General features: G+C 42.5%; 1 protein-coding gene across 5 annotated transcripts; it reads left to right on the top strand.

Moving 5' to 3' along the window:
* Positions 1 to 61,460: 61,460 nt before the first annotated feature.
* Abcc5 (ATP binding cassette subfamily C member 5) lies at positions 61,461 to 141,003 on the top strand. Of its 5 annotated transcripts, none has more exons than XM_042699623.1 (30): positions 61,461 to 61,546; positions 65,955 to 66,140; positions 85,992 to 86,149; positions 86,337 to 86,492; positions 87,118 to 87,265; positions 91,973 to 92,206; positions 92,344 to 92,517; positions 93,119 to 93,266; positions 94,272 to 94,420; positions 94,870 to 94,977; positions 99,570 to 99,926; positions 103,559 to 103,630; positions 105,938 to 106,062; positions 106,178 to 106,250; positions 108,551 to 108,754; positions 109,497 to 109,640; positions 112,423 to 112,525; positions 113,845 to 114,029; positions 114,951 to 115,097; positions 115,344 to 115,473; positions 117,157 to 117,310; positions 117,399 to 117,527; positions 119,870 to 120,056; positions 124,168 to 124,257; positions 126,375 to 126,564; positions 128,591 to 128,750; positions 135,989 to 136,067; positions 136,927 to 137,040; positions 137,676 to 137,840; positions 139,533 to 141,003. In XM_042699623.1, exons 2-30 carry the CDS (start codon positions 66,006 to 66,008, stop codon positions 139,632 to 139,634), a joined length of 4,320 nt encoding a protein of 1,439 aa, XP_042555557.1. In that variant the 5' UTR covers positions 61,461 to 61,546; positions 65,955 to 66,005; the 3' UTR covers positions 139,635 to 141,003. The 5 variants fall into 5 exon arrangements, with proteins under 5 accessions (XP_042555557.1, XP_042555558.1, XP_042555560.1 ...); XM_042699624.1 differs by having other exon boundaries at positions 65,949 to 66,140; XM_042699625.1 differs by lacking the exon at positions 61,461 to 61,546 and adding an exon at positions 61,957 to 62,055.
* The last annotated feature ends 3,176 nt before the right edge of the window (positions 141,004 to 144,179 follow it).

Raw genomic sequence — 144,179 nt, 5'->3', positions numbered from 1 at the left:
TGGGTGCTGTCCCTGAGCCTCTTTGTGTGCAAGGCTAGCACTCTACCACTTGAGCTAGAACACCACTTCCAGCTTTTTCTGAGTAGTTTATTGGAGATAAGAGTGTCAAGGACTTTACTGTCCAGGATGGCTTTGAACCACAATCCTCACTTCTCAGTCTCCTGAGTAACTAGGATTATAAGCATGAGTCACTGGTACCTGGCTGATGCACTTGTTTTCTCCAAGTATTTTCCATCCACAGTTGGTTGATCCTTGGAGGCAGAATCTATATATAGAGGGATACACACACACACACACACACACACACACACATACAATTATGTTTCTACCGCCAGGTAGAATATTTTCCAGTTTGTTTGTAATCTAATCCACACATGGCTGTTTTTTTCTAGTTATTTGAGGAGTATTTGGTTTGTTCTCTGATTCCAATCAAATTTTTTATTCTATTTTATTTATTGTAAAGGTACTGTACAGAGTTTTTTAAATTCTTTAACAGGTTTTCTGTTCATGGTTTTCTAGCTCCTCGAGCATAAGGCTAACAAAGAATTCTATTCTTATAAATAATTCTTAAGTCTTTGTTTCCTTTCTTCTAAAATTTTGCTTGTCTTTATTTCCCCCTCCTAAAAGACCCCTAAGATATTTTCCCCTGCCACTTTTTCTATTTTGAATAAACTCTTTGATGCTTTGTTTTGTTATTTTGTAATGGGATTGAACCTGGCCCTCATACATGCAAGATATGCCATCTACAACTGAGCTACCCCATCCTCTTTCATACATTTCATGTGCTGCCTTTTTCTCTTGTACACCATGGTAAAGTGACACCGAAGTGAACTTTCGTAACTTTTTAAAGCATTCCTATATAAGTAAGACTTTTTTCTTAATGATAAATTGATACTTTAAGTAGCCATACTAAAATAATGAACAATTATTAAAATTTGTACATGGTTACCATATTAACTTTTTATCTGCTATATGTGTACACTCTTCATATTATTTACCTGAGGTTATCATTCCATTAAAATAAGCTTTCCAATAGTTTGAAAAAGATGAAAGTGGATCATAATTTACAGGTCAGTTTCATTTACATGCAAACCATAGCATGCATTTGAACAGGTTTTAAATATCTTTTTAAAATACTTATTCATTCTGTATATTCTTGCAGATTCAAGAAATACTTTGAGGAAAGTGGGACAAGATGGGAGATTGAAAACATTAATTCTTGCTCTGTAAATAAGAAAAATCCAGTGACACAAAAGCCAGAAGATTGTGAGGAGGACATGAGGGGAAGAAATGTGAAAGTACAAGGAATTAATGAAGACCCTGGAACGTATAGCGAAGCCAGAAAAGCAGAAGAAGATCAAAAAAGAGTTTGGAACTGGCATCCAGCTCCCATGACTGGGAGCAGGGAATCCGGAAGACCGCAATCCAAGGTAAAATGAGATGATCCAATCGCAAGATCACCAAATTCGGCTTTGAGTACAGCACACACATCCCTCACACCTTACTGGCAGCCCTGGGACTTGGGCAACAAGGCCTAATCTGCTGTGAGAGGCGAGGTTGCAAGGAGCTAAGACAGTCTGTGTCCTCCATATCCCAGAGAGCGACAGAGCTGCCCTTTTGCAGGAGCAGCCTCTGAGAGATGAGGCATCTGGGCAGTGCACCACAGAAAGTGCTGCAGGACCCCTTCCTTCTCCCCAGAGTCCTGCAGGATGGGTCAATGAGCTGGCTCAGCCTTCATTAGAGGAAGCTGTGCTACACAGGCAGGCTAAGCAGCCATAGGACTCCCTGCTGAGCCAAACAGCAGCCAGCCAGCAGTTTGAAATCGGAAGGGCCTTCCCCCATGTTGGTGTTTTGAGGGAAGCAAACCCTCACACACAAGCCTCACATAGACTTTCACCATTTACAGAGAAGTCAATATATAAATATATGCAAATCGACGTAGAAGAACAATAAAAAAATTTATTTGTTGCAGATAAGTTTGTTTTTATCCCTGTGTTGGTTCAAGTGCTTTTGAGTTTTGTGTTTAACTTTATGGCTTTTTTTCCCTCTTCAAATCAGATAAAAGTCATTTACCTTTAACTTAGCCATTCTAGTATAGACCCATGGCCCCCTCCCATCTAATCTTGTAGTTTGTTTTTCTCCCTTCCTTTTATCTAAGACCATTATATGTGAACTTCATTACCTGTCTTTTAGTATACTTCTTAACCCCTCCTCTTTTATGCCCTCCTTACATCTACAAATGGAACCTTTCTCTTACTCATAACCTGTCCTACCTCTGCTGGCTTACCTCTAAACCTCCCACAGCGCCCAATCTCATAGCTGGTAACTAGATCACATGAACATTTGTTTTTTTTTATTTCTTGTTTATACTTTTTTTTTGGGTGGGGTTGGGGAGAAGGATCCAGTGTGAGGCTTGAACTCAGGGCCTGGGTACTGTCCCTGAGCTTTTTCACTCAAGGATAGTGCTGTACCACTTCTAGTTTTCTGGTGGTTAAATTAGATATGAGTCTCACAGACTTTCTTGCCCAGGCTGGCTTTGAACCATGATCTTCAAATCTCAGCCTCCTGAGTAGGATAATAACTGAGTCAACTGTGAGTCAACAACTGTGGCAGTTTGAACTCTTTTAGGAAAAGTCATTACTTTTGAAATCTGCTATTATTGGTGATAATTTTTAAAAGGGTAAACAAGTTGATGAGAAATAGTACTTTAAGAAAAAAGAATGAGTCGCCAGACAACAATAATTTCCCTTTAATTTTTTCAAAGTGTGGAGATGATGAAGGACTATTTAAAAAACTTGCTGAGTTGGAAAAAATGATGAAATGTACTTTGGAGAAAGAAAAGAAAAAAAATTCTGAAATAGAAAATGAGCTGGTGAGGTAAGCTTTGAGTATTTAAAAATACATCCACCGTTCAATGTTTAACTATACTTTTACTAAAATGAAAAACACAATCACTGTACATCTGCATTTTCATAACTAAACAAAAGACTTGGTTGTAAAATTTGCTTCAAAAAGTCACAACCCAATATGAAACTTGCTTTAATGCCAAAATATCCCATGGCTCCTCAATGATGTCAAAAGCAATAAACCGATGCCTCTGCCGTATAATGTCACTGAACTCTGTGCTGAATGTTTCAAGTTTGTTGTGCTGTAAATAAGATTTAAATAGTTGGATTGGGTCAATACGCCCCCTCCGGGGAGCCGGGGTGAGCGGTGAGAGGAAGCCGAGGAGTCTGGATGCGAGGGCCCTGGTGAGAGCCAAGGCCGCCCCTCCCCGCGATCGCGCCGGGCCCGGGCAGGGGCGGGACGGGGAGGGAAGGGAAGGGACCGCTCTGCGCACAACCTCGGGCCCCAGATACACACCCCCTCTCGGGCTCGGGATGGGCCACGCGGGACCTGCCGGGGGCCGGAGGAGGCGGCTGGCTTGCTGGCGTAGCGGATCCCTGCTGCCACCGCACAGTTGCTCTCTTTAACTCTGCCTGGGCCTCAGGCCTTCTGCGGCCCAGGAGGTGGGAGATGGGGAGCCCAGGGCGGCCAGCTAAATTGGAAGAACCCCCACCACCCAGCTCAGCCAGCTGAAGCCTGATACCCCCACACCCCACTCAAGAAAGCAGCAGGGGCACCCACTCTGAAGTTTCCCAAAGCTGAGTTCAGCATCTCCCAAGCCATCTCTGAATCTCCAGGCCTAGTTCCTACTTGGCACAGGACATATTGTTGGCATATTGTTTTCTTTAAACTGCGGGTTGCTGCTGGCATCCCAGCTACTCCAGAGGTGGAGACCTGAGAATCACAGTTCAAAGCCAGCCCAGGCAGAAAAGCTCATGAGACCCCTGTCTCCAATCAACCAGCAAAAAGCTAGAAGTGGGAGTATAACTCTGGTAAAACACCAGCCTTGAGAAGCAAACAACAACAGCAGCAAACTAAGGGAGAACACCCTGGACTTGAGCTCAAGCCCCAGTATTGTCACTAAAAATAAATAGATAAAGTCATGAGGAAAATAATAGCCAATGTCTGTAGTTGGCAAAGCCCTTCTCAGGCACAAGCTCCAGCCGTGTCTCCTTGCAGCCCCTGGGGTCAGGCAAGCACAAGCCACAATTCCAGCCTCTACTTTAGAGTTGGAACCAACTCTCTCACCGATTCTGGAGCTTAAGCCAGCTCGGGCACACGTGCCACCAGGAGGTCCTTCTTGGGAGCTTTTGTGGCCTATGCCTGTGGCCAGTAGAACAGGCGGAGGGAGGACATATCTTCTGACCTGATGATAGAAAGTTTAGGCGGATGGATACAAGGTGTGGTTTTGGTAGGGCAGGATGAAGTATCAACTTCCTTCGGAAGCCTTTGTTGCCCACACAAGCTGTTCCCTGGTCCAGAGCCAATTTCCAGTGTACAGTTTCACTCTACCATAGCAAACCCCATGACTAGGGTGCATTTCTTCACCTGAAGCCTCAATTTCCCTTTAGACAGAGCAGGTGGGACCACCTGGCAGTGACTGAAGGTTCAGGCTGGGGACAGAGGTACGGCCAGGCCCATGGGTCACCTTTGTCAAAGGAGAAGGCCTGGCCAATGTCAGCACTCATTAAGGTATCAGGACCTCTGGCAGACAGGCCATGCCACTGGTGGTAGCAATTGTGCCATGGACTGGAGACAGATAGGAAGTGTGCTGGGGATGGACAGGTGGCAGCCCTAGAACACGCAGCTGGATCCACTTTATGGTGGGTGGACTGAGATTTGGCATGAAAAGTGCTGCTCTTCCTTTCCTGCCATTGTTTCATTTGAGTCACTCAGATGCTGGGTGCCCTTGGTGGTCAGAACAAAACCTAGAGACTCCCACAGGCTCACACCACATCCTCGACTTCCTGAGCTCCACTGTGCCCCACCCTTGTCCTGGAAACAGCCGTAAGTGATCTACATACGGGACAGGTAAGTCTGCCCCTCCTCCCAACACCTGTTCAAGAAAGAGGTGCCCTACCATGGCCAGGGCTCCTTCTGATCCCAGTGGGTGAAGAAGGGCACAGAGCAGCTGGCCACTACCATCCATGCCATTGTCACTCACTTTAACAGTGTGTATCATCACCATCTAGCTAGGGGACCAACCAGAGCATGAAGGTTTCAGATACAACCCAGGTGGTGGAGCACTAGATCAAGGTGGCCAGGATGCTATGACAGGGGCCTTATGTGGCTCATAGTCCAAGCCCCTGCAGGTCCCTCCTTTTCACGCTGACTGGGCACTTACAGCCCACTCCCTCTCTTGATGTGGCCTGATGCGCTGCCTACCTCTGAGTCACTGTCAAATCCCTGGATCTCATTAGGAGAGGCTCAGCCCCAGTGGCCAAGAGGGGAGAGACAGTGGGAGCTTCACCCATAGCTTACAGCACCATCATTCGCAGAAGGAGGAAGTCCTGAAGAACTTCTCTTCTTTCTGTGCCATCCCCTCTGCTCCTCAGACCAGGGCCACCCACGGTGTGAAGAGGATGTGGAAAAAGGCCTCCAGCAGGAAATGCTCCCATCTCTCAACTCAGGAACTGTGAGGGCCTAAGGGCTGGCATGACCTCCTAGTGATGTAAACCTTGAGAGCAGGGGCTGCTGGCGGGCATGACTCAGTCTACATGATCGGTTCAACTGTGGTTGGGTTCAGCTTTCTGCATGCCAGACACAGGAGATTCTCATGTTCCTACAGTATAGCCACAGATGTCTGTGGAGAGTAATCAAAAGAGTGCTGGGTGAAAATGGCGGGGAGGGAATGTTGTACAGACACAAAGGTCCTGCGCTGGACCTTCGTACACATCCTTAAGGCTTTTTTTTTTTTTTTACAAGTTTCTTCTCTAGGCAGTTGGGCTACCCATACCCCTCCCAAGTGTCATCTGCTTTCTGTCCTTCAGAACAGCTATTCCAGAAACTGTGCAAACTTTTCTGTAAGAACCACCATTCCCTCAGCAGAGGGCTACTCATCAAGTTAGGGAGAAGCCAGGGATCAATGGAGCAAGGCAAGAGCATTTGGGCCTATTAATGTCTCATTGGAAGTGATTTCGAAAGAAAAACAAAAAACAAAACAGCCAGAGCTCACGCCTGTAATCTTAGCTCCTCAGGAGGCTGAAATCTGAGGATCTCAGTTTAAAGCTCTCCTGGGCAGGAAAGTCCATGATACTCTTACCTCCAATTAACCACCAGAAAACAAGAAGTGGCGCTGTGGCTCAAAGTGGCAGAGTGCTTGCCTTGAGCTGAAGAGCTGAGGATCAGTGCCCAGGCCCCGAGTTCAAGCCCCATGACTGACAAAAACAACAACAACAACAAAACAAAAAACAAAAAACCCACCAGTCTTATCCAGATAAAGAAGGGGATCTATTTGGTCCTGGGGGCGGGGGTGGAGAAGGAGTGGGGGAGGAGCCTCTGATAATTGAATGTCAGGATTTAGCATCTGCCTGACTGTTAAGTGGGTGGGAGGTGGAGCCCTGGCCCCATAAACCAGCCCAGTCAGACCTCTGCTGAGGGCAGGTTTGGCAATTCCCTCCCTTTGGTGGTGACCAGGGGTGGGAGCGTGAAGCCTGGTCCCCCAAACTCATTCAGTATGTGGGACCAGCTGGACCTTCTCAGCTGAATCCTTATCTCTCTAATGCTCTGAAAGAATGCTGGACAAGAAAGTCCCTGAAACTGTCCCCTTGGTCTTCTTGCCTGCCGACACTTATCCAGATGTGGGTGAGTGCTGCCCTTTGGTGGACACTTTTGGTAGTGCAGTATGAGGTGAAGCATGCTTCACTGTATAAAGACCACTAACAACAACGGCTTTGAGAGAGGAGGAAGTCAACAGTTTTGTGGGAGGAGATGTCTGGGTAGTTCAGTATATTTTAATAATTATCATGCACCTTGTGTGTATGTATGTTGTTGGGTTTTGAACTGAGAGCGTTGTGCTCGCTCAGCTTTTTCATCAACACTGGCATTCTATTACTTGAGCCATATCTTCAGCTTTTTGCTGGCTGATTGGAGATGAGAGTCTTGGGGATTTGTCTGCCTCAGCTAGCTTTAAATCTTGACCCTCATTCAGTGGCTAGGGTTACAGGTACAAGCCACTGGTGCTCAACTACGAGATAGATCTTCACGTCAAAATGGTAGTAGCAAGATGTGGGCAGGGATGGGAAGGGAAAACTGGGAGAAAACAGAAAAAAGGGTGATATTGCCCCAAAGAGAAATGCACACATTACCTGTTGTGAAATGTTGTATAATACCGTAATAAGAAGAATAAAATTATATTTTAAAAAAAGGTAGCAAGAAGCCAGGCACCAGTGGCTCATGCCTGTAATCCTAGCTACTCTGAAGGCTGAGATCTGAAGATCACAGTTCAAAGCCAGCCCAGGCAGAAAGGTCCTCGTGAGATTGTTAGCTATAATAAACCACTCAAAAAAGCTGAAAGTGGCACTGTGGCTCAAGTGGTAGAGTGTTAGCCTTGAGCACAGAGAGGCTCAAGGACAGCACCCAGGCCCTGAATTCAACCCCAGGAGTTGCAAAAAAATAACCCCAAAAAACCAGTTAAACAACATACTCTTAAACAATATAGGTTGACAAAGAACCCAGGGAAAATAAGAAAATGCCCCAAGACTATGAAGACAAAAGGTACTAAAATGCAAAATATGCAGTGGAATTCAAAACTCTGTCCAGGGTGAAATTAATACCTCTGGACACCTGTAATAAAAAAAAGAAAGAATGGATCTCAAACCAACAAGCAAACTCTACTCCCTAAGAATCAACAACAATGAAATGGAAACCTAAAGCTAGCTTTTGTGAAGAATCCTTTGTTTCCTTTCTCCTTGTTTTCCTCTTTTCTGATGTGGAGGTTATCTCTTCCGTCTTGTGCCTGGTAAACACACCCCACACACTAGTACTATGCTACATCACTCCCCCACCCTGTGCTCATATTGAGAAATCATGTTTGAAGTGCTGGAGATAGATCCCAGGGCCTGTACACGCTAGGCAAATGCTCTAGAACTGAGTCCCCCAGTCCTTGAAACTTTAACTCCCTACACAGAGAATACTTGAGGTATAATTTTTTTCTCTTAACTCTAAAGAGCTCCTGGAATAAATATATACTTGTAATTGTGGCCTCTCCCTACACAAGTCCACTTCCAGGCCTCCACTGATCTTTGGCTACTTTGCAATATAAATGAAGGCTCAGGGGCGGGAGTGAGGACACTTGGGGAGAATGGGTAGACTCAGGATACTGAGAGGGAAGAAGATGCTCTTGTAAGGATTCCACCATTAAAAAAAAAAAAGCCTACCTAAAGATCTGGAGAGTTGATGGCCCCAGTTTTAAATCAGTAAGGTTTTTTTTTTCTTTTATAAAGTTGAAATTTTGCTAAGGCTTTGACGACTTAATCAAGGGATGTAGCTCACTGGTAGACCATGCCTTCAACCATGCCTGGATGCAAGTTCTTTTTTTTTTTTTTTGGGTCCGGTCATGGGGCCTGAACTCTGGGCCTGGGTGCTGTCCCTCAGTTCTTCAGCTCAAGGCTATCACTCTACCACTTGAGCCACAGCACCACTTCCGGCTTTTTTCTTTTTGCTTATGTGGTGCTGAGGAATCGAACCCAGGGCCTCTGGCATGCAAGGCATACGCTCTACCACTGAGCCACCTTCCCAGCCCTGGATGCAAGTTCTAACAGAAAAATTTTCAGTGATTAGAAAAAAGATTCTATGTGCAAACAAAACCCCTCTAACTTGAGGTATCTGTCAAGACTTTTTATCTTTTGTATTTTAAAATAATAAAAAGTAGAGGCTGGGAAAGGTGGCTCATTGGTAGAGTGCTTGCCTCGCATGCATGAGGCCCTGGGTTCGATTCCTCAGCACCACATAAGCAGAAAGAGCCAGAAGTGGCCCCATGGTTCAAGTGGTAGAGCACTAACCTTGAGCACAAAGAGGCTCAGAAACAGCACCAAGGCACTGAGTTCAAACCACAGGACTGACAAAATAAAATAAAATAGAATAAATCAGTCACTGTGTCTTGTATCATAATTACTCAGGAGTTTGAGATCTGCCCAAAGCCAGCCTGGGCAGAAAGGTCCATGAGACTTTTATCTCCAGTTTGCCAGCAAAAGTCTCATGGTAGGGCTGTGGCTCTAGTGGTAGAGTACTGGTCTTAAGTGAAAAAGGTAAGGGACAATGCCCAGGTTCTGAGTTCAAGTCCTAATTTGAACACACACACACACACACACACACACACACACACACAACTAACCCCAGCAATTTAACACTATTTGATTGCAAACTTAAGAAACTGGGTTTTCTCTTTTATGCTTTTTTTTTTTTTAGTCAGTTTTGGGGCTTCAACTCTGGGCCTGGGCGCTGTCCCTCAGCTCTTCAGCTCAAGGCAAGAGCTCTACCACTTGAGCCACAGCACTACTTCCAGTTTTCTGGTGGTTTATTGAAAATAAGAGTGTCATGGACTTTCCTGCCTGGACCGGCTTTTTATTGTGATCCTCAGATCTCAGCCTCCTAAGTAGCTAGGATTACAGGTGTGAGCCACCGGTGCCCGGGGTTCTTTTATGCTTTGGTGAAGCAGAGCTGTATAAGAAGATGCGGCAGAGGTTTAATATACTGTTCCAGGCACTGAGAAAATCATGGAAACACTATCAGAGTCAAGAGTCCATCTACCCAGATTGAAATGGATAGCTTAGTAACCGGAATGTCCATGTAAACTAGCTGTCTTTTGTGTTTTGTTCAAATAATTTGTTTTGGAATTTCCAAAGTGTTTAGACAGTAGAAGAACTTCTCAAGTTTCCTGAACATAATTGAAGAGATTTTCTCTGACTCTCCGTACAACTGATGCATCTTGTCATTGTTGGGACAATTTTAGATCTCCAGAAATGGTGTTTACTGTGAATCTAATCATATGGCTGGGTGAGATAAGTTGATAAAGACACTGTTTAGTGGAAGAGTCAGGCTAGGAGGGGAAGAATTGATTGACATTCTATGATTAGTTGTTGTTTAGAATCTTGATATGAGTGTCATCAGTCATCCAATGAAGGAAAGATAGGGTGAATTTTTTTAAAGACATAAGCGCATCAAGAATTTTTTAAAAATATGACATATGAGCAAAATGCATAAATGCTTTAAAGACTCAAACATTTCCTTAAATCTAACAACTTAAAACTCTTGCAATCAAAATTGAAACTGTAGCAATAAATATAATTTATGAAGAAAACTGTGGTAAAGTGCGGTAAGTAAAACAACAAAGATATATTCTTGAATTACTAACTTACAGGCAGAGGTTAATAATTTTAGTTTAATATGTTTGTTAGGAAAAAAAGAAACAGGCTGGACTTGATCTTCAACAGGCTGACTGTTTATTGAGGAACACTGAGGGGCAAAGCCTTCCTGCAAGTTTGGAGGCTGTGTCGGGGTGGGGCTGGGGATCAGATCAAGGGTTCTATGGAGTCTGAGCAAGGAAACAGAGGTGATTTGAGTTTAGGATGGGGAGTGGAAAGTGACTACAGATGTGGGCAGAGAATAGGTCTCAATTAATGTTTAAACAGCTCTACATCTGCTTTGACTAGATGGTTTGACCTGCATAGGGTCCAGTTCTGTCTTCCAACCTCTTGACCCTTTCCTGGCCTCACAGCTCAGCCTCAGAGCCTTACCAGGCCCACAGTGGAATGTTTACAGACAGTCTCAGGTTGGAGTGCAGTCTGCATATATCTTTGGTGGCTTTTACCTGACATCTGTATGCACCTGGGAAAATGGGGTGGGAGTTAATCCTTCATATTCCATCTTTGGATCCATAGAATGTTTGGGCCAAGACAGGGGAGGCAAGTCCTTCATATAGGGTCTTTGGCTACATAAAAAGATTAGGTCAAAAGGGGAGACTGGGAAAGAGGTCTGTGGTTGTCTTTTCTGGCTACTTCCTGCTGACATGGGGGCAATGAGGAGTCATTGGGGCTAGAGTCGTCAGGGTTCAGGTCTGTGCTGAGCAGGGCAGGGTGGTGTAAGCGAAGCCTCCCATTGCCTGCAGTGATAGGATGGCCTTGATTTGTTTCCTGAGTGAGGGTTGTTAGCCTGTTAAAGAGAAACTTTGAAAAAGGTGAAGAAACCAGAGTCTAAGAAGTGAGAGGATGACTGTTCACGGTCCCAATAGAAAGGCTAGCCTGGGGGATCACCATGAGAGGGAATCCCACCAGGATGTGCACTGGAGTGATTTTAATCACTTACCAAGACGTTGCTGCAGTTGAGTTGAGATCAGGCAAAGGCGGCAGGATGGGCCAGCATGAGCGACATAAGAGAATACACCCTGGCCACAAGCCAGAAAAGTTTTATTTGAAGTATAAAACTTCCCTTTACAGGATAGGAGGAATATCCATATAATTGGACTGGGGGCAGGAAGGAAGTGTCTAGGGTTTTTGGCAACTGGGCAAAGGAGAGCATGGTGGACTGGTCAAGACTAACCAGTCAGCAGCTTAGGGCTGGATGAGTGTGACTAAAGGCCCAGTGAGACTTACTATACGTAGAAATACCAGGTAACAAAGGCAAGCATGTAGGTTCCTGTCCAGTTAGAAGGCAGACAGGTATGGACATTAGATGGGCATGTTTATTAACTATTTTTTCTTTGATCTCCCAGCTCTGGTCAGTTTTGAAAGGGCAAACAAAAGTGACTCCATTTAGGATGTGACACCATCCCCTCTTATCTGTCTCTGGGAGGACTCTGGCTGCCAAGACAAGCTTTTTCAGTTCCAGGGCTTGAACTCAGGGCCTGGGCACTGTCCCTGAGCACTTTTGCTCAAGGCCAGCACTTTACCAGTTTGAGCCACCTCCAGCATTTTGTTGGTAACTTAGAGATAAGATTCTCAGAGGGGTTTTTCTGCCCACCCTGGCTTTGAACTGCAGTCCTCAGATCAAGTGAGTCTCTGTCAAAAGCCCCTTTACTCCAGTTGAAGCAATAAGGAGATCAATAGAAATAGTTTTTAAACAGGGCTTACCTAGAACTGAAGAATTGACCAATAAATATTTGCAAGAGTTATATAAACCTTTGTGGGTCTGACTAAGGCTGTAGGGGATAAAATCTGTAATGATAAAACTCAATAATAGTTAATTTGTTGACATGGTGAGAGTTTTAAAACAGTAACTGGTAACTGCATGTGACACTTTAGAATACTGCTTCTTTGTGATGGGAGGGTGGGGGCTGGGATTTGGTATTTGTCTCCCTGTTTTTGTTCCTGTTCCCTTTTTATTTTGTCTCCCTGCCATTAAAAACCTTAAAAGCTAAGTCTGGGATTTTTACTTTGGGGGTCTATAGGCCCCCTTTTTAGGCACTGTAACTTCTTTTTATATCCTGGGTCAATTTTGACCCAGAAAGTGGACATGAAGAGTAGGGTGTCCTCAGGGAAATTGAAGTCTATGAGGCTAGGTGGTGGCTGGGTCTGGGTGGAAGAAGATTTAGATTTTTAGAGGCATCTGGCAACAAAGAAGGGCTTGGGCTATAGAGCAGGAGGAGCAGAGAGAGGGTTTTGAACAAAGATAGAAAAAGGCTTGGGCATATGGGGCCTCAGACTCTGCCATTTTGTTGGAGAAAATTGTTTAGGTAATGAGAATATTAACATTGAAGGTTCTGAATATAGGCCAATGGTGGCCATTCTCTAAAGGATAGTGAGGCCAGATTTCAGTAGACAAATGAGTCAGGCTTTTTTTTTTTTTTTTTTTTTTGCCTTAGGATTAGATCACAAGAGGCTGGGAAGGTGGCTCAGTAGTAGGCTAGGCCCACAATAGACTGTTTACAGTCAGCTCAGGTTGGATTATCATCAGGCATTCTGCACGTATCTCTGGGGGCTTGACTTTAAACACCTTGGAAAATAGGGTGGAGGCAATCCTTCCATGTTTATATATTTTATAATGTGTATTCCTTTCAGATTTTATTAACTTACAAACATCCATCTGGGTTCATCCACATGCCTGGATGTCAATCATTCATTGATCACAGTAGGGAACTAGAAGGGCCAAGAAAACTCAAAGTGTTAAGAAACACAGCCCAGCTAAAATTACTTTTGAGCTGAAATAAAGAATGTCAGATTATGCCTATAGTTGTTAGTAGTAATATTCATTTCCTAACATCTAATATTTTTATTTTTTAACTCCTTTGTTTAACTACTTAAATATATATGTATGTATATATATATATATATATATATGTATATATATTTATAATAGTTGTGGAGCTTGACTCAGGGCCTGGGTGCTGTCCCTGAGCTCTTTTGCCTAAGGCTAGTGCTCTACCACTTTGAGCCACAGTGCTACTTTTGGTTTTCTGCCTAAGATCTAATTTAGAGGTATCTTTTAAAGATAGTCAAAATGTATCACTTTCATTAGATTTAGAGTTGAGAAGTGTAGATCTTGAAGAATGGGAGCTCAAGGAACTTTTAAAAATTGTAAAATGCCTATTCATTAGTATCTATTATTGCAACCTTAACTGAAGATGTATAAAGAGGCTGAACAAGTTAGTATTTCACTCAGTTAAAATTATATCAGAAGCCTGAAACTCAAAGGAAAGATGTTACCATACACGTAATTCTGGCTCCTGTTCTTCACACTCCCAACCTAAGGCTGTGGCTTTGACGGATGAGCCACCAAATTTCCTCATTGAATGAAAATTCTGTTGAGACCAAAGTATTTTTAAAATTTGTTATTGTTTGGGGCTGGGAAGGTGGCTCAATGGTAGAGCGCTTGCCTTGCATGCCTGAGGCCCTGGGTTCGATTCCTCAGCACCACATAAGCAAAAAGAAAAAAAGCCGGAAGTGGCGCTGTGGCTCAAGTGGTAGAGCGCTAGCCTTGAGCTGAAGAGCTGAGGGACAGTGCCCAGGCCCAGAGTTCAGGTCCCACGACCGGACCTAAAAAAAAAAAAAATATATATATATATATATATATATATATATATATGTAATTTGTTATTGTTATTATAAAGGTGATGTGCAGAGTAGTTACAGTTACATAAGTCAGGTAATGAATACATTTCTTTTTGGATAATGTCACCCCTTCCCTTGCTCTCTCTCCATTTTTCCCCCATCCCCACCCACAAGTTGTACAGTTCATTTTCAACATAGTGTCTAGTAAGGACCACTGCTGCATTTGTTCATCCTTTGCCCCTCCATTTCTATGTCCTCCATTATCCTCACAAAGAGAGATAAATGAACAAAAAAGACAAAAGGGGGCTGGGAAGGTGGCTCAGTGGTAGAGCGTTTGCCTTGCACGCATGAGGCCCTGGGTTCGATTCCTCAGCACCACATAAGCAAAAAGAAAAAGCCAGATGTGGCGCTGTGGCTCAAGTGAAAAAAAAAGACAAAAAAAAAAAAAAAAGAAAGCAAAACCAGCAATGAATAAAAAAAAAAACTCCTTCCATTTCCTGGAGTTCATTGTGATACATATTATTTTATGTGATCAGATGGACATAGGCATTGTGCCTGTGTGTTCAGGACCAAAGTATTATAAAGATTCCCAACAGGGTGACACTTGCAGTGTGAAAATAAATAAGGATGTGGGCAAAGTGTGGATAAGAAAGAGCAATAGATAGGATAAATTCTATCAATGTACATTATACAACTATATGATGGAAAAGTCACAGTGCAACCCCTACAATTAATATACACTAATGAATAGTTTTTTAAAAATAAAACAGTAAATAAGTAACTGGGAAAAATTGCTGCCTTACAGAAGATCACTATTTAAAAGATTTTAAATTTTATTTTAATTTTTTAATTTCTTTTTTTTAGTGTCAGTACTGAGGCTTGAATTCATGCTCTTGCTTAGCTTTTTTTTTGTCAAGCTAACACTCTACCACCTGAGCCATACCTCCACTTCTGGCTTGTGATAGAGACAAAATCTCACAGACTTTTCTGCCCAGGTTGACTTCAATCCTCATTCCTCAGTGGAGATGTGGCTCAGTGGAAGAGTGCCAGCCTTGAGCAAAAAAGATAACGGAGGGCTGGGAAGGTGGCTCAGTGGTAGAGCGCTTGCCTTGCATGTATGAGGCCCTGGGTTCGATTCCCCAGCACCACATATGCAAAAAGAAAAAAAGCCGGAAGTGGCACTGTGGCTCAGGTGGTAGAGAGCTAGCCTTGAGCTGAAGAGCTGAGGGACAGCACTCAGACCCAGAGTTCAGGCCCCACGACCGGACCCAAAAAAAATAAAATAAAATAAGCTAATGGACAGCACCAGGCCCTTAGTTCAAGCCCTAGTACTGGAACAACAACAAAAAACATTACCTTTGGCTAAGTACTTCCCTTTGTTCTGACACCTAGAGCATTCTATCATCCTTGAAGTTACATCACTTCATCCACTGGGCTGAGAGATTTCAAGGCTATCTTACTAAACCTGGATTCTTACTATCTGGACTTCCTTTTAAACTAAGGATAGATTCTACCACATTCCCCCTTTGAGACAGATAGATGTACATCCTTGATATATATTATAAACACTTTTTTGTGCCCAGCAGAGTCATTTTTCCAGAATAAGCATCTTTTTAAAGACTTCCTGGCGTGGTCCCACACATGCTAATCAGGGAAGGCAAGAGGGCAAAGTCAGAGGAGCAGCAGAACTTTCTCCCTCACTCTCACCCCCCCCACCCCAGCTTTTTTTCCTTCCTATTAAACATAAAAGCTTATGAGGGGGCATGAGTTTTAAAACCACAATAGGGCTTATGTGCTTTTAATCCAGTTATTCACCAATCAAGTATTTATTTCTAAATTCCTGGCTGCTGTTTCCCATAGCTCACATTACTTGGTCTGTTCTGCTTTGCTGATACCAAAGATCACAAGCAAAGTAGCTCATGACCTACAACTGTGCTGAGCTTTGGTTTCCCCATTTGTTAAATGACAAAGAACTGGGCCTGCCAGATGGCTTGTGAGAATTTTATCTGAGAAATTACTTACACATCCCTTGTGAGTCCCAGCATGAGGGGTATTGAGTCAGGCAGAGCTGCAGTACAATTTCACACATGTGTTTGTGGGAGCTGGCCTGAAAACAAACCTGTTGATGTCACCCTGCACACAACGCCTCCCGGACAATGCCATTAACTGCCACCACCAAGCGGACCCGGGCCACCTCTCAACATGGAAGCCCAATGTGGTGTCTACCTGATGAGGGAGTAACAGAGGGCTGGGACCATGCCAGGTAATTTGTTCAAGCTATGCTTCTGAGACAGGATTGAGCTCCTCCATAACCCAATTTGGAAATGGAGTTTACAAAACCTGTCCTGGCCAATAAGTTGTAGTAGATGTGGGGCTTGAGTCAGGTCTTTCAGATCCAAAGGTACAAGGACACACCTTCTTCCTGAGTTTCTCCAACCTGAAGATCCTAGTGTGCTAGGCAGAAAGGTGTCCAGTGGCTCCTGCCTATAGTCCCTGTTACTCAGGAGGCTGAAATCCCCAGAGGATTGAAATTTGAAGCCAACCCAGGCACAAAAGTGTATGAGACTCCATCTCCAAAATAACCAGCAAAAATCCTGGTTAGAGGTGTGGCTCATGTGGTAGAGTACTTGCCTAACAAATGTAAGGCCCCTGAGTTCAAATTCCCCAAACAAAACAACAAGAACAACAAAAAGTAACAAAAACAAAAAATACTGTAGATGGGAACACTCAAAATATTCAAATATTATAGAATATTAATTTTGTATTATTCAAGAGGGTTCTAGAATTCTTATTCTGTAATTCTAAGATACTACTCCTAAACCGAGTGTGACCACAATAATCAAAAAAGATGACAAAGAAGATGATAATGACAACAAAGAAGGAAGAGGAGGAGTGGAGGAGTAGAGGAAGAGGAGGAGTGGTAGAGGCAGGTGCTGGCAGCTCATGCCTGTCATCCTAGCTACTCAGGAGGTTAGGTAGCATCTGAGGATTCTGGTTCAGAGCCAGCCTGGATAGGAAAATGTATGAGTCTCTCATCTCCAATTAAGCACCAAAATGCCAGAAGTGGGGCTGTGGCTCAAGTGGTAGAGTGCTATCCTTGGGCACTAAAGCTCAGGGACAGCACCCAACCCCTGAGTTCAAGCCTCAGGACTGGCATACATACATGCACACACACACACACACACACACACACACACATACACACAATTCAGTGGAAAAAACTCAAGATCTCAAATGTAGAAATTGTTTAGGGGAAAGGAAGAGGAGGAAAAATAGCTAGGTAAATTTTGAAGAAGCTAGAACTCACTTTGAATGACTTCAGTATATTTACATTCAAATCAAAGATCATCGGCAGCAGGAAGGAATGCTAGACGGTTCACCTCTCCATTCTACTACTCTCAAGTATATAAGATGTGTGTTGCATGGATATTAGTTATTCCTGTGAGAGTAATTTTAATGTAACAGCATGGGCTGTTTTAAGATGGCTATTTTTTTGTATTATGTAGTTGTTTCCTAAAAATCCTTTGACGACTAACATGGTATACCAAACCCATGTAATTTGGGGAACAAAAGATAGTTCAGTGCTTATTCCATGAATACTAAAGTTATGAATTGTAGTAAATAATGAAATGGCTTGAAATGTAGCAGTTTATTAATATCAGATCTATAGAAATAAGTTTATTGTTTTAATTTTGACAAGCATATTTTAATACTGAAAGATTTATTTTACATTATTTCCAAGATTAGGTTCATAGACTTCACAGGAGTAGGTGAAGAAATTTGAATATCAGGAAAAATATAGATGTAGCCCACATATGTATGGATAAAAGGTATATTTTACGAACTATTACTCTACAAGTGTGTCTCCAACCTAATTAGTTCAGAAAAGTCTCTTTGATGCAAAATGGATTGTACATTGTACATTTCCTCAACTATTAGCACTACTTTATACTTGTCATGGGACAAATTGAACAACAATAAGTTCATGTGGTATAACAGTGGTATAAAGGATTCTGAAACCAGGTGTCAGTGACTCCTGCCTGTAATCCTACCTACTCAGAAGGCTGAGATCGGAGGATGTGATTCAAAGCCAGCCTAAGGGGGAAAAAGTCCATGAGACTATCTCCAAAATAACCCAAAAAAAAGCTGTGCTGTAGGAGTAGCTCAAGTAGTAGAGCACCCGCTGAGCAAACAAGCCTAGTAAGGAAGTGTCCCTGATTTGAAACCCAATACCAGCAAGGGAAAAAAAAAAGTGTGTCATTAAAGATACATGCTGTTCCATTCTGCCAGCAGCTTTGACAATTGACATATACTCTCAGGGTTATAATTTTTCTGATTTGAGATCAGTATCTTCACATTTGGCATGTGTGCCAATTTCTATTTTTGTTACATTTACTATAAACACAGTCTCACTTTGAAGTAAATGACTTCTTTTCTCCTTTTTTGTTGATGAGTCATCTGGATGTGCAATACAAGTTCTAGCATCTCTTCATATTCATGATCTGACAAGTGTAAACCCAGTCAAAACATTAGCATATTTCAGGTGGTAGCTAATTCCCGGTGTTGAAGTCTACAAATCATCTCCAAATTGATGGCTGTGCCACCTGGTAGGCCAGCTGACATTTCTAGCATGTTACAATCACAGCTGTAAGCCACTACTCCAAGTATTAGCATAGCATGCCCAGTTTGGGTAACAAACAGCATTAAGAAAAATAGCTGTTAAGTGTTAAGCACACACATAACTGTTTTAAACCTTGTTATATCAAGTTTGGAACAGGTAGGTCGCACCTGTAATACTAGTTACTTGGAAGGCTGAGAATTGAAAATCACAGTCTCAGGAAAGTTCCTAAAACTCTTATCACCAATTAACTAGCAAAAAGGCAGAAGTGGAGCTGGGCTTATGTGGTAAGGAGGCAACCTTGAGCAAAAAAGCTCAGGGATAGTAATCCTGCCCTGAGTTTAAGCCCCAGTACTAGCACACACAAAACTTGTCCGTGGGGGTGTGGCTTAGCAGTACAACAATTGCTAATCATATGTGAGGCCCTGGATTCAATCTATAGCACTGGAAAAATGAATGAACAAGTAAAAAAGAATTGTAATGCCAATCCCCCAAACTCATGTGACCAAAAAGTGATCCATTCTTAGTGTGTTTAATATATCTCTGTGATTATTGCTCCCCATTGTTTGATTGATTGATTGATTGTTATAAAGGTGATACACAGAGGAGTTACAGTCACTTAAGTCAGGTAATGAGTACATTTCTTTTTGGACAATGTCACTCCTCCCCTCACTCTCCCCTGGTTTTTCCCTCCCATTTCCAACCACAAGCTGTGTAGTTCATTTTCAACATAGTGTCTAGTGAGTACCACTAGTGCATTCGTTCACCCTTTGTCCTTCCATTTCTGTGACCTCTTTGTTTTTTAATAGAAGCATTGTCTTTCTTTTGGAAATATTTTAATAGCCCACTGAGCCCACTTGAATGTATAGTATACTATAAAATGCATTAAACTATATATATTTAAAGAAATATCAAGCCGGGCGCTGGTGGCTGATGCCTGTAATCCTAGCTACTCAGGAGGCTGAGATCTGAGGATCGCGGTTCAAAGCCAGCCCGGGCAGGAGAGACCGTGAGACTCCTATCTCCAATAAACCACCAGAAAACCGGAAGTGGCGCTGTAGCTCAAGTGGCAGAGCGCTCGCCTTGAGCTGAAGAGCTGAGGGACAGCGCCCAGGCCCAGAGTTCAAGCCCCATGACCGACAAAAAAAAAAAAAATAAAGAAATATCAATATCAGCCGAGTGCTGATGGCTCATGCTTGTAATCCACGCTACTCAGAAGGCTGAGATCTGAAGATCATGGTTCAAAGCCAGCCTGAGCAGGAAAGTCCTGAGACTCTTATCTCCAATTAACCAACACAAAACTGGAATTGGTGCTGTAGCTCAAGTGGTAGAGCACTAGCCTTGAGCTGAAGAGCTGAGGGACAGCGCCCAAGCCCAGAGTTCAAGCCCCACAACTGGAAAAAAGAAAAAGAAAAAAGAAAGAAAGAAATACCAACATCACTACTGAAAATGTTTAATGTTACCATTATATAACTTTGTAAATTTTAATTTAAAATTAAAAATGTCAAAGAAACACTATAATTGTTAAACCTTCATTAACTATTATTGCCCTAAATTTGTTGCCTTAAAGTCTCATGACTTTTCACTACTAGTGGATATTCTTTAACCCTGTTTAAGTTTCAATAAATAAAATATATTTTAATTTATAAAACAATAAGGGTTTAGATTATATACCATATGAAGTAGCATGTACAACCTAGACATGAAAATTGTGAAATAAAGGTTACCAAATCCTTTAAACTTTATTCATAGTTACTAGTGTGTATATATATATATATATATATATATATATATAGTATGTTTTTTATTGTAAAAATACTGTAAAGGTTACAGTTACATGAGCAAGATCATTTCCTATCTAGCATTGTTGCCTCCTCCTTTGTTTTTCCCCTACCATCCCTTCCCTCCCACCTCCACAACTACCTCCCCATTACTAATGTATATTAACGAATGATAGACATTACAAAGTTTAAAAGCCAGATTATGCAATTGTTTGAATTCTATATCTTCCAGGAATATTATTAAGCACACCCCAAAAAAAGGAATAGAAAAATAAACAGAAAATCAATACAAACATGAGATCCAACCCTGTTCCTTCCACTTACCAATTATGTGGCCTTGGATGTTACTTAAAATCTAAGCTTCAGAATATTCATCTATTAAAACTTAGAGGAGGGCTGGGAAAGTGGCTCAGTGGTAGAGTGCTTGCCTTGCATGCCTGAGGCCCTGAGTTTGATTCCTCAGCACCACATAAGCAAAAAAAGCAAAACACCGGAAGTGGTGCTGTGGCTCAAGTGGTAGAGCGCTAGCCTTGAGCTGAAGAGCTGAGGGACAGCGCCCAGGCCCAGAGTTCAGGCCCCACAACCGGACCCAAAAAAAACAAACAAAAAAATAAAACTTAGAGGAATTTACTGACTCCTTCGGGCATATGGGGGACAAAGACTCAGCCTTGGGCTGGGAAGATTCCCCGAGTGGGGCAGATAAGGAAGGAGGCAGAGCAGAGAAGCACTGGAGGGAGAGAGGACAGAGTGGGCAGTGCTGGCTTCCCTCACCAGACAGGTTGGTGGAAGTGAGCCCCAGGTCCGAATCCCCTCACAGGGCCCAGAGGGGCAGCCTCTCCTTGAGCTGGAGCAGTGCAGCAGCAGGGAGTGGAGACCCCGAGGCATAGATGGGAGCCAGGTGGTGGCCACCCGCAGGTAGGTGCGGAAGATGGTCTCCGCAGGCTGGCCACTATCAGGGACAGACTGGGCAAAACAGGCACTGTGGGCAGATTCATCTCTAAGTCTTTCCTAAGGCTTTCTCAAATCCATTGTTATCTCAGAAGCCTGTTTGTAAGGGGAACGTTCACTCTGAGCAGGAAGATACTGGGTTTTGTTTGTTTGTTTGTTTTCCTGTTCAAAGGCTTGAGTTCAGGGCCTGGACACTGTCCCTGAGCTTTTTCATTTAAGGCTGGTGTTCTACCACTTGAATCACAGCCATTTCTGGCTTTTTGGTGGTTCATTGGAGATAAGAGTATAATGGTTTTTTTCTGCCTAGACTAGCTTTGAGATCCTCACATCTCAGCTTCCTGAGTAGTTAGGTATGAGTCACCAGCTCCCAGCCGGGGTTTCTTCTTACTCTCAAAGAGCCTCAGATCAAGAGCATCACAGAGCAAGTAAGGCTAGAGGTCCACCAGGGAGTCCTCAATTCTATAGAATACAGTGACTTCCATAGACTGGGATGTGATCATCCCATTGATGCCCAGGAGCTCCTGCCCCCCTCCCATCTGAGTGACATTTCCAGAAGAGTCTGCCATCTTCCACCTTGGCCCTTGCCCATGTCACATCGCATGCTGTCCACAGTAAGGGAGGCCATTGTTAGGTTTTTAAAAAGAGGTGGCCAAGTAAGAATCACCACGCATGTGTTATTCAGGTAAAGGGTAGGTTTATTCATTGTTCTGGCTGGCACCAGGCCATGTGGGCCCTCCACGTGGCTGGGAAAGGCCTGGGAAAGAGGGTGTAGAAAGGTGTGACCACATCAAATTCAGATGTGACCTCAGCAGATGCAGATGTGACCTCTTCCAGGTGTGCCAGTTGCCTAGGTAACACAGGTACTGGGCGGAGACTTTGCTGCGAGGAGGGTGGAGTCCGCTCACCATCCAGGAGCGGACCTTACAGTCATGAGCTCAGCACAGAAGGGATCTCGGTCTCTTGTCCACAAAACTGGATTCTCCCTCTCCCCACTGAGCTTTTTTAAATCAATTTTCATTTCCATCATTTAAAAGCAGGGTACTCACGGTTTCTTAGAAGCAGACAGCTTGACTAGTAATTCGTATGTGTGTGGGCTGCAGCATTGATTTTTTTGTTGTTGAAAACAAGAGTGAGTCAAGGTCATTATAGGAATATTAGATATGACTCAAACATGAGTCAAGAATGATTGGAGTCATTCCTGTTTTCCTTCTCAGTTCTCCAGATGTATGATGTTGCTTTAGATGAACAAAACTTGAGTAGATGGGCATTCTTTTTCTTTTTCTTTCTTTTTTTTTTTCTGTTCCTGAGGCTTGAACTTAGGGCCTTGGAACTGTCCTTGAGCTTCTTTTACTCAAAATTAGTATTCTACCACTTAAGCCACAGCTTTTTTTTTTTTTTTAAAGTTTATTGGAGGTAAGAATCTCACAGATCTTCTTGCCTAAGCTAGCTTTGAATGGCAGTCCTCAGATCTCAGCCTCCTGAGAGCCACTGATGACCAGCAATTGAGATCAATGTACTTATAATTACATATGTTTCCATTATGATCAGTTTATCCATATTTGTCACATCACTCCATGGCATCAAGTTATATTAACTTGCTGGTTTAAATGTGTTAGCTATGAAAGTTTAAAACTCTATCTGTAAAAGAACAACACAACTCTGTTAGGAAAATGGAGGAGAAAGGAAGGAAACAGGCTGGACTTGATCTTCCACAGGTGAGGACTGTTTATTGAGATAGAACAGCGAGGGGGCACAGCCTTCCTGGGAGTTTGGAGACTGTGCCAAGATGTGGGACAGGAGTTGGGTTTTTATGAGGTCTGAGTAAGGAGGCAGAAGTTAATGAACAAAACCCTTAGGTCTGGGGCGGGGAGCGCCTTTGCCGTGAGGCCCACAATGGAATGTTTATGACCAGGCTTAGGTAGATTGCCCTGCCTGTGTCAGGCAGTCTGGGCATATCTTTGGTGGCTTGCCTGATGTCAGTATGTACTGGGGAAAACAGGGTGAGGGTCAGTCCTTCACTATCTATCTATCTAGCTGTCTGTCTGTCATTTTTTTTTGTTTTTGTTTGTTTGTTTTTCAGTCTGGGGACTGAACTCAGGACCTGAGCACTGTCCCTTTTTGCTAAAGTCTAGCACTCTACCACTTGAACCACAGTGCCACTTGTGGCTTTTTTCTGTTTATGTGGTACTTAGGAATTAAACCCAGGGCTTCATGCATGCTAGGCAAGCATTCTACCACTAAGCCACATTCCCAGCCACTATTTTTTTTTTTTTTTTTGGTGCCAGTCCTAGGGCTAGAACTCATGGTCTGGTGCGATTCCTGAGCTTTTTTTTTTGCTTCAGGCTAGCACTCTACCACTTGAGCCACAATTCTACTTCCAGCTTTTTGGTAGTTTATTGGAGATAAGAATGTCATAGACAGGGCTGGGAAGGTGGCTCAGTGGTAGAGCGCTTGCCTTGCATGCATGAGGCCCTGGGTTCGATTCCCCAGCACCATATAAGCAAAAAGAAAAAAAGCCGGAAGTGGCGCTGTGGCTCAAGTGGTAGAGCGCTAGCCTTGAGCTGAAGAGCTGAGGGACAGCGCCCAGGCCCAGAGTTCAGGCCCCATGACCAGACCCCAAAAAAAAAAAAAAAAAAAAAAGAATGTCATAGACTCCCCTTCCCTGGGCTGGTTTTGAACCATGGTCCTCAGATCTCAGCCTCCTGAGATAATAGACTTGAGCCACAGCACCCAGCTTAAAACTATATTTTTAATTTGCCAGTAATGGGCTTTAATCAGGGCCTTGTACTCTCTTTCATAGCAAGCCAGCTCTTCTACACTCCTTTGACTGTTTTCTGGAGAGTAATCAGAAGTCCCATCATGCCTTGAATGTAGAGGGGCTCAGACCACATCTTGGTTCCTGGTTTTTGAATACTGCTTGAGTTAGCTGGTTACTTCCTAGTGAGAGGCTGTGGTTAAAGAAGTCACAGCAGAGTGTGCTGATTTGCCCCTAGTCAGATATGTCATCCAGGCTCCAGGCAGGCGGGAAGACAGTTAAGCCAAGAATGGGAAAGACATATCCTATTTGGAAGCTCTGTGTTGAGATCAGTAACAAAATAGCTTGTTTTAGTAATAAACTGTCAAGGTTCAAGGTGTGGCTCAGTTGGTAGAGTGCTAGCCAATGAGTGAAAACATCAAGTACTGAGTTCAAGTCCTGATCTCAAACAAACAAACAAACAAAAGCCAGGTGCTGGTGGCTCATGCCTATAATCCTAGCTACTCAGGAGGCTGGGACATGAGGATGGCAATTCAAAGCCAGCCCAGGTAGGGAAGTCTGTGAGACTTATCTCCAATTAACCACCAGAAAACTGGGGGTGGCACTGTGGCTCAAGTGGTAGAGTGCTCACCTTGAGCTGAAGAACTGAGGGACAGTGCCTTGAGCTGAAATCTCAGAGACAGTGCTCAGGCCCCGAGTACAAGCTCCGTGGCCAACAACAAAAAAAGGAAGCGTTTACAGAAGAAAATGAAGTTTATATCATTCCAAGGCCAGAGAATCTGCAGATTTGGAAAGGTGACAATATTTGGTCAAGATTTGGTAAGGAGTAGGAAAGTATAGCTTTTGTTGGCATTGGGGATTATTCTAAATATCAAAATATAAAGCTTGCTTTATTGTCTATTGTCTGTATTTTCCAGTAACTTCTACCTAGATTTTCTCTTTCCAGTTTCTCTGCATTTCTAATTCATTCTCCCCAAGCCAATATTCTCCTTACTTCTTATGTTGTACAGAATGAAAGCCATAAAATCAAGAAAGTAAAGTTGTTTTCTATTGTGAATAGGGCTAGGTGTCAACCAATAGCAATATTAGTGGCATTTGTGAGCCACTGGTGCCTAGCAAATTGGAACATTTTTATATTAAGTATTTACTTACACTTCCCGGAAATCTTGAAAATGTTTTCCTTGTACAAACAAGAAGGGCCAGACCTAGACCATGAAAGATACTTTGTTCATAATGGATTGTGACTGCCCTAGACAGAAGGTGGTAAGAAAGATAGGAATGAAAGGCTCAAGTAGGAAAGTGCAGGAGGTTTGCTCTAGCACTACAACCCCTTAGCCCTACCTGCTCTACAAGTAATTTCTTCCCTGCTTTGGAAACCTGAATAACCTCAGGCAAAGGCTGAAGGGAAAGGAAGAAATGGAGAAAGAGAGAAAGGTAGCTAGAAGTACTGGAGTCAATGGAGAATAGGGGCTGCAGCAAAGGAAACTTGGAAAACTTACTCCAAGTTTAAAGCTTGTTTTTGTGATTTGAAAGGGGTTAGCCAGGAAGCCAGTTAGCATTTGGCAGCATCAAACAGTGACTGGTACTAGAAGAAACTGTTCAGAGCAACCAGCCTTGTTATAGCTGCTTTTCCAATCTGGAAAGCCAGGTGGCACAATGTCCAGCGTCCCTTAAAGCAAGTCAACCACAGGTGTGCTCCTGAACCTGTGGGGAAGGCCAGACACCACAGTGGCTTCTCCGAGAAGCGAGTGAGATCCAAAGACTGAGACAGTAGCAAATGAGATCTTAAGACCTTTGATTTGGGACAAGAATACAAGGCAGAGATTTAGGGGATGAACTAGAAAAATGGGTTATTACATAAAGGATAGTTCTCTGCTTCTGGAGGTGGGGCTGAGAATGACTAAGTAATTCAGCAGAAATTGAGTACAAAGTCAGCCCTTCAAATCTGTCCACAGAGGTGTTGGACTCTTGGCTGACCGACCAAAGGACTTCCAAGAGAGACATGCCAGCATGCCATAGATAGAATGGGCTACCTACCAGCTGTTGGATGCAGGAAAGGAGAGTTAGCTTCAAGCCCTGCTGAAAGGGCTTGCTTGCATTGATTCTGTATCTTGCTTTTGTTGAGGGTGACTGAAAATAAAATATGTAAGCCTATAGATTGGACTAAAAAGCAGATTCAGTTGCTACGATATGGAGACAATGAAGGCAGGAAAAACAGGACAAGGGCCCTCAGTTTATCTGGCTTCAACCCTTCCTGAGCTCAGGTAATCTCAAGTGCTATTATTGTTGCTGCTTCTGTTGCTACTTCTGATAATAAAGTTAATGACAACTGTGCTGAACGCTCACAGTGCACCAGCATTGTAATCTGTGTGTTGTCTTATTTCACTCTCTGAATCAGTGTGAAATAAGGAGGCTGAGTCTAAATAATTTCTTACAGCCATCCTGGTGCCTACCACCCAGTGCCAATGTAGATGCCTACCTAGCTCAAGATGAGCTGGGGGGGGCTCTGCTTGAGAGGAATGCAGATGCCATCGCCTTAGGAAAGCTTTGAGTAGAGAATGCTCTGATTCTGCGTTGATTACCTCCCTAAATAGCTTGAATCACCCACTTCTGAGTAGCCTCTAAGTACAACCTCATATGGAAAGTTGAGGCCTATCTTTCTAGATGGAAAAAGTTCTGTTGGTACTTGAGCTTGTACCTGAGTATGTCCATATAAGGTTTGGCATCTTTTCTTCATGGTGAGGGAAGGTGAAATTCCCCCCTCTCCAGCATCTCTAGAGACAGGGGCAGGTACTTAGGCAATAGGTTATTAAACCCACCAAAAATCCAGTGCCTGAGACTGGGAGTTTCCTGTGAGACTGCCACCCACCCCTCCCCGCCCCCCACCTGACCCTATTTAGGCCCACACCAGCTCAGACACCATTAAACCATGCCACATGCCTCCCTGTTTGTGTCCTGTCTCCTGTCTCTTCTCCAGTCACAGTGGCATCCCAATTTAAGCTCTCCATTGGAGCTGAATTGGTTTGTTGTTATAGTTTTTTGTTCTTTCTTTCCTCTCTGGCCTCTATGGCTCAGTTTTCTAACAGTGTTAAATGTATTTGCTGACTGCTGGTCTTTGAGACAGGAATCCACCATGCAGTCCCCAGCCTTTTAATAAAGACACCGAGATTCAATCTCTTTGTTACAGTATATTAGACTTTGCCAGAAAACCACGCAGGCATCCAGGTACAAAGAATAAAGAAAAGGTTTATTGCCTGTAAAGGGATCGGCAAGACCCCTTCCCACAGGAGAAGAGTGAGAAGAAGTACGGGCTATTGTCTGAGGTGACCTATATAACCTACTGAGGCTAGGAGGGGCTAGGAGGCAGAGACCCTGGAGTGGATGTGTAGATTAGGGTTTATGGCTGCTGCCCAAGTAGTAGATAAGGGGTCTTGCAGCTGCCCAGACCTGAAGGTCTGGGTCTAAGGGGATCTTGTTGCTGCTTTATAGCTTCCCTAGAGGAGTGCCATCTCAAGGTAAAGGGGGATTGGAGGCTGATTATTGACTGCCTTTACTGCATGGGCCTGGTGTTGCCTAGGAAGGGAGCATGCTAAGCTGTGGAGAGGAAGGAGTGTGCTGAGCTATGGGAAGGGAGCTCATTGGGCTAACACTCTCAAAATGTGGCTTCTCCATTTTCTCACCTTACAACAAGTGGACGATAGAGATATTGGATAGGAGTCGAATCCTTAGAGTGAGTGGGTACCTACACAACTCACATTACCTTTCAACCCTCCCTCTCAGAACGCTTGCTTAGGCGGCATGTGTGCATACACTAGTTCTCTCTTCATGCCAGGACAGAGACAGTTTAGACTGTGCCTGCTTCTCCTCTCCCGTCTCCAGCAGGCTCCCAGGAGTATAGTTGGCCATGTTTAGTACCTAAGAAACCATTCTCTACAGCCACAGGAAGTACCAGTCTCCTACATCTTGTGTGTGTGTGTGTGTGTGTGTGTGTGTGTGTGTGTGTGTGTGTGTGTGTGTGTGTGTGTGTGTGTGTACTGGGGGCTTGAACTCAAGGCCTGGGTGCTTAGCTTTTTCCACTCAAGGCTGGTGCTCTGCCACTTGAGCAGTTCTACTTTTGGCTTTTTTTGTTTGTTTGTTTGTTTTTGGATCCTGTCATGGAGCCTGAACTCTGAGCCTGGGCACTGTCCCTCAGCTCTTCAGCTCAAGGCTAGCGCTCTACCATTTGAGCCATAGCGCCACTTCCGGGTTTTTTCTTTTTGCTTATGTGGTGCTGAGGAATTGAACCCAGGGCCTCAGGCATGCAAGGCAAGCGCTCTACCACTGAGCCACCTTCCCAGTCCCTACTTCTGGCTTTTTGATGGTAAACTGGAAATAAAAGTCTTGTGGACTTTTCTGCCTGGACTGACTTTGAAATGTGATCCTCAGTTGTCAACTGTCTGAGTAGCCGGGATTACAGGCATGGAGCCACCAGTGCCCTCCATACCTTATTTCTCTCAATATCACAGGAACATCCACCTTGGGTTCACTTATTTCTAGAATTCATTGGCATGCAGCCAGGACAATATCTCTGAATTTGAGTTGTAACTGCCTCAACTATTGTTGAGGACTCTGTGATCCCAGAGTTGCCTAGAAAAGATTTCTCAACCCAGTACCCATGACACTTGTTTGGAAGGTATCTTAGAAATTATAATGGGGTTGGAGGCATGGTTCCATTTGGAATCCCAAGAAAAAGAAAGAAAAAAAAGAGAGTTATAGGATATTTGCAGCATCTCTGATCTATCAGTCACCAGCCACAACCCCCCTCCAATTGTAGTCACTAATAATGTCTCTAGATATTGCCAAAGTTCCCCTTGGGGTAAAATTGTAATTGAGAACACCTAGTAACGACAGCTTAAGATCCTAAAAATTTAGCACTTCATCTTAAATGAGAAAGATTCTTCTAGCTTTCAATGTATTAAACATGCCATTCATTAGTCACGAAAAGAGATTAGGTATATGCTTTATAGAAACATTTACTATGTGCGAGACAAAATAAGAAAAAGTTATTGCCAGAAATGATTCTTCTTTTATTCCAGTATTGGAGCTTGAACTCAGGGCTTGGGTGTTGTCCTGAGATTTTTCACTTAAAAGTTAATGCTCTAGTCCTTGAGGCACAGCTCCACCTTGGCTTTTTGGTGGTTAGTTGGAGATAAGAGTTCCACAAATGTTCCTGCCTGAGCTGGCTTTGAAACACAGTCCTCAGATCAGCTTCCTGCATAGCTAGACTTATAGCTGTGAGCCACTGACACCCAGCTGGAATTTTTTTAAATCTTCTCTCACTCCATGATCTGGCTGACAGGACAGTTTCTAGCTTCTCTCCATAGAGCATCCAGTGTGTTCAATGAGCTGGCAGTTGACCATCTATTGAGAATCAGGCCTCTTAAGATTGGCATCCACTGTCCCCTTGGGGGATCAGACATGTTGACTGAGCAATAAAAGGTGAAGTGTCATCAGCAGGGCCAGGGCACAATCCTGGGTTCCAGTGCCCAGGTGAACTACAATATCTGACCCAGAGGCGGGGGGCCCAGGGCCCAGGCCAGCCAGCCGATCTCATACAGCACAGTCAGCCTTTCCTAAAAGGGTAGAAAGCTAAAGTAAGGAGGCTGAGATCTGAGGATCAAGGTTTAAAGCTAGACCAGGCAGAAAAGATTGTGAGATTTATCTCTCCAACCAACTAGTAGAAAACCAGAAGTGGAGATGTGGCTCAAGTAATAAAGCCTTGCACAAAAAGTCAAGTAACAGTATGAGGCCCTGAGTTCAAACCCCAGTTCTGGCACCAAATGAATGAATGAATGAATGAATAAATAAATAAATAAATAAGTATAAATAAGACTGTTTCTCTGGCAATTGTTCAGTGCCATCAAACCCCTTCTGGCTGATCACCCTTTTAGTATTCTCATTCCTAGTGTGGCATTTTCTAGATTATCCTTTGCAATGTCACCTGTGGAACTCCTTTGAAACGCCAATAGCACCTCAAATGTTTCCTGGTTCCCAGTGTCTATGGTAGTTTTGTTATTCTGGGCCAGGAGAATTCACATTTCCAAGTTTCCAGGTACTGCTGGTGATGGTGGTGGTGGTTCTGGGATGCATTTAGGAGGTACTCTGCAGTCTCACAGGCTGAAATCCAGATCCATAGCATGGAGTAAAAGACATTTTCAGACCGTTTGCTCCTATCTCTCCATTGCTTTTCCCTTGAATTTTGTCTTCTAATTAGAATTGTTCAGGGCTGGGAAAATGACTCAGTGGTAGAGTGCTTGCCTTGCATGCATGAGGCCCTGGGTTCGATTCCTCAGCATTACATAAGCAAAAAGAAAAAAGCTGGAAGTGGTGCTGTGGCTAAAGTGGTAGAGCGCTAGCCTTGAGCTGAAGAGCTGAGGGACAGCGCCCAGGCCGAGTTCAGGCCCCACAACTGACCAAAAAAAAAAAAGAAAGAATTGTTCAAAAGTATCTTTAATACGCTTCAGAATTGCTACATGTGCCCAGGCCTAGTCTTCCAGCCCTAAATCAGAATCTTCATCTCAAATTAGAATAATATGCAGTTGTGCTCCAGTTTAAACTAGGCTCATAGCTGATTCTAATACAATTAGGTCTTGCCACACACCCTCACCAGGTGATATTTGATTTTACTCCTGTATATTTCTCTCGACCTGAAATATAACTTCTAACCATTGTTCTTCTGGCTTATTTGTAAGTTCTTAAAGATTCAACCTGACCCACCATTCAGTTTTCTATGAAGTATCACGCAGGTACAGGTGCACATGTACACATTAACTTTATTGTGATCTTTCTCTCTCTCTCTCTTTTTTCATTGAGATTTGGCTTCACACTTGCTAAGCAGGTGCTCTTATTGCTCAGCCATGCCTCCAACCCTGATTTTATTTGTGCCAGTCTTGGGGCTTGAATTCAGGACCTGGGTGCTGTCCTTGAGCTTTATTTGCTCAAGGTTAATGCTCTACCACTTGAGCCATAGCTCCACTTCTGGCTTTTTTAGTGGCTAATTGGAGTCTCACAGAGTTTCCTCCCCAGGCTGGCTTCAAATGAGATCCTCGGATCTCAGCTTCCTGAGTAGCTAGGATTATAGACGTGAGCCACAGGTGCCAGGCTTTCCAGTTCTGACTTTTGTCTATTATTTTTGAAATAGGATCTCACTTCTACCCAGCGTGCACTTGGACCACTTAATTCCAGTGGCTTCCCAGGAGCTAGAATAACAAGTATCTCTTGAAACTTTTCTGTCCAGGCTGGCCTCAAACTATGCTTCCAGAAACTATCAGGCCCCTAAGTAGCTAGGATTACAGGCATGAACCACCAGCACTGGCAATTCTGATCCTTAAGTTGAAAATGTCTCATTTTGTGAATATCTACTCAATTTCTTTTTAACCTCTGAGAGAGCCGGAAGCACATCTTTTTTGGAACCTCAGAAGAAAGAATGAATTATATTACTGTCAGCAAGTGTTTGTTGACTATCACTGTACTGTGTCAAGTAACACAAGTACCTTGGGCAGACATGAAGAAGGTGATTGATGATGGGTCACATTACTTATTTACTATAAGAAATGTTACCTATATCTCCCCTCCTCCACCTCTGCCAACCCAAACCCTGTATGGTTAAAACTTTATTGAGTTTCTGACAAAATTCAAAATGTACGTAAAAAGTAAATTTTTTAAAAAGCAAATTTAAAACCATCACTTGATTATCCCTTGCCTGATGTGTCATAAAAATACAAATATAGTAAGTAAGAAAAGTGGAAGGTGGTTCAATGGTAGAGTGCTTGCCTTACATGCATGAGGCCATGGGTTCGATTCCTTAGCACCTCATAAGCCCAAAAGGCCAGAAGTGGCACTGTGGAAGAAGTGGTAGAGTGCTAGCTTTGAGCTGAATAGCTGAGGGAGAGTGCCCAGGCCCAGTGTTCAGGCTCATGATCGACAAAAGAAGGAGGAGGAGGAGGAGGAGTTGGAGGAGGAGGAAGAGGAGGAGGAGGAGGAGGAGGAGGAGGAGGAGGAGGAGGAGGAGGAGTTGGAGGAGGAAGAAGAGGAGGAGGAGGAGGAGTTGGAGGAGGAGGAAGAGGAGGAGGAGGAGGAGGAGGAGGAGGAGGAGGAGGAGGAGGAGAAGGAGGAGGAGGAAGAAAGAAAGAAAGAAAGAAAGAAAGAAAGAAAGAAAGAAAGAAAGAAAGAAAGAAAGAAAGAAAGAAAGAAAGAAAGAAAGAAAGAAGGTGGGCATTGGTGGCTCACGCCTGTAATCCTAGCTACTCAGGAGGCTGAGATCTGAGGATCTCGGTTCAAAGCCAGCCCGGGCAGTAAAGTCCATGAGACTCTTATCTCCAATAAACCACTAGCAAACTGAAAGTAGCACTGTGGCTCAAGTGGTAGAGTGCTTGCCTTGAGCTGAAGAGCACAGGGACAGCGCCCAAGCCCAGAGTTCAAGCCCCACAACCAACCAAAAAAAAAAAAGAAAGGAAGGAAGGAAGAAAGAAAGACTCGAGTGAGGTTCCTGTTGGTGGGCTGGGATTGAATGAGGGGCAGGTTTGAGTTGCAAATTATGTACATGTTTGTTAAGATAGCTGCCCATTATTTTGTGGCAGCTATAAAGACCTCATTTTCACAACATAGTACTCTTGAGACTCTCTTTAAAGGTTGTTTTCATTGAAGGTATTTGGCTGGGGGCTAGGAGGCTAAGGTGCTTGAGTCCTGGCCCTTCAGTGACCTTTGTGTGATCTTGGGCAAAACACATAACCTCTCTGTGCTTCAGTCTCCCTGCCTTGTAAAATAGCAGTAATTATCTCAAAGGGTTGTTGTAGGGATTAATTTGAGATAGTATCTATAATGCACTCAAAGTTCTCAAAGAAGGTGATATATAAATATAAAATATTTATATAAATAAATAATTATTAAATAAATAATATCTATTAAAGGTGATTTATTTGTGGGGAAAAAAGATGGTGGCTGAAAGGCTCATGGGAATCCTGAGGCCATGTGAAAGAAGTCAATGGAATGAGTTCTGCTTGTTCCATGTCTTATATACAACAGCACTTTACTTACAGCATTCATAGCCTCCAGACTTCTCTCTCCCAAGAAATTCGTGCTATACTCCCATTATACAGAAAACTTAGGTGCACAGAGCAAAAATAATCTCATTCACTATCCACCAAGGTAGGAATTGGCAGAACTCAGATTTAAAGCCAGATTAATCTGATTTCTATTCTTTTGCTCTTTGCTCTTTTCCATCACCAATAGCTACATAGTCTATAGACCAGATCACTAGGTTTCTGCCAGAAAACTCTTGAGCCTAGTCAAGGCTTAGATCCAAAGGTAAAGCACAGAGGCATTTTGCAAGTTTTGCAAATCACAGGCACTGATACCTGTCTCCCCAACTTATTTCCAGATAACATTGTGAGCTCCATACTTGCTGGCCCAGTTCATCTGGGACTCAGGGAGACCATTGGGACATAGCTATCCCCTGACTTCGACAGAATATGATGGCAGAGAAGAGTAAAGAGCACCACTACACAGAGGGATGAGGGTCATATGCAAAGGTCATTTGGCCAGGGCTGAGGAACTAGGAGTTCAGAAGCCAGACAAAGCGCTCACATCACAGGATGTGGATCAGAGCAAGCTAATGTGGTGCCTTGGAATAGGGGAGTGGAAGAGTACTGGGAATCTGAGAAGCACCTGAGAAATGAGTCCCATGGATGCTGTCACAGGCGCAGGCTCTGCTGCCAGCTCTATAGAATTACAACAACCCCTCACTTGTCAATTCTTTCCACCTCATTTTTCCCATCTAAAAAATGAGGGGGTTGAACTAGAAAGTCTGCAATTCTTCATGTCTACTGCCACCCACCTAGAAGTCTATTTTGTACTTTAGGACTCAGCCTGTGTGGAAAAAATGGATGCTCTCTAGGCTTTCACATTTTGCTTTTTAAAAGATTCTATAAACTTATAAATGGGTTTTCAAACTAAAAAGAATTAATTCTAGTCCTAGGGCTAGTACTAGAGCTGTCCCTGAGCTTTTTTTGCTCAAAGCTAGCACTCTAACACTTGAGCCACAGCTCCACTGCCAGCTTTTGATTTTTAATTGGAGATAAGAGTCTCATGGACTTTCCTGTCTTGGCTGGCTTCAAACCGTTATCCTTACATCTCAGCCTCCTGAGTAGCTAGAATTACAGGAATAAGCCACCAGCTCCCTGCCTTAAATATATCTATGAGCTCTACTTCACAAATGAAGAAATGTAAACTTGTAAGGTTAAATCACTTGCCCAAGGTTACTCCACCAGCAAATGATGGAGTGAGATTAAAATACAAGGCTGCAACGTGTACCCGTGGCTCATGCCTATAATCCTTGCTATTCAGGAGGCTAAGATCTGATGATCTCAGTTTGAAGCCAGCCCAGGTATGAAAATAAGTCCATAATCAGGCTGAGAATGTGGCTTAGTGGTACAGTGCTTGCCTAACATGCATGAAGTCCTGGGTTTGATTCCTCAGTACCACATAAACAGAAAAAGCCAGAAGTGGCGCTGTGGCTCAAGTGGTAGAGGGCTAGCCTTGAGCACAGAGAGGCTCAGAGACAGTGCCTGACCAGGCCCTGAGTTCAAGCCACAGGACTGGCAAAAAAAAGAAAAAGAAAGAAAGAAAGAAAGAAAGGAAGGAAGGAAGGAAGGAAGGAAGGAAGGAAGGAAGGAAGGAAGGAAGGAAGGAAAAGAAAAGAAGTCCATGAGGCTCTTATCTCCAATTACACACACACACACACACACACACACACACACACACATACACACACACTGGAAGTAGAGCTGTGGCTCAAGTGATAGAACACCAGCTTTGAATGAAAAAGCTAAAGTATAGTGCCCAGGTCTTGAGTTCAAGCCCAAGTACCAACACACACACACACACACACAAACACATGCACACACGCACTCATGCACACATATCCAGGGCTGTAAGATTTCAAAACCTTAAGGGGCTCTGAAGAGAAAGTTGAGCCTGAAGCTTACCTCACCCTTAGTTGCCATAGGACCTTAAACAATCGGGGCTGGGAAGGTGGCTCAGTGGTAGAGTGCTTGCCTTGCATGCATGAGGCCCTGAGTTCGATTCCTCAGCACCACATAAGCAGAAAAAGCCAGAAGTGGCGCTGTGGCTCAAGTGGTAGAGCACTAGCCTTGAGCTGAAGAGCTGAGGGACAGCGCCCAGGCCCAGGGTTCAGGCCCCATGACCGGCAAACAACAACAACAACAACAACAACAAATCTATGACTACACCTCTCTGGGTCTCAGGCTCCCAGCCTGTCAAATAGGGATAATCAACCCTACTTTGCAAGGTTGCTACAGGGTTAATATGTCACAGCCCAGCTCTTGGTGAACTAGTAAATGCTGGCCCCAGACTTTCTCTGTCCTCAGAAGTGGGAGGCAGGCATCAACTTTGCCATTTCACCATGGACACAGCAGGGGGCCGAATATCATTTAACAGGTATTTAGATGTAGATTTTGCTGAAAGGTATGGGCTCTTCATTTGGGCCTACAAATTCCCAAAGGGTACCAAAAGAACCTGGCATCCTTGCCTCCATTCTGTATGTACTTTAATATCAGCCCTTGTCTCTACAGTCAACTTGCAATCCAGGAAGGGCAGGCCTGATGGATAAGAGCTTGGGACCAGAATCACAACTGTTCCCCAAATACTGATGTTTTTCTTAGGGTGACCAGGCCCTGTCTGACCATCCTGGCATAATCAAGCAGACCACGCTTATGACCAGTACTGTTTAGTAGCAATGCTGAGTACTTGTTATTCTGTTTAATACCTTTCATCCCTGCTAATTCCTCCTCTAGTTAAATCTAAAGCTCAGCCTGGACCACACAGTTCATATTTTGCTTCTTCCTCTAGTGTGTCATGTCATATAACAAACACTACTTTGTTTTCCCTACTTCCACAAAAAATAAAAAAATATTTCAAAGACTCTGTACTATAACATTTTTTCCTACTATGTAGAAATCAATGTCAATGAATGATCAAATAAAAGAGGGGGATCCCCAGTTGCACATTGAAGAAGAGAAAAAAAAGATGTTGGAATAAAGACTGTAGCAGAATGCTGGTGGCTCACACTATAATCCTAATCACAGGAGGCTGAGATCAGAGGATCATGGTTCAAAGCCAGGCAGAACAGAAAAGTCTAAGAGACTCTTATCTGCAACTAACCAGCAAAAAGCCAGAAGTGGAGCTGTGGCTCAAAAGGTAGAGCACCAGCATTGAGCAGAAAAGCAAAGTGAGAATACAAGGCATGGAGTTTAAGCCCCAGTACTGGGGCAAGAAAAGAAAGGAAAGAAGGGAGGAAGGAAGGAAAAAAGGAAGGAAGGAAGTCTGTGAATTTACATCCTAGAGCAAAACCTAAAAAAAAGGAAAGGAGAGGCAAATTTGGTCATATTTTAATGTCAAGCGTGGAAGTGGCACTGTGGCTCAAGTGGTAGAGCATTAGCCTTGAGCTGAAGAGCTCATGGACACTTCCCAGGCCCAGAGTTCAAGCCCCATGACCAACCAACAAAAAAAAAAAAGAAAATATGCTTGTTCTAATGTCAGGCTAATATAGAAGCAAAGGAAAATATAGCTGATGAGGAGAAACATTGGTTTATAGAACAAGAAAGTAAAGAAAAATGGGGCTGGGAAGGTGGCTCAGTGGTAGAGCGCTTGCCTTGCATGCCTGAGACCCTGGGTTCGATTCCTCAGCACCACATAAGCAAAAAGAAAAAAGCTGGAAGTGGCGCTGTGGCTCAAGTGGTAGAGTGCTAGCCTTGAGCTGAAGAGCTGAGGGACAGAGCCCAGGCCCAGAGTTCAGTCCCCACGACTGGACCCCAAAAAAAAGAAAGTAAAGAAAAATGTGTGAAGAAACAATAGGATGAAAGAAACAGTATGGATGAATGCACACAGTGTTAGGCAAAGATATGATGTCAAATGCAAGATGGCATAGGCAGGACCAGCTGGTTTTTCTAAGGAGATGATAAACTATTTTGAAAAACTTTTTTTTTGGTGGGGGGAGTTGACAGATAGTAGAAAGAAAATCCTTAGCACAAAGTGCACCTATCATCTGATTCTCATAAGTACAGCAGCCATACCTGCTAATTGTGTGGGTGAGCTCTAGTTTCAAAGGTTCAATGTAAAATGACTATGAGTTGTTTCTACATTTTGCTTCTAGAGGCAATACCTCACTATAATTATGTCATGTCTTCTCTTATAAAAAGAAGATATAGAATCTGAATGTGGACTGCAGATAAAACTTAAAGCTACAAATGGAGGGTAACAAAAAATAGAAAAGAAAAGAAGTAGAGCTATAAAATTATCAAGATAATTGGGAATCTGGGTGCTAGTGGCTCACACCAGGAGGCTGAGATTTGAAGACCATGGTTCAAAGCCAGGTTGAGAAGGAAACTCCCTGAGACACTTCTCTCCAATTAACTAGTAAAAAAAAAAAAAAAGCCAGAAATGGAGGTGTGGCTCCAGTGGTAGAGTGTCAGCCTTGAGCCAAAAAACTAAGCAAGAGGATGAAGCCCTAGTTTAAGCCACAGTACTGGCACACATGTGCACTTGCATACAGAGAGAGAGAGAGAGAGAGACAGACAGACAGACAGACCAAGACAGGGACAGAAGGGGGGAGAGAGAGAGAGAGAGAGAGAGAGAGAAAATAAAAATAGAAGGATAGGTAGAGAAATTTGGGGAAAGGTAGGGGATGCTGCTATTGATGAATTTTCAGCACCCCTCCAAAGCTGATAAATGAGCAAAAGCCAAAGATAAGTATAGTTTCTAGGTCAGATAAACATGCCATAATAGAATATAGGAGAAGATCCCCTCTCCAATATTTGGCAGCAAAAATGTCTAAATCCAGAGGACTACAGAGGAAATATGGACCACTCAGATTAGCTTTGGAAGGTCACACTCCCCAGAAAGGAATGCTGAAAGTGTATCTTAGTCTTTTTTCTGTTGTCATAGCAGAATACCTGAGACCGAGGAATTTATTTAAAAAATGTATCTCAACTTTTATTATCTGAACTAGGGGTGTTCAAGAAAATCATGCCTTAGCTCTCATGTTCAATGATATTAAGGGACCCTCTCCTTACTCAAGGCAGCTAAAGGGAAAAGTGGGTCAATAGCCAAAAGGTTTTCAAAATAATAAGGCCAGAGCTAGGAAGGTAAATATTCCTATATATATGGGTTCTCCCAGGTAAAGTAGATGCCAGTTTCAAATGTGCTTTCCTGGTCCTAATGTTCTTTTCTTAACATAAATAGGAAGGCTAGCTCAATTCAAATGGCGACAAAGACACTATTAATGGCAATTCCAGATTAGGTGCACACCGTAAGTGCTCAATGATAAATGAGTCATATGCCAGGCTATGACACAGGCTTCATTCTTTTAAAGCAAGAAATGTCTTGTTCTGGCTCCGTATTGATGTCTGAAGCTTGCGTCCAGAGAAGCTAGATTTAGGAGGTTAATCTTTATTTTACTATAATTCCTTCAAAATAGATTTTGGCTGTTTTCTCTCACTTTCATGTGTCTGATACAATTTAAAAGAACACATAAGAAAATCCTTTCTACTTTAGTCAATCAGGAGGAATCTCAGCAAGAAGATTTTCAGCCCTAAGATCTGGAACTGTAGTAAGAACATCAAGAGTACTCTGGAATCCAAATCCTGGGAGCTTCGACTCCTGGGAGGCTGAGAGGAGCTGAGAACAGGCAGGGGAAAGGTCCTGGTGGAGGGCGTAGGATACTGTCACGGTCTGGTCTGAAACTACACAGAAGATTGAGTTTAAAACGAGGTGCTCTCCAAGCTGGGCACCAGTGGCTCAACGTCTGTAATCCTAGCTATTCAGGAGGTTGAGATCAGAGGATTGCAGTACAAAGTCAACCCAGGCAGGAAAGTCTGTGAGACTCTAATTAACCACCAGGAAACTGGAAGTGGCACTGTGGCTCAAGAAGTAGAGCATTCGCCTCAGCTGAAGAGCTGAGGGACAGCGCCAAGGCCAGCGTTCAAGCTTTAGTACTAGCATACACACACACACACACACACACACACACACACACACACACACACACACACACACACACACACGTGGTTTCTGTTAGTATCTCTATCCCCCAGCTGTATCAGGAGAATGCTGCCTAACTGTAACTGTTACACCCAAAAAGCCCAGCCTCCAGCTGTGTGCTATCTTTAGCGGTCAGCTGTCCATGCTGCAGAGTACTTCCTGCCCCTAATAAAAGTTCCCATCTCTATTCCCCTGACTATAAAATGTCCCTAAACAAAGGACAGGTGCCATTTGTCCCTCTCTGTGAGAAAATTGGCCTTGTCAGCTCCTGCTGATGATAAACTCCTTTTGCTGTATGTGACTCTGTCCCTGTGGTCTTCAGGGATGGTTGCTTTCTGTTGCCAGGTCTATGGAGCTAAAGTTTGGACAGATTCAAGAATCAGAGTGGTCCTGAAAACATTACAGGAAGAAATAGGAGAAACTGTAGGGCTCCTTGGCACAGGCTGAAATTTTCTTAATAAAGACTCAGAAACACAACAAATCAAAGAAAGGTTGGACAAATGGGATTGCATGAAGCTGCAGAGCTTCTGCATGGCAAAGGACATAGCTAGCAAGATCAATAGAAAGCCCACAGACTGGGTGAAGCTCTTCACTAGTCATATAACAGACAAGGGTCTCATATATAAAATATACTTAGAATTCAAAAAATTAAATCCCCCAGAAACAAATACTCAAAGAAACAACTGCATGATTAATAAGTGGACTAAAGACTTAAAGAGAGACTTCTTGAAGAGGAAATATGAATGGCCAATAGATACATGAAGAAATGCTCAACTTCTCTAGGTATAAAAGAAATGCAAATCAAAACAATTGAGATTCCACTTCACCCCAGTTAGAATGGCTATAATCAAGCAATCTAATAACAACAGATGCTGGAGGGGATGTGGCCAAAAGGGAACCCTCCGGCATTGTTGGTGGGAGTGTAAACTTGTTCAAGCACTGTGGAAAGCAGTATGGAGTTTCCTCAAAAGAATCCACATTGGCCGGGCATTGGTGGCTCACACCTGTAATCCTAGCTACTCAGGTGGCTGAGATCTGAGGATCACAGTTCAAAGCCAGCCAGGACAGGAAAGTCCGTGAGACTCTTATCTCTAATAAAACCACTCAGAAAGCCAAAAGTGGCACTGTGGCTCAAGTGATAGAGAGCTTGCCTTGAGCTGAAGAGCTGAGGGATAGCATCCAGGCCCAGAGTTCAAGCCCCACGACTGACCAAAAAAAAAAAAGAAAAAAAGAAAAAGAAAAGAAAAGAAAAAAAAGACTCCACATAGAGCTCCCCTATGACCCAGCAATCCCACTTTTGGGCATTTACCCAAATGATCACAAACAGGCCACACTAAAGCTACCAGCACAACTATGTTTATCGCAGCATTATTCACCATGGCTAAGATATGGAACCAACCCAAATGCCCTTCAGTAGATGACTAGATCAAGAAAATGTGATATATATATATATGCAATGGAATTCTATGCCTCCATCAGAAAGAATGACATGGCCCCATTGGTGAGGAAATGGAAAGACTTGGAAAAAATTATATTAAGTGAAGTAAGCCGGCACAAAGAAACATAGGTCCTATAGTTTCCCTTACTTGCAATAACTAGTATACATCTAAGACAAACAAAAAAGGTCAAAAGCTATGTACATATGACCATATAAGCTGATGCTAAGCAAAATGAACCACAAAATAGGGGCACAAGAGGTTTTATCTTTGTTGCTGTTGTTTTTAATGTACTTGTAATGTACTAGGTGATTTTTTGGCTTCTTTTGTATGTTCTTCCCCCACAGTATAACCCTGTTTTCACTGTATTTGATTCTGGTGCCCTGCATCTGGTATATACATTTTTCTAATATGGGGAGGCAAAGGAAATTAACAAAACACTGAAACAAGGATACAGGTTGACCCACTGTAGCAATGAGATGTACAAGACACTATGTTGAAAATGAACTTTACAACTTGGGGGGATAAGGATAGGAGGAGTTGGGGAGGTAGGGAGGGAACAGATGGTAAGGGAAAAACAAAGGAGGAGGTAACAATGTTTGATAGGAAATGTACTCATTACCTTATTCATGTAACTGTAACCCTTCTGTACAGTATCTTTAAAATATATATTTATTAAAAAAGAATCAGGTGGTTTATTTTTTCCTTATTTTTTATTTATAATATAATATAATATATATTATATATGTAATATATTATGTATTATGTATGTAATATAAAAATACTGTACAGGTTACAGTCATATGAGTAGGGTAATGAATACCTGTATCCTTATTTAAGCATTTTGTTATATCCCTTCCCTTCCCCAAATTATAAAAATGTGTATACAAGATGCAGGACACCAGAATCAGATACAGCGAAAGCAGCGGTTATATTGTGGGGGAAGAACATACAAAAGAAACAAAAAATCACATAGTACATTATAAGTACATTAAAAACAAAAACAAGAAAGAGAAAAACCACTCGTATCCATCTTGGGGTTCATTTTGTTTAACATCATCTTATATGGTCATATGTACATAGCTTCTGACATTTTTTTGCTTGTCCTAGACATAAGGGAAACTATAAGACCTATGTTTCTTTGGACATGGCTTACTTCATTTAATATAATTTTTCCAAGTCTTTCCACTTCCTCACCAATGGGGCCATGTCATTCTTTCTGATAGAGGGCATAGAATTCCATTGTGTGTGTGTGTGTGTGTGTGTGTGTGTGTGTGTGTGTGTGTGTGTGTGTGTGTGTGTGTGTGTGTGTGTGTGTGTGAGTACTACATTTTCTTGATCCATTCAACTACTGAGAGGTATCTGGGTTGGTTCCATATCTTAGCTATGGTGAATAATTCTGCAATAAACATAGTTGTGTTGGTAGCTTTGGTATTACCTTGTTTGTGATCATTTGGGTAAATACCCAAAAGTGGGATTGCTGGGTTATAGGGGAGCTCTATGTTGAGGAACCTCCATATTGCTTTCCAAAGTGGTTGAACAAGTTTACACTCCCACCAACAATGCAGTAGGATTCTCTTTTGGCCACATCCCATCCAACATCTGATATTACTAGATTTCTTGATTATAGCCATTCTAACTGGGGTGAAGTGGAATCTCAATGTTGTCTTGATTTGCATTTCTTTTATGGCTAGAGAAATTGAGCATTTCGTCATGTGTCTAATGGCCATTCTTATTTCCTCTTCAGAGAAGTACTTCTTTGAGAGGGTGGTTTCTGGAGGGAACAGAAACACCTGGCTGTGGTTTATAAGTGGGCATGGTCACCTAAGATGTCTAGGTGCTCCAGAGGATGACAGCCATGATGATGTCAGGGCTGAACCTGGTTGGTGGAGGAAGGCTGAAGTGTCTGGACTATAAAAGAGGATATGGAAGTCACTGAGGATAAGCTGCTAGGATTAGGAAACAGCCTTGTCTGGCAGGCCTAAGACTAGCAGAAAGTCCAAGCAGAGAGAGAAGTGGGACCTGTCTAGGTGTCCTAGACAATGACTATGATGACAAAGGAAGCCATGAAGAACAGGTAGAGGAAGGAAGGGAGGGTATGGACCTGGTGGCTGAACTGCACTCACAACTCTACTAGTGCTACTTCTGGGCTTCAAGTTCTTTCTGGGACCTGAGTTTCCTGCAAGGCCCTCACTGATTCAGGTACACATTTAGCTCTGCCTCTCTGGGGCCTGGGGGCTCCTCCACTTTAGGACCTGTGAGGAGGACAGAGACTCAGCCCTGGACTGGGAAAATAACCTGGGGGTGGGGGCAGAGCAAGAAGAAGGAACAGGAGCAGAGAAACCCAGGATAGACAGAGGAGATGGTGAGCAGTGCTGGCTTCCCTCACCAGACAAGTGGGTGGAGGTGAACCCCAGGTCCTGTTTTCCCTTGTGGGACCAAATGGGACAGTACCTCCTTGGACCAGTGCAGTGCAACAGCAAGGTGTCAAGACCCCAAGGCATGGGTGGGGGCTGGGTGGGGCCCAGTTGCAGCAGGTAGGTAGGTACCAGGCCTGGCACTGGTATCTCATGTCCATAAACCTACCTACTCAGGAGGCTGAGATCTGAGGATCACAGTTTGAAGCCAGCCCTGGTAAGAAAATCTGAGAGACATTTATCTCCAATTAACCACCAAAAAGCTGGATGTGGAGTTGTGGTTCAAGTGGTAGAGCACTAACCTTGAACAAAAAGAGCTAAGAGATAGTGCATAAGCCTGGAGTTCAAGCCCCATTACTGGAAAGAATGAAAAAAAAATCGGAAAAGATAGTCTCCAGCCTGCTGGCCACCATCAGGGACAGACACCATGGACAGATTCATCTCTAAGCCTTTGCAAATCCAGTTTCTTCAGAAGCACCCGGGACTTTAATTGGAGCAGTGTCCAGTTCTTCTGGCTTCTCTCAGTCCCCTGAAGACTTCGATTCTGCAGAATGTGGGAGGGGTAGGAAGTCATAAATCATTCATCTTGAGCAGGAAGATGTTGTATAGTAGGAGGGTCATCTTGAATGGGGCACAATTACCAAGTTCTAGAGGTAAGTAGAAGCTGAGATGGTCACTCATGTCTAGAAAGCCATGGACACCACGACATTTATGCTGAGCCTGTGCCTGATGGTGGAGAAAAGTGAAATGAACCCCAAGATAAGGACACAAGTGTTTTTTTTCTTTCTTGCTATTGTTTCTAACATATTTATAAGGTACCATGTGATTTTTGTTGTTGTTGTTGCTTTGTATGACCCTCCCCCACGGTATAACCCCTGTTTTCACTGTATTTGATGTTGGTATAATTTGGGGAGGGGAAGGGAAAAAACAAATTGTTTAATTAGGGATACAGATGGACCCACTGCAACAATGAGATGTACAAGACACTATGTTGTAAAACGAACTTTACAATTTAGGTGGGGGGTGGGGAGTGTAGTTGTGGAGATGGGAGGGAAGGGATGGGAGGAGGAAAACAAAGAGGAGGCAACAATGCTTGATAAACTGTACTCATTACCTTGCTCATGTAATTGTAACCACAATAAAAAAAAAAACTTACTTAAAAAAAAAAAGAGTGAGGAACAGTTGGAAGGCTGCCAAACCAAGTAAGAGTAAGAGCTGGGATTGGTCCCAGACTAGGCTGTCTAGTAAGGAAATGTTACCCACAGTCCTTTTATTTTTCCTCTTTCCATCCAAGGGATCACAGGGTTTGATTCAGCTGTGTCTTTTTTTTTTTATTATTATTGTGAAAATACTGTACAGAGGGGTTACAATTACATGGGCAAGATAATGAGTACATTTCTTATCAAGCATTGTAGCCTCCTCCTTTGTTTCCCCTTCCCATCCCATCTTCCCCCACCCCCCACCCAACCCTCCTCCCCCCCACCACCAAAGTTGTAAAGTTCCTTTTTTAACATACGACTTGTGCATGTCATTGTTGCAATGGGTTCACCTGTATCCCTATTTAAATGATTTGTTTTTTTCCCTTCCCCTCCACAAATTATAACAACAGCAAATACAGTGAAAGCAGGGGTAATTCAGCTGTTTCTTACCACCAATGTTCATCACATTTCTTCTTGGACCACAAGCCAAATTTCTCCATTAAAAATTTTATCTCTGGGGCTGGGAAGGTGGCTCAGTGGTAGAGTGCTTGCCTTGCATGCCTGAGGCCCTGGGTTTGATTCCTCAGCACCACATAAGCAAAAAGAAAAAAACCGAAAGTGGTGCTGTGGCTCAAGTGGTAGAGCGCTAGCCTTGAGCTGAAGAGCTGAGGGACAGCGCCCAGGCCCAGAGTTCAGGCCCCACGACCGAACCCAAAAAAAACAAAAATTATCTCTATGAATGTTCTCCTTTCTTTTTTTCTTTTTCTTTTTATATTTTATTTTTTTGCTAGTCTTGGGGCTTGAACTCAAGGTGCTGCTCCAAGCTTCTTTTTGCTCAATGGTAGCTCTCTACCACTTGAGCCAGAGCTCCACTTCTGGCTTTTCTTTTGTAAGTTATTGCAGCTAAATAACCTACTTTCCTGCCTGGGCTGGCTTTGAACCTCAATCCCCAGATCTCAGCCTCCTGAGTAGTTAGGATTATAGGTATGATTCACTGGTGCCTGGCTACCTTTTGTTTTTTTACTATCTTGGGGGCTTAGGCATTATCCTTGAGCTTTTGTACTCAAGGCTAGCACTCTACCACTTGAACCACTTCTGACTGTTTTTGGTGGTTAATTGTAAGTGAGATTCTCATGGATTTTCCTACCTGTTCTGGCTTTGAACTGCAATCCTTAGATCTCAATTTTCTAAGTAACTAGTATTACAGGCATGAGCCAGCTTTTTTCTATTTTCTTGAGTGTCCAGCTTTTTTCTATTTTCTTAACTTTTTATACAGCTCATGAAACAATGCTTATCTAAACATGTATACAAAGTTGCTAGAGAGCATACAATTTCCACAAATGTCCTGGGTGTTTGTTACATTTGAAGGATGCACTCCAATCAATGGTAAACTATAGGCATTATATGATGTTTCACTATCTTTTGGTAAAACTATTCTCATTCCTCAGTTTCCTCACAGTATTAACTCTGATATCCACTGTGTATAGGGTCTGCTTCAATGTGCTCTTTCAGAATAGGGGGAACAGCTCAGGAATCACAGGCAATTAGCCTTTTATTTCTCCTTACCTGCCTGAACAAATCTAATCTCTAGGGATTTTGCAGTGGATAAGATAGAAGATAGTGGGACTGGGAAGGTGGCTCAGTGGTAGAGCGCTTGCCTTGCATGCATGAGGCCCTGGTTTGATTCCCCAGCACCACATAAGCAAAAAGAAAAAAAAAGCCGGAAGTGGGTGCTGTGGCTCAAGTGGTAGATGAGCTGAAGAGCTGAGGGACAGTGCCCAGGCCCAGAGTTCAGGCCCCACAACCGGACCCCCTCCAAAAAAAGATAGAAGATAGTGACAGATATCTGGGGTTTGTCAGGACTTAAGGCAGTGTTTTGTTGTTGTGTTGTGTGTGTGTGCATGTATGTGTGGGTTCTACCACTTACAGCCTGAAAATTCAAGCTGTAAGACCCGAAAGGATTGGGAGTTTGGAATGTCTTCTCCCAACATATTCTCAGAACACCGTGAGTTTCCTGGAAAGGTTAATCAGCCCTGGCCAAACAGGAATTCAGATTGTTATCATGATGTGGGCTAACTCCACTCTAAACTGTTCAGCTTGTTCAGCTTGAGGATAGACTTAGTTTTATGCAAATTGTAAGCTTTTTACTGTTTAGCTGTTCTTCTCAGAATAAGGAGGTCATCTACCACCTGTATCCTGAATATTGTTACGTGTTGAAGTTTGTACCTTAGTTCCAGCACAAATCAATAAAAACTTTGGTGAATGGAGCCTTGAGATCTGAAGCTGGTGGAGGGCTACAGGTCACCGGTACCCCACACCTCAATTCCACAGTCCCATCTCTGTTATTGCCTTGCTCTTGGTCACGGTGGAAGTTAAGATGAATACAGCAGGATGTAACAACCATTTAAGCCACAGATCTGCTTCTGGCTTTTTAGGTAGTTAACTGGAGATAAAAGTCTCATGGTGGCTAGGAATGTGGCTTGATGATATAGGGCTCACCTTGCATGTACAAGGCCCCAAGTACAGGTTCAGTTCCTTGGTCCACATAAAACAAACAAATAGTCTCATGGATCTTCAAGTCTCAGCCTCAAGTAGCTAGGATTACAGGCATGAGCCACCAATGCCCAGCTAAGGTAGTGTTTTTTCTCATATCTTTTACAGCTCCTGTCCTTCAACAAGTTCTGATTGTCCTTGAGAGGTGGCAGTTCACCCCACTGTGAACCACCAACATGGGCGCTTTGTCCCCCACCCTCCCAGTGAATATTGATTTAATGAATATTTTCCTGTTTTTTTTTTTTTTTGGGCAGTCCTGGGGCTTGAACTCAAGGCCTGAGCACTGTTCCTGGGCTTCTTTTTGCTCAAGGCTAGTGCTCTACCATTTGAGCCACAGTGCCACTTCCGGCTTTGTCTGTTTATGTAGTACTGAGGAATCAAACCCAGGTCTTCGTGCATGCTAGGCAAGCACTCTACCACTAAGCCACATTCAGATCCTTGACTATTTTACTGTGTACTGTAAGGTCTGCCCTAGGCCATGCATAAGTTTCTACCCAGTACCTGCATCACCTAGGTAATTGGCACATCTGGAGGCAGTTACCTTCCCCTCCTCTGAGAACACACATCTTGGGCAAACCCCCCCCCCCCCACACACACCTCCCATCAGACTAGGGGAACATCCCAGGCCCTGAGGTCAAATCCACATCCAATGTGGCCACCCTCACTTGCCCACACCTTCTCTCTGCCCCTTCCCTACTTAAACCCAAGCAGGACATCCACTTGTCCCTTTCAGCCCATGTGCCTCCACCATGCAAGGTGGGGCAGCAGTTCAGTAATAATAAAACTTCTCTTCCTGCCTGAATACCATGTGGTATTCTCTTCACCAACTACCTAATTAAACCTACATATTTAATTTACCTTACCAGGTATTGTTCTAGTACTGGAAATTATCCATAAAAAGCTTACACTGCAGTGCAGGACACATCATGAATCTTAGGAAAAATCACAAACTAAGCTTATATAGAAAATAATTTGGTCTTACTGTCTGAACCCATAATCATCTTCATTGCTTTTTGATGGGTCCTCGGAAGCTCCCACTCACCCTTTATTTCAAATGGGATTCTGTAGTGTGTTTAAATCATGTGCATTCTTCTCATGGCCAACACCATGTCCTCCATTACAAAGGAGACAGACAAAACTCAGCCTTCCCACATCATGGCCCCTTACCCACATTGTCTGATTTCTTGGCACTCAGTTTCAAGCCCCCTCTGCAGAGCAATTCCCTAACTGTACCCATCTTTCTGTTCTGTTCTCACTCAAGACCCTCCCTGATTTCCTTGCCTGTGCCGAGATCCAAAGATCCAAAGATCCATGAGCAGTTCTATGCTTCAAAACAGTCTGGGCACTTATGGCTCATGCCTATAATCCTAGCTACTCAAGAGGCTGAGATCTGAGGATTGAGATTTAGGAAGCCAGTCCAGGCAGGAAAGTCTCTGAGGCTCTTATCTCCAGTTAACCAGCAACAAGCCAGAAGTGGAGCTGTGGCTTATTTGGTAGAGAGTCAGCCTTGCACACATAAAAAAACTCTAAGATACAGCCTAGCCCAGCTCTGAGTTCAAACCTTAGTAACAGCCAAAAGAGAGGGGAGGGAGCATAGAAGGTAATCCAGAATTCAGATATAGGCCTCCAGCATTGGATTTCTATGTTTGATGCAATCTTCACTGTGGACATGAGCCATGAGACCCCTGTCTGATTCATATCCATGAAGTAGATGAGAAGGATGGGTAAGTGGCCACTCTGGGCTCTTGGACTTTTTTCTCTCTCAGGTCACTCCATCATGATTCCAGCCTACTTGTCTGACTTGTCCTCTCCCTATCACCACATTTTGGAGTCCTGGATTCAGTCTAGGCACTGCTCTTTTCTGAGTTTTCAATAGCTCTTATAGGTAGCATAGTGACCGTCCCTGGACATGAAGTTTCTCTCTCTCTCTCTCTCTCTCTCTCTCTCTCTCTCTCTCTCCCTCCCTCTCCCTCTCCCTTCCTTCCTTCCTTTTCTCTTCCTTCCTTTGTGCCGGTTTTGGGGCTTAAACTCAGAGCCTGGACACTATCCTTGAGCTTTATTTGTTCAAGGCTAGTGCTCTACCATTTGTGCCACAGCTCTACTTTTTGGTGGATAATTAGAAATAGGAGTTTCATGAACTTTCCTGTCCAGGCTGGCTTTGAACCATGATCCTCCTACCTCAGCTTCCTGAGGAGCTAGGGTTACAGGTATGAGCCTTTAGAACCTGGATTCTTGCTTTTTATTTTAATTTTTTTTCAATCCTGATAATCATAGCTGCTCAAAGGTATCTGAATGACATAGGTTCTGAGATGCCATGCTGAACTTCTCGATTGCCCTCAGTTTTACTTCATGAATGGATTGTACCGGATCTAAGGGAGGGATTATGACATAAAATAAACATCAGTGGGAACTTGCTTTAGTCTTGTTCTCTGTCTTATATTTTACATTCCTTTACCCACCACCTTATTTTGTCATCCTTTCACCTCCCACCCTCAATGATGTCATGATGTCACTCACAAAACCTTACTGGATTCTACTTGTCTTTCAGTGCTTTCAGACCTTGAACCTGGCTCTGCATGAACTAGGCCATAGCCACTTAAGTATTGGTTTCTGTGACCTTGGCTTATACTCATCTTCACCCTGCGTTCTATTTTTTCCCTTCTAAATTATCAGAATAATCAGGAAGTTTTTAGTCATTATTGGACTAGTGACTGCTTTTTTTCTTCTTTTTCATTGTTCTTTGGCAAGTCCCCAGACGCCCCCACTCATGGGTGTTCTTAGCTTAATCCAGTGTAATCTGAAGTTGGATACAGGAGTGGAAAAAGGGAGGTACCATAGTAAAACAAAGAGAAAACTGAGCCCATCCTGCCACAGTTACCTAAGGAAACAACAATATCATCAATTGAAGCTGTGTATCCTGGAAAATTATTATTATTATTATTATTAGTGCCAGTCCTAAGGCTTGAACCCAGGGCCTGGGCATTGTGAACTGCTTTGGCTCAAAGCTACTGCTTGAGCCACAGTGCCACTTGTGGCCTTTTCTGGGTAGTTTACTGGAGATAAAGAGTCTCACGGACTTTCCTGGTGGGCTGGCTTTGAACCATGATCCTCAGATCTCAGCCTCCTGAGTAGCTAAATTACAGGCATGAGCCACCAGTGTATGGCTTTCGAAAAATTATTTTTAACTAGAATCATTAAATCCAAGAAGGGAGGTCCATCTTAGTACTCATCTTTAGGCTGTTCTATATTGGAATTATGATTTTTAATTATAAACATTTGGGAAGTATAACTGAAGTATAACTGAAAAACCAATTGGAAAGTCCATGAGGAATATATTTCTCACGGAGTGTTCCAAAAAGAAACTTTTCCTACAGTGATGTCCTTGTCACACACCTTTCATGTCTCTTCATCCCATGATATGAACCACAAATTTTAAAAAAGCAAAACAACTTTTTTCCAACTTTGCTGTGATAAAATCCACATGACATAATGTACTCTTTAGCTAGTGGCTTTGCCTATAATCCTAGCTGCCTATAATCCTTGAGGGCCGAGTTCAAGGCTGAGGTTATCAGCCCAGGTAGATAAATCTGTGAAACTCTTCAAAGAACTGGCAAGAAGCTATATGTAGAGGTATGGCTCAGGTGATAGAGTACAAGCCTTTAGCAAAAAGCCAAGTGAGAATGAGAAGCCTGGAGTTCAAGCCCAGTACTGGCATAATAAATTAAATACATAAATAAACAAATAATCGATAGCGATGATAAATACATGCACTTTGGTAACACTGAAGATAGCATGTAGCTATAACTGCCACCTGCAGCCACAAGTCTTTCATCTTGCTACACTTCAACTCTAAAGCTACCAAACACTAACTCCCTGTTCTTCCTCCTGCAGCCTGACAACTCTATGATTTTGGCTATTTAAAGGACCGCTTATGAATGGAACCATATGTTTCTAATTTATGATGGCTGTCTTTTTTTTTCATTCAGTTTAACCCTCGAGATTTCTCATTGTGTCAAATTTTCCCTCTTTTCTAAGGCTGAATGAGCAACATTTTGTCTAACCATTTATCTATTGATGGGTCGTGTCTATATTTTAACTTTCGTGACTAATTCTCATATGAATGTAAGTTAACATATCTCTTAAGACTGTGCTTTCAACTAAGTCGAAGCCTAACAAACTGAGTTCTAGGAAATGGATACTTGCAGGGGGGTGGTGAAGAGGAGAGGGGTGGAAAAACAAACATGTGGAATGAGTAGAATGCAGACAAGAATGCATTGCATTGTATATACCACAGAACTGAGTGAAAAAGGGGAAATGGTAGGTGGAAGTGGTGTGAAGATATTGAAGGGATGACACAGATCAAGATGCATTGTATACATAAATTGCTTTGTTAAATGGCAACAAAAAATCAATACATCACCTAAAAATTAAGAAAAGTGAGTGAAGGGGTGGAGTGGGAGGGATGGGTGAGAAAAACAGAAGGTGTGACATTGATCAAGAGCACTATATTCATAAACTGCTTTGTGGTGAATGGCAATTCCTTTGTACAACTACCTAAAGAAAACAAAAATATATTTAAAAGAAAGTTGGCTTTCAGTTTTCTTTTGTAGCATTACTTTAAAATTTTTATCATGAGGGACAGCACCCAGGCCGAGCATTCAAGCCCTACAACTGATCAAAACAGAAGAAAAATCATCGGGACTGGGAAGGTGGCTCAGTGGTAGAGTGCTTGCCTTGCATGCATGAGGCCCTGGGTCTAATTCCTCAGCACCACATAAGCAGAAAGAGCTGGAAGTGGTGCTATGGCTCAAGTGGTAGAGCTTGAGCTGAAGAGCTGAGAGACAGCGCCCAGGCCCAGAGTTTAGGGCCCCACGACCCTCACACACACACAAAAAAGGGAAAAGAAAAAAAAATCATCTTTAAAACAGGATCTCACTATGTTCCCAAGATGGTCTCTAACTTGTGATCCTTTAGCTTCAGCCTTCCAAGTGCTGGGATTTTCTCTCTCCCTGTCTCTCTCTCTCTATCTCTCTCTCTCCTTCCCTCCCTTCCTTCCTCCCTTCCTTCCTTCCTCTCTGTCTCTCTTTCTCCTTTTTCTCCTTCTTTCCTTCTTCCTTTCTCTTCAGTACTGCAATTGAACTCAAGGCCTCATGCTTGCTATGCAATTACTCCACCACTTCAGCCATGCTCTTGGTTTTTAACTTTGTGAGCGGGGGTGGGGGAACCAAAAGAACATTTTTTTCTGTATCAGCGGCACCATTTTACAATCCTACCAACAGAGCTCAAGGGTTTTAATTGCTTCCATGCTCATCAACTCTTGTTATTTCCTGTTTTTTTCTTTAAATAACAGCTTTACTAATGAGTATAAGGTGGAATCTTGTCATTTTGATCTGCATCCCTTCAAGATGCAGTTATACTGAACATTTTTCATGTGTTTATTAGCTGTTCACATACCTTCTTTGGAGAAGTGTTTACTCAAGTCTTTTGTTCACATTTGAAATGGGTTGTTTGTTTGTTTGTTTTTATTTTCTTTTTTTGTTGGTTGTGGGGCTTGAACTCTGGGCTTGGGCGCTGTTCCTCAGCTCTTCAGCTCAAAGCAAGCGTTCTACCACTTGAGCCACAGCACCACTTCCAGTGGTTTATTGGAGACAAGAGTCTCACAGACTTTCCTGTCTGGGCTGGCTTTGAACTGTGGTCCTCAGATCTCAGCCTCCTGAGTAGCTAGAATTACAGGCGTGAGCCACCAGTGCCTGGCCATATTTTAAAAAAATTGTCTTTAAGTAGTTGTACAAAGGAGTCACCATTCACTAAAACAGTTTATGAATGCAATGTATCTTGACCAGTGTCATCTCTTTTATCATTCTCCCCCATGCTTGGTTGTTTGGATTTTTAGTTGTGAGCCTCCAAGTTTGCCAAATCCTACTGCTCACCACCAGATGACTACAATGTTGCATCAAGACCTCTCTTTCTTGATGCAGAAAGCATCGCCCTCACCCTGTTCAGGGTGGAGTCCTCGGAGAAGGGTTTCAGGGTTGGGGTGTAGGAAATGTGTCTGCACAGAGAGAAAGCAGGAGGCATTTGGGAGAAACAAAGCATTCCTGTACCAGAGAGGGTGGGCTGGCTAGAGTGGAAAATTAATAGAGCTGATGATGTCTTCAGCCCTTGTTTCTGTCCCCTTACAAGACTTGCTGAAATGTACATGCAAACTCAGGCCTGTGTACTACTCTACCATGTCTCCCTATGTCCTAACCTTGTCACAAAACCCTCCACCTGCACGAAGCATCCTTCTATTGCTCATCTCTCTTCTTGAGCTCTTAGGATGATGCCAGAGATAAATTTTGCAATCACAGTTCCCCTCCTAACTGTAATACTAAGACATGAATGGTCATAAATGAATGGAAGGGGAACTAACCAGGGAGGAGGTATGCGATAAAGGGTATTGTAAGGCAAAATTCCATTTTTTCAACTCAAAGAGCTGAAAAAGAGCAGTGTTATGCTTTTTTCTCTTCCAAACTCAGTATCACCATTACTGAGACCATCCTAAAGAGACTTCCTTGATACCCTCTTTAAATTCAATCCTTTTCTAGTTCTTTGTGGTGCATGAACAGATTAAGTATATGGTAACATTTTTGGTAAAAATCGTATTTCATCTAACTTTAATGTTTTGCTATCCCTCACTGATCATTTTCTATGATATACAAGAAAAATAATCTCAGCTAGGAAAATCATACTGGAAAGATTTCCTGCTCTTGTGATGTATCTGTTCATCCACCTTCTTCGTCTAAGCACCTTCTGAAAGGATCCTTCACATCCATCCCAGGGGACCACGCAGAGGCAGGCAGGCACAGGAGAAAGATTATTATAAGGTTTATTAGAAGAGCCATATTTCCCCTGGAGAGGGAACACATAACACCCTTCACTATCTAGGTAGCAGGAGAGTCTTGGGGCAGGAAGTGAGGTAGATGGGGGCTCAGGTGGGTCTGGGTGGAGAGAGGGAGGGGCCAGCTGTATGGCCGGAACTCTAGGGCTGGGAGGAGCTCAGGTCTGGGTGGAGCTGAGACCAAAGGTGGGCACAATGATTACACCTTCTATGTCTCATTTTGTTTGACATCAAGAGAACTAGGAAGGAGAATTTTCTGTTTCCTTAACATTCATTGATACTGAGAATCCACAGGAGTAGATTAAGTCCCTGGAAGAAGACGATATGGGGAAGAGAAGCAGGGGAATGGAGAAGCAGCTAAAAGGAAGAAAGCACCAACAAATGATCAGATCTTAGGAGAAGTGCCAAGCAGTCAATGTTGTGACTTTCATGCTTTGTTGCACCTAAGCACTGAATACTAACAGAGCATAGCCTGGCTGCTTCTCTGGTTCCAGGAGTTCTGAGTCTGGTTTCTCTTGTTCTTGTCCTGTGCTACCTTGTCGCCGCAGGTGGAGGATGGATCAGAGAAGGCATCCTTCTCCCTGCAGCCGGCCTTTCTCTACCTTACTCCACTTTAGTTCTCCTCCATGTAGTTGGTGGTGATGTTAAACTGAAAATGTCACGAGCCTTACCTTGAGCCTAAGTTTTGGATAATGCAAATGTAACATAATCTTTCCAAAACAATAGATTTCTTCTTTAGGAAGCTCATACTAGTGACGAGAGATTGTTTTGAAGGAATAATCCACCTGTGGTCTAAATGGGCCTGCAAAAGTAACTGGCAAAACAATTTAGAGCAGAGACAAGAATGTTTGATCACTGGAGCAGGGCTAATGGCTTCATACTTTAGAGTCACTCTGGCATATTAATTGTCCTTGAAAAAGGACAGTGACTACCATTGCTTTCAAGTGGCTCAGGCACTTTTAAAATGTTGCTCTTGCTCTTGTTTTTCAGATAAAAGTGTGTGCATGAACAGGAGGAGTAAGGGAAGTAGGAGAGCGAGGAGCCTTATAATCAAATTCAGACACAGATTTTAAGCGCAGTTTCATTACCGACAAGTTTTAAGAGAGAGAGAGAGAGAGTGTGTGTGTGTGTGTGGTGCTGGGCATTAAACCCAATGCCTTGGGAAGTCAGACAAGTATTCTAGCATTAAGCTAGATTACATCCCCCCCGCCCATCTCTTTTTCTCTTCATTTGTCTTCATCACATCCATTCTCACTTTCTCTTGCCTTGAGTTTCAAAGGCAACATGGACCTACATGTACAGAATGGACAGAGTGATAAGTGAAACCTTGGGAAGGGGGCAGTAATATAACAGCTCTGCAGGATGTTACTTGCCGTGTCTAGAAATCATTTTTGTTAATACATATTCATTAAGTCTGAGATATCCTGAGTTAAGCAAGGCTAACCAGGTCTCAATATTGTGGGCCTCCTCAGAGTATTTACCCAAAATGCTAGTGTAACTTGCGAATATCTTTTTCTTTTCTTTTTTTGTTGGTCATGGGGCCTGAACTCTAGGCCTGGGCACTGTCCCTCAGCACTTCAGCTCAAGGCTAACGCTCTACCACTTGAGCCATGGCACCACTTCTGGCTTTTTTCTGCTTATGTGGGGCTGAGGAATCAAACCTAGGGCCTCATGCACGCAAGGCAAGCACTCTTCCACTGAGCCACCTTCCCAGCCCAACTTGCGAATATCATACACATAACTTCCCAAATAGAGTTGACTTTGGGAAAAATTATTTTTTGCTCAGAACATCTTACAATATTTTGGGGAAGCACTGCTTTACGCATATAGAATAAACCTAAAAGAACTTGAAATTTTTGACTCAGGATACAAAATATAGAATGACAGTGGTATAATATAAATAAGTCAAGAAATTACAAATAAACCAGATAAGTACTTTAAAACCGGAAGCTTGGTTAGGTCTGCAGACCACAAGCCTTTGTACAACTATGTACAGATAATTAAAAAATTAAAGAAACTGCAAACAAGTGGAACATAAAATAGTTAAATATTTTTAAGCTGTCTCTGCATCCTTGAGCAATATAAACTTAAACTCTTTCAAATAGGCATCTTTACTTTTTCCCCTTTTCCTTTAGGTCAATGACATGACACAGGTTTTATATGTCCATCTTGGTCTAATCTTGGGATGGGAGTTTTAAAAGATGCATTGGAGGCTGGAAGTGTGGTACAGGTGGTAGAGCACCTGCCTAGCAACCACAAAGTCCTGAGTTCAATTCTCAGTACTGCCACTAATAAAATTAAATAAAGATACCTTGGTATAGTTACTTCTCCAGTATGTCCACACAGTAACATTAGCAGCTGAAAAGCAGTGCTAATTTTCCTCATTGGTAATCTCTTATAATCATTAACATAGAGATATTGTGTTTTAAGACTGTTTTTTTCTACATGGGACTCAATAATTGAATTATGTTGACTGAAAAGTAAATACAGCCTGCATACATTTTTAATTTTCTTGAGCTGACATTAAGTAAAAAAGGTTGGGCTAGTACTCAAATGGTGTAAGTCCTTAGAAAGGCTAACACACAGTCCACCAAAATATATACACCAGGAAACAAGTACTCTAAGGGGGAAGTGGGAGTGGATGTAGACAAATGAAGAGAAAAAGGGAAGAGAGAATGCAATCATAAGTCAGTCATATCCTACAAAATTAAGAAAACTGAGGGAGGGGGTGGGGTTGGAAGGGATGGGGGAGAATTATAAAAAGAGTAACATTAATCAAGATGCATTGTATTTATAACCTGCTTTGTTGAATGGCAACTGCTTTGCCAACTACTTAAAAATAATAATTTTTTTGGCTGGGAGGGTGGCTCAGTGGTAGAGCGCTTGCCTTGCATGCATGAGGCCCTGGGTTCGATTCCTCAGCACCATATAAGAAAAAAGAAAAAAGCCGGAAGTGGCGCTGTGGCTCAAGTGGTAGAGCACTAGCCTTGAGCTGAAGAGCTGAGGGACAGCATCCAGGCCCAGAGTTCAGGCCCCACAACTGGACAAAAAACAAACAAAAATAATAATTTTTTAAATAGTTGGGCTAGAGGTTCCTGCCTAAGTGTGAGACCCTGAGTTCAAACTCTAAACCACCAAAACTACAAATAATTATTGTTAATGTAGACCAAAGCTGTTAATCTCTTCTGAACAAGATCTTATATTTATGGAGAAAAACCTTTGGAAAATTTTGGGGAATGACTAGGAGTGATCAGTCTAAGTCTGCACTCACCTGTTTTTCTGGAAAGTTCCATATAGACCAGATTGTGGGGTTTGGTTTTCTTGGCTTAGTGGAACCCTGTTGTCTTCTGTACTGTAGCCTGATGGATGCCTGGTCCATAGTTCAAAATCCTGTGGAGAATTCTCACGTATAACTCACCAGGAGAGATGATAGAAATATTGTATAGTAATTCCAAATTGTCATTCTGAAAGGATTAAAATTTCAAGTTCTAGACCGTGGTGCTTGTTATTTTAACTGAGTGGATTTGGGTTCTATCAGGTATAAGAGACGGGTGGAATTAAAGCATGGAAATGAAAATAATGTCGGGACATCCAATTTGTGTAGAACAGTAACAAGATGAGGCTATGGTATAAGTTAGAACAGATCTGAGAAGGTCTCACATACAAAGCTAAGGTTTGCTCTTATTCTATAGTACAATGTTTCCCAAACTGGAATAAGATTTAGACCTCTTCCAAGGAAATTGGTTCTCTCATACTTGTCTTAACTCCAAGGCCTCATTCATGCTGAACACTCTACCACTTAAGCCACACCCCAGCCATTTTGTTTTGTGATTTACTTTTTTTTTTTTTTTTTGGTCAGTCATGGGGCTTGAATTCTGGGTCTGGGGGCTGTCCCTCAGCTCTTCAGCTCAAGGCTAGTGCTTTACCACTTGAGCCACAGCACCACTCCGGTTTTCTGGTAGTTTATTGGAGATAAGAGTCTCATGGACTTTCCTGCTTGGGCTGGCTTTTGAACTCAGATCTCAGACTCTTGAGTAGCTAAGATTACAGGTGTGAGCCACCGGTGGCCTGCTGTGTTTTACTTTTGAGACAGGATCTCATTAATTTTGAGATCTTTCTGCCTCCATCTCTTGAGTAGTTGGGATTAAAGACATATACCACCATGCCAAGTTCTAACCCATGATGCTAAGATACTTATATTTTAATATTATTTACATATGTACATTTATAAAACCATGTTATAAGGTCCTTAGGCTAATAGTGCACATACTATGAAATTAAAATGAATGAACAAATCATTTAGAAGTAGGACAATACAATCAATGTAATGCTAATTTACTGTGGCGAACAATTTTTTTTTGTTGAAACAAGGTCATTGTCAATTTGTGTGTGTGTGTGTGTGTGTGTGTGTGTGTGTGTGTGTGTGTGTGTGTGCATGCCCCAATTCTTGAACTCAGGGCCTGGGCACTGTCCCTGAGCTTTTTTGCTAAAGGCTAACACTTTACCACTCAAACTCCATTTCTGGCTTTTTGGTGATTAAATGGAGTTAAGTCTCACAGAGGACTATCCTGTCCAGGCTGGCTTTGATGAGGATCCTCATAGCTCAGCTTCCTGAGTAGCTAGGATTACAAAAATGTGAGCCACTGGCTCCCAACTTCTTTCTTTCTCCTTCCTTCCTTCCTTCCTTCTTCCCTCACACCTTCCCTCCCTCCCTCCCTCCCTCTCTCCCTTCCTTCCTTCCTTTTCCTCTTCCTCCTTCTCTTCCCCCTCCTTTTCCTCTTCTTCTTCTTCCTTCTACTAAGCAGCTAGTATTTGAACATCTGTTTGATATGTTTTTGGCCAATTTGATATTGCATCCTCATATAAAGTGATTTCACAATTTTTTTGTTTTTGTTTTGTTTTTTGGGTCCGGTCGTGGGGCCTGAACTCTGGGCCTGGGCACTGTCCCTCAGCTCTTCAGCTCAAGGCTAGCGCTCTACCACTTGAGCCACAGCGCCACTTCCAGCTTTTTTTTTTCTTTTTGCTTATGTGGTGCTGAGGAATCGAACCCAGGGCCTTGAGCATGCAAGGCAAGCGCTCTACCACTGAGCCACCTTCCCAGCCCCGATTTCACATTTTTTTAAAGGAGTTCTTCATTTCATACTTACTACCATTGAAGTAAAGTTAAAAAAAAAAGGAGCAAGAGAAGTTGTTGCATGTAATATTTTCCTTCATAATGTGAATGTGTGCTCTGACTTATGACTATACTAATGTGCACTGTACAAAACCTCAGCTTCTCTGTTGAAATTATGGTGACACTTCTGGCTGTACAACATGCTTTAATGTCATTGGAGTCTCATCTGACAGTGTTGATATCCTAACGCTTCTTGCTTGAGACCAGACAGAATTTGCTTGACAGACGGGCATTATTCTTTTATACTGTATCGTTTAGAAATCGTCTTATTCCCTGAAAATGCTTTTTATTGAAAGCAACTGAACTTCAAGAGGACTTTAGTCTTTACAGCTAGAAGTAAACAACGTTAAGTACCAAGGATGTGTGGGGTGGTCATTCCTATTTCATATTAATTTATTGTTTGTGTGCTCATTGTGGGGCTCGTGCTCAGGGACTGAGTGTTTTCCCTTTAGCTTTTTTGCTTTTTTACTTTACCACTTGAGCCACAGCTACAGTTTCTGATATTAAATCTTTTCTTTTCTTTCTTTCTTTCTTTTTTTTTTTTTTTTTGTGCCAGTCATGGAGCTTGAACTAAGGGCGTGGGCACTGTTGCTGAACTGCTTGAGTCACAGCACCACTTCTGGCCTTTTCTGTTTATGTGATACTGTGGAATCGAACTAGGGCTTCATGCATGCTAGGCAAGCACTCTACCATTAAGCCACATTCCCAGCCCCTCCCTCGTATTTACTCTTGATAAGATGTTGAGAGGTTGTACAGTAAAGCACTTCTCTTGCTGATAAATGGATCACCATTCATATGGTTGTACATCCAGGCACCTAAGTGCTACTCTCTATACCCCTCATTTGAATTCATTAACACATGTTGCTAATCTTATCTCTCTCCCTTTTTTTTTTTTTTTTGTCGGTTGTGGGGCTTGAACTCTGGGCCTGGGTGCTGTCAGCTCTTCAGCTCAAGGCGAGCGCTCTACCACTTGAGCTACAGCGCCACTTCTGGTTTTCTGGTGGTTTATTGGAGATAGGAGTCTCACGGTCTCTCCTGCCTGGGCTGGCTTTGAACCGCGATCCTCAGATCTCAGCCTCCTGAGTAACTAGGATTACAGACGTGAGCCACCAGCGCCCGGCTCTTATCTCTTACATTTCTCTAGAATCCCATCTTTGTCTCCATCTTTCCACCACAGTCCCAGTCCAAACAAACATCATCTCTTTCCTGGATGACAATATTTTTTTTATTTTTTTTGGGGGGGGGGTCCCGTTGTGGGGTCTGAACTATGGGCCTGGGCACTGTCCCTCAGCTCTTCAGCTCAAGGCTAGCACCACTTCCGGCTTTTTTTTTTCTGCTTATGTGGTGCTGAGGAATCGAACCCAGGGCCTCATGCATGCAAGGCAGGCGCTCTACCACTGAGCCACCTTCCCAGCCCCGACAATATTCATTCTTAACTGAACCCTTCTCTCACATTCTGGCTGTAATTCTTTTTCCAGTCTCCCAGTCACAGTATAGTTTTTATAGTGTAAATGATTTCTCAAAGCATATTGGAGTCACCCTTTGAACAGTTGGTTGCTTTTGCTTTTACTCCACAGAACTGTAACATGGTCTTCAAGGTCTTGGATGATGTTCTTTTCCTTTTACTAGTTGGATTTTATTGTTCCTCTTCTTGTATTACCTTCTCCTCTATCCATCTCTGCAGTCCTCACTTCACTAACTCCCTCTATTTTTTTCAGTTGGGGCACATACTTTCCTTTTCTATACTTCAAATAGTTATCATTTAAATTTTGTTTGAGGTATGTTTGGGACTCAGCCCATTGTATCTCCAATAAATACTGAATGAATTACCTTTAGAACATTTTGCAAAAGAAATACTAAATACATGTGATTCTGCATTGTAGTATAGATCCTGTAGATCTTTGTCTGAAGGTTGGGAAGTATTACCTTCCCCCCCCCAAAAAAAAGAAAAAAAAAAAAAACACACCTTGCATTTCAACACTCACATAACAGCTGTTGAAACATTAAAAGAAACAAAACTGGCATGCAAAGTCTCTGACAAAAAATAGAGGGTCACTTTACGACAGAATAGCCTTTAGCCTTTATGGTGATGTGGAATGGTGAGATGAAAGAAAAATACTACGATCGCTATCTTCAGGAGCCTCATTTCCGCGTATAAAAAAAAAAAGAGATGAGTTGGCATACGATTTCTAAGGCTGTTGCCACTTTGACAACTGTGATCCTGGCATTTTATTATCTAGGAAGGAGGAAGCATAACATTATGCGGGATTAAAGCGAGATAGGAGCTGTCGGCGCCGACTGCGGGGAGAGGTCACCGGCACGCAAATACAGCAGATAAGGGTCAGGGCGGGCGGCCCGACCCCACCGCAGCTCTTACAGCAAAAGCACGCTACGATGACCTTTAGATTTTCTGCCACGTGAACGGTTGGGCACGGCTGACCAGCCCTACGTGTAGGGCTGCTAGCACAGAGCCCCAGGTCGCCCTCCAAGGTGGCCCACTGGGACCCCCTAGACTACAGAGAACATTCCAGACCGGCTAGCTGGGGAGAATGGAAAGCGCGGTGGGAAGCAGAGCGGCCCACACCCCCACCCCTCCGGGCGCCCGCATGGCTTCTGGGAAATGTAGTCCTTGGCGGCCGAGCAGAGCCCGGGGCTGCTACATGGAGAACTACGATTCCCTTCGGTCTTGCGCAACCTTTGCGCAGCGCGCATGCGCGGTATGGCAGACGATGCCGCTATAAAGGCTTGTTTTGCTCCGGTGCTGATGCTCCGGAGCGGGCTCGAGTGGCCCGTGCTTCTCTCTTGGAGTCGGGGCACAGGTAAGGAGACTGCGCCCGTCTCTCCCTTGCTGTGTCCTTCACGTGTCACGGGAGTCACCCCGTTGTGTTTCTTCGGGGTGTGGTGGGAGATACAAGCAGTTCAGGGAGAAGCGGGAGAATTGAGAAGCGAGGCCTGGCCTCCGTGCCGGGAGACTGCGCTCCCTCCTTGGGCCGCGGCCTGGCGGGCTGGAGGTGGGATTCTTGCGTCGTAGGTGGGCAGGTAGGGTTGGAATGAGGGGGGTCGGCGCCGGCTGCGTTCGAGGATGTGGCCGCCAGGGGGCGCTGCGCCCGCTGCCCGTAGGGGTGGGTCGCAGTTGCCTGTTCTGGCCAGGCCTGAACTGGCGTGGGAACGCCCCAAGGCCAGGGCCACCCGGGCCTGGACCACCCTGGCGGGGCTAACCGGGGAAAGCGCCTCCCTTGAAGGGGTGTAGGCTCCTGCTTTAGCCCAGGACCCGAGATCGCCTTGCCAGCCGCTCCGAAGTAAGTCGTCCCTTCGTTTTTGCAAACCGGTAAGTGGAGGTACGTGACATAAGCACGCACTGCCAACCCATGGCAGAGCAGGGAAGGAAGTCCAAACCTCTGGACCGCCATCCGATGCCCCTTTCCTGTCTGTCACATCTGGCTGTGCATTGCTTTGTCGGAGTCTTTGGGTTCTGCACCGACGTGGGAGGCTGGAAGCGGCTGGAGGCAGATGGAGGCAGATGGGCACCCCAGTGAAGAGGAAACTTTCCGAAGATTAGGAAGGAAGGAATGGATAGGTATTGTGAGGTGTCTGGTGTAGTGAAAAGTAGGGGAGCCTGGAGACACAAGTGGAATACGGGGGAGGGGAGGGCTGGTACATCTATCCTTTTCACTTCCTTGCTTTCTTCTGTCCTAAGAGTCAACGCCTGGGGCTAGGTTCCCGAGGTGGAATCCACTCAGGAATGTGTGATGGTAAATCTGGCTAGTTAGTTCTCTAAGCCTGTGCAACTCCCCTCATACGTTTGGGTCTGTCTTGTTTGGGGAGAATGTCTAACCATTTATTACTGGGAAGAAGAGTATTAGTACAAAAGGCAGGTGACCAAGTGGATTTATCGAATTTTGGGGTCTGGGCACTTCTTTGGGCTTTCCTCACTTTGGTTTTATTCTGCTGCTAACTTTGTTAGTCAGATGCTCTACCACTTGAGCTGTATTTCCAGCCAAGTAAGTATTAATCATTTAAAAGGCTTCACATAAAATCTAAGGGGAAGCACAAGAAAATACAGAAACACAAACAGTATCTTTTCCACTCCCCTCCCCCAAAAGTCTGGCTGAATGGTCCTTCCTTAGTTGCTTGCTGCATAATGGGGTCTTTTTTTTCTTTTCTTTTTCTGACCTAAATCTGTCCAGCTACCTACTACCTGACTTCCAGTGGTGTGCCTTGTTCATATCCTTGAGACTCAGAGGATGGTGTCCTCCTTATGTCTGAGGCCAAGAGACAGTAACAGGATGCCTACTCAGGCCTGCATACTCTCCTGGTTGTGCTTCATTTCCAGGAAATGAAGGAATGAGGATGTTCAAGATATGGAAAACTGTTCCCCATGTCTTTTGTATGTTTAATACTTGATCCCTAAGATAGTTTAGGATAGCCCCCTTACAATAGGTGGTTAACATCCCTACCTTGTCACATCAGCCACAGCAGACTCAAAACAGAAATTACTTCTGTTTTAAGGAAAGTTGCTGCCATATGTTTGACAGTTTCTTCATCACCCTTTGACATAAAGTGACTGAAAGAATGTAGCTTTCATGGGTTCTTGGATAATTGAGCTGTTTATTCTTCTTGAGGTGGAGTTTGGTAATGTGAATGGGTTACTTTGGCTTCCTCTCTTTCAAACTCTTCCCCCCTCCGCCCCCCCCCCCCCTTCCTGGCTAGCACTAATTTTCCTCTTCCCAGTCATGAGCCAGGCCAGGGAACCGCTGGAGGAGAAGACTCTGGGCTTCTGTGGTTGAGTTACAAGAAGGGTTCTTCTGATCTGCAGCTCTAGCTCAGCAGTGGGGACACTGGCAGATGCCAGGTCTGTTTATAGTTTAGCCCTAATGAGGTCTCAGTGACGTGGTTGCTGTGCTCTTGCTTAGTAAGCCGATGTTCTTTTTGCTGCACATTGTCATTGGGCAAGGTGATTTTCATTTTAAAGATAAATAACTTAGCTGTATCAGCTATGTATCCTGCAACTAGAATTATAAAAATCAGGAAGTCCTTTTTATTTAGAAGATTAGTATTTTTCTCCTTTTTTTTTTTTTTTTTGATATATTAAGAAATGAAGGGCTGGGATGTAGCCCAGTAGTAAAGTGCTTGCCTAGCAAGTGCAGTGTACTGGGTTCGAACCCCAGTACCAAAAAGAAAAAAAAAAGACAAAAAAAATGAATAATAGATGTCAGAATTTTGTGTTTCAGGGGTCTTACTTTTAGTCATGTCATAACTAAGGATTTATGAACTCCAAAGGACAGCACAGCTACTCTTTAATTTGTCCTGAGGCTGCTATGCTAAGGGCTTCCTCTTGTATCCAGGAAGTTGGGGACCTTTGGAGGGAGAGGTGGGGAGTGGTTGAGAGGCCTGTCATCAGAATTGAGACTTGTTGGTTAGAGTTAGCCAGGCAGGCAGTGGTATAGAGCAGAGTTTCACATAAAGACTAGATACAGAGTGGGGACTTGATTTTTAATAACAGCTTTAGGAAGGAAGGGGAAAGGGCAGAGAAGAAGGGGGAAGAGAAAGAAGTAGGTAGGGGAAAGAGGGAAGAAGAGGAGAAGGGAAGTAGGGGGAAGAAAAGGCTGGGCTTGTAGCTTAGTGGTTGAGTGCTTTCCTAGCATGTACTAGACCCTAGGTTTGATCCCCAGAAATACAAAAAAATAAATTATGGAACTTGTAAAAAAAAAAAAAGATTAATTGACATACCATTTAAGTATCATAAAATTTACCCTTTAAAGTTTACAAGTTCAATTAGGGTTATTGATTCTTTTAATATATTAACAGAATTACGCATATGTCACCACTTTCTGCTTCTAGAATATGATAGGAATCTAAAGTTATCGTGCTTTGCATTTTATCTGTATAACTTCATAAGGATTTAAGATAACATCAGCTAGTCCATTAGCTAATTATAAAAAAATCCTAAGAGGGAATATATCATTGGTAGGATAAGTTCTGTGAGTTTCTATTTAGTAAAATTTGTTAGGAGAAAATATATCTTTAAAAATTGTACAAACTGAGATAGTTTCAATACAGTCTTTAAAAAAAAAAATCTAAATGCACCACGCGCCAGTGGTTCATGCCCGAAATAGTAGCTACTCAGGAGTTGAGATCAGCCCAGGCAGGAAAGTCCATGAGACTCTTTTTTTTTTTTTTTTTTTTTTTTTTTTTTTTTTAAATGTGTTGCCTTTTTTTTATTTTTATTTTTTTTGCCAGTCCTGGGCTTGAACTCTAGGTCTGGGCGCTGTCCCTCAGCTCTTCAGCTCAAGGCTAGCGCTCTACCACTTGAGCCACAGCGCCACTTCTGGCTTTTTCTGCTTATGTGGTGCTGAGGAATCGAACCCAGGGCCTCATGCATGCAAGGCAAGCGCTCTACCACTGAGCCACCGTCCCAGCCCCCATGAGACTCTTTTCTCCAATTAACTGCCAGAAAACTGGAGGTAGCTCTGTGGCTCAAGTGATAGAGCATTAACCTTGAGCACAAAGAGACTCAGAGACTGTGCCCAGGCCCTGAGTTTAAGCCCCACAACTGACAAAAATAAAAAATAAAAAAAATAAAAAATCTAAATACTCATTCCATTGGATTTGATATTCCTGGGGAGTATTTCTTTACTAGTACATTTATTTTCTTCTAATTTCTTTTTGCCTTGGAGTTGGGAGAAAGTTTTCTTGATGCTATTATGCTGATTATTTTCTCTAAAAAATGAAATAGTATTTGAATATTTTGAAAAAAAAAATTTTGGGGGGGGGGGGGTCTGGTGTGGGCCTGAACTCTGGGCCTGGGCACTGTCCCTCAGCTCTTCAGCTCAAGGCTAGCGCTCTACCACTTGAGCCACAGCGCCACTTCTGGCTTTTTTTCCCCTGCTTATGTGGTGCTGAGGAATCGAACCCAAGGCCTCATGCATGCAAGGCAAGCACTCTACCACTGAGCCACCTTCCCAGCCCCGAAAAATTATTTTTTATAGCTATAATGGTGAACAGCATGAATACTTTTGATGACTAAGCATAATTGAGAAAATACGTGTTCTATTTAAAAGATTTCTTATTACTATACATTGGTTGTGCAAGGGGGCTGGTTCATTGCGACATTTCCATATATGCATTACTGTGTACCCCACCAACCCACCCCATCACTCTTCCTTATTTCCTTCCCCACTCCCTTAAAACAATTTGAAATGTCTGTTCTTGAATTTTTGATTTCAGGAATTCTGAAGTGAAAATAGTCTATGTGCCCTGGCACTCTACTCAGTGAAGATGAAGGATATTGACATAGGAAAAGAGTACATCATCCCCAGTCCCGGGTACAGAAGTGCTCCTGTTAGGGAGAGAAGCAGCTCTTCCGGGCAGCACAGAGAACGGGAGGGATCCACGTTCAAGAGAACACGACAGGTAGGTGTTTCCTTTCCTCAGTCTTGTTCCGACCTGTTTGTTGTACTAGATAGACCACACCTTCTTCATCTGATCCTATAGTTTAAAATATTGACTTTAGGTCACTGTTAAGAATTTATGGTTACTGGAAACTACACTGTAGCACAGTGGTAGAATGGGGGTGCTTAGCATGCTCAAGACCCTGGCTTCCATCTGTGGCACCATAAGAAATAATTTGTAGTTACTTATAAGCACCCAATAAAAGGGAAGAGAGGTAGTCTTCAACCTCTCACCTGCTTCTCCCTTAGAATTCTTCTCATTTTCATTTACTCCATGTTGATGCCTTCCAAAAAGCACTCAAGAGGAGACAATGTGTGGTTATTATAATAACCATTCAGATTATTCATGTATTCAAATTTTCCTTATGTTTTATTTGAAGAGATTTGTTGCTGTACTAGGATTTGAACTCAGGGCCTTGTGCTGGCTAGGCACTTGCTCTACTCTTTGTCAAATCTCTAGCCTTACTACTTTAGAAATCTGTTTCCTCCAATAGAAATACTGTTAATGAACTGGAAGAGTTCCTCCTCAGGAAAAACATTATATCTTTTTTTTTTTTTACCCCTCCCCTTACAGCCGTTCCCCTCTCCCAACCCATTGCACCTCAGTGCTGGCCTGGCCCTTTGTCTAGTTGTGTGTTTTCTATTGAATTGTAAAAGTAACTACTAAGACAAAATAAGAGTATCTGGTTTTAGGAAGTTGAGACTTATGTTTGTACATTTGCTATGTGAAAACTTAAAAGAGAAAGACTTGGCAGTTGACACTGGTACTTCATTAACCCAGTATTGCCTGCTCCTCTTTAGCTAGGACATTAATACTTTGGCTTTTTGTTTTTCAGCATGGGGTTTGAACTCAAGGCCTTACACTTCTTAGACATGACTCTACCACTGGCTTTCTTAATGTATTCTCACTAATAGGTCTTCTCTTGTCTCCTGCTATGCATTACAGAATGCCTCTGCATTCAAACTTAGCTTCAGAAAACAGATTCAATGAAATCAGTGTCAAATATCTGGTGACAGTTCTGTAACTTCTTTGTGTCCTTTTGTGTAGTCCTTATGTTAATTAAAAATCTATTGAATATATTCCACTGCTGGACAAAACACTGTAAATGGGGCAGTTAAGTCTAGAAAAGTCACAGAGCTAACACAGGAGCAGGGTTTTGAGTGGTAATTAAGTAGTGAGGATTTTAGACCACAGACATAAAGACTCAGAGGTATAGGAAAAGTATCTTAGATAAGCTCCTTATGTCATTGTGCCATAGATGTATATGTGAAAATGTCGTTGATAGTGGAATTAAGTGAGAACTAAGATATAAAAAATACTTTGAATAGTGTCTTGCATGGCTAGTGTTCTAGCATTTACTAATTGTTATCTCTGAAGAGTTGTCTATAGGGGCTGGGAAGGTGGCTCAGTGGTAGACCGCTTCTTGCCTTGCATGCCTGAGGCCCTGGGTTCGATTCCTCAGCACCACATAAGCAAAAAGAAGCCAGAAGTGGCGCTGTGGCTCAAGTGGTAGAGCGCTAGCCTTGAGCTGAAGAGCTGAGGGACAGCACCTAGGCCCAGAGTTCAGGCCCCACGACCGGACCCAAAATAAAAAAGAGTTGTCTATAGAGTGTGGGATAGGAAAAGGAGACATAGGCCAGGGAAAATTCTACATGCTATAAGAAGGAATCTTTTACTATAGGCATTAGGGAGCTTCCTAAAGTTACTGCGATTTTGAGAAAAAAAAATTATGTTGAGATAACTAGATTTGCATGTAGCTATAAAAAAATAAGCCTGGTGCTGGTGGCTCATACCTGTAATCCTAGCTACTCAGGAGCTTGAGGTCTGAGGATCATGGTTCAAAGCCAGCCAGGGCAAGAAAGTCCATGGGACTATTATCTCCAATAAACCACCAGAAAACTGGAAGTGGCGCTGTGGCTCAAATGGTAAGTGCTCACCTTGAGCTGAAGAGCTAGGGACAGCACCCAGGCCCAGAGTTCAAGACCCACAACCGACCAAAAATAAATAAAATAATAATAATATAAAAGATCCTTTATCTGCTTTATCTGATTTTCTTCAGTGGCAACATCTAGCATAACTGTAGTATGATACTAAAGCAGAATTGATTTTGGTAGAGCCCATTGACATTGTTCAGATTTTTCTCAGAGTCAGGGAGCTTGGCTTCAGTGGTAAAGTGCTTACCTAACAGGCCAGGGGCCTTAAGTTCAAACCTTAGTACCACCAGTTTCTTATGTACTCACTTGGGCATACGCATATGCACTCTCTGCAGTGTATTGATGTGTTTAGATTGTCTGACAGTCAGGACACCAAAGTCTTATTGCAGAGATCTTCCTGTAGCCCACTTACAGCATCGCCCCCTCCTAGTAGTCACTAATTTTTCTTCATATGTTAAGAGTGCTTTCAATATGTATGTAACCTTTTGAAATAGTTATTTCATTTAAATACATCTAATTTGTGTGCATCAATATTTCTTTTTATTTCTCAGTCCTATTTTGTGTTATAGATATACCACAGTTTAACTCTTTATCTATTGGAAGACATTTGAGTTAGTTCCAGTTTGTGACAATTACAAATAAAAGTGTTTTTAACATTGTGTACAGGATTTTGTGTGAGCATAAACTTTCATTTTTTTGGATAAATGCCCAGGACCACAATTTCTGGGGGTCATATGAGTGAGTGTACACTTATTTTTCCAAGAAACTCGAATGTTCTTTCCCAGAATGGCAGCATCATTTTATACTCCCTCCAACAGTGATCCAGTTTTTTTGCATTCTTGCCAGTATTTGGTTTTATTGTTACTTTTAGCAATTTTAATAGATATATCTGATAGTGTATTGTAGGTTTAATTTGCATTTTCCTAAGCGCTATTAATCTGAACTGAGAAGGGTTTTTTTTTTTTTTTTTTGCTTATGTGGTGCTGAGGAATTGAACCCAGGGCCTCATGCATGCAAGGCAAGTGCTCTACCACTGAGCCACCTTCCCAGCCCCTACTTCATTTTTAAAATTAGCATACATTAGTAATAGTGAGTTTCATTGTGATAATTCCATACATGCACACAGTATATGTTGAACAAGTTCACTCCTAGGATATTCCTGTTTCTCCCTTTCTCCTTTCCCTTCTCAAACACTGTTTAGTGTGTTTTACATTGCTACCTTGTGTGTGTGTGTGTGTGTGTGTGTGTGTGTGTGTGTGTGTGTGTGTGTGTTGGTTGGTTGTGGGGCTACCTTGTGTGTGTGTGTGTGTGTGTGTGTGTGTGTGTGTGTGTTGGTTGGTTGTGGGGCTACCTTGTGTGTGTGTGTGTGTGTGTGTGTGTTGGTTGGTTGTGGGGCTAACTCTGGGCCTGGGCGCTGTCCCTTAGTTCTTTAGCTCAAGGCCAGTACTCTGCTACTTGAGCCACAGCACCACTTCTGGTTTTCTGGTGGTTTGTTGGAGATAAAAGTCTCATGGACTGGGGCTGGGAAGGTGGCTCAGTGGTAGAGCGCTTGCCTTGCATGCCTGAGGTCCTGGGTTCGATTCCTCAGCACCACATAAGTAAAAAGAAAAAAGCCAGAAGTGGCGTTGTGGCTCAAGTGGTAGAGTGCTAGCCTTGACCTAAAGAGCTGAGGGACAGTGCCCAGGCCCAGAGTTCAGGCCCCATGACTGGACCCAAAAAAAAAAAAGTCTCATGGACTTTCCTGCCCAGACTGGCTTTGAACCATGATCCTCAGATCTCAGCCTCCTGAGTAGCTAGGATTACAGGCATGAGCCCCCAGTGCCCGGCCCTCTGAAATATTTGTTTTGCATTTGAAATTTCTTTTAGTATTTCTTTCACTCTTTCTCTTTTTGCTTAGCCTTGATCTAGGCAGTAATAGGTTTATTCAACCTGTTTTTGCTTATATATCAAGATGAGTACAGAGATATTAAGTATTTTTAAAAAGCTTCCATATCACCTAGAATCTTCTTGAATACCACATACCAAAAAGCATGATTCCTTAGATATATTTATCTTGAGTTTCTGTAAGTGTCCTCACAGAAGGAACCAGCATGATGACAGAACTCCAGCTGAGATAGCATAAAAGTAGTGAGTTGAAATGGCAGAATGCCTGGATAAGCATACAAGGCTTTAAAAAAAGTAAATGACTAATTATTACTTTCTCAAGTCACATCATCATAACTATCATTTCTGTAGTTGTCATAACTGTAGACTAGGACCTCCCAGATAGCAGGTAATGCTTGCCACCCTTTAGAAACGTCAAACAATATTTCTATATAACCAAAGATAAGGATAAATCTTTTTTCTTATGTGGACAACAAGATTCCATTTACCACTATTGGCCTTTGATAGGTCTAGTTAAAATGGAAGTGTGAAAGTGTGTCAAGCAGACAAGCTTAAGAACAACTTTGGTGTTAGGCTGGCATTATTTCAACTCAGTATGAAACTTCAGCACACACAGCTTCTTTTCTTACAGGTGTGTTTCTGTATGTGCATATTGATCATATGATTCCATGACCCTGATTTGTTTTGTTTTGATTTTGAAGATTGCCCCAAGGTTGTTTTGATTTTGTTGTTGTTGTTGATCATGGGATTTTAACTCTGCGTCGGGGCGTTGTCCCTGACTCTCTTTGTGTTCAAGGCTAGTGCTCTACCAGCTTTTTCTTAGTAATTTAGTGGAGATATGAGTCTCATGGACTTTTCTGCCTGGGCTGGCTTCATGATCCTCACATCTCAGCCTCCTGAGTAGCTACGGTTACTGGTGTGAGCCACCAGCACCTGGTTACCCGGAGTTTTTACCCATGGTCTAAACACTGACCTTCAGCATCCTCTTCCTACCAGTATTGACTTGTTTTGTTTTGTTTTTTAAGATGTAATGTTTATTTTTCAATTTGACACTAAGGTACATAGTACAGAAGAAAGTGATCTGGTTCAACTAAGGACTGATGCTAGACTTGCCTGCCTTCCATCCTGTCTTAAAATCAGAGTCATGAACTTGCATTATTGTAATTTAGGTGCCATGGGAAATAATAAGATTTCTTTTTCTAAGGTTTCAGGAGGCTATTTGACTGGAGGCCATTTGAGGAATAGGTAGGATTTGGAGAAATGAAGAACATTCTAGGTAAAACCAAGAGTCGTGACTAGGTATGCATAGGCCCTGGTGACTTTAGACATAAAGCACATGAAGTCACAGGTACCAAGGGATTGTGGGTTTTCTTGAATAAGTCAAGGAGTTTGGGATTTCATTGCCTTATATTAATACTTAGGCAAAAGCAGGATAGAGCTATCAGAACTTAGATAATCTTTGGTGGTTGTGTGATGGTTCTTTTTCTTAGTGATAGTATGCCAAAGCTAAAAGTAACTTGTTTTTTTTACTAATTTAGAAAAAGAGGAAGCATGGAAAATAAGAAGTCAGCTGAAGTTTAATGTCATTATTACTGTATTATTTTTTCCTTCTTCTAAAAGTATTACTGGTAGAATTTTCCTACAAGTTAGAACATTCATTAAAAGGCAACAAAATGAGTATTCATAAATACAGTGATCCTCACTTAACACTTTTTTAGTTCCATGTTAGGCTTTTTAATTTTAGTTAGAGATTTCATAATTAGCTGTTTGAAATATTCTGGTGAGCTGAAATTTTATCTTAAGGATTAAGGATATGGTCTTAGGGATTAAGGGTGTAGGTATAATCTCTTACCAGAAATGATTTTAAGATGTATTGCTGGGAATTATGCTCATTATAGAAAGTGGCAGTGTATGTCAGATCAGTATGAGAAAAGCCTCTTTTCTATCAAAATAGTTTACTTCCTTTCTGTTAATGTTGTGAGAATTGTTTTTCTGAAAAGTTTCTGCTTTGCCCAAGTGGCTTGGCTCTTGGTTTAATTTTTTTAATTTAATTTTTTATTGTTATTACAAAGGTAATGTTCAATGGGGTTAGGTACAGTTAAGTAAGTCAGGCAGGTAAAGGATTTCTTTTTGGACAGTGTCACCCCTTCCCTTGCTCTCTTCCAGTTTTTCCTGCCCATCTCCACCCACAAGTTATAGTTCACTTTCAACATAGTGTCTAGTGAGTACCACTGCTGCATTTGTTCAGCCTTTGTATTGACCCTTGTATTACATTTTAATTACATCATTTTCTTTCTTTCTTTCTTTCTTTTTTTTTTTTTTGGGGGGTCCAGTCATGGGGCCTGAACTCTGGGCCTGGGCGCTGTCCCTCAGCTCTTCAGCTCAAGGCTAGCGCTCTACCACTTGAGCCACAGCGCCACTTCCGGCTTTTTTTTCTTTTTGCTTATGTGGTGCTGAGGAATCGAACCCAGGGCCTCTGCCATGGAAGGCATGCACTCTACTACTGAGCCACCTTCCCAGCCCCGTTTTTTGTTGGTGGTAAGGTTTGAACTCTGGGCCTGAGTGCTGTCCCTGCGCTCTTCAGCTCAAGGCAAGTGCTCTACTGCTTGAGCCACAGCACCACTTCCGGTTTTCTAGTGGTTTATTGGAGATCAGAGTCTCACGGACTTTCCTGCCCAGATGGCTTTGAGCCGAGATCCTCAGATATCAGCCTCCTGAGTAGCTAGGATTAGGGGCCCAGCTAATTACATCATTTTCATGCTGCACTTTAATTAAGGCATACTATTATGGCTGGGAATGTGGCTTGGTGGTAGAGTGCTTTCCTAGCATTCATGAAGCCTGGGTTCAATTTCTCAGTACCACATAAACAGAAAAGGTCAGAAGTGGCAATGTGGCTTAAGTGCTATCCTTGAGCAAAAGCAGCTCAGGGACAGTGTGCAGGCCCTGAGTTCAAGCCCCAGGACTGGCAAAAAAAAAAAAGAAAGAAAGAAAGAAAAAAAAAGGCTCCCTGTTAGAAACTCCTTAAATTTTAATTACATCCCATTAATTAAGCACCATCATTGTGAATGTGAGCTCAGTCAGTGGGAGCAGAGGGGCAGGGCCTGTTGGGTTAAGGATGAAAAGAGCATCCTGCCTGCTCTGTGTACTTGCTTGTCAGGTTTTTGGCTGATGGGGCACCCTTCTGCGGAGTTCCTTGCCTTGAGTTCCTTTTTGAGTTGGTGTCCTTATTTCCTGTGTGATACATAGGAGTATGTGTCATGAGCCATTTCTAACAAAGCAAAAAAAAAAAAAACAAATCCTTAATGCTTCTATCCAGACCATTCGTTAACTTTTCATAACATTTTGTTTTAGTAACTATACTTTTAAAGTATTAGACCCTGAAAGCTTCTTTTTTCAGACAAAGGTGTGAATTTGTTTATGCCTTTGTATGCAGAGTATTACCTGTAAATCTGCTTGCTGTTAGGAAGGAGGGCAGGATTAAGGAGATTAGTATTTTCTAGTGATGTTGTACTAAGGAATCAAACCCAGGGATTCATACATTTTTTTTTCTTCTGTATCATTGCCCAGTGATTCTGTAGAAAGGCATCCGTAAAAACTTGTAAGGCTCAGTAGTTTCCTAGGCACCGCTGGGTTTGATAGGGTTTCTGACCTCCTGCCAGCTCTTGGTCTCCAGTGGCAGTTCCATGGTGGAGATGATAGCACTGTTATTGGCATAGAGTTCAGGTGGCTCTGCTGCCAGGCATGTGATTGCAGCTATACTTCCAGCATGCTGGAGCTTGAGGTTGGCCTGCTGCCTTGGTCATGAGCTCACCACACCGTCACTGTAGCAAGACTGCCGCTGCCTACAAAGAAACACTGCTGAAGTGAAATATGTACAGCCTGCTGGCACGTGTTAAAGAGCTCTCTTGTCAAGAGAGAAGAAAACTGTTGTAACTAGCTTCCTTTTCAAAGCAATTTAAAGTATCCAAGTCTGTTTTGTTAAGAAACTTGGAAGTTCCAAATGGCCAGTGAAAACTTTTTCAATGAAACAGTTTTCCATTTTCAGATAGCCTTCTGCTAATACTATCCTAACCATTTGTCTGTCTCGCCTAATCAAAAATAAAAATAATAAGGATAAGAAATTGCATCTCTGAGCTGGTGGCTCTCGCTTGTAATCCTAGCTACTCAGGAGGTTAAGATCTGAGGATCACCGTTCAAAGCCAGCTCAGGCAAGAAAGTCCTTGGGACTATTATCTCCACTAAACTGCTAGAAAACCGGAAGTGCTGCTGTAGCTCAAGCGGTAGAACACTCACCTTGAGCTCAAGAGCTGAGGGATAACACCCAAGCCCAGAGTTCAAGCCCCATGACCCACAAAAAAAGAAAAAAAAAAAAAACATCTCTGAAAGTCTTTGTAGAGGTCAAGCTGGTCATTTTCAAATTTTCAGACTGATATGAAGTTCATTTGGTGTCTGCATTCCACTACTTAGTAGAATTAAACTTGCCTAGCATTTCTATCCCTGCTTTCCTTGTAGGAATTACATGCGTTTAAGTTATGAAAGGTTATTTTCTGAGTTGATTATGTTCTGAATTAGTTTGAAAAATCAACTTAATAAATAAATAATTAAAGGTTTCATCTGAAACCTTTATTTAACAAAGCCTGCACACGGAGGCGGAAAGCAAGACTCATTTATCAATTTATATACTTTAAAAGGTGGATAGTGTAACTATAAAGTCCATCCTACCAACTCTTCCATAGGTTTACCTTCCAGTGCTGTTATTTCTGGAGTTAGACAATTTAAAACAGAGCTCTTGGTTTCCCTTCAAAGCATTGTTATTGCCCACACTTCTGGCCCAGTGTTTGTTGGAGGATGGAATAGCCAGTCTGTGCCAATAGTCCTGAAAACTCCACCTAACTTGGAGCTCAAGATATGTTTGTCTTCTAAAGCCAGTCTTGCCAAAGAGGATTCATGTGTTTTCCATGTCATGGAAATAGACAAATTCAGACTTTGATAGTAAGCTACAAAAAGGATTGCAATAAGTGGTTATAGTTGTTGGTGTTTTAAGAATCCCATGCACTTTTCAGCCTTCTGTTTATTCTTAGTATTGTACAGAACTATCAAGTAGTCATTTTAGAAAAAACAAATTGTGAATTCATAAGTAGATTAATCTATTAGTTCAGAGCCCTTATGATCCAGTCTCAATAATTGGGTCTACTAGCTAGGGACCAAACCTTTAACCTATGAGCCTTTGTTGGGGATGGGGAGAGGGAGAGGAGGAACACTTTACATCTAAACCATACCAAGTTCTGTTTGCTGACCTCTTTGACTCTAGTAGCTGATACTTGGAAGTTCTTAATGATAAAGCTTGATGTGGTCAGGATATTGTTCACACCCAATGGGGAGGAAAGTTGGGGTGATGTTGAGAGAGAGAATGTTGTTTGTAGGTTTCTTTAACCCAGTGGAGACAGTTGGGGGAGGAAAGCCTGAAATTAGCTTATCCTGGGAGGACATCAGTTTGTTTTTTTTTTTAAACAACTGAGTTTTTTATTTGTAAGTAAATTTTAATTTTCCTCTCTTAAATTGAACTTTTAATACTGAGTCTCTGGAGTACTATCTTTGATGGTACAGAAATTTTCCTTGAAAGTCTGTCTTTCCAGATGTTTGTTGTAAAGGAAGCCGTGGACTGGGATATCTACACAAAAGCTTTTCTTGATTGGGCTGAGCTGGAAGGTTGTGTACGAAGAGGTTGCTTGTTTTGTGTTTGTGTTAGGAACTTGTGAATTGTGAAGAAGAGTGGAAAACTACGCTCTAGAGACCGAGAGGCCTGTCAATTCTCCATGCTCCAGAACCACTTTTCCGGAGGGGCCTGAAGACAGTGGTGAAGCCTTTCATTCCTCTCCCACCCCCACCCCTCAAGCCTTGTGGCAGCTCTGCATTGTCAGTTTGTTGCCATCTTTGCATTTAGGAACAACTTGGATGCTCCCTCAGCCCCAGAGTTTAGGAGGGCTCCCCTGCTGTTGGTCTGTTGTCTGGAAGGGATTAGCTGGTTCAGCCTGGGGAATGATTTCTAGGCCTTGATATCTTGTCCAGGGACCTTAGTGCAGTGGGAAAGCCCATGATTACCTTGTCAGCAAACATTCCACTCTGGCAGCCTAAAATGAGATGGAAAACTTGGATAAGCAGTAGCCTTGTGATGTGCTAGATGCACTGATTATTACAGACACAAAGATGGCATTAATACCCACAGAGGTTGGAAGTCTCTTGTGCAATTGGCTGTCTTTGCTGCGGATTGAGTGATCCTCTTCAGATAACTGTATACATGTGATTCCTGACCTTTGTTTGGGCCTTGGCAGAATTGGGTCCTCCTGGATCCTGTTAGGTTCTCTAGTGTCCCCACTCCTTCCTCAGCACCACAATCCTGGTAAGGAACAACAACAACAAAAAAGCTCAGTGTCTCCTAGCCACACAGTCAGTGTATTTTCTTGTTCAATTTTTTTTTTCCTCTCACCTTCTAGACCAAGCAGGACTTTTTCCTTAGAAGAACACTGTTTCAGTGCTTCTCTTTTAGTTGGGCCATCTGGCCACTGAGACAGCCTTTCACATAGTTATACTCCTTAAAAGACTTAAAGAACAATGGGTGCCCTCTTTTCATCCCAGGAGAAGCCTTAAAAAGTTACTTCTGGAAAGGATTTAAAGTATCGTAAAATAAAAATCAAATGGCCTCATACAATCCATTTCCCTAGAGCAGCATATATCAAGTATGAAAGTAGCTGTTTAATAGGCTAAGTTACCATAGCACTACAAATGTTTTTGGCCAGATAATTTTACGTTGTAAGGTTCACCTATTTGTAGGTGTTGAGCAGCATCTCAAGCTGCTAGCACACCTCCAGTGGTAACCACAGGTATTTCAAGTGTCCTCACGCAAGCAAGCAATCCCTCACCTGGGAATTGTTGAGTATACTGCCAGATATAGTTGTTGAGCATTTGAATTGTAGCTAATCTGAATTGGAATTATGCTTATTTGAACATACATTAGATTTCAAAGATTTAAATGATGTACAATTTTATTTTAATAAATGGGTTTCTGTGAAAATAGAATATAGTAAAAAGAACAATAGCTTTCCATGTGTATGTGTATGTGTATATATAGATGCATGTGTGTGCTCTGGTCTTGGGGCTTGAAGTTGGGGGCTGGGCACTGTCCCTGAGATTCTTTTTCTCAAAGCTAGCACTTTAACCTCTTGAGCCAGAGGGCCACTTCCTGCTTTTTCTGAGTAGTTTAATAGAGATAACACTTCTAGACTTTGCTGCCCAGGCTGGCTTCAAACTGCAATCCTCAGATCTCAGCCTCCTGTGTAGCTAGGATTATTGGCATGGGCCACTAGTGCCCAGTGAGAAAAATAACTTGCTGGACTGGAGAAAGTAGCTCAGTGGTAGAGCTTTTGCCTAACTCATGCAAGACCCAGTACAGCAGACAAACAAGGAAGTCCAACTTTTAATGTAGTGTTAAATTGAAATCCTAACTTTTAAAATGTAGATCCTAGAAAAGTTTAAATAGCTTTCATTATTTCTTTGCTTTGATTGGTTGATTGAGTGATCTGGTGCTGGGGATCCAACCCGGAGCTTTGTGTAACCTAGACGGACACACTATCATAAAGCTTCAATCCTGGTCCCTTGCATTACATTTCAATGGGATGGCACTGAGTTAGTATTGATATACTGTAGTTTGGCCATTGCTCCTGTAATAGGCATTTAGAGTTCTTTGAGCCATTGTTTGTTTGTGACAAGTTTTCACTGTATGGAGACCACTCTTCCTGCCTCAGCCTCTTGAGTGCTAAGATTATAGGTGTACAACCCCATGCCTGGCTAAACTTTGGGTTTAGATAATTCTTTTTTTTTTTTTGGGTTCTGGTCGTGGGGCCTGAACTCTGGGCCTGGGCGCTGTCCCTCAGCTCTTCAGCTCAAGGCTAGTACTCTACCACTTGAGCCACAGCGCCATTTCCGGCTCTTTTCTTTTTGCTTATGTGGTGCTGAGGAATCGAACCCAGGGCCTCATGCAGGCAAGCGCTCCACCACTGAGCCACCTTCCCAGCCCTAGATAATTCTTTTCTTTGGAATATTTTCCTTTTTCAATACTAAAATAAAATTAGAGATATGCATATGGTGTTAAGTATTAACAATTTTTTTTCTCCTACTGATGGTATAGAATTAGTTTGATATTCTTCCAGTGCATGTTTTTTTACATTTCCTTCTCTCCCATATTGGATTTTATCTCTCCTTACTAGGGTATATAGTTGTATCTTAATATTGAGGTTATGTTTTTTGATGGTTGATATTGTATCTTTGTTCCCTACTATACTGCACCACTCTGTCCTCTAGAAGAGTGTCTGTATATCATAGACCTTCAGTAAATGGATTAAGAAATACTGTTTTGGGCTGGGAAGGGGGCTTAGTGGTAGAATGCTTGCCTTGCATGTGAGGCTCTGGGTTCGATTCCTCAGCACCACATAAGCAGCAAAAGCTGGAAGTGGGGGGGGGCGGGGATTGAGTGGGGGGACAGGGGCAGGGGGAGGATTGGGTGGGGGGATGGGGGGAGACTGGGAAGGGATGGGAAGGGGAAACAAAGAAGGAGGCTACAATGCTTGATAAGAAATGTACTCATTATCTTGCCCATGTAATTGTAACCCCTCTGTACAGTATTTTCACAATAAAAAATAAATAAAAATTAAAAAAAAAAGCTGGAAGTGGTGCTATGGCTCAAGTGGTAGAACACTAGCCTTGAGCTGAAGAACTGAGGGACAATGCCAGGCCCAAAGTTCAGGTCCCACGACCAACAAAAAAGAAAAAAAAATACTATCTCAATAAAAGCCTAGATTTGAGTTATGTGAGATAACTGGTTAATTCTTTACCTTCATCCTCTTCTTTAAAGTTAATTTCATTATGCAAAAAGTTTTCCTTTTATATTTGTAGCCATTCATCTTTGATAAGTTTTTTTCTTTTGTAGGAAATGGACGCTAGCTCCTTTCCCTAGCTGTGCTATTCAATTTTCTTATACTTATTTAATCATTTTATGTCATTTTTAGGGTTAGTTCCAGATGATTTTTGTACTGTGTAAAACATAGGTCTCTTAGTTCATCCCCAGGCTGGTACTGATTTGTCCCAGTAGTATTCACTGACACACTTCCTTGCTGTACCGTATTATGTATGTGCTCATATAGTACCTCAACTTGCTTGAATATATTAAATCTTTTCTTTTGGTTCTTTGCCAATGTTTATAACTCACTTGGCAGAGTGTTGATTCTAGGAGAATGTAAGTATTTTTACCTTTAAACAGACTTTTTTCTCCTGGCATGCTGGGTCTTGTAAGCTTTTTTAGGGAGGCTAGAAGCAAAGAGAAATTAGATACCCAGGCACATTGTTACAAATACATGACATCTGTGCAGTTACTGGCAGGTTGATAGGTACTTTAATGTTATGTTTAAACATGAGTCTATAATACATCCTCTAGCATCTGCTCATCTTTGGTTTAAAAACAATTCAGATGTGTATTATTGCAATTAAGTAAAATACTTTTATATTCTACTATTTTAAGCGCAAAACTGTGGCTGACTTTGGAAATTTCCATTTTCTTATAATGAGGCTAGTTAGGAGAGTCAGTTAAAATTTATTTTAATCCAGTACTTCCTCTGGGGAAGAGAAGGGAGCTGTTTATAAAGTTATATATTGCTAGATAATTAGGATTTATTTGCTTGCTTTTTTTCCCTTCTTTTTTGAAAGGCATATGCATAGTGATTTAGAGCAACTTAAGCATGGATTCAGATATGTACTTCCATCGAATACCTATTTACTTCAGTTTCCCTCAGCTGTAAAAGAGAGATAATATACAGGGTTGTTACAAAGATCACCAGGTTACTATCTGTAAAGCAGCTAAGACAGTGTCTGACATACAATAACTGCTATGTTGGTTTCTTTTGAAGCGATAGCTGCGAAATTAGGTGTGATGGTGGACCACAGCACTCAAGAAGCTGAGGCAGAAGGATCAAGAGTTCAAGCACAGCCTGGGCTACATAATGATGCCTTGTTTTTTTTTTAAAGGAATTGCAGAAGTTTTCTTCTCTAAACAGTTTGCCATTATAGACACATGCTAGTCATGAGCTTTAGCTGTAACATTGCCCTTGCTTGTCTCTTTCTGGCCAGTGTCCCAGGGAAAGTTAAATAGAGGCAGCCTCAGGTCAACAAAATGGAACTGAAGTACCAAAGCTTAACAGCAGTTCGTTTTTGCAATAATACTAGAGTACATATATATTTCATAATAAAGCAGATTGGGGCAAACTGGGTGTCTAATAGGGTTTTTCCATTTCTTTTTTGCAGTATTGGAGTTTGAACCCAATTGCCTCACATATGATTAAGTTGTACTGTGTAAAACGTAGGTCTCTTAGTTCATCCGCAAGCTGGTATTGATTTGTCCCAGTAGTATTTATTGACACAGTTCCTTGCTGTACCGTATTATGTATGTGCTCATATAGTACCTCAACTTGCTTGAGTATATTAAATTTTTTCTTTTGGTTCTTTGCCAATGTTTATAACTTAACTTGGCAGAGTGTTGATTCTGGGAGTATGTAAGTACTGTAGTCCTAATCTTATTCTCTTACTGGTGGAGTGTATCCATATAATCCAGAAAAAGAAAAATGAACTATAATTATTTATTATACTTGATAAGCAAAAAAACTAGAGTTGCTTAACAGAAGTGAAATGGTTAAGATTGCTTGTGTGGTTAGTGATTTAGCATTAAAACGATAACTACACAGTTGTACAAAGCAACCTAAAAGTATTTCCATTGACATTTGACTAATAGGTGCTAAACTGTACTGTGCAGGAAGTCAGGGATGGGGCTGGGAAGGTGGCTCAGTGGTAGAGTGCTCACCTCCCATGCATGAGGCCCTGTGTTCAATTCCTCAGCGCCACATAAGCAGAAAAAGCCAGAAGTGGCGCTTTGGCTCAAGTGGTAGAGTGCTAGCCTTGAGCTGAAGAGCTCAGGGACAGCACCCAGGCGCAGAGTTCAAGCCCCACGCCAACAACAACAACAACAAAGTCAGGGATGCAGATGCAACTTGCTCTCCAAGTGCTCTTGCTGGAAGCATCCTGTTGTATGAGGTGTGAGAAGACCCAAAGAGAGGAGGAACGAGGTCTCTGAACTCTAGGGATGGGCCAATTAAAGGAAAGAGGAAGTAGTTGAGAAAGGCTGTATAGTTTATCAGGACGCCCAGGTATTACTGTTAGTACATATGAAATGTTTTCACAGTACTTTTCATTATTCCTTTAGTTCCTTTCAATACTGTGTGGAAGGTACACCCGGGTAGTTGTGAGTAAACTGGAGCTTCTGGTACCTGAAGGCTGGTGGTTGAATGAGGATTTGAACCCTATCTAATGTTTGGAATCTGCACATTGTAGTCTTCAGCTAAGAGAGAATTCTACCTACGGACACAGTACAAGTAGTTTAATCCAAATAGATAATGGTTTATTGGAGTATAAGAATTCTTTTGTGTTTTTATTTGTTTTGTTATCTAATGTTACCATTTGAGAGTTTGTACTAACGGCTAAATATATCTATTGTTTTTGTTTTTTGTGTTTTTGTTGTTGCTATTTTGTGCTAGTTCCGAGGCTTAACTCAGGGCTCTGGGCACTGTCCCTGAGCTTTTGTACTGAAGACTACCTTTGTACCATTTAAGCCACAGCTCCATTTCTGGCCTTTTTGGTGGTTAATTGGAGATAGGAATCTAATTGTAGATATGAACTTTCCTGCTTGGGCTGGCTTTGAACTGCAGTCCTGCCTTCTGAGTAGCTAGGATTACAGGTTTGATCCACTTGAACTTGGCTGTCTGGTGATTATTCAGAAACCTGTGTGTGAAGGAGTTGGGAACAGAAATGGCAGGACTGTGTTCCTCCAAAGAGAGGATCTTGTATCAGATGCTCATTTCTTCATCAATGATTGCATTTTCTTGATGCAGGTAGGACTAATTATTTGACACACTGTATAGGAAGTAATAACAAAAACATGGCATGACTTGCAAAATGGGATACTCTTAAAGGGGCAAGTTTTCTTTCCTTTTTTCTTTTCTTTTTTCTCCCTTCTTGGGAGAGGTACTGACTGAAGCTGCTGAGCTCAGCTGGTGAAAACTTGGAGCCTGACTGGCTTGAGGATATGTTTCTCTGTGAGTCTGTAAATGAGGAGGAAGAAAAGATGCCCTCATCCTAAAGAAGGTGTCAGCCAAGAGCAAATACTAAGTGCAAAGGTTGCATCCATAACAGCTCTTCCCTTCTACACTCAGGAGCCAGGAGCCTGGCTATCTTGGTTGGAGAAGGGCTGCTTCTTCCTGTGCTCTTTCTAGAGTGTTCTTCAGTGGTCTATCACTTCCAGCCTAGGAGGCCACCCTAGCCCTGGCAATCACAGTCCCCAGGGCTGTGAGTACCATTACCGCCCTCCTCTTTATTTTCTATTTGTTTTTGTTATTAAGGAGTTGTACAAAGGAGGTATGTCAGGTTATGAGTATAGTGTTTCTTGAACAATGCCACCGCTTCCTTCACTTTCCACTATTTTCCCCCACCGGTAGGAAGGTATGATCTGATCCGGAAGCCAGCCCAGGGCAAAAATGTGAGACTTTAAACACAAAATAACTAAAGAGGAAAAAAAGAGACTTGCCAAAAAGAATGTGTGGGGAGCAAGGAACCACAGGTGTCAAGTATCATTTTATTAGAGTAGCACAAATTAATTAAAACTATGGTAAGATATGCCATTCCTGTTAAAATTACTAAAATTAAACGAAAACATATGAACACCAAGTGCTGGAAAGATGTAGAAAAACCACATACATTGCTAGTAGGATATAACATGATACTGTGGGAAAGTAATTTTATTACAACTCATGTTTGAATCATAAAAAATATTAAGTGGCTTTCTATACTTTGGTGCTGTCAAGTTAAAACTCTATTCCAGTATATATTTGTAGTGGATGTATTTTCTAATTCCAGATAATAGCTCTAACAGGGCTTTTTGAATATCATTGCTGTAAGAGAAAATTTCCATATTAACATCCACTGGGCTGGATGTGTAGCTCAGAGGTAAAGTGATTATCTAGAAAGTGCCAAGTTCTAGTTCAATCCCTAGTGCTGACGAGAGGGAGACAGAGCGAGAGTGGAGTCCCACCATTCCTTCTGAGAGATGAGTGTGGCCAATTCAGACCACAGGCTCCTGGATGAACTTAACTATTTGGGCATTACCTTTCTTTGTGAAAATACTTTCAAAAATGAAGTTGCAAACTTTTTTCAAATCAACATTGGTGCATGAAGATTTGCAAGATTTCAATGAAAGGGGAAAAACTATTTTAAACCCTGATTAAGTGAAATGTTTCCTCATTAGTAGATCTGTATTATAAAAAATAAAACCTATTACTATAACTTGAATTTTGCTAATTTTTTTTTTTTTTTTTTTGGCCACGGGGCTTGAACTCTGGGCTTGGGCACTGTCCCTACACTCTTCAGCTCAAGGCAGCACTCCACTGCTTGAGCCACAGAGCCACTTCCGGTTTTCTAGTGGTTTATTGGCAGTAAAGTCTCACGGACTTTACGGATTTTACTGCCCAGGCAGTCATTGAACTGCAATCCTTAGATCTCAGCCTCCTGAGTAGCTAGGATAACAGGCATGAGCCACCGGTGCCTGGCTCTTGTTAAATGTTTTGTGATGATCTATTTCATTTTATCATCAAAATATCTATATAAAATCCTTGATTGTTGTCTCTTGATCCAAAAAGTCTAAAAATATTTATTATTGACCCTTTATAGAAAATGTCAATCCCTAGCTTAAAACACTGATTTTCAAACAGAGTTTTACTTTGTATCACCTTTAGTAACATCTCATAAATTTTTGATGTACTATAGTTTGATACCATTTAGCTAAGAACATTTTCTAATGTTTATTTCATGTCTTCTTTAAGTTATATTATTTAGAGGTATGGGATTGGAGGCATGGCAAAAGTGTTAGGTACCAAGTTTGAGTCCTGGTCTTAGACTCCCCCCCCCCCAAAAAAAAAGTGTTAGATAACTTCTGAACATGTAGAAAATTTCTTGTAACCTTGATTAATTAAGTTCCAAAGTGTCAGTCTGGCAATGTGTTGAGATTTGTGTTGAGGTTTGCTTTAGATCAGCATGTAGCCTATTTTGGCAGCTATCCATTGCACACTCGAAAAAGTGCAAGTCACGCTGGTTCTGTAACTTTCTGTACCTACACTATATAGAGTTCTAGTATCTACTAAGATCTAGTAAGTGTGCTTGTGTTTTGTGTATCTTTCCTCTTTATTGATCCAACATTTCCTTTTTTTCTTTCCTCTATAGTTATGAGCAGATTAAAGTAAGAAGCTTTGTTAATTCTGGGATCTCAGCAGCCTCTATTTCACTAGCAATTAAATTATGTCCACTATCCATGAGGATTTATTTTTTATTTATTTGTTTATTTTTTTTGTCGGTCGTGGGGCTTGAACTCTGGGCCTGGGCACTGTCCCTCAGCTCTTCAGCTCAAGGCGAGTGCTCTACCACTTGAGCTACAGCGCCACTTCCTGCATGAGGATTTATATAAGAGAGAATTCTTAGCATTGAGTCACCACTATTTCCTCTTGAAACCTACCTTGTTAGTGTTGAAAGGAATGAGTGTGGACACAGCTGTGTACTCTCAGGTCCCACCAGGTAGTTCTGAAGATGAATAACTGCCGTAGGCTACAGCTTTTGTTTGCTTGGTGCAGGCAGGCGTCCGACCCTGTGCACACTTTCTACCCTCACAGTTGTGGAAAGATGATAGTCTATAAAAAATAGAGGCTCAGCTGGGCACCAGTGGTTCAAACCTGTAATTCTAGCTACTAAGGAGGCTGAGATCTGAAGATTGTGGTTTGAAGCCAGCCAAAAAAAAGCCAGAAATGTGCTAACCACCAAAAAGCCAGAAATGTGCTCTGGCTCAAGTGGTAGACCACTAGCCTTGAGCAAAAAACACTGAGAGACCTAACACCTAAGCACACAGGCCTGAGTTCAAGCCCCACCCTCCCCCTTTGCATTCGGTGATTTGGGGACTCTGTTGGTATTTTTTTTTTAATTACCTGAAAGTAAGTGCTGGAGAAATTTGTGATTAAGAGAAAGGTAGATAAGGAGATTGAGGAGTGTGAAGCCTCTACAACAGCAAAAGGTAAACTTTGACTTAAATGAAAATGAGGATACACTGTCCAGATTCTTGTGTCACGGTGAGACTTGGAATTGAGTAGACTTTCTTTTGTTACTTATTTAACACTGGTAAGCCTGCCTCACACACAGAGACGTAGGTTTTGGAGCTCTTTGATGAGAATCCATGGGTCTCTTCCTATTAGCTATGAGAGAGCGAGAGAAGCATGTGTGCATCCTGGCTCTTTCTGTGCCTTTAATTAAAGATGACTGCGAAATTTTTTGTTTTAGAAAATGAGCAATACAGTTTGTAGTTAGTAGTGAAGTGATTGACGCTCAGTACACATTGGGAAACAGAAGATGGGAGAATTTGGTGATAAAAATATAAATATTTAGCTAGGCTCCCATGGCTCATGCCTGTAAATCCTAGCTACTCAGGAGGCTAAGATCTGAGGATCGTGGTTAGAAGCCAGCCCTGGAGGAAGTCATCCATGAGACTCCTATCTCCAGTTAATCATCAGAAAAGCCTGAAGTAGAGCTGTGGCTCAAGTGCTTGCCTTGTGCAAAAGGAGCTCAGCAGCAGCACCCCAGTCCAGAGTCCAAGCCCCAGGACTGGCAAAAACAACCAAACAAATATTAGATTATACAACGTAAGAGTGAACCTAATGGAATCTATGGACTCCAATCTCCTGATAGTTTGGATTTCTCAGTTTTGGTGAAGTAGTGTGTGGTTTAAGCTGTTGGCATTTGGACTTGCCTCTCTTCTGTGTATGTAATATTTGTTAACTACTTCTGTCTCTCCCTTTCTGTGGAGCAGGTAGAATGCCAGGATGCCTTGGAAACAGCAGCCCGAGCTGAGGGCCTTTCCCTGGATGTGTCTATGCATTCTCAGCTCAGAATTCTGGATGACGAACATCCCAAGGGAAAGTACCATCATGGCCTAAGTACTTTGAAGCCCATCCGGACCACTTCCAAGTAAGAAGCTCTGAAGGTTAATGAGTCATCGGCAAAGCACCAAAAGCATTTTTGAAAAATTTGACTGAGATGAGGCAGTTGGGGAGACCTACTTTTAATCAAGAGGACTGTTTACTTAAGTGTATTTTAAATACTGTTTGTCTTCTTGTTGTATGTTGAAACCTCATGACTTGATTTCTCTTTGTAGACACCAACACCCGGTGGACAATGCTGGGCTCTTTTCCTGTATGACGTTCTCATGGCTTTCTCCTCTGGCCCGCGTGGCCCACAAGAAGGGGGAGCTCTTAATGGAGGATGTGTGGCCTTTGTCCAAGTATGAGTCTTCTGATGTGAACTGCAGAAGGTAGGCGTCTCTGGTCCACCCTGGTTTCCACATACTGGATGCTAGGCCTGAGCTAGGAGGGTGTGAATTCTGCAGCTGTCCTGGGGTGGGGGGTGTCTTGGGGGTGGCCTCCCCTTTGCTCTTCTGCTTTATTTCCTATTTCACTCTAATCCTAATTTAACCATGGGCTTTCTCTCTCTCTCTCAGCCCCGCTTCTCTTCCTGAGTCTGAAGGGAGATAATGTGGCTGCCTTGTGACAGAATACATTTTTGTGGTAGCTGATTGTGTTATTAAAATCTAGTTTGCAACTTTGCTTTTTACCACAGGATCCTTCAGAAAGGGTGGGGGCCCTGAGAAAGGAAGTTATCCCCAGACTTTATTCAGGGATAGGCCTTTTGGGGGTGGGAGGAAGGGCTCTTGTTCTATTGTTTTCTGTACCTTGGAATGCTCCCTATCTGGAATAAATATGCACATACACAGAAAGGGACGTTTTCTCTAGAAGGTGAAGACTAGGGGTATAATTTTAAAGGAGAGACTTTTTGTGCCATGACAGAGCCTGGAGACAAAAAACGATGGTGGGAGGGAAGCTAGGGTATGTCTTTTTCCCTGAGGAGATGTGTAACAGGAAGACATGTACCTTGTTAAGACTAGAGAGACTGTGGCAAGAAGAGCTGAACGAAGTTGGGCCAGATGCTGCCTCCCTGAGAAGGGTTGTGTGGATCTTCTGCCGCACCAGGCTCATCCTGTCCATCGTGTGCCTGATGATCACGCAGCTGGCGGGCTTCAGTGGACCAGTAAGTTCTAACCATCCTTTCTGACAGTCTCTAGGAGCCCGGCCATGGCCAGCTCTAACTCTCTTGTTCAATTACCGGGGTTATGCTCAATTCTGGGTAGTTAGCAGTTTAGAGATGCCTCCATCTCTGTTGAAATGGGTCAGTGGATTTGGGAGTAATGGTGGCTTCTTAACTACTGGCATGTTGATGGGCAGAATTGGGAGAGAAGAAAGAGCTAATTTGCTTTCCTGGGGTGGGGGTGTGAAACTGAGCTGATCCTGGTTCTGCACAGGACTGTGCTTCTTGGTTGTGTGTTGACATGAAATAACAATCTGGATCTGGGCAGATGTGTGGTGGCAGTATTGTAAACATAGTCTTATGTGGTATGGACTGGTGAGCCAGTGTGGTGACATACCAAATGCCTGGAAGCAGAGTATCATGATTGACAGTCCTATGGCAAATGAACACTCCAGGAGCTAGAGGACTGTCAAGGTTTTCAGAGTTGGATTTGGAGTCCATTTCAAGCTTTGGTGTATAGGGTAAGCTATGGCAAGTGTTGGGGTGTCAATCATGGTATTTTCCTAATCTGACAGAAGCAGAGTAGGTAAGGGAGTCTTTGACAGTTTTCTGGGCACCTGTTTCTTACACCTGCTGTGTTGCCTTACATTGAGATTTTTTTATTAAATCTATTCTCTACATATTTGCCTTGAGGCATCGGAGCAGTAGTACTGATTATACTGTGCATTTTCCGTGTGTGGGTAAGCTGGAGGTTCATGGTTTGGGTAAGTATATGCTTAAGATGCATGGTGACTAGGTAAAACTAATGTATAGTTTTGTTTTTTTCTTTTGTTTGTTTTCTTTGTTTTTCTCCCCAAAGTTTGATGCCTTTTTAAAAGTTTCTATCTCTTTTTCTGAAGCAGAGAACACTACTTTTCTGATATTTCTGGGGTTTTTATATTAATTGACCAACTAACACATGTTTGTATAAGTTTTATGTAAATGAGACCATGTAATTGAAATATTGTTGTTATTGATCAAAATGGCAAACATTTTCTTAGAGCCAGCTTTCCCAAGAAGAGCTTCTGTCCTTGTTTCACTACAGAGCTGGTGGCTGCTCTGATCTATAATCAAATTCTTTCATCTGGATAGGATGGCATGCAGACAGGCTTTCTTGATTCCACTTTCCTCTAAAAAAAAAAAACAAACAAAAATTTCATAGATTGTTGGAATTGTTAATTTTTTTACTTGAAAAAAAATGTTACTTATGCATGTTCAGCTTGGTGGCTTTTAAAGTCACTCCTTGAGCATCTGTGTAGTCCTTAATTTTTCATTTATAATGCAGTACATGGGGATGCACATTTCTAGGAAAATCTTGTAGATGCCAGGGAAAGCTGAGTGCCTTCCTTTAACAGGAAAAGGCCCTTTCTGGAAATGTACCTCAGTGGTTCAATCCTGGAACACCTGGAAAAGCAATGGACCCATCTTTTGTCTCTGTGAGGAAAAACTAATAACAATTTGAAAGTTAATGCTGCTGGTGTCTTTTTGAGACCTCTTTCTTTCTGACTGGAATTAAAAGAATTAGGCTGGTTTGAGATTAGTACCAACAGTGAGCAAATTTCCTGTGAGCAGACTTCAGTCCTTTCAGGAACATTCTTTTTAAACTTTTGTGGATTTCCTAAGCTGGCATGATTTCAAACTGGCTTGACCTGTTCATAATAAAACCTACATAAGAACAGCTTCCCCAGATTACAAGCTTTCCAAATTATTTCTTGTCTTCTCTTAGGTGTCATTGAGACTTGTTAGCCAAACACAGACCACATGAAATACAATCAAGCTGTGCTTTGTATGCATATGCTTTTAAATTTGCTGGCCCTCTGATGGTGGGCATTCCTGCATCAAGATGATCCAAGGATCTGGCAATGCCAGCACTCCTCAGGGTCTAGGGAATCACAGTTTTTGAACAGATTACCAGAATCCATAATGTTAGAGATGGAGAGCCAAAACTTAAGAAACTAACCGAGACATTTTTGGGTCCTTTTTAGACTCAGATAGTTTTGAAAACCCCAGGCCTTCCCTAGGATCTCTGTGTACATTGGCATCTGCCTTAGACCCACCCACAAGAGAAGGCTGCCTCCAGCAGCACTGACTCTTGGTGAATGCTAACTGCCCAGGGCCTTGGGGGAAAATCAGTGAAAAACTTTTGAGTAGGTAAGTTCCCACCCTCCAACCTCTCTCCAGCTGCAGCTTGCTTGGTGCTGTCAGGATCTGGACTTGGGGGGAGTCTCTCTGTAGTGGAACCAGTGACAGAAGCTGTTCTTTAGAATTTTCAGGATGGCTGTATTCTGCGCTCAGAATGAGAGAGTCAAGCGGGGCAGAATCTCTCGCCAAGAGTTCAGGTAAGGTAATGTTTATTCACTGGGAATGCTTTCCACAGCCAGACAGCTATGCTGATAATCTCAAGTTTTCTCCCAGTTTGTTTAGACCTAAGTGGTAGATTTGTAACTTAAAAAAAAAAAAGCCAAAAAACGAATTTTGTTTGGATTTTTCCATGCAAACCTTTTTTTTTTCCTTCTCCCATACAAAATGGTTTACAATGTCATTGCTTTTTTAAAACCCTGTGTTGGAAGTTCTTTAATCTGCTGTTTCCTCTTTCCCTCCCCTTGAAGTTTTACATAGTGTTAATATTGGTTATGTCTTTTACCTTCCCTGCCCCTCCCCTCTGGGAGAGACTGGTGCTCTTACTCAGTGCTGAAAGGGGCACTGTAAAGTTATGGGAAGGAAGGAGCGCAAACAACAACCTGCTGTCCTTGCACGCCTTTCCTGGAGACTGCTCCACAGTGCCTTGGTGTGTGAGAAAGGGCTTCACCTGGCGCCATCTACTGAGTGCTTCACAGGAGGAGGAAGGGCTCTGACTCTGTGACTCAGGTCCATATTTTGGATGCATACTGGAAAAGAAGCCAATCTTCTTGTTAGTAAACCAGCAGCCAATCTGTATGCAGGGGGAACCAAACATTGCATATAAACCTAAAAAAAAAAAATCTGAGGAGGGCAAAGATAGAATATAATAGTTCTTACTATCTTAGACTCAGAACTCTTCTATAGATCAAGTTATAGAGCATGACTCTCATTAATGGGAATCTCCTAGGCCTAGGAAACATGTGATATTAAGCTACTAATGGGAAAACAGAAAAATACAAATTAGCTCAGTGTCTGGGTTCTGAGAATCAGCATTAGATTCTTCAAGACAATTGTGCCTCTGTCTCTGTCTGTGGTTCAGTGATGGCTTATAGTAGCAATAACCTGTGCTGTAAGAAAACAGGGTAGATGGGTGGATGGGCTTTGAGTTTATTCTTTTTCTTCCTTTAGGTTGGGGGATTAGTTTGGCTTTCTTTTGCTGTGGTGTGTTTTGTTTCATTTATGCCAATCTCAACCTTAGTTTTAGCTACAAGGACTTGAAAAGACTCCGAAGGATGCCAACCCTTTTTCTTCAAGGCCTAGAATTTTATATTCCATCATAAACAGACATAGCTTCCACATAGCTTCGTGTACCAACAGCACAAGCAATTTTAAGCAGTGCCTCTTTAGAGAATTTTTAGTTTTTTTGTTTTGTTTTGTTTTGTTTTTTTAAATTCTCTTTCCTTAGCAGCAAGGTTTTTATTCCTAGAGAATCTACTCCCGTGCAGAATCACTGCAACTTCAGGACCCCTAACTGATGAGTGCCATCATCCTGATGTACTGCTTCGGACTCTGGAAACATACCACTTCTGTTCTGTATTTTCAATGTGTGTAGTCATGACAACAGCCGGAGACCAGATGACCTGTTAGATGCTAGCCCTATGTAACTGAACTCTGTATGTTCCCACTGTATGTTACTACAATGCTCCTGCTGTTGTACAGTGTTTGTGAGATGCTCTTTGAAGATGGTACCTTTATATATATATATTTTTTTCATTTTCAATAAAAGTACATTACCTCCACTTCTTGGTATTTAATACTGTTGCTGAATGTGCCTGTGTGAGTGTGTGCCCCGGCGTTGCAGGACCTCAGAGCTGGAGGTGGTCCTCGGTGGTTCTTGGGGGCTGGCCGTTCCCTCTCTGCAGGTGGTGTTAGACATATGCTACCTGAGGTAACATGTTTTTGTTCTTGGGAGGGAGTGGGCATGGGGAGGGCCCGAGGGAGGGTCTCTAGACTTGTGTTGGTCTGCTTTGATTACTCCCTTCTGTACTATTAAACTGCTGATGTTTATTTTCAGGAATGTTTTGCAAATGCACTTCTCACTCTTCCCCAGTACAACTGTAGGTACACTGTTCCTTTTTATCAAATAAGCACGTTTGAAAGGATACAAAGAAAGGTCTTAATTTCATTTAAAGAAATGTATCCATCTGTGGAGATACTGGAATAAGGTCAAATATATACCCTTGAGTGACCATGTATTTAGAATTAATTTCAGCTCATAGACAGGTCTATGTTACATTAGAAAGAGTAATGGTCATGATGGTGTCTGTCCTTAAGGAAAAAGTTTCCATTTGGCCTCCTGTGCAATGTCCTGGGTCAATTATTGTGGGCAGGGTATCTGTAACATTTGGTCTTCTAAGAAAGTTTTTTCGTTGCCTGAACACTGATGACCGTGCTGTGAAGCAGACTACTCTTTCTATCCTAACATAGCACTGTGACATTGGTTGTGGTTGCTGTGGGGATGTTGACAGCTGTGTATATTTCTCCCTGTAGGCCTTTGTGGTGAAACACCTCTTGGAGTATACCCAGGCAACAGAGTCTAACCTGCAGTACAGCTTGCTATTGGTCCTAGGCCTGCTTCTGACAGAAGTTGTGCGCTCTTGGTCACTTGCACTGACTTGGGCATTGAATTACCGAACTGGTGTCCGCCTACGGGGGGCTATCCTAACCATGGCATTCAAGAAGATCCTTAAGTTAAAGAACATTAAAGAGAAGTCCCTAGGTGAGGTGAGTATGCTCTACACAAAGTGCAAACTCCTGGCGAGGGCTCCTTTCCCCTGGGGTCATGTTTTGATCAGTACCTCCAGAGATGAGTGGCAGTGGACTGTCCTGAAAGTGTCCTTCACTGTTCTTTGTATTTTTAGCTCATCAATATTTGCTCCAACGACGGGCAGAGGATGTTTGAGGCAGCTGCTGTTGGCAGTTTGTTGGCTGGAGGACCCGTTGTTGCCATCTTGGGCATGGTTTATAATGTGATCATTCTGGGACCAACAGGCTTTCTAGGCTCAGCTGTTTTCATCCTCTTTTATCCAGCAATGGTGAGTAAGTCTCCTAGCTGTATTAAGACAGAAAGCCCTTCCTTGGGAAACGAATTCTTTCAAGGGAATCATAGTAGACCTCATGCTCTGATTGGAATTTTCCTCAATGTAACTCTTTGGTTTGGAGAAGCCTGGAGCTAGACCATACAGTCCATGTGTGTAGATTCTGACTTGAGGGGAAGAAAGTTATCACTTGTAAAAAGCAAGTGGCAGTGGCTCCTTGTAACATTACAAAAGAGGAGCCTTGAGTGAAGGAGGAAGCCAGCAGGTAAACACTGCCCTGGATGACAGAGGAGTGTCTGAGTTACTTCAGCTCCAATTGATATTTTCATTGCTCCTGCTTCTGCTTTGGTAGCCCTCAAAATCTTCATTTATAGTGAGAACAAATAGTATTTTGTCCTCACTGCCTTACCAGAGACAAGAATTAAATAATACTTGATCATAACTAAGTCCCTTTTATTATAGAAAAAACAATACAATTACATGAGAAGCAGCCCATCCCAGAAAACAGGATTATGTGCTCATTTTATTCAGAGTGATTTCAAGCAGTTCTTCATTTTGGATGAGCTCTGATCTGGTATGGCATTGCTTTTCTTTTCAGATGTTTGTGTCACGGCTCACTGCATACTTCAGGAGAAAGTGTGTGACTGCCACAGATAACCGTGTCCAGAAGATGAATGAAGTTCTCACCTATATTAAATTTATTAAAATGTATGCCTGGGTCAAAGCATTTTCTCAGAATGTTCAAAGTGAGTTAAAAAAATACGTAAGTGCATGTGTGTAGGATTTTGGATTCTTTGGGTCTGATCATTCCCATACTTTGCTTCCTGAGCACATTAGATACTAGGACTTCTTAGGTCTACAGTCCTAGCATCATAAAAACTTTATGTTCAGGCTGGGAAGGTGGCTCAGTGGTAGAGCGCTTGCCTTGCATGCTCAAGGCCCTGGGTTCGATTCCTCAGCACCACATAAGCAAAAAGCCGGAAGTGGCTCTGTGGCTCAAGTGGTAGAGCGCTAGCCTTGAGCTGAAGAGCTGAGGGACAGCGCCCAGGCCCAGAGTTCAGGCCCCACGACCGGACTCAAAAAAAAAAAAAAAACTTTATGTTCAGTAGGGATACAGGTGGACCCATTGCAACAATGAGATGTACAAGTTGTTATGTCAAAAAACGAACTTCACAACTTTGGCGGGGGAGAGGGGGTGGGGGGGGGGTAAGTTTAGGGGGGAGATGGGAAGGGATGGGAAGGGGAAACAAAGGAGGAGGCAACAATGCTTGATAAGAAATGTACTCATTACCTTGCCCATGTAATTGTAACCCCTCTGTACGGTATTTTCAGAGTTAAAAACAAAACAAAACAAAACTTTATGTTCAAAAAAAGTCTTAAAGATTTGAATCCATTATTCTATGTCACAGATGTAGAACTTTAAGATCTGGGATATCACTCATTTTCCCAAGATAACTAGTTAGAATAACTCAGCTTTTTACCTTATTTCCTCCTTCCCTCATACTCTTCCTCAACAAGAGTTCAAATTAGCAAATACTTAAGAGAAAAAAGATCCAGGCCCTGAGTACAAGCCTCAGTACCCGCCACCACAACTGATCCCCTCATATAAACCTAGAATTTGCATCACAGATGTTAAAGGACCATTTTAAAACATAATTGTGGCCAAGAGTGAGTCTTACTTGGTGGTGGAGGAGCAATGTCCCAAGATTTCTTTAGATTCTCTTTAAACCTGGTTTTCTTTCTTTTGATAGAAATCCGAGAGGAAGAGCGTCGGATATTGGAAAAGGCTGGGTACTTTCAGAGCATCACTGTTGGCGTGGCTCCCATTGTGGTGGTGATTGCCAGTGTAGTGACATTCACTGTTCACATGACTTTGGGCTTCGATCTGACAGCAGCACAGGTCAGAGAACCCTCAGGAAAGGAAGTTTTAAAATACCATCTAAGGAGGTGCTCTGGTCCTCTTGTTTACTACATTTCAAGGTTCTCTCAAGAACTGTATTTGTGTGTGTGTGTGTGTGTGTGTGTGTGTGTGTGTGTGTATAAGTGATTAAGCTGAGATGAAGAAGACCAGGGAACCAACTCTTGTGCATAGATGATGTATGGGCTACTGCTAGTCAATCTGAAGTTTTGTTGTTTAAAATTTTGGAAATACAAATGAACCACAATACAATCTATGGTTCAGATTTACCAACAATTTTAGTTAAAGGTCTTGTAAAAACCCTACCCTTTAAAAAAAATGTATTTGAAAGTGTAGTTACATTTGACATCCAAGTTTGCAGCCTTTCTGCTACCTGAAAGGAAATTGGTGAGTGATTTCAGGCTCACTTTCTCCTCTTTTCCAATTTTAAGGCTTTCACGGTGGTGACTGTCTTTAATTCCATGACTTTTGCTTTGAAAGTAACACCATTCTCAGTAAAGTCCCTCTCGGAAGCATCAGTTGCTGTCGACAGATTTAAGGTAAGTTGCTCCTTGCCCCCTCCCCAATGTCAAGCTGTCCCTGCCACAAGTAACTGCCTCTGTACCAAGGCACTCCAAAAGCCACTCTGGTCTTTGCTTTACCTTGCTCTCTTGGGCAACAAAGCAGCAAGGGAACAGTAAAAGAGACTGAATTAAGGAATAAGTTACTGTTTTAACTTAATGTAAATTTTTCCTTTCCGCAATGTTCTGATTCTGGGCTTAGTGTCTCCTCCCATAGTGAGCCCATCTGCCTGGCGCTGACATGGATATATGTTGTCACTTAAAAAGTCTGAATGATTTAAAATGGTTTTCTTCCCCTTCTTCCTTGTTACTATCATTTTGATTGATTGATATCCTCTGTCCTATTTCTTTTTCCTGCCTTGTTGTTACCATTCATGATTCAGGGAAAGCATTGACTTGAAAATAGTAATAAAACTAGATTATGTTAAGAAGTACAGCAGAGTATTAGTTCTTTTCCTTGTAGGTGGTTAGTTGGTCATGTCTTGACTGTGTTCTGTGTCTCCAGAGTAATACAATTATAATAATTCAAATACAAGAGGAGTGTGAGGGGATAAATATTTAAGTGGTTAATATTTAATTACAGAAGTTCATTGAAAGAGCAACTCTTATGCTCCTACTTGTTTTTCTGGGCCAATGAGAGTGATATAGGAGCATTTTTAGTGATGTGAAGGGTTGCAATTTGAGTGTTTGAAGAATAATATTAATAGCTTAGAGGCTCAGGAAAAACAAAATTGGATTTCCCTCTTAAGAAGGATAGAACCTGGTATGGTAGCACATAGTTGTAATACTAGCTGGTAGAGTGGAGGTAGAAGGATAATGTCCAAGGACAGCCTGAGCAAAAGCATAAGACCACATATAAAAAAGCAAAAGCAAGCTACTGGGGACATGGCTCAAGTGTCTATCAGGCACAAGTCCCCATGTTTTGCTAAACTCACAATATGCAATCATGGAAGAAAGCAAATGTTTTAACAAATTGGGAAGTTCTCCCAAGTTGTTCCTATATTCTCATTAATAAATGGATTTGGGTAGATTTTGAAGAAGTTAGGGTGTAATGCATTGCCTTTCAGTCTTGCCACTTATTAATGAGAACTTGGATTAGCAGGTGATATTTCGCATCCTAGTCCTTCTGTCCAAGAAGTGTCAGGGTTAATAATAGAAGCAAAAGTATCCTTCCTTTTATGCCACATGAAACTTCAGTCCATTCGAGCTTATGTCTCTTGGCAATGTTTGGTGGTGTTTCATTTTGTTTCCTTTTTTATATGCTTAGCCCTGGATAACAAGTACTATCTAAGCCTTCCCCAGCAATGAGCTTGTTTCTTTCTTACTATCTTCTGGTGCTTATTAATTAGAATAACATTGACTTCATTAGGATTTAAGAGGGAAGGAGCAACAATTTATTATAAATGTTCCTTCCTTCCTTCCTTTCTTCCTTTCTTCCTTTCTTTCGGAACCTTTTGAAAACATTCACAGAACTGCTCCTGAGATTTTATTCACCTCAAAAGTATCTGCTCCTCCATTATTTTCTAGAAGATGCATCAGATAACAGAATGTGTTTTCTTTCTTTGGCTTATTGTATAATGGATATTCATAGAAGTTCCATGAAGGTGCTATGCCCTTGAGTTTGCATCAGCACCATTCCCTTCTCAAAGTGGAGTTAGGGATCTAATAGACAAGCAAGGGTGGTCTTTGTCTCTGGCCTGTCTTCCTTACAGGAGAGCTTGTTGCTTCCTCTTGGATAATGTGGATAAAGGGCAGAAAAAAGAAAGAGAATGATGACTTATAGACAAGCATTAAAAAGCTACCTTGTGGGTTTGCTGTGCTGATTGTTGCCAATGTAGTACTGCAAATAAAAAACAAAAACAGGTTTTAGCTGGGTGCCAGTGGCTCATCACCTGTAATTCTGGCTACTCAGGAGGCTGAGATCTAAGGATTATGGTTCAAAGCCAGCCTGGGTAGGAAAGTCTATGAGACTCTTTTCTCTAATTAACCACCAAAAAAATCAGAAGTAGAGCTATGCCTCAAGTGGTAGGGAACTAGTCTTGAGCAAAAAAGCTCCAGGGCATCACCCAGGCCCTGAATTCAAGTCCCAAGACCGACGCTTAAAAAAAAAAAAAAGAAAGAAAATACAGCATATGCTCAGGTGTGGTGCACACCTGTGACCTTAACATTCCAGAGGCTGACGCAGGAGGATTGTAGCCTAGGCCAACTTGTGCTACATAGTGAGACACTGTCACAAAAAAAACAAAAACATGACTAGGCTTGTTTTTTTTGTTGGTGGCTCAGGCCTGTAATCCTACCTACTCAGGAGGGAGAGATCAGAGGATCTCAGTTTGAAGCCAGCCTGGACAGAAAAGTCTGTGAGGTTCTTATCTCCAATAAACTACTCAAGAAAGCCAGAAGTGGAGCTGTGGCTCAAGTGGTAGAGTGCTAGCCTTGAGCCCCAGGGCCTGCAAAAAAAAAACAAAAAACCAACAACAACAAACCCTCACAAAATGCCTGATTAAATACTGCATGGAACATACTACTTGTACTGAAAAAATTTTTGTTGCTTATCAGAATACAAATTTAACTGGGTGTCTTGTGTTTTATCTGACAGCTCTGAGCATATTCCTCAGGTTCATTCTGATTTTATTCTTGTGGTAAATTAAAGGATCTTGATTATCATGCCCAGTAGTAAAAATGTAGTTTATGGTTTGTTTATTGCTAAAATTGTATTGTTCAATAGGTGTAAGGGTCAGGAAGCCCTTGTCTTCCTCAGCAGTCTGGGCAGGATGACTTGCACCTGAAACTCCTGGAGGAGGGCAGGGCCATGGAGAGTGGGAAGGAAACATAGGGAAAGAGCTAATAGTCTTGGGGGCCTAAATAGTCATCTTTTTAATAACTCATTAGGCTAGTGAACTGGGAAATTCTGTCACATGCACTTTCAGTTGGTGAGGGTATTGTGAATATGAATAGTTAACATGTTATTCCCAGCTCAGTCTCTCAGGAAAACTACAAACACATTAACCCCACAGAAAGCAGGGGCTACACTTAAGATTGGTCAAGAGGGGGCTGGGAAAGTGGCTTAGTGGTAGAGTATTTGCCTAGCTAGCATGCATGAAGCCCATAATTCCACAGTACCACATAAATAGAAAAAGCTGAAGTATGGCACTGTGAATCAAGTGGTAGAGTGCCATTCTTGAGCAAAAGAAGCTTAGGGCCAGTGCCCAGTCCCTGAGTTCAAGCCCCAGGACTGGCAAAAAAAAAAAAAAAAAATTAGTCAAGACTCCTAACGATTATTTAGGAAATTTTGAAACAAAATACTCTGGGAAGCTTGGAGATTACAATGAATAGGACACATGATAACTTCAGGGAGGAAAAGAGCAAGCTTAGGTTAATATCCAAGAAAATAGGAAAGGTGTTGCTTCCTGTATATTTTACAGCACTTGCAAACTTAAAGCTGGTTAAAGAATCCCAGTAAGTTCATTGGCATCTGGTGGATGGGACTATTTTTAGTGTAAAACAACTACTTATTATAAATGTTTCTGAGTTCATTAGAGGAAATTTGCCTCAGTCTTGAGGAATCATCTGAGGCAGACTTTTGAAAATAGCATCAAAACTACTCAGCCCTGATCCGAAAAGTCATCTTTTCTCTGAAGATTTTCCAACATTTTTTAAAATTACATTTAAAAAATCATTCTGGGTTAGCATTCTGTAAAGATTACTATTTTAAGAGAGGAAGTCAGAAGGAAGTCTAAGTCTTACAGGAAAGCTCTGGGCTGTGGTTTACTGTGCTCTTAAAGACATTTCCCTCTTCACACACTCCATTTTCCTTCCCCTTAACATAATTCATAATTTATTTTTGTCTGTGAACTTGGCCCTTGTTTTTGTGCTCAGGGTTAGTGCTCTGCCACTTTTAGCCGCAGTGTACTTCTTGTTTTCTGGTGATTATTTGGAGATAAGAGTCTCATGGACTTTCCTGCCTGGGCTGGTTTTCAACCATGACAAGGCCCCTCAGATCTCAGTCTCCTGAGTAGCTAGGATTATAGGCATGAGCCATCTGTGCCCAGCATAAGAGGTGTTCTTAAAGAGATACTTCCTACCCTTTGTGTTGACACAGGCCTGTTCCTTAGACCTTCTTTTCTCCCCCTGATCACCTGAGCCTGGTGTCAGTCTTAGGTTAGCCTGTCTTGACAGTTAAGTCTGTGCTGATAGTGCCAGGTTTTGGATAAAGTTTGGGGTTCTGCAGGAGGCTCTGGAGGGAATACATAAAGGGAAGCAAGGTGCATAAAAGGGAGTCAGGGTGGAAATAGGGTTTCCAGATTGCTACTCAGCAGCTTATGAGCAAAAATACAAGGTTCCGTAGTAATTAGTTAAATGTCCTTGGTCCATTAGCATGTAACAACATAGAGGGCTCAACAAGGCCCTTATACCTCCAGAGACAAGGCTACACTAATGAGCTACTTTTGCCCTTCAGCTTCCTTCCACTGTATAGCCTGATGTGTTTTGCTTCGTGAGTGTACGCCCTAGGCTTGTCTTCCTGGTCTTGATCCAGTGTCTCATCTTTGCACCTCTCTCACAACTCCTATCAGAGTTTGTTTCTAATGGAAGAGGTTCACATGATTAAGAACAAACCAGCCAGTCCTCACATCAAGATAGAGATGAAAAATGCCACCTTGGCATGGGACTCCTCTCACTCCAGTATCCAGAACTCACCCAAGCTGACTCCTAAAATGAAAAAAGACAAGAAGGCTTCCAGGGGCAAGAAAGAGAAGGTGAGGCAGCTGCAGCGCACCGAGCATCAGGCGGTGCTGGCGGAGCAGAAAGGCCACCTCCTCCTGGACAGTGACGAGCGCCCCAGTCCTGAGGAGGAAGAAGGCAAGCACATCCACCTGGGGAGTCTGCGCCTGCAGAGGACGCTGTACGGCATCGACTTGCAAATAGAAGAGGTGAGTTGCCTGCCTTCCCCATTCTCATCTGGCCAGGGTAGGTAGCTGCCATTCTTTTAGCAAAATACTCTGTGGGAGTGCTTTGGGACCAAATTGCAGATTAGGCCAGCTCTCATGCCAAAGGAATTACTTAAGTATTTGACAGCAGAATTAATAACCAATGTAGTGAAATGCTCCTATTGCAAATAAGATAGTGAAGAATTCGAGTGGATTTTCCAGTATTCAACTTTGTATTGCAGTTTCTGGCTGTTAGAGCTGTCTGAAATGTAATTATTTATGTTCTAACTATGTACTCTATGCTCCTTATCATGACGGTTGTACATCACACCAACTAGGCATATAATAGGAATTCCCAGAGCTGCTCTTGTCAACACTATGTATTTTTAGTATAAGTAATGAGTTCTTTTGATATGTTCTGTTGATACGATGTGTTCTTTTGATATGTCACAGGCCAGGTAGCCCATGACTGAACTCAGACCTCAGACTACAACTGGAGAGCCATACTACTCAAGAGCCCCCAGATGTGTTCTCATTGATTTGTCAGCCTAGTTTTTAAGTATCATCTCTGGCAAACACTAGGGTAGGACTGGGAATAGAGCAAAAACTCATCCTCCTGGAGCTTACCATCTCAAGAGCAAAGAACAAGTGGAATTGATCGTAGTTCAGACTGTGGAAAAGATGATAGAAAGTGCAGGAACAGGGACAGTTTTGGCAGTCTCAACAGCATGCCTTATTTGAAAAGTAATATTTCAACAAAAAGAGAAAGCAAGCCACCTAGTACCTGAGGAAAGAAGAACATTTCTTTTTTTTTTTTTTTTGGTCTGTAGTAAGACTCGTACTGTGGACCTGGGTGTTGTCCATGAGCTCTTCAGCTCAAGGCTAGTGCTCTACCACTTGAGCCACAGCGCCACCTCCAGTTTTCTGGTAGTTAACTGGAGATAAGAGTTTATGGACTTTCCTGCCCGGGCTGGCTTTGAACCATGATTCTCAGATCTCAGCCTCCTAAGTAGCTACGATTACAGGCATAAGCCACCAGTGCCCGTCTCAAAGAAGAACATTTCTAGCTGAGGAGAAGAAGAACAAATACTCCTAAGTCTGTGGATAGGGGTATTACAGGATACTGAAGGCAGAGTGAGTGGAGAGTAAATAGCAGGTGCTAAGGATGGAAAGCAGGGAGGAGAGTATGAGTTGCTCTCATTAACTCTGGCTTCACCCTGGAAGGGAAGAGAGGCAGTAGAGTTCTTAGACAGCTTAGCTGCTAAATTCAGAAAAGTGTAGGGAAAAAGAGAAGAAAGCAAGGAGAACAGCTGGGAATGTGTTAATACAATGCAAAACAGGGAAAATGATGTCTTGGGCAGTGGCTGGTGTTTTGGGAGGTGGTCAGAAGTGCTTGTCTGTGTAATGTAGGTTCTGTGCACTGGATGTTGACATCAGTGCTGACTAGAGGCGTGTCAGGCAAATTCAGACAGACTGAGGAGAGATCAGAAAACTTCCAGCTCTTGACAGTTATACCATGAAGGGGAGACAGTCTGTTGTGAGACCACCTAAATAAAACTGATGAATATGCATTATTCAAGTGCTCATGACCCAGTTTTTACCTCACCATTAGCAACAGGCTTTCTCTTTAATAACTCTTGTTTTGATTATTGAGGCAGCTCTGTTACATCACTAATTAGAATTATTCCTCTCATCCAGCTGTAACTTACTCCTGAGTCTGCTCTTTAGACCCTAGATACCCAGAAGACTGTTTTAGCCATTTGAAGAAATGTCCAATAATTTCTTACTGGGCCCTCTATACAGGGGAATGACTAGTAAGCAATATTTGTGGATTGTCTTCCATCTACCAAGGACTTTGTGTTGGTGTTGTACTTAGTCACAGCATTTCTTTGTATAAAACTAACTAATGGGTGGAGGCTGAACTGTGTGCCTTGGCCTCATTACCACCAGGCAATTACATTTGAAATTCATAGACTATGCCCAAAATGCTATTTGTCTAACATATTTTTACTCTGTACCAGGAACTTTTTTATTCTATAGTAACTCCTTCTTCTGGTGTCACTGTCCAATAAGGAAAGCAGATAGGCACAGTGTGTGTTTGGGTAACATGACTATAGTCACAATAAGCAGATGTTGGTGCGGTTGGGATTCTAGTATGTCCTGTTTGCTTTCAGAGTCTGTGCTCCTTCACACCTCTTCTGCCTGCCTGCCTGCCTTCCACAAGGACTTCAGCATGCACTGTACTGCCAAACAAGTCTTCCTTTTAAAGTCCTCTGCCCTCAAATACTTTTTTGGTACTGGAGATAGAACCCAGAACCTTGTGCTTACTTGACTTGTGCTCTACCATTTGAGCCATATCTGGAGTTCTTGAAATTTGAACACTACTTTTGAGAACTCTCATCTTAAGTGAGGCTACAATTAGTCCTCTGTACCCATGTGTTCTACATTCACACATGCCAAACAACTATGACTAGAAAATATTTGGGGAGGGCTAAGAAGGTGGCTCAGTGATAGAGCGCTTGCCTTGCATGCCTGAGGCCCTGGGTTCGATTCCTCAGCACCACATAAGCAAAAAGAAAAATAGCCGGAAGTGGCGCTGTGGCTCAAGTGTTAGAGCGCTAGCCTTGAGCTGAAGAGCTGAGGGACAGCGCCCAGGCCCAGAGTTCAGGCCCCACAACTGGACCCAAAAATTTGGGGAGAAAATTACACCTGTACTGAACATGTACAGACATTTTATTCTTTTTATTCCCTGAAGGTGGTTCAGTGGTAGAGTGTTTGCCTTGCATGCATGAGGCCCTGGGTTCAATTCTTCAGCCCTACATAAGCAGAAAAAGCCGGAAGTGACACTGTGGCTCAAATGGTAGAGTGCTTGCCTTGAGCTTAAGAGCTCAGGGACAGCACCCAGGCCTAGAGTTCAGGCCCCATGACCGACAAAAAAAAAAAACAACAAAACCCAAAACACCACACATACATATTTGCATAGCATTTGTAGTATATATCACCTAGAGGTAGTTTTAAGTATAGAAGATGATGTATATAGGTTACCTGCAAATACTGCACTTTAACACAAAGGACTGGAGTAGGATATCCTGAGGGGTCCTGAAACCATTCCCCTTGAATATCAAGGAATGACTATGTTCCGTTCATCGCATCATTTGGATTGATGGCAGTAGTATTGTCAAATAATCTTCAGAAAAATGAATGTAATCATGCACATAGTTTTTATTCATTTTTGTTGAAAATAATTTGTAAATCCTGGAAGAAAATCAAAATGAAATAATTTTTAAGAGTCCTGCTTCTCTTTCAAACAATAACAAAACTAAAACATGGATCACCAGCAAAGTTGGAAAGAGTCTGGGACTCTTCTAAAAGTGAGTATGGATACTGTAATGTGTGTGGCACATTTAATTTTTCCAAAGGGCTTCCATTTCTGTTACCTCAGTGTGTGTCTGTGCAGAAACCCTTTGAAGCAGGTCACTAAGAGGTAAGAAAAGAGCTTGGGATTATGACAGTTCCTGTATTGATGGACTGTAATTAATGTTTGTTTTTTTTTTTTCTCAAAGAATCAACAGGGTCTAAGGATGAGCGCTCAGTAGTCTCTTAATGGCATCCCTCTCTCCTTGTGCTTTGTCCAGGGTAAACTGGTTGGAATCTGTGGCAGTGTGGGAAGTGGAAAAACTTCTCTAATTTCAGCCATTTTAGGCCAGGTAAGATTTTTGTTACTTCCTTGGTATGTTCTGCTCCTTTCTTTCTGCTTAGAAAATGTTTCTAGGGAGAACTCATTTGCTAGTGAACCAGAAGGGGTGGGAACAAAGGAACCTGGGTCTGTATCATGTCTCTACTTCTATCCTTAATGGCCTTGTGCCTGGAAAAGGTACCGTGGCACCTGATGAGTGGCTGACTGATGCCATTGCTGCCATTGTTCATTCCTCACACCTTCTCTTATTCAGGATATGTTTGTTGAGTTGTCAGTATGCCAGGGAGCTTGGAAGTGGCACTGAGAGATGACCAAACATACCACATGGCAGAAGACAGTCAACTGCCAGAATATGAACTAGTAGTAGCACAATCTCTCAAGTTTTCAGCCTAACCTTGTAAAGCGTTATACCCTCAAGTTCATGTCCATAGCTAGCCTTCTTTGCACAGGCACATCACAGTCAGTGAGAGAACAGGGCAGAGGGGCCCAGCAGACAGCCGTCAGCATGCAGAGTGAGGAACTACAAGCAAGGACCATCGCTGAGATAAATAGTCTTAAAAATGGTTTTGGATGCAATAATCAGAAAAAACAAGTGACTTAGGTATTTTTAAACTTTAATTCAGCTGTCTGACTTAGAGTTGGGGTATGGCTCAATGGTAGAAAGCTTGCCTAATAACAAGGGCCTTGAATTAAAACCTCACTACTGCCTCTCCAAACATAAATTGATCTAATCAACTTAAACTAGCTGACTTAGATGGTTGGGATGGGGATAAACGTGATTATTACTAGATCCTGATAGAGGAGCCCCTCTGGGACACTTAGCCATGTTAAAAACATGACAAGTAGGGGAGGGGAGAGTTTCTGATACTTCCCGGTTGGGGACATTTTCCCTGTCTTATTTACATCAGGTATCTTGATTGGTGAGCTGTGGTCCTCTTCTGGTCCTAGGAGTCTGAGGAGAGCTACACTCTGCTTTGTGACTCTCTTCAGCCTACTGACCTTTATAAAAAGCAAAAATAAAAACCTTTTTAGGTGATTTCTAACAATGAGGTTTGATCAGCCCAATGATAGAGTCAAAGACCTGAGTAGGTCAGTAGGAAAAGGTGAATTTCTAAGTGCTTCTCAGCAACTTAGCTAGTTGTTATTGCCCTTTCAGAGGTTGGTTGGGCAGTGGTAGGTTGAAAACTAAGTAGGATGTGGCTTCTGAATCAAATTCAGGGAGCTTCTTCTAGGGAAGCTGGTAATACAGGCCAGCCCTGCTTCTTGAGAATTTAACTCTTTTTTTTTTTTGGGTCCGGTTGTGGGGCCTGAACTCTGTGCTTGGGCGCTGTCCCTCAGCTCTTCAGCTCAAGGCTAGCGCTCTACCACTTGAGCCACAGCGCCACTTCCAGCTTTTTTCTTTTTGCTTATGTGGTGCTGAGGAATTGAGCCCAGGGCCTCAGGCATGCAAGGCAAGCGCTCTACCACTAAGCCACCTTCCCAGCCCCGAGAATTTAACTCTTTGTTGACAGTGTTGCCCTATATATATTAGTGCAATAGCAGCCAGGAAAGATGGGTTTCTGAGCACTTGGGTATACACTGAGGGTGCTTGCCAGTCTGCCAATCTGGGCAGTTAGAGCCTGCTCTCAAATATCTGTGATAGGTACATGTTTATACATGATACGTGATAGACAAGATTATTTGTGCAAGTACCACACAAGCCAGTTAACAAAACTGCTTCAGAATCTTAGCATCCCTAATGCAAAACAAAAGGCCTACTGCTGATTCTCAAAAGGAACCATGGATATAAATCAGTTGATGCCATGCAATAACTTTATTTTGGAGAAGAAGGTCTGTCAGTCTTAGTTGGATACTGTACTATAGGTCTCTGACTTTTTGTCTTTGGTACTCATTTTAGCGAAGCAGGTAGTCTAACCAACATCATGGATGCACTGGGCTTCCTTCACTTTGAGGCAAGTACTAGCTATAAATTCTCAGGGCATCCTCTCCAGGGGAATTCTGAAAAGGGTCTTCTTGCTTGAGCTTCCAATAGCAAAAGCAAGGTGCAGTTAGGAACAAAGTATAAAATAGCCAGTGTATGTTAAGTGAAATGTTTGTTCACTCAAGTTGTCATGCAGGGCTCCCATTTCTCATAAGCAAATGGAACTTTCATCTTCTTTGCTGCTGTAGCTGCCTTTGAACAAAGGTGGGGTCTAGACTTGTTCAAAAAGCATCTTTAAAATGATTCAAACTTTAGATTCCATTGTAGAATGAGGGGCTTCTGCTGCGTTTGGTGCTTCCTTAATTTGATGCCATTGGATGGTTTCTTTCTTCCCAGATGACACTTATAGAGGGCAGTATTGCAGTCAGTGGAACCTTCGCATATGTGGCCCAGCAGGCTTGGATTCTCAATGCCACTTTGAGAGACAACATCCTCTTTGGGAAGGAATTTGATGAAGAAAGGCAAGGAATATTTGGTTTCTGTCATGCTTTCCGTCTTGACCACAAGATGCAAGGCAGCCCATCAGCAGTCTCTGCTCTACCATGGGCTAATGCTATGCCCCTTTGTGTTCTTCAGATACAACTCAGTGCTGAACAGCTGCTGCCTGAGGCCTGACCTGGCCATCCTCCCCAACAGTGACCTGACTGAGGTATAGGCCTCTGCCCGCGGTGTCAGACCTGCCTTCTAGGCTAGGTGCATCTTAAATGCTGGGAGAAGAGCCACACAGGGAGCTTTGCTTTCATTTGGACCTTCATGCTGGGAAAGCATTTGCTTACTAGTGTGCAGATACTAGCCACTACCTGCTTACTTTTATTAGTATTTCATGTTACATAAGTTTTAAACAAAGCCCCTTTCTTGATTCAGAGTTAGTTGTTGTTTTAACTCTACTTAAATATTTTTTATTTATTTATTTATTTTTTTGTCGGTTGTGGGGCTTGAACTCTGGGCCTGGGCGCTGTCCCTCAGCTCTTCAGCTCAAGGCGAGCGCTCTACCACTTGAGCTACAGCGCCACTTCCGGTTTTCTGGTGGTTTATTGGAGATAGGAGTCTCACGGTCTCTCCTGCCCAGGCTGGCTTTGAACCGATATCCTCAGATCTCAGCCTTCTGAGTAGCTAGGATTACAGGCGTGAGCCACCAGCGCCCGGCTCTACTTAAATATTTTTAAAACCACTAAATGAAGTGTGTATATGTTAAGTTTCTTCCCTAGGCTTGTTTGGCCGAACTCCTTTCTCAGTCTACAGAATCCTCTTCTATCTTTGGTTCTTTACTCTGGAGGTGTGTGTCTCCTTGTTAAAGCTTGTGTTACAGGCTGCCCTCGAAGTCTCTGGGACTGGCAGTTTTGTTCAGTGCCTTCAGCAAAGTATTTCAAACCAGATTTGGTGCATGATTTAGTTTGTTCAGAAGTTTTCAAATCAGAGTCCTCAAGATCAGCATCACCTGGGGATGAGAATGCAAATTGCTATTCAGGAGGCTGAGATAGGAAGAATTGTGGTTTAAGGCTGGCCTCAAAGTTGGGCATGGTGGTTCGTACCTGTTATCCTATTTATATGGGGAGCATAAATGGGAGGATTGCTGTCCAGGCCAACCCAGGGAAAAAAAGGAGATTCTAATAATAATAAAAATAATCATAAAAGCAAAAGAGATTAGAGGCATGATTCAAGTGGTAGGGGGCCTGGCTGGCAAGCACAGGCTCTGAGTTCAAACTCAGTACCACCAAAAAAGAAAACAAAAGAAAGAAATGCAGATTGTTTGGCCACTACCCAGTTCCGATGAATCAGACCTTCCTGGTGGTCAGGACCAGCACTCTGCTTTACTAAGTGCTGCAGGTAGTTCTCATGAATGTCAAGTTTGGAAACCTTGAATTAATGAAATAATTTTTTAAGGGTAAGACTAAAGAAATTAAAAACAGAGCCAGTTACCATTTGACAATTGATACATTCATTTATATAATAGCATTTATCAGGTGCTTGTTATCTGCCCACAACATGTGCAGCTCACAGTTGAGGGAACAGGTTACACCAACAAAAAGAGCAGTCTTTCCATGGGAGCAAGTGGAAAAGAGTTGGGAAAGTTTGACAGAAGAGATGGGGCCACGCCCAGGCAGGCACAGTGCGTAGTATGCCATGTGTGTTCACAGTGCACACATTGTTTGAAGTGACTCTGATCCTTGGGTACTAGGGGGACTCGTCATGGAACAGGAGGCCAGGCAGCTGGGGACAAAAGATTTGCTTTGTATGTTGTGTTTGGATGTCCAAGGTTCTTGAAGAGTTTTAAAGCAAGGGTGAAAAATGGTCAGCTTTATGGTTTAGAAAGATCTTTCTGGAGCAGGGAATGTGGCTTAGTGGTAGAGTGCTTGCATAGCATGCACCAAGCCCTGAGTTCCATTTCTCAATACCACATAAACAGAAAAAGCCAGAAGTGGCACTGTGTTCTAGTGCAAAAGAAGCTCAGGGACAGTGCCTATACCCTGACCTCAAGCCCCAGGACTAACAAAAGAAAAAAAAAAATAGGCCCAAAAGATTAACTGAAAATCCACAAATGAAAATATAGGGGCTTGCCTAGGAAGCATGAGTTCCTGAGTTCAATCCCTAGTACTGCAAAGAAAGGAAAGGAAGAAAGGAGAGGGAGAGGAGAGGAGAATAAAAAGGAGAGGGAAGGGAAGAAAGGGAGAAAGATCTTTTGGCCCTATGGGAAGTGGATTTGGAGGGGCAAGCTGTGTTGCTGAACAGCTGCTGCCTGAGGCCTGACCAGGCCATTCTATCCATAAGTAGGACTAAGTGGTACCCAGATGCTTGTGGGCTGAGACTCCCAGTTCTTGGATCATCCCAGGCAGGAATTCAAGAGAAGGAGCTAGCTTGAATAGAGATGAGAAGAGGTAACTGGGTGACTATTAAACACTGTTACAGACTTAAGCTGGAGGCTTGCTCTCCTTTGCTGTTGGTCTTTAGATTGGTGAGCGAGGAGCCAACCTGAGTGGTGGACAGCGCCAGAGGATCAGTCTTGCCCGAGCTTTGTACAGTGACCGGAGCATCTACATCCTGGATGACCCCCTCAGTGCCTTAGATGCCCATGTGGGCAACCACATCTTCAACAGTGCTATCCGGAAGCACCTCAAGTCCAAGACGGTTCTGTTTGTTACCCACCAGTTACAGGTATGGTGTGCTTCTCCTTGGACTGCCCACCTTGGCTTGAGAAGTCAGAACGGGGCCTGGTCTGACCATTTATGTGGGGCAAGTAGAGATCACTGGAATTAACAGTTTTCATTTCCTCAACTTTCATTTCTTCTGGCATGTTGTCAGTTAGTCATCTGAATCAGATCAGGTGCAGCAAGTAAAGGGCCTGACAATAGTGAATGAACTAGTTCAAGCGTGAGTTAGTTTGGAGAGCACTGTGTTGACATTTGCAAACATGAGGGAAGCAAACTCTTCTCCCTCCACTATTCTATGACAGGCAGGAGAGCCACCCAAGGTTGATGCCTTCTAAATTGTCAAGTTTGAAAGACTAGATTCCAACAAAAAATCTAATTCTGTGTACTTCTGAGTACAGTAAAAGTATATGACACTTAATGGAACACTTGTAGATAGCTTCACCATCAGATGAGTGTCAGAAACAGAAAGGGTTTTTTGAACTAAGCAGAGGTTCAGTACTGACACTCTTGACATTTTGGACTTTCTTGTTCTTTGTGGGAGCTGCTTTTTACTTACCTGACCTCACTCTAAGAGATCCCAGTGGTACCTCTTTCCCTAACTTTAACAACTAAACATGGCTCAAGATGTTGCCACAAGTCCCCTGGGCAGCTGAATTACCTCTGGCTGTAATATGGTAAGGTCTGGGTTTTGGAATGCATTCACAAAAAGATCAGCACTACTATCTTGTGCTTGCCTTTGTGTCCAGTACCTGGTTGATTGTGATGAAGTGATCTTCATGAAAGAGGGCTGTATCACAGAGAGTGGTACCCATGAAGAACTGATGAACTTAAATGGAGATTATGCTACTATTTTTAATAACCTGTTGCTCGGAGAGACACCACCAGTGGAGGTAAGATTTGCTAAGTTTCTTTGTGTCCTGTCCACTAGGGGAACTAGAACAGTAGAAAGACTTGGGGAGAGCTCCGCTGAATGCAGACCTGTGTCTGCTGGGCAAAAGGCCTGTGTTCCTGTGACCCCCTACTACTATACATTTGTTCACATGCTGATTCTCCTGCTGGAGAGCAAGATGATGGGTGGTAAGCTGGATTCTTCCATCCTGGAAAACTTACTAATAAAAAGGTGCAGGCTGTTGTGTGGTCAGAGCTAAGTTCCCTAAACTTCACCAACCCTGACTGGAGCACAGTATAAAGTTCTTATTTTAATAAAAATAAGGAAGTAGCTTGAATATTTTTAGAAATGATTTATAGTGTCTTATTGCTGACTTGGCACAATACCTGTTGTGTTTTAGATTAGGCATGTGTAGAGATAGCACCCTATTTACTTATATTATTGGGGCTATGTGATCAAATATAATTATTCTGATTCACAGAGGAGGAAATAGCAGCTCAGAGAGGTCAAGAAGCTACTAATGAGGGTGGGTTGACTGAGAAATGCTGTTTGTGTCTGCCTCCTGTGTAACCCAGAGGTAGTGACTTTCTATGCCTCCACTTCGGCTCCACATTAGGCATTGCACAGTGCATTCATACTTAGAGCTAGCCTAAGAGGCTGTTTTTCCTTCTTGCCAGCTTCTTACTTACCTGCAGTCCCAAGGTGACTTAGGCAGGGTTCAAAGGTGTTTTCTTTGCTACCAAGTCATTTTGACATTGTAGTGGAAGGAAAGCAGAAAGTTACAGGACTTTTCTAGGACTTCTGTCTCAGTGTTTGAATTTCATTCCATTTGATTTCAGATGCAGTTCAATTAACTGTTCATGACTGATGTATTTTTGGTAGAATTTAAACTTTCCGGGTAAAACTCAGTCCTTCCAGGAGACATCAGTAAATTCCATTGAGACACTCTGACCCATATTTGTTTTATGACTCTGATTCTCAGGACACTTTGGATGCCTCTAATTTTTCCTTATTGCTGAATCATAAAGGAGAAAACAAGGAGTGAAGTTAAAATATGGAAATATGCAATGAGCAAGGCACTAATGGTCAGTGTGTTACAGTAGCAGAAACATAGATAAGAATGTCACTTGAGGAGGTATGGCTCAGTTGAAAGAGCACTAGCCAGTGAGCCAGAGCATCAGTCCAAGACTTACACCTAAAAAAAAAAGAACGTCACTTGACTTTTTTTTTTTTTTTTTTTTGGGTCCGGTCATGGGGCCTGAACTCTGGGTCTGGGCGCTGTCCCTCAGCTCTTCAGCTCAAGGCTAGCGCTCTACCACTTGAGCCACAGCGCCACTTCCGGCTTTTTGCTTATGTGGTGCTGAGGAATCGAACCCAGGGCCTTGAGCATGCAAGGCAAGCGCTCTACCACTGAGCCACCTTCCCAGCCCATCACTTGACTTTTTGTAGCTTTAGTTTCCTCATCTTAAAAACAGAAATGTTATTGGCCTCTATGCAATCAATTGCATTAATTACATTAACAAATATGCGATCTGTTTCGCCCAGTAAATGGTCATCAAATAGTAATATCTTTTTAGACAGTACATTTATTCACATATTGCAGCAAATGACATTTAGATTCCTATCTTGTGTTCCAGATATGACTTTAAATTTTATATTTTTACATTTTTTTTTTCATGGTCAATTCAAAAGGCCAAGTCAGAAAGCCTGGCCCATGAGTCTGACAATATGACAGAATTGAATGTAGTAAACTATTGAGGAAAATTCCTGTATAAAGATGTTACAGGAACTTGACAGGGAGGGCATTGAGCGTTAACTGGTATTTCTGGTCTCAGGTTTCTATTGCATGGATATTTGGTGAGTCCTGCTGTGCCCTGATATGGCCAGCTCTTGGTGATAGACCCTTGTGTTGTGGATAATCCTGCATAAGACATCATCTCTGATCTTGAAGGACTCATGGACTCACAGTGCCCTAGGGAAGATCAGTGCTTTCATGTATGGCTGGTGTCTGTAACATGTTGATTAGCTGAGAGAGAGCCGGGAGAGACTAAGTTCCCTCACAAAGAGTAAAAAATTTGAGTCTATTTGAACTGGAACTACTCTGATTGAGATGGGCATTTATTTCTAGTGGATAAACCAGATGGGCAAGAATATAGCAGTAGAAACTGCGGTGTGGTTAAGGGCTAGTGTAGATGTGAGTAGGAGCCATAGAAAACAAAAAAAAAAATGGGAGAGGAACTTGAAGAACTAAATAGAAGTCCATATTATGGAGATCTTGAAAAACCTGGCTGAGAAGTTTGAGGTTCAGGTTTATTCCATAAGATAATAAAAATGCTCAGTTCTATGGATGATTTAGTGGTATGATGGACCAGGAGAATTAAAAGGACTCCATATCCAATATTTCAGGCATAGTGGAGTCTGAGTTTAGGTCTGAAATAACTTTGGAGAGAAAAAAATGTCAATAAACTAACAGGATAGGCAACCCAGGTATTAGATTTAGGAGTTGAGGAAGTACAGGAAATGAGTCTAGGAAGTTGTATGTCTTTGTGGAGGGAAGAGTTGCTATGCCTGCAATCCCAGCATTATGAGGCTAAGACAGGAAGATCTTGAGTTCAAGACCTACAGAGTGAGATCCTGTCTCAAAAACAAACAAAACTTGTATTATCTCTTAATAATATTAGTAGCTCAATAGATGACTCTCCAATATGTATACTGTGGATCTCATCTGTATGGCCATATCATGACTGGAGATACCTTTTTCTCTTCTTTTTTTTAAATATTAGATTAATTCAAAAAAGGAAACCAGTGGTTCACAGAAGAAATCACAAGACAAGGGTCCAAAAACAGGATCAGTAAAAAAGGAGAAAGCAGTGAAGCCAGAGGAAGGTAACATTTTTTTGAGATTTTTAGATTTTCAAGGAGGTTTATCAGGAGTTATGCTATATGGTAATTAATGATCTTTGATACCATTGTTTATATTCTAGAATACTAAGATTCTTAGATAATATTGGAGACTTCCAGGTACTTTCTTGTTTGCCTAAGGTTGATCTTTCATCCTTTCCACCCAGGGTGGAGTTATTTGTAGATAATTACAGCTGAGTCATTGTGAGTAAGAAAAATATAGAAGAAAGTATTCCCTTCCTTTCTACCTTTCACCTCTGTACTTTTTCTTAAATATAACTTTGTTATTATTAAGGAATTGTACAGAGAGGTTACAATTCCACTAGTAAGGTAATGAGTACAATTTGTTCTTGGACAGTGTCTTATGTCAACTTGGAAAATTAAAAGAAAGTGCTGATTGTTTTAAAACTCTGTTTTAAAACTGGAGCAGGGGTCACCCTTTCACCTGACCCATTTGAATCTAGAGACTTTCCTGGGCTTGCCAGTGCTTTGGAGATGGGCCTGGTCTCACTTCCTTGTCCTTAAACTGGATGGCAGACATGCTATTTTATCATTCTCTGCCTCTTTCTTTGAGAGAAAATATGAATTTTTTAAATTCATGCATGATTTAAGATAGTTTAATGACATAGAAATTAAGTAGCACAGAGAGCTGAGACAATTGTTTGTATCTGCCACAAGCAGCATAAGTTAGAATATCACTTTGACACTTTTGTTCTCATTTTAAAGCCATTCAGCTGGCTACTTCTAACTCAAAGAGCTCACAAAATGGGTGGCTTATTCCAAGATTGTTAGATGTTATGATGAAGAGGCAGTAGATTTCTGTATAGCTGTTTTCTCTATGTTCATATGTCAGCATCAATCATCTAACACCAAGAAAATTCATGACATGTTCTTGAACTTTTTCTCTCATCTAGTAGGCAGTCAGTGACCCAGTGCCCCCGTCCAAGTTTACCTCCTGAAATACCATTGTCTGCTACTACCCTGACTTGGTTCTAACAACTTCTTACCTGGAACGTTAATACCAATGTAATAATGACGGCATTTATAGAAAAACAAGTTCCATGTAGAAAAAACTTGACTAACTACATCTAACTATATCCTAGTCAATCAACTTTTCAGTTGATTACAGCCTAACTACTTAATGGGCTCCAGTTATAAGGCTCCTGAAACAACCAAAACTAAGTGACTGATTAAACTCTATGCTAGTTTGGTCTTTTGGACCCAGTACAGGCAACATCCATTGCTTTCTATAAAAGGTGATTTCCTATTCTCTCCCAAGTTCATGTTTCTTTTCCCGTATCTAGGGCAGCTCGTGCAGCTAGAGGAAAAGGGACAGGGTTCTGTGCCCTGGTCAGTCTATGGTGTGTACATCCAGGCTGCAGGGGGCCCTTTGGCATTCCTTGTCATCATGTCCCTGTTTATGCTGAATGTGGGCAGCACAGCCTTCAGTACGTGGTGGTTGAGCTACTGGATCAAGCAAGGAAGTGGGGTAAGATCACTCAGCTCTGGGAGAGTTGCATGTCTGAGAATGGCTATCTCTTGATAGTCCCTCACTGTGATTATGGAAACTCCTCTAGTTTTTACTTAAAAGAGTCAATAGGAACTTCACAATACTACATTAATATTTATGATTTTTACATTTTTATGTATCAGATTAAAATTTAACTTAAAAAAAGCCAGGCATGGTAGTTCATGTCTGTAATCCTAGCTACTCAGGTGGTGGAGAGAGGAGGATCTCAAGCTTGAGACCAGCCAGGGCAAAGTTAACAAGATCCTATCTCAAAAATGAAATACAAATGAAAGTGCTGAGTGTTGGTTCAGCTGTAAAAGCACTTGTTTTGAGATCTTGGGGGTCTGTCCCCGATGTTGCCAAAAAAAATAAAATGAAAGAAGCAATGAACAAGTTGAAGCCGGGAGCTGGTGCCTCATGCCTATAATCCTAGCTACTCAAGAGGCTGAGATCTGCGGATCTCGGTTGGAAGCCAGCCCGGGTAAGAAAATCTATGAGACTCTTATCTCCAATAAACCACTCAAAACCAGAAGAGGCACTGTGGTTCAAGTGGTAGAGCGCTAGCCTTGAGCTGAAGAGTTGAAGGACAGCAGTCCCAGAGTTCAAGCCCGACAACCAACCAAAAAAAAAAAAAAAAAAAGAGATTTCCTGAATGAAAAGGGTGAATCTCTACTGTAGTCTCAAAACAGAAAAACTCCTAATTAACCCATGGGCTCAGGCGGGTCAGTAGGACATATGCAGGTTGTCTGCTCTTATCCAGTGGAAAAGAGAAAAGCAGAGTAGAGGGATGAGAAGCAAAGTCTTCCTGTTCACCGCTACCAGATTCCATGGTCATTCTTTGAGCAGGGGCACATGGCTATCTTTAGGAGCTTCGACTCATGGCACCTTGTCCCCAAACAGAATATCACAGTGATTCGAGGGAACAGGAGCTCCGTGAGTGACAGCATGAAAGATAATCCATTCATGCACTACTATGCCAGCATCTATGCCCTCTCCATGGCAGTTATGCTGATCCTGAAAGCTGTTCGTGGAGTGGTTTTTGTCAAGGTATGCTGTGCTGGGTGCCCGCTACAATGTCTTTCCCTTTAACTATGGTGATCACTTAGTCAGGCTTCATGTCTAGGTCCAGCAGGATGACACCAAGCTGAAATGACTTGTATGCATTAGGCTCAGCTTTGCCAGTTAGTCATCCTTGCCTCCTGCACTTGTCCTACGGAGCAGTGACAACCCAAGTAGGAATGATCCTGCCTGAGTCTCTGGGCCCTGACTATTTATTTTGTTTCTGCTTCTCAGGGCACCCTTCGAGCTTCCTCTAGGCTGCATGATGAGCTTTTCCGAAGGATCCTTCGGAGCCCTATGAAGTTTTTTGACACTACCCCTACAGGGAGGATTCTCAACCGGTTTTCCAAAGACTTGGATGAAGGTATTTCTCACTGGTCCCTTTTACGCACAAATTGGAGCTTGCTGTATTTCCAGCCCTCTGTATGAAGGTCACTTTTGCAGCTCAGTCTGTCCTGACTGAGAATGCAGTGGCTGCTGAGGTTTTCACCAGGAACCTTTTGTCTGAGCTCTCTTTCTGCCTTCTCTGATCTGAAAACAGGTTCAGGGGGTTCTACTAGAGAGGATTTGGACAGGGACCTGTGAGATTCCAAAGAACATGTCTACTTTGTAGTAATGCACTGGTTGGTAGATCCCTGCAGCCTCTGATGGATTTATCATTGAAATTACCACAAGAAGCTTACATCCAGAAAGGTTAAGTAGCTTTCACAAGGTCAAACAACTGTTGATTGGGTAACCAACCTGGGAATGAGCCAGGCTGTATTGATCCCAAAACTGGTGTTTTTAACTACTGAAGTTACTTCCATAGCAGGAATTAGTTTCAGGGGTCATTAAACCAGTGTGGTCAGCGGTAACAATGAATCAAAACTACCCTAGTAGCAAAACTGATACATAGCACATTTCCACATCTGTTAAACACATGTACACACACACACACACACACACACACACACACACACACACACACACACACACACACACACACACACACACACACACACACACACACACACGGTATAATCCTTTCCCTGTTGTTAAAGTAAGAGCATTATGAGTTCAATGCCAGTCTGGGCTACGCAATGAGAGACTATCTTTAAAGAAAATCCTAGCTACTCAGGAGGCTTAAGTCTAAAGATCACAGTTTGAAACCAGCCCAGGCAAGAAAGTCCCTAAGACATACCTCCAATTAACTACAACAAGCTGGAAGGGTAGCTGTGGCTCAAGTGATAGTGTGTTAGCCTTGAGCACAAAAGCTCAGAAACAGTGCCCAAGGCCAGAGTTCAAGCCCTAGGACACCCATGTGCATGTGTATGCATGTACACACACACACATACACACACATATCCATGATAAAAATTTCTTAAATATTAGCAATTCACTGATATAAAGAATTGGGAAATGTGGATTATCTCTGTCTAATTCGCATATTTATTTTCTAGCTATTTTACGACTAGCATATTTCTAAAGGGTGTGTTACAATGTTTGCCTAGTGAATAAAAAAGGGGTAGAGCCCAGGCACAGTGGCTCAAGCATGTAATCCTAGCTACTTGGGAGGCAGAGATGGGGGCTCACGATTCAGGGCTAGCCCAGGCAGAAAAATTTGCAAAATTCCATCTCAACTAATGGCTGGGCACAGTGGTATACCTTGTCAACATAGCAACAAAGGAAAACAAACAGGAAGATTTCAATCTAAACCATCCCAAACATAAAGCAAGATATTACCTTAAAAATAACCATAAAGGGACCAGTAGAGTGGGTCAACTGGTAGAGTACCAGTTTTGCAAGCTCAGGACCTTGAGTTCAAAACCTCAGTACTGCCAATAAAATAAGAGAGGGAGGAAGAAAGCAGAGCAGGAAGGATAGAAGGTGGTTTTCTTAGGCCAAGAAAAATTAAGGCAACCAAGTTGCTAGATTTTCCTTTGGTCAGTAGCAGCACAGACTTCACATAGAAATTTGGTGGATCCTCTTGTTGTTTTCTAAAATGTTGACTATTTTCCTGGTTTAGGGATCCAAAAGAATGACACTTGGTCCCTTGCTGTTTCCGCAGTTGATGTCCGCCTGCCATTCCAGGCTGAGATGTTCATCCAGAATGTTATTCTGGTATTCTTCTGTGTTGGGATGATCGCAGGAGTTTTCCCGTGGTTCCTTGTGGCTGTGGGTCCCCTTGTCATCCTCTTTTCAGTTCTGCACATCGTCTCCAGGTAACCACAAGGTGCAGGTGTCTGCCAGGGCAGGGAGGAAACCAGAGAGGCTGGCCTCCCACTGTGACTGGAACCTGCTCTCTCACAGGGTCCTGATTCGTGAGCTGAAGCGTCTGGACAACATCACTCAGTCACCTTTTCTCTCACATATCACATCCAGCATACAAGGCCTTGCCACCATCCATGCCTACAACAAAGGGCATGAGTTTCTACACAGGTTAGTGCTGCTGAGGTCAGAGTATGGAACAGAAACCTCATTATAAAAGTATTGGTGATTTTATAGGGCAATCTCTGAAAATCCAGTTGTTTTGTGCATTTCTTTGTAAACGAGAAGAGAACATAGATGTGGAATCTACTGGCTTTTGTTCCTCAAAAGCTGTATTTGGGAAATTTTTTGTTTTTTGGGGTGGGATTTTTGTTATTGAAATAGTAAAAGATAGTCATTGATACTAATGCTCCATGATTTTAGCCATTGAATATTGTTTATGTATGAAATTCCAGTGCATATTCAAAAATATGTGTGCTTTCTTTTTATTCCTTTGAAGACATCAGTTGTCTAAGTGTGATGTGTTGTCTTAGATTTGGATTGTGGAACAGAAAATAGACATTAGTGGAAAAACAAATGAAATCCAAATAGTATATAGAATTTTAATAATAACAATATACCGGTATAGTTTTTTCCAGTTTAATTCTTAGTTTTCATAACATATTATAGTTATAAAAAATTAAATTATGGGAAATAGAGCAAAGAGTATACAGTTACTCTCTATGCTAGCTCTATATCTTTTCTGTGAACATAAAATCAGGGGCTGGGAAGGTGGCTCAGTGGTAGAGTACTTGCCTTGTATACATGAGGCCCTGCGTTCAATTCCTCAGCCCCATATAAGCAGAAAAAAGGTGGAAGTGGCACTGTGGTTCAAATGGTAGAGTGCTATCCTTGAGCTGAAGAGCTGAGAGGCAGCACAAAGGCCCAGAGTTCAGGCCCCATAACCAACAAAAAAAATAATAAATAAATAATAATAATAAAATCATTTCAAAGAGCTGGGAAGGTGGCACAGTGGTAGAGTGCTTGCCTTGCATGCATGAAGCCCTGGGTTCAATTCCTCAGCACTACATAAGCAGAAAAAAGACGTGGCACTGTGGCTCAATTGGGAGGGTGCTAGCCTTAAGCTGAAAAGCTGAGGGACAGCGCCCAGGCCCAGAGTACAAGCCCCACAACAGACAAAAACAAAAACAAAACCATTGTAACTGTGTATGAAATCCATATCAGGAGGCTTTATGAAAGTTGTTGGTAACTCTAGGTTGCAGATACAGGAAGGGAAAAGGCAGTAGAAAAATAGTTCTGCTTAAACTTTGGTATATGTGAAGCACACCATGGAAGACCCTCTTGATGCAATTAATATATACTAAAAAAGAAAGAAAAGAAAAAAATTCTAGGAAAATATGGCTGGCTCCACTGGAAAGGCAGAGGGCTGATGAGAGAGGAGTATATGAGGACAAATGTAGTGAGAGTAGTTTGTTTGCGTGTGTGAAAATAGGACGATGAAACCTGTTGAATATGTTTGGGGAAGGGATAGTGGGATTGGAGGGAGCAGAAGGGGTGTAGATGCTATACTGTATATACATAAGGAAATGTTACATTGGGAACCCCCTACCTCCCCCCATACAACCAGTTTATGCTGACTAAAAGCAAGCCACTAGTGGCTCAACGCCTATAAAGGCGGAGATCTGAGGATCAAGGTTCAAAGCCAGTTTAGGTAAATCTGAGACTCTTACCTCCATCTAATGAGAAAAAAAAAAAAAGCAGAGCTATGGCTCAGATGGTAGAGTACCAGCCTTGAGTAAAAAAGCTAAGCAAGATTTCAAGCCTCAGTACCTCCCCTCCCCCCGTCTCTCTTCTCTCTCTCTCTCTCTCTCTCTCTCTCTCTCTCTCTCTCTCTCTCTCTCTCTCTCTGAAAAAAGCAAGCATAGTGCTGGGTATCATTCCAGCAAGCTTCAGTGGGTATAATCACATATTCTAGGGTTGGTGACAGCAGTGCCATGCTCTTTCATGGCAGGCTGTCTGAGTTCTTCTTGCTATGGCTCTTTCGCCCTTCATGCTCTTTAGGCTTATGGCCTTGGGTAACAAGTACTACTCCATATAAGCAGTGTGTGGACACACACTGGGCAGTGTTCCCACATCGACCCTGAGATTTTCTCTTTCTTGCCATTGGTCATGTTCTGCTGTCTACCTTTGTATCCTGACATTTTTCCAAAGCCTGACATGCCTCTTAATCTCCTTTCCCATGCTTCTCCTATGCTGCTAAGGTAGATATTTCCTCCCTAATATCCTAATAGGAGGTTTGGCTGTTTTTGAAAGGGTAACTATCATAAGAACACCCCATATCCTCCTTTGTGGAGCCAATAACACCTGTGCTCTTAAAGTTCCTGTGTTCTTTCTTAGCTGAAAATAAGGAAAAAAATAATGCCTCTGAAGAAGAAGCATAGAGGCTTCAGCTTGACCATCATCCATGAACAATTGTACTCTATTACCCATTAGATGTTCCATCTCCCCCACAGGTACCAGGAGCTACTGGATGACAACCAGGCTCCTTTCTTCTTGTTCACCTGTGCAATGAGGTGGCTGGCTGTGCGGCTGGATCTCATCAGCATTGCCCTGATCACCACCACTGGACTGATGATTGTCCTGATGCATGGGCAGATTCCCCCGGCCTACGCTGGTCTTGCCATCTCCTATGCTGTCCAGGTCAGTGCCTGGGGTTGGGGCCAGGTGGGAGTCCTTGTATGAAAATTTCCTTTGTTGCTATAGAGAAGCATGACTTGGACAGAAATGGAGAATTCACCGTAAGCTGCTATCTCACCATTGGATTCCTAGATCTTCTGGTTTAATCTGACAGTAACAATGTATTTGTCTTGGGCAGGGAAGGCTGGGAGAAGTGTAGGGATGAAATCTAGGAATAAAAGGTTTTAACTCTGCTGCATGTGTTTAAGAGATAAGGTGCTGTTTTTTTGTCATTAAAAAAAAAGCAATAAAAAATGACTTTATATCTGACTTCTGGAATTGAAACCCCTTTCTCTATACAACTATTTAATAGAAAGGAAATCTTTCAAAACTTACTAGATAGTGGGGTGCCAGTGGTTCATGCCTATAATCCTAGCAATTCCAGAGGCTGAGATCTGAGGATCAAGATTCAAAGCCTTCCTGGTCAGGAAAGTCTGTGAGACTTTTATTCTCCAATTTACCACTAAAAAGCTGGAAGTGGAGCTGTGGCTCAAGTAGTAGGGTGCTAACGTTAGCAAATTTATTTGCTTTGGCTCAGAGACAGTGCCCATACCCTGAGTTCAAGCCCCAGCCCCCACCAAAAAAAGAAAAATTAGATATTCTAATAAGCAAAAACAAAAGCCTTTGTAATCATAGGTTTCTGTGTTCAGTAGTACCATCTCTGCTGTCTTTCTGGTCTTCTATGAAATCTTTCTTTCTTTCTTTTTTTTTTTGTCAGTCATGGAGCTTGAACTCAGGGCCTGGGCTTTGTCCTTGAACTCTTTTGCTCAAGGCTCCACCACTTTGAGGCACATCTCCACTTCTGGTTATTTAAGTGCTTAATTAGAGATAAGAGTCTCACCAGGACTTTTCTGCCTGGGCTGGCTCTGAACTGCAATCCTCAAATCTCAGCCTCTAAAGTAGCTAGAATTACAGGCATGAGCCACTGACACTCAGCTAATAGTTCTGACTTTAGTATCCTGCTTATATTGACATTTTTTTCAGCCTCTGATTTCCCCAATGTTATTTATAGGTGAACCCTTCTGGGCCCTAGGGATAATTAGAAGTCTTCAAATAACTCAAAAAAAAATTCTAACATGAATACTGACTGGATATTTGAGGGTTGTTAAGTAGATTGTTTTGCTTTGCTTGTCCCGAGGATTAAGCTGAATCTTCAGGCTTACTGAACAGGTACTATCACTTGAGCTACTGCTCCCCCCCTTTTTTTTTGTCTTCCTTTTTATATAAAGTCTCTCTTTTTAGTTGTCATTCCAATTTTGGAGTTTTATTTGTTGTATTTTGCTTTGCTATTGTTTTTGCCTGGGGCCAACCTCAGATTGGGATTCTCTTTGTAGCTAGGATATCAGGTATGTAACACTATACCTTGCTTGTTAAGATGGAGTCTCATTATTTTTTTTGCCTGATTTGGCTTCAAACTAAAATCCTCTTGATCTTTACCTCTTTGTAACTAGGGTTCTAGGCATGAACCACCATTTCTGGTCTAAAATTTATTGAGGACATGAAGAGAGAGTGAACTCAGGGCTTTGTACTCGCTAGGCAGTGAGCCACACCTACAGATGTAAATTTTAAAAATAATATTAGAGTTGCTTTTTTTTTTTTTTTAAGAGTCATTCTAACCAAAGACACTGTACGAAAGGAAATGTCATCATTACCTGACTCACATAATTGTAATCCCTCTCTATATCACCTCTATAATAGCAATAAAGTAAAACAATTTAAAAAGAGTCCTGACGCCGGGCGCTGGTGACTCACACCTGTAATCCCAGCTACTCAGGAAGCTGAGATCTGAGGATTGTGGTTCAAAGCCAGCCTGGGCAGAAACGTCTGTAAGACTTATCTCCAGTTAACCACCAGAAAACCGGAAGTAGTGCTGTGGCTCAAATGGTAGAGCACTTGGTGTGAGCTGAAGAGTGTAGGGACAGTGCCCAACCAACACCCTTCTCCCCCCCCCCCCCCCCAAAAAAAAAGAGTCCTATAGCAAAAGCAATCCTTAGCAGGAAAAACAACGCTGGGGAAATATCAATACCAAATACCAAGCTTCAAACTCTGTTATAAAGCTGTAGTTATAGCCGGGTGCAATAGACACATGAAGAAATGCTGAGCATCACTGGCCATAAAAGAAATGCAAATCAAAAGCACATTGATATTCCACCTCACCCCAGTTAGAATGGCCATTATCAAGAAAACAAATAATAACAGATGCTGGCAAGGATGTGGCTGAATGGGAATACTACTGCACTGTTGGTGGGAATGTAACCTGGTTCAACCACTTTGGAAGGCAGTACGGAAGTTCCTCAAAAGACTAAACATAGAACTCCCCTATAATCCAGCAATCCCACTCCTGGGCATTTATCCAAATGATTTCAAGCTAAACCACGTTAAAGCTACCAGCACAATGGGGCTGGGAAGGTGGCTCAGTGGTAGAGAACTTGCCTTGCATGCTCAAGGCCCTAGGTTCGATTCCTCAGCACAACATAAGAAAAAAGCCGGAAGTGGCACTGTGGCTCAAGTGGTAGAGCGCTAGCCTTGAGCTGAAGAGCTGAGGGACAGCGCCTAGGCCCAGAGTTCAGGCCCCACGACCGGACCCCAAAAAAAAAAAAAAAGCCACCAGCACAACTATGTTCATTGCAGCATTATTCACCATAGCTAAGATATGGGACCAACCCAGATGCCAATATATGAATGGGTCAAGAAAATGTGGTATATATACACCATGGAGTTTTATGCCTCTATCAGAAAGAATGATATCACCCCTTTTATAAGGAAATGGAAAGACTTGGAAAAAATATTAAGAGAAGTAAGCCAGACTCAAAGAAACATAGGTTCTATGGTTTCCCTCATTTGTAAATAATTAGTATATGCATAGGATAGCCCTGGCAGAGAATCATGATAACTCAAGAGCTTTGTGCATATGACCATACAAAATGATGCTAATTGAAATGAACTCTTAAGACATGGAAACAACAGGTCACTTTTTTTTTTAGCTGTCAGCCTTGATGTCGCCAATGTACAGTATCTAGTTCTTTCTTCTTATTTTATTTTATTTTTATTTTTCTGCCGATTTATCCCTGGTAATCTCTGTCTTTGATTCTTGTACCCTCCATCTTGTATATATGTTTATCTGATTTGGGGAATGGAAGGGAAATAACAAAATCCTGAAAGAAGTACAAAGGATGACCCATTGCAACAATGATATTCTTAAGACATTATGTTGGAAATGAACTTTTCAGCTTCGGTCGGGGAGTGGGGTGGAGGGAAGGGATAATGAGAGATCAACAATGGAGTGGGTAATAATGTTCAACAAGAAATGTGCCTTACTCATGTAACTATAACCCCTCTGTATAGCATCTCAACAATAAAATAAAATGAAAATTAAAAAGGAGTCCTATTTTAGAGATAAAAGCTGAAATATTTATGGACAAAAGGATAGGATGATGGAGATTTGCTTTCCGTTAATCTGGGAAATGCGAGCCGAGTTGGCTGTGGACACACACCTGAGATGGTGTGGTTGGTCCCTGGGTCATTTTCCAAGTGGGCTTTTGATACGTGGGGCTCATTACACTACTCTACTCTTGTCTGTATTTGGCGTTTTCCCATACTGGAAAGATTATAAATAAGCCAAAGAAATTCCAAAGAGCTTCCCAGACTTCATGAATGATTGATGAGGGAGCCACGGTGTTCAGAATCTCCAGTTTAAGGTGCACAGGGATTCTGCATTCACTTGTATCTTAGTCTTCTATCTTTTATCTTCCTTTTCTGGAAGCATTCTCACTGGTTGCTCACAGATGGAACTCTGCTGTGACTGCCACAGCAGGCTGATAAACTTGTGGGCCTGAAAAAGGTCCAGAAGTTAACGCAGCTACCAAAGTGTATTACTGACATACAAAGAGAGCTTGAAGGGCTTTGGATGTAAGAGTTTGGTGCCAGCACTTTCGAGTACCCAGCACTGCAGAGATAAAGGCCCTGAAACCAGCTGCCGCAAATGATCAGCTAGTTCTTAAAACTGAGTTCTGTTGCATGGCTTGGCACCTGTTGATAACAATTCTGTTTTTGGATTTTTGTTTTTCATTATCAGTTAACGGGGCTGTTCCAGTTTACCGTCAGACTAGCATCTGAGACAGAAGCTCGATTCACTTCAGTGGAGAGGATCGACCACTATATTAAGGTCAGACTGTTACAGGCCTTCACTGGGATCTGGCTTTTCCTGAAGTTGTCTTACCTCTTACCACCTCATGATGTGCAGGGAGGATTATTTTCTCTCCATGACTTGCCCCTAGAGTAGTACAAGTATAGTGTAAGCTGGTCTTGCACTATGAAATCACTTGGTCTCACCAGCTTGCTTGCAGTGAAGAGAACACCATAGGAATTTCATGTTTTAAATGTCTGAGAACTTGTTTATGGGCTAATTTTCAAAATGCTCAGAATCTGGTCTTTTTTTTTTTTTTTCTGTCAGTTATGAGGCTTGAACTCTGGGCCTGGGTCCTATCCCTGATCTCTTTTGCTCAAGGTCAGTGTTCTACCACTTTGAGCCACAGCACCATTTCCAGTTTTCTGATGGTTAATTGAAGATAAGTGGCTCACAGAGACTTTCTGCCTGGGCTAACTTCAAACCATGATCCTTAGAACTCAGCCTCCTGTGTTGCTAAGAATTGCAAGCATGAACCACTGGCACCCAGCGGACTCTTGTCATTTTAATTCAGCTATTTAGTATAACATTTTGTTTACACTGTCTATAAATTGTTTCGATTCTTAGTGTGGTTTAGTTGTTCTTGACCCACGAAGCTATCAGGATCGACTGTTGAACTTTTGGTGAATACTAATGTGGACTTCCATCTCTGGGGAGATTCTCATATTATAGTGACGGGTTAGGCCCCAGGCTCCTGTTTTCTAAAATCTCCCATGGCTAATTCTAATCTGCAGTTGGCAAGTTAGAAACCAGTAAATGTAGGTGTTGCTGAGACTGTTAGTTCTTCCCACCTTCCACCAGAAACTCCCTGGTCCTGCTGTGTAGCAGCATGTTGCTTAGAGGCCTTGTTGGAACTCTAATAAAACTTTCTGTAAGAAGAAGTGGAGTATAGGTAGTTTAGGAGTCTCATGTTCTAACTCATCTCTCAAAAGTCACCTACTTTGTTGAATTACCTTGAGACTTTGCCACTTTAATGTCATAGCTTACATGGGAAGAGCACATTCTGAGATCCAAATAATTGACTTTAAAATGTGTGTTTGAAAAACCCTTTGAAAAAAGAAAAGATAACATCTTACTTTTAAAAAGGAAAAAGAAAAATTACTCTTTGAGCTGAATATGTGTAAACTGCATTTTCTACCAGAGAGGTTCTTCATCACTGCTCCTTTGAGAATAAACTTCATTAGTTACCAGGAATTTCTTAAACTTAGAAATTACTATTCTTGTAAGGAGTACAAGTATCTGATAACAGCTGTTATCTGCCTTTGATACTGCCACTTTGCCTGGTGTTGTGGTCTGTGGAGGATACAGATGTGTAGGATTCAGTTAATATGGCAGTCCGTGAAAGTCTCCTGCTGGAGAGGAACAGCCAGTGGTCAGTGGTGGCGCACAGTTGGACCCTGCGCAAATCAAAGACATTTCTGAGGCCTGCCATCCTGCTGTTGGTCCCCAATCTAGATGCCTGTCCCCAAAGTCTTTCTAAGTGTCTGCTCCTAGAGTGCTACTCTTTTCGCCCTTACTATCCTAGAAGGCTAGGAGTCTCCTCCTGCCTGACCACCAGACTTTTACAACATTGTGAGGTTGGTGACAAAAATGCCCAGGCAATTAGAGCAGAGCCTTTTAAACCAGGAATGGATTCCCAAGATCATAAGTAGGGTATTTTCAAAGAATTCTAATTTTTAAAAAAACTGATTGAAGGGAGGTGGAGGAAGGCCTCATGCCCTACCTTTTATGTCTCCCTTGGTCCAGAGGCAGTGTTGTCAAAGCAGTTTAGAAACCATGACCCTTCTCAGGCTGCTTGATAGCCATGTGTTGTCTCTCTCTGGCTTAGAAGTGAACTTTTGCTGCTAAAAGATTCTTTTTTTTTCTTCCTTTTGCAAGTCCTGGGGCTTGAACTCAGGCCTGGTCACTGTCCCTGAGCATCTTTTGCTCAATGCTAGCACTCTACCACTAAGCCACATTCCCAGCCCCTAAAAGGTTCTTTCATAACAAGGGGCCAGCAGCCTTTGTGTGTCTGCTGCGCTTGTTCTGCTCTTATTGGCCTATGGCAAAGCCTCACTGCCCCTAAGAATCTGAACTGGCCACCCCTGTCTCCCCAGACTCTCTCCTTGGAAGCACCTGCCAGAATCAAGAACAAGGCCCCTCCCCATGACTGGCCCCAAGAAGGAGAGGTGACCTTTGAGAATGCAGAGATGAGATACCGAGAAAATCTCCCTCTGGTCCTGAAGAAAGTGTCATTCACCATCAAACCCAAGGAGAAGATTGGCATAGTGGGGCGGACAGGGTCAGGTAAGGATTCCATGGGCCTCTGCAGAAACCATTAGAATGTAGCTGCTAGTCAACAGCTGGTGAAGTTTATATTCATCCCTACAATGTAGATGTCCATTAAGTGCTTAGTATCTCAGGCCCCTCTGAAATAAACTCTCTGAGTTCAGTCTGAGCTCTGATTTCATGGCAGTTAGTGCTTTCTCAGTCATGCAGTCCACATTCTCAAAGCAGAACAGTTGAAGCATACGACAAAGTATGGGCAAGGAGAAGCACCAATATGCTACACTATCCACATGTAAGTTACTCTGCTGACATTTTGGTGTATGTTTTGTTTTTTCTATTGAGGAAGGTTTACCAATAATGGTCAATTTTAAAAAATTCTTTACTGGCACACATTAGTTGTGCAATGGGGTTTTGTTGTGACAGCTCCACACATGTGTACAATGTATTCCAATCAATTTCACCCTATGTGGTCATTTTGAGTATTTTCCCCTGTTACTTAATGATGGGTATACCAGGATAATAGACAATTCTCTTTTATGAATGTACCATAATTTGTCTTTAACTAGTCCCCAGTGGGTAGGGAATTGCAATTGTTATCAGTTTTTCTCAATTTTAAATAGCACTGAAGCTAGGTGTGGTAGCACACACTTGTACTCCCAGGAATTTGGAAGCATAGGCAGGAGGAGATTATGAATTCAAGGCTATTAGGGACACATGCACATAGTGAATTGTAGCCAACATCAGCCACAGAGTAAGATACCATTTTAAAGCAAATAAAATAAATAAAAGAGCAAATAGCACTGCAGGGAACATCCCTATTTTGTGAAGTTGAAGTTGATGAAAATTCTAATTGTGATATGTCACTACTGTCATCTGCTAGTTCTCAAGAGCTTCTGAAATTCTAAGGAGCTCACATTTGAACAACAAGATTTGTACCACAACATTATTTATAATAAACCTATATAAACTAAATATCCAGCATCAGAGGACTAGGTTAAGAAGTAAGAATTCCAGGTGGTGGAATATATTGCAGCCACTAAAATGTGGAAAAGTCTGGGTAAATGAATGCTTGTTACATGAGGTTAAGGGAACAAAGTTCTATCTCTGGGAGGACCTCAACTCGGAGGAAGGAAATGTGTCAGAAACTACAGTAGAGGTGAAGCCTAGTGGTGCATGCCTGTGGTTCCAGCTGGAAGGCGAGATCACAGAGGCTGACCTGGGAAAAGTTATCACAAGACACTATCTGAAAAACAAACTACAAGCAAAAAGATTGGAGTTTGAATCGAGGCATAAAGGCTTGCCTACCAAACTTGAGTACAATCCCCAATAATACAAAAAACAAATAGAAGAAAGGAAGAAAGAGAAGAAAAAGAAAAGCAATAGTGAGTTTATGGTAGATGGACATTGTCTTCCTGTATGCATGCATAGCTTTTCAAATGCAGATTTAATTCAGAAAAACTATTCTGTCCGTAACTACAAGACTGAACTTACATTTTGTCATATCCACCAAACCTGCTTTTCTGCCGTATTTCTCTGTCCTGGGAGAGTCAACCACAGCCACTTGCCTTTTCAAGCCAAAGCCTCCTTCCCCTGTGTGTTTCTCCCAGAACTTCTCCACTCCCTGCTGCAGCTGTAGAAATGCAAGGCCTTGCCTCAGTGTCTCCCTCAGCAACAATTGGAGAACAGAGAGAAACATCTTATGTTCTGCTTTGTCCCCAGATGCTTGCTGTGGGATCTCTGTTCTCCCCAAGGTACCTGAGAAGAACTAAAAGTATGTTCCTCTTCCTGAGGAGAACTGAACTCTTAAGAGAATGAATCAACACCTCATAGTCCTCAGGCTGTTGCTTGTGATTTAAATGCCTGCTTTGTAGGTCAGGAAAGTTTAACACCTTCTTCCTTTGCTATAGTTTTATGTATTACGTAGACAATCAAAAGAGTAACTGGCTAGAAAAAGAAAAGGAGATTTTGACATGAGGATAAACCATTTCATCTTTCTACAAGTTCCTAATAGAGCTACTGCTCTGCCTGTATTCTGACTCACCAGGGAAGTCCTCTCTGGGTATGGCCCTCTTCCGTCTGGTGGAGTTATCTGGAGGTTGCATCAAGATTGATGGAGTGAGAATCAGTGACATTGGCCTTGCCGACCTCCGAAGCAAACTCTCCATTATTCCTCAAGAGCCAGTGCTGTTCAGTGGCACCGTCAGGTGAGGACCTGGGCACCTGTGTACTTCCTCACTTAGAGGCTAAGTGAACACATTGGACCATGCCATGCCAGAGCCACCACCAGGGACTGAGATCCTGTGACCTGAGGTCCAGTGCTCTCCCCTCTACAGTGTGTGCTTGTTTTCTATTATAGAAACTTTCTACTTCAGAAATTACTTAGCAAGGTTGGAGGAAGCTCTGCAGCAGGTGCTCAAGAGCTCAGAGATTTGAGCTCGGAGCTTTGCCCCATGAATAAACAAATTGCTATGTTTCCTCATCTCTTAACCAGGGGTAATTTTAGGACTTGTTGTGTATATTGAATAAGTTCATATAAGTAGCATAAGTGCTGAGGCTAGCCCGTGGCCAGTGAGCAATGACTCACCCTCCACCTGCCTCTGACTGAATCCTGTCCATTTCCTAGCCATGCTGAAAGTTGCAGCTCTCTTGATGGCTTTCAGGCATCATTACCACTCATTCTTTTATAATCTATATACCCATACACACCACTGTTTGGGGAGTTTTTTGTGCTAGGAATGGAACCCAAGTCTTCGTGGTAGGCCACCATTATGCCAGTGAGCAACTCCCCAGCCCACTTCCCCACCTTTCATACAAACTCTGGAATGAGATCTCATTCTGAAATCTACCTGCATCCTAAAATAGTAACTAAGAAGGAAATCATGTTTCCTCTGTTTCCTACCTTTACCATTAAGCTTTGGCCTCCTCAGAATTTCAGTTTCCATAATTTGTGTTAATTTCCACTTGGGCTTCATCTCTATAGTTGAGCTAGATTGCACTACTTTTTTCAAAATCATTTCAAAGGTAACATTGCATTTCCTCTTTAATTTTAGCAGTTTGAAAAAGAAAATGGTAGCAATTTAATTTTGAATAACCATAGAAATGTTCAGACTTCCTCTTTCTTTGCCACACTAGGCTTTGAACTCAGGGCCTGTACTTGCTAGGAAGGCATCAAGATTGCAGCCTGACTTGTCTTTAAAACAAAATGTTCCTGGGGCTGGGAATATGGCTTAGTGGTAGAGTGCTTGCCTAACGTGCATGAAGCCCTGTGTTTTATTTCTCAGTACCACATAAACAGAAAAAGACAGAAGTATAAGATAATTCCTTTGTTGGTTTGTATGTCCCTCCCCCACAGTATAACCCCTGCTTTCACTGTATTTGATGTCCGTATATTTGTGGAGGGGAAGGGGAAAAACAAATCGTTTAAATAGGGATACAGGTTGACCCATTGCAACAATGAGATGTACAAGTCGTTATGTTGAAAACAAAACGAACTTTACAACTTTGGTTGGGGGAGGATGGAAAGGGGAAACAAAGGAGGCTACAATGCTTGATAAGAAATGTACTCATTATCTTGCCCATGTAATTGTAACCCCTCTGTACAGTATTTTCACAATAAAAAAAAAAGTGACACTGTGGCTCAAGTGTTAGAGTGCTAGCCTTGAGCACAAAGAGGCTGAAGGACAGTGCCCAGGCCCTGAGTTCAAGACCCAGGACTGGCAAAAAAATAATAATAATAGTATGTTTCTTCTTTCTAGGAAATGACATTTAATGGCATTTGGACTCATTTATTCAAGGAGACTTGGTGGATACCTTCATCTGCTTGAGGCAGGGGACTTAAACAACACATTAGTGTGGCTCATAGTTCTGGAGTCTTAAAACTCCAAGATAAGTGTCTAGTCTTGTCAGGGCTTCCTTCTTGATGTACAGATGCTGGTGCTGGTAGATCTTCACATAGCCCTGTTCTAAGTTTGTAGAAGCAAGAGTGAGCCAGGGAGCTTTGTGTCTCTTCCTCTTCTTGGCACTGTCATGAGCATCCCATCCTCGTGACCTCGTCTACACTTCCTGAGGACCTCGCCTCCAGTGCCCTCATATTAGAAAAATGATGGATTTAAGAGGAATTTGAGAGGGACACAAATGTTTAATCCATAGTAGTAAAGCTGAAGTCTCATCCACATTCACATAGTATCAACAGTTGAGAATGATTTGGGGGGGTTGGTTTTTTGTTTGTTCATTTTTAGCATTTTTCCTATTGAATTGAGACAACAAATACTGGCTTTTTGGATGATGATGATAAGTCATTCTCTTTGAATACTGAGGGTAACAAGGCTACAAACAATATTTCTTAATTTAAGAAATGAGTGTTGAGTCTCCTCTTTCTATAAATCTTTCTATTTTTAAATGCCACAGGAACATTTGGGCAAGGGGGAGAAATTGGCTCTGGACAAAAAAAAAAAAAACAAAAACATGTAGCTTTTGGTTTCTAGTCATCATTTAGAAGAGGATTAAGAAATGAAGCATGTTAAACTTTGGATTTTTCTTGAACATGCTGCCACCAAGAGGTCACAGTTTGAAAACTGCACAGCACTTCATTTAGGTTTATAAATTAGGAGCTTCTAGTGTTGATGGTTAAGTTGTGAATTTACTGTGACATGGTGGGGTAGCTTTCATGGAATTGGGCCTTCTGTTGCCATCTTCAGAGAGATGCATTTCCAATGGACAGTCTGAGGAGTTGGTGTGCCTGAGCTTGTACTTACTGAGCTGAGAGTGATATTTGGTCAGTCATGGGTGCAAACTGAGAAAACCATGGAAGTTTCATTTTCTGCCAGCTCCAACTTTGGTTTGTCCAGCCAGTAGTAAACCCTGGAGTAAAGCTGATCACAGAATGTCTATCCTCCTTTGACCCCCCAGCTTTTTTTATAGATCCCCAAACCAACAGCTATTTTGCCCCTTTTAGTAGAAAGCCTGGATGAGTTTCCCCTGGCAAGGGCAGGGTAGATCAGCTGTTCTAGAGCAGCCTCTTGGAAACTATGGATTCAGAAACTTTGCATCAGCACTAACCAACATCAGGAAAAACTTGAAAGGCACTCCTACAGGGACAGCCAGGTAAAACCAAGGTTAACCAGTCAGAGTCACAAGATACAGTAGACCCTTGGTAGCAACCACTGAGGAAAAAACTTGAGTGCTTGGCATGTGAGGGTGCATGAACTTGTAAATTGTATGGCAGTGCTTGTCCATTCCTTCCACAGTACCACCTGCCACCCAAATTATACTAAAGACATGCCACTTTCAACAAATCTGAAACTTCAGTTATAACTTAAGCCCTTGAACTCTGGGCCTGGGCACTGTCCCTCACTGCCACTTCCGGTTTTCTGGTGGTTTGATTGGATAAGCGTCTCAAGGACTTTCCTGCTCTGGCTAGCTTTAAACCAAGATCCTCAGAGCTCAGCCTCCTGAGTATCTAGGATTACAGGTATGAGCCACTGGCACCCGGCTAAGGCCTTTATCTTTTAACTTACACTTGATAGCATTGTTTGTTATTATAAAGATGGTGTACAGATGGGGTTTCAGTTACATAAGTCAGGGTAAGAGTACATTTCTTCTTGGACAGTGCCACCCCCTTCTCCTGTTCTCTCCCACTTTTACCTTCCTGTCTTCACACACAAACTGTGTGGTTCATTTTCAACATAATGTCCAATGTCCATCCCTGCATTTGTTCACCTTTTGTCCTTTCATTTCATTTCCTTTTTTTTTTTTGTTAGTTTTGGGGCCTGGGCGCTGTCCCTCAGCTCTTCAGCTCAAGGCTAGCACTCTGCCACTTAAGCCATAGCTCCACTTCCAGGTTTTTTCTGCTTATGTGGTGCTGAGGAATAGAGCCCAGGGCCTCAGGCATGCAAAGCAAGCCACTGAGCTACCTTCCCAGCCCCGTCCTTTCATTTCTGTGGCACTGTTTTTCACAAGATTTTAGAAACACTCAACAGGTTGCAAAACAATTTCAACACAATGGACAATAATACTGACTGACTGAAATACTGAAAACTCTTCATCAACTGAGCTGTGTCATTTGTAATAGACATGCATGAATTTCATACTTCTGCTTTTGAGATTTCTATATTTATACATGTCATGCTAGGCCAAAACTGGACATAATAAATTCATGAGTAAAGTTGGCTTACCATACAAATTCCTGAATTATTCTGCACACGAATGTAATCAAAAGCACAGATAAAAAAATGTAATCTAAGCCCAGATGATACGTAGCCTAGCTTTGCCAGAATCTCAGTCATTCCCATTGCATCCCAGCATACCCTCTTCCATCTATCTAAGTTTAAGCTCTTAGGCCAGGGTTTCTGTGGTCTGTTCTTTCCCTTTGCCCTTCATGCTAGTAGAGGAGATCCCCTCAGTCCAGGCCTGAGGTCCCTGTGCTCCCTGGCCCAGAAAGCCCTACCCTGGGCTCTGACCTGCCCCTGCTGGAAAGCTTTTATACTATGGATTCACTGTGGCATGGTTGGGCCGGTGGGTAATCTATTCAGCAGTAAGACCAGTGGCCCCCAACCTTTTCTCTAGTTTGTCTCTCTAGCCTTGGTCCCTTGTTGGTAATAGGTACATTCTCTCACCTGAAGCAGTTCTGCTTGGCATCCATTCATTAGCAAGCAGCAGTGTTCTCATTCTTCCTTTTCAGCTGTCTTCTCTCTCGCATACACACTTGCTCATTTAATCTTCCTTTTGAGGAATATCTCTAGTTCTCAATTCACAATCATAGCAGAAACTTCATACACAGGTGATTTGGACAGAGCATCTAATACTCTAGATGGTTAAAAAAAAAGTTTCTGCAGAATGACTAAACATGTTCTTAGACCCTCACTCTTCCATTTGTCTCTGAATTCTGTTGTTTGAAGGTGCCTCTTGCATTTTTTAGCAGCCCTTCTGAAGAATTTAGGAATCCCCCCTAAAACTTCTAGTGTCTATATTAAAAATTAACACACTTTTTGTGCCAAACACTGTGTTCTGACAGGAACAGTAGTGACACAGGGATGGTGGTAATGGCCGCGGAGCTTCTGGAGGACCCACGATGCTCCAGATACTGTCCTCAGTGTTTTTTAATTGTGTTAATTCATCGAATCCTCAAAACTCTATGGGATAGATCTTATTTTGCTTATTTTATTGATGAAGGAAGTGAAACCCAGAGAGGTTAGGTAATTTGCCTAAAGATACACAGCTAAAAGTGGCCGGACTAGAAGTTGGACTTAGGCTGACTGGCTGTTGAGTCAGCAGCAGTAGAGCACCTGAGTGGGGTTGGAGTTAGGTTGAAAACGACAAAAATAAGTGCCTTCACAAGGTACTTTGGCCTATGCCTGTAATCCTAGCTGCCTAGGATTGCAGTTCCAAGCCAGCCTGGGGAATAAAGTCTGTGATACTCCAGTTAACTACTACAAAGTCAGAAATGGAGCAGTAGATCCAGCCTTGAGCAAAAAAAAAAAAAAAAAAACTAACTAGAACAGTGCTCAGCCCTGAGTTCAAACTCTAGTATTGGCATAAAACATAAAAAATAACTAAGTGCCCTTAGACACTTTTCTCCTTCCAGCTGCCCAGACACTGAATGCCAAACTTTGCTTTTATTTCACTCTGTGAGTCAGACCCTGGGCTGTCTGCTCCTCTAAGAAGGGTTGTCTTTTTATTCCTGATTCAGCTGAGCAGTCTGGTCTGCCTTAGTGTGTGTATAGACCACCTAATAGTGTGTGAACGTGTTTCTTACATTCCTGGAACCCATTGGTTCATCTTCTGAGACTCCTACTGTTGTACTGGGCCAGGAGTTTTGAGTGATAAGCCTATCAGTGTGTCCACCAAGTTTGACCCATAGAAAGTCTGATGGGACAAGCTGCTTAGAGCACGTAACCACTCACAAAGCATCTTTTGTGCCTGTTGTTGCTCTGATAATTTAGATTGATTGATTTACTCAGTACAAGCCTTCCATAACAAAATAGTTGGCCCTCCATATTGGGAATCTATAGAGTCAACCAACTTGTGATTGAAAAGGCCCCACCACAAAAATACCACATCTGTAACTGAATATATATGCTATTTTCTATCACTCCATCACCATCATCATTATGTAGGTGTGCAAAGTTACATAGTTCTGTTATTCCCTTATAGTGAAACACAACGTGCATAAGATTTATATATGAACGGTCTAGAGATATTCCCCATAAGTATGAGGCAAGCTATGCACAAGTTACAAGGCACCTGAGCATCCATGAATTTTGATATTATTGGAGGTCCTGGATCCCATTCTCTACAGATAACAAGGGACAGTTGTATCTCTTACAGGTGTCTCACAGATCTGGAGGCTGGAAGTCAGTAGAGTCTTGTTCCCTGGGGAAGTTGGAGGGCAGATCCTGCCTCTTCAGCATCCACTATGTTGGCAGAAATATTTGGCATCCTTTGGCTTGCAAGTGTATCACATGGTTCTCTGCCTCCACTGCCACACCATGTCCAGTCTGGTTTCTCAGTGTCATCCTTGATATAGGTTCCATTTGCATAGTGAGCCAGTCTCCCCACCCACATCTGTACCTGTGAGTTCCTCCTAAGCTCTGTCCTTTCTCTGACCTTTCTTCTCTGTTGTCTGGTGGATCAGCCCCTTTTCCTGTTCGAGCTTTCTATTTAATAACAGGTGCATCAAGGAAAAAGAGGGCATCTTCCCTGTGTATATGTGAAGGGAGATCTATCTTAGCATATGTGTGTGTGTATGTGTGTATATATATATATATATATAGAGAGAGAGAGAGAGAGAGAGTCATCCCTCTCTATGTTGCGGTTCATTTATTGCAGCTTCACTGTATCACAGAGTTTTTGCTATATCATGGGATTTTCTGGTATATAGGTATTTATATAATTGTTATGATTTTAATTATTTTTGCCTGAAAATAAAAACAATATAAAAATTTTAAATGCTAATTAAGATTAGTAAGAAAGTGGGAAAGGTTTATAGGAGAGTGGGAAGGATTTATAAAACTTTGAAATATATGTAAATAAGATAAATATACTGCTGCTACTTGCAGATTTTCACATATAGCAGGGGTCTCTGGAATGTAACTCCCACAATAAGTGAGGGATTTCTGTATAGAAAAAACATAGAAGGATATGGGTCAAAATGCTAACTATTTTGGGGTATATCATGAGATAATTAAAACATGCACTGGTTTTTGTTTGCATATATATTTGTGTATGTGCATTTTTATTTGTATATGTATAATTTTTCATATGTTTATTTTTAACTAACTTTATGTTTATATAATAAAAATAACAAAAAACAGTTGGTTTTCAAAGGTTCTATGGCCAGTTGGAGCATGAGCCACCTGGAATAGTCAAGACTGGAGTCCTCCATTTTTCGTTTGGTTGCTTAAGCATTGGCCTCTGAGAACCTCCTTTTATTACTTCTCCCTAGATCAAATTTGGACCCCTTCAACCAGTACACAGAAGAGCAGATCTGGGATGCCTTGGAAAGGACTCATATGAAAGAATGTGTAAGTGATGAACAGTGCTAGGATTGTAAGGGTGGGCATGCAGGGGTGTTGCTCTTACTGCCCATCTTGGCCTGGTCCCCAGGCACCAGCCACCACCTTAGCCTCCAGCTGCAGGCTGTGTGTGTGTGTGTTGTGTGTGTGTGTGTGTGTGTGTGTGTAAGAGTGCTCGCAAGGAGGGCTTCTTGGGCATTTCATATGCACCCTAGAAGTTATCTCTCCAGCCCATCTCCCACATCCTGTTGGTTGTCATGATGGCATCATACAAACCACTGACTGAGATGGTGATGACCACGTCTTAGATTTAGCTATGTTTTAATTTCTGTTGACCATAGCAGTGGAACATACTTTTGCAGCAGAGTCTGCAGAAAACACAAAGATCACAGACCTCTTAGGACAACTCAGCAAGGTGCTCGTGCCCCTGGGTTGAGTCAAGCTCAGGATCCCTGGCCTGATGCAACTAGATGAGCCCTGTTTTCCTCTCTCATATACCAGGCACCCTCAGACAATTTCATTTGAAGAGTAAATTCTGCAGTTTACCAAAGAAGATAGTGTTGACCTGTCTTCATTGGTTTCAGAATCATTTATTTTGGGGGTTTTTTCTTGTTGTTGTTGTTCCTGTGTATTGGTTTTTGAGACAGTCTCATTATGTAACCCAGACTGCTATCAAATCCTTTTACCTCCACTTTCCAGTGCTGGCAACGCCACTGCACCTGGCACAGAATAACTCCTCTTTTGCTCACCCCCACCTCCATTGATGTTTTTAAATTTGTTTTTGTGCTGAGCATCAAACCCAGCCCACCCCTGAGTTTGAAAAGTTCAATTTTGACTTTTATCCTTCTACTCTCTACTCTCCCTCCAGATTGCTCAGCTACCTCTAAAACTGGAGTCAGAAGTGATGGAGAATGGAGACAACTTCTCAGTGGGGGAACGGCAGCTGTTGTGCATAGCCAGGGCCCTGCTGCGCCACTGTAAGGTGAGAGCCATCGTAGGCTACGGCTGCTCAGTGAGGGAGGCCCAATGGGAAGAGGCTGTAGCCAGTGAGAGCAGGGAGGAGGAGCAAGATACCTTATGGGCAGCCTTGCCCAGAAGTGTGGGGTCCAAGGCCACCTGAGTCTAGTGGCACTTAACCAACAGCATCACCAACCATGACATCGCATAGTGTATTGGTTCTGAGGGAGCTGTTGTTAAAACTTCCTCAAATCTTTACAATCTAAGTATAATTTTTGTTTCTGGCTAATGAGCAGTTACAGTACTGCAGATCACAGACAAATGATTGAAAGACTGCAAGAGACTCGCAGGTTGTCAAACAAAGCCCCCTTGTTTTACAGACAGGAAATAGTGAGGGTGGGGTCCAGAAAGGTTAAAATACACATTACAAGTCACAGAGCAAGTAGGGGCAAGAATTTGATGAGAACAACATTATATGTCTATCCTGTTTAAAGATATAAATCAAGGCAAGCATGGATAATATTCTAAACAAAGAGTATTACTACATATGTGTGAACCTAAGAGTAAATGCTATATAGTGTAAAGTTGATATAGGAAAACACATTTTAGAAAAACTGAGGAACTAATTGGAGCCCTCTTTCTCCTCTGCTTCACTGGCAGATTCTGATCTTAGATGAAGCTACAGCTGCCATGGACACAGAGACAGATTTACTGATTCAAGAGACCATCCGGGAGGCATTTGCAGATTGCACCATGCTGACAATTGCCCATCGCCTGCATACGGTTCTAGGCTCTGACAGGATTATGGTGCTGGCCCAGGGACAGGTACTGGAACTCCACCTCAGAGGCTTTGGCTTGGCATATAGCCTGGTCTGGAAGGAAAACTGGCCCCTGCCAGTGATGGGCTAATTGCCATCTCCTAGGAACTCTGGGCATTTGAATAAGCAGCTGTAGTGACTCTACTCTCCTGGCTATTGGAAGGGATACACTCAAAAGATGGAATCAGGGAGGCTTACTGAATTCTCACTTTGCTTCACTACTTATTCTTGTGTTACTTATAAGCAGGGACATGTTGGCACAGGTCAAAGAGTACATGTACTTGGTGATTCACCAGGGTATATTACAACCAGTCACCCTAGTTTGCATCTTGCTGTTAGGTAGTGGTACCAGGCTTCATAGCCTGTTGCTCCAAAGTTGCCCACAGTCTAGCCCTAGCCCAGCCTTCACTTTGCACTCTTCCTTGCAGGCTCCAGTGGCCATGACAGTCTTTGCCTTTACTCAACACAGTTCTCCCACCTGCTTACAACTTGCCTGTCCCTACAGAAGGACATGGCTCAGTGCCAAACCTTCCATGAAACCTCCTGGTTGCCTCAACCACCTTATACACTTACCTGTCTAGCTCTTCTACCTCCTCCTTACCTGCCTATTCATGGTGCTCAGAGCTACAGTTGGTTGTTTTGAGAGGGTTGTTTGGTTCTTTTTTTTTGGCTATACTAGTGTTTGAACTCAGGTACTCATACTTGCTAGACTGGTTCTCTACTGCTTGAGCCACACCTTCAGTCCCGTTTCTTATTGGTTAATTAGAGGTGGGTTTTCAGAGTTTTCTACCCAGGCTGGCTTCAGACTGCCTCTTTTTTTTTTTTTTTTTTGTCAGTTGTGGGGTTTAAACTCAGGGCTTGGGCACTGTCCCTGAGCCTCTTTGTGCTCTTTACCACTTGAGTCATAGCACCATGAGATAAGATTTTTATAGAGTTCTGCTCACAGTCTCCCAAGTAGCTATGATTACAGGCGTGAGCCATTAAGACCTAGCATACCTCCCAGACATGTACTGAGATTCTGTCATACATTTGCTATCCAGAACCAATATGTGCATGTGGATGTTAATAGAATATGATAAAAGAAGGTGGTTGCCAGGTGCATGTGGCTCACGCCTGTAATCCTAGCTACTCAGGATGCTTATATCTCATAGTCCAAAGCCAGCCCAGACAGGAAACCCCTTAAGACTCTCTATAGTTAACCACCGTAAAGCCGAAAAATGGGGTTATGGCTCAAGTAGTAATGCTAGCCTTGAGCACAAACAAGGACAGTGCCCAGGCCCTGATTTCAAGCCCCAGGATTTGGGTTGGGTGGGTGGGAGGGAAGGTAGAAAGGACCAAAAACATATAGGAAATTTTTTCTTAGAGATACAAATCCAAGCCATCTTGTTTCTAAAGGCAGACAACAAAATGACATGTCTGTGTGCCCTTGACTTGAGCCACAATTTCTCCCCTGCAGTTTATACAGCCTTGTTGATGGGATTTCTTTGCCAAAGCTGAGGGCAACGGGACTCATACAAGTGGTGTGCCCTTGCTCCCTGCGCTTTCCCTTCTACCCTGAATATGGCAGGGCCAGTTGAGTTGTCCCCTGATTGTCCACTTGGGGAATTTGAGGCTTCCATTGCTCCTCAGCACAGACCCTCCCATCACCCCGAGTATCCCACTGTCACACCCTGACCTGACGTGTCTCCTCCCTGTGCAGGTGGTGGAGTTTGACACCCCCTCGGTCCTTCTGTCCAATGACAGTTCCCGGTTCTATGCCATGTTTGCCGCTGCTGAGAACAAGATTGCCGTCAAGGGCTGACTCCTCCTGCTGATGAGGTCTCTGATGACAGTCTCCATCTGGGAGCACCTCCATTCCCTGCCTGGGGTGGCCCCCTGTCATATCCTCCTGCCGGAACCTTGCCTTTCCCAACTTTCTCTTTCTCGCACAGCAGTTCAGGATTGGCTTGTGTGTTTCACTTTTAGGGAGATTCATATTTTGATTATTGTATTTATTCCCTATTCATGTAAATGGGTTTAGTTTTTGTTCTTAATTGCACTCTAAAAGGTTCAGGGAACCATTACTATAAATGTATCAGAGGCCTATAATGAAGCTTTCTACGTGTAGCTCTTATCTATATATAATTGTGTATATAGCCTATATTTACAGTGAAAATGTAAGCTGTTTATTTTATATTAAAGTCAGCACTGCTGATGGCAGTGCATATTCCTTTCTATCATTTTTGTACAGTTTGCTGCACTAAAGCTCTTTTTGCTATTAGACTGTAGAAAGGGTAGCAATTTGTTCTCTAGCTGGTGGCTTCATGGCGCTGGGCTTTCTGGTCATCCAAAGGAAGATGGGTGGCAATAGCAAGGCCCTCCGCAGCTGCTCTGTGGCTGCTCCCCACAGCCACTCAGGAGACAGGGTGAGGGAGACTGCCAGGCCTTGCTGAGTGCTGTGAATTCTCAGGGCTCCTGCCTTCTGTCCTGGTGTCACTCACTGTTTCCGTCAAGAGAGCAATGGGGCAAAGCTCCAGCCCCCTCACCGCCCGCCCCCCTCCACCAGGAATCAGCGTCTCAGGGCCATTCCTGCTGACAGGGGGAGGACTTCTGTCCTGCCATCCTCTTTGCTGTTGTTTCCAAACAAGAACCAGTCTGTTCACAGAGTGTCCCACTGCCTCAGGTTCCTCACGCTGGCCACTGCACTGAGCTCTTCAGCTCCCGGGCCAGTTGGTCCCCAGCCCTGGGGCCAACTGCTGCTGTTTTAGGTGGCATTTTCATTTGCCTGTTCCCAACCTCCACAGTCGACTGACCCGGGACTGTGGAGGCTTTTCTCCTTTCTCTCACCGCAGCTGTTTCACAGTCTCCTCTCCAAAGTCTGCAACTTTCAGCAGCTCTTGCTAATCAGTGTCTCACACTGGCGTAGAAGTTTTTTGTTTTTGTTTTTGTTTTTGTACTGTAAAGAAACCTACCTCAGGTTGCTGATTGCTGTGTGGTTTGGTGTGTTCCTGCAGACCCCCTTTGTGCTCTGGGGCCCGTAGCTCAGGTGGGCGTGGTCACTGCTGTCATCAGTCGAATGGTCAGCGTTGCATGTCGTGACCAACTAGACATTCTGTCGCCTTAGCATGTTTGCTAAACACCTTGTGGAAGCAAAACTCGGAAAAAAAGTGAATAAAATTATTTTGGATTTTATAAAACTCCTGGTGTATAAAATAGTTCTCTGGGAAAGGAGTAAGATGGCTTTCAGTGGCTTTGCAGTACCAGAGCCTTGGATCTAAGTAGCTGACAATAAGAGTTGCGTCTGGGAAGGACAAGGCTGATGGGTCACAAAGCATGGGACTCAAAATGCTGTCACCTCTGGTAGGCCTTAGTCTCTGTGGGCATGAGCCCTAGTGAAGCTCCTATGCTGCTATTAAGAGGATAGGGACTGAGAGAAGAGAGTAACAACAATGAAGTGGAAGGTCGTGGTGAATTATACTCAAGACAGCGTTGGACATGGTGGCCTACACCTGTAATCCCAGCTACTGAGGAGATGGAGATCAGGAGGATCTGTTTAAGCCCAGCATGGGCAAAAACTAAGACTCCCTCTCAGTAGGTAAGCCAGGTATGATGATGCATGCATCTATGATCCCAGCTACATGGGGGAAGGTAGGGAAGAGGAGGGCAGAGCCTGGACCAGGGCAAGTGAGAAACTGAAAATTAATTCAGGAAGGACTGGAAGTGTGGCTCCAGTGACAAGTGCATGCTTAGTTCAAACTCCAGTTGTGCCAGGAAAAAAATTTAAGTAAATTAAAATTTGTTGAGAGTTCTTGACAATCTTAACTGCCTTTTCAGCTGCTTGCTTCAGATCAACCCAAGGAGAATTAGTGACCCTTCAATAGGGTAGGCATTCTGATATTTCTTGATTGCTTTGTGTTAAATGCAACCAAAAAAAGTTCTCAAAATTTTTTATATTCTAGAAATCACATCTTAATCTTAGTTTTTTAAATTTACTTTATTATTATTACAGAGGTGATATACAGAGGGTTACATTTACATGAGTCGGGTAATGAGTACGTTTCCTTTTGTAGTGTCACCTGTTCCTCATTGTCTCCCAGTCCCCACCCACAAGTTTTGGTGGGTTTTTGTTGTTGTTGTTATAAAAATTTTGTCTTCAAAATTTAAGGGGAGCCAGGTGCCAGTGGCTCATCCCTGTAATCATAGCTACTCAAGAGGCTGAGATCTAGCTGGGCACCCATGGCTACGCCTGTAATCCTAGCTACTCAGGAGGCTAAGATCTGATGACCTTGATTTAAAGCCAGCCCAGGCAGGAAAGTCCATGAGACTCTTATCTCCAATAAACCACCAGAAAACTGGAAGTGGAGCTGTGGCTCAAGTGGTAAAGCACTAGCCTTGAGCTGAAGAGCTGAGGGACAGCGCCCAGGCCCAGAGTTCAAGCCCCAGGATAGGCACATAAACATAATAAAACAATAATTCAGAAGGCTTGGCTCTATAGTTCCTCACTAGCATGGTAGTAGTACAACAGTGAGGAAGCTGAATCATATAGATTTTATTGTAAGCCAGCCAGATCTACCAGACACAGCAGGACCTTGTCTCGGGAAGGAAAAAAAATTCAAATGTCCAGAGGTATGATACCGTGACATACTCTAGATACACTGAATATGTGAAATATTTCCACCATCACGGAATCCTGGCGGCAGCCCAGGTGTAGACTAGAAATGTTACGTTGATGTACTAGATTCATCTTCCAAGGAAGGTAACAGTGTCTGAGAGTCTCTCTGGTCTTGCTGTTTGTGCTCTGTGCGGCATCTGACCCTCATTACCAGTTCTCTCACATCCCTTGGGTCTTCCACCTCTCTAAACCTACTTCCATCTTAAAAATAAAGTACTTGCTTCACATGCACACACTCCCTTTTTACTCCCTGCAAGTAATCTTTCTGTCAGGCCCGGCTCCATTGGCTAATGCCTGTAATCCTGGCTACTTAGAAGGCTGAGATTGGAGAATCATGGCCAAACAACAACAAAAACCTTTCCATCCTTCACTGCAGAGGCACAGGAACAAACATTCAGCTGTAAGCATGCCTTCTGATAGGACACCTCCAACTCCCTGCTCTTCAGCTCGAGGCGAGCACTCTACCGCTTGAGCCACAGTGCCACTTCCGGTTTTCTAGTGATTTATTGGAGATAAGAGTCTCACAGACTTTTCTGCCTGGGCTGGCTTTGAACTGTGATCCTCAGATCTCAGCCTCCTGAGTAGCTAGGATTATAGGTGTGAGCCACTGGTGCCCAACCTGTAATAACATTTTTTCATATCATTAAATATGTGTGTAGTATGTAGCAAGCAGTGTTCTAGAAACTAATAATATAGTAGCAAATAAAATCTTCCTGACATCATGGATTTTTATACCTTATTTGGATTATGAACAATTGGTGAGGTATTTGATATATTATAAAAGCAAAGGGGGAAAAATACATCAGAGAAGGGCATATAATCCCAAAGGGTAAAATTTTAGAGGCTGGTCAGGGAAAGTCTCTGTTGATGTTCTCAATATGGCCAGTTTATTTTGCTTTTCAGTGCTGGGAGTTGAACCCAAGTACCTTAGACATGCTAGGCAAGTGCTTGCCCACTTAGCCACCTCCCCAGCAACCAGTCCACTTGATGGTACCATTACCATTATTATTTTTTCGTATTGTCATAAGTTTGATTTTTTTTTTTTTGGTTAGTCATAGGGCCTGGGTACTGTCCCTGAGCTCTTTTTGCTCAAGGCTAGGCTATTGCTCCAGCACTTTGAGCCACAGAGCCACTTCCAGTTTTTTAGTGGTTTATTGGAGATAGGAGTCTCACAGACTAACCTGCCCAGGCTGGCTTTGAAACGGATCCTCAGATCTCAGTCTCCTGAGTAGCTAGGATTACAGACGTGAAGCCACCGGCACCCGGCTTTTAATTGCCTATTTTTGAGTTGATAAAGTAGCCTGGCAGCTATAAGAATGGACCTAAGCTTGCAACATTTATGGTGACCCATGGAAGGATGGAATGGGGTCATTCATAAACTCAGGCTTCCTCCTTCCTGGTCACTCAATCTCTAGACTTGTTCTCAGCTGGATCCTATGTACTGGGCTGGAAGATCTGGGAAGAGATTGGGGAATGTTAAGCACATAGTGTTTGTGGGCCAGACCGGAAGGTAGTATGCATCAGTTCCATAAGGGTTTCATTGGCTGGAACTGTGGTGCACCTGAATGCTAAGCACCGGCCTAAGTATTTGTTGTTTTGTTGTTTGTTTATGACTGGTCCTTGCCATGTACCTGAACTAAAGTTCCTCCTGAGTTCTGGCATCACAGAATGCCTGGCCTTGACACTTTCAATAAG

The sequence above is a fragment of the Dipodomys spectabilis genome, unplaced genomic scaffold, assembly GCF_019054845.1.
Source record: "Dipodomys spectabilis isolate Male_0828 unplaced genomic scaffold, ASM1905484v1 ptg000260l, whole genome shotgun sequence".
Taxonomy (NCBI): Eukaryota; Metazoa; Chordata; class Mammalia; order Rodentia; family Heteromyidae; genus Dipodomys; species Dipodomys spectabilis.
This window is presented reverse-complemented; position numbering and strand designations above follow the sequence as displayed.

What these genes read in the sequence shown, in the direction of transcription:
- Abcc5 (XM_042699623.1), top strand. Translation starts at nt 66,006, where the DNA reads ATGAAGGATATTGACATAGGAAAAGAGTACATCATCCCCAGTCCCGGG. An exon ending in TTTCAGCCATTTTAGGCCAG is followed by an intron (nt 103,631 to 105,937) that starts GTAAGATTTTTG and finishes CTTTCTTCCCAG; the next exon opens with ATGACACTTATAGAGGGCAG. An exon ending in GGGCATGAGTTTCTACACAG is followed by an intron (nt 117,528 to 119,869) that starts GTTAGTGCTGCT and finishes TCTCCCCCACAG; the next exon opens with GTACCAGGAGCTACTGGATG.